This window comes from Silene latifolia, chromosome 8 (assembly GCF_048544455.1).
Source record: "Silene latifolia isolate original U9 population chromosome 8, ASM4854445v1, whole genome shotgun sequence".
Classification (NCBI taxonomy): Eukaryota; Viridiplantae; Streptophyta; class Magnoliopsida; order Caryophyllales; family Caryophyllaceae; genus Silene; species Silene latifolia.
In genome coordinates, this window is record NC_133533.1 from 3,547,114 (window position 1) to 3,673,449 (window position 126,336).

The 126,336-nt window shown below is 35.6% G+C and overlaps 10 protein-coding genes, 1 long non-coding RNA gene and 1 other non-coding gene across 24 annotated transcripts in view; 4 read left to right on the forward strand and 8 right to left on the reverse strand.

The window, feature by feature from the left end:
- LOC141596047 (uncharacterized) overlaps positions 1-1,616 on the reverse strand; it is an 8,861-nt gene extending 7,245 nt beyond the window's left edge. Inside the window, exon 1 of one of the 6 annotated variants that reach the window (XM_074416052.1) lies at positions 1,308-1,616. The gene's annotated coding sequence lies outside the window, so the exon portion shown is untranslated. Of the gene's footprint in view, positions 1-668; positions 886-1,307 lie in introns of those variants that run through there. The other 5 variants (XM_074416055.1, XM_074416053.1, XM_074416057.1 and 2 more) reach the window with 5 other exon arrangements.
- A 17,609-nt stretch (positions 1,617-19,225) lies between these two features.
- On the reverse strand, positions 19,226-24,641 carry LOC141596049 (uncharacterized). Of its 2 annotated transcripts, none has more exons than XM_074416061.1 (6): positions 24,314-24,641; positions 23,576-23,833; positions 22,628-22,677; positions 21,707-21,784; positions 20,858-21,578; positions 19,226-20,180 (listed from the first exon to the last, which is right to left on the reverse strand). In XM_074416061.1, exons 2-6 carry the CDS (start codon positions 23,735-23,737, stop codon positions 19,620-19,622), a joined length of 1,572 nt encoding a protein of 523 aa, XP_074272162.1. In that variant the 5' UTR covers positions 23,738-23,833; positions 24,314-24,641; the 3' UTR covers positions 19,226-19,619. The 2 variants fall into 2 exon arrangements, with proteins under 2 accessions (XP_074272162.1, XP_074272161.1); XM_074416060.1 differs by having other exon boundaries at positions 24,428-24,639.
- Positions 24,642-25,209: 568 nt separating this feature from the next.
- LOC141596051 (katanin p80 WD40 repeat-containing subunit B1 homolog KTN80.1-like) lies at positions 25,210-35,664 on the reverse strand. Its single transcript, XM_074416062.1, has 19 exons — positions 35,303-35,664; positions 34,239-34,369; positions 33,202-33,319; positions 32,540-32,766; positions 32,336-32,438; positions 31,699-31,769; positions 31,083-31,157; positions 30,720-30,863; positions 30,429-30,630; positions 29,352-29,801; positions 29,031-29,258; positions 28,312-28,365; positions 28,093-28,223; positions 27,403-27,528; positions 27,141-27,215; positions 26,402-26,514; positions 26,055-26,171; positions 25,736-25,804; positions 25,210-25,624 (listed from the first exon to the last, which is right to left on the reverse strand). The coding sequence occupies exons 1-19, from the start codon at positions 35,325-35,327 to the stop codon at positions 25,558-25,560; spliced, it is 2,526 nt and encodes an 841-aa protein (XP_074272163.1). The 5' UTR covers positions 35,328-35,664; the 3' UTR covers positions 25,210-25,557.
- A 1,739-nt stretch (positions 35,665-37,403) lies between these two features.
- LOC141596052 (protein STRUBBELIG-RECEPTOR FAMILY 3-like) lies at positions 37,404-43,867 on the reverse strand. 5 transcript variants are annotated; one of them, XM_074416066.1, is made up of 17 exons: positions 43,795-43,867; positions 42,855-43,041; positions 41,780-41,909; positions 41,576-41,647; positions 41,432-41,497; positions 41,243-41,311; positions 41,076-41,147; positions 40,926-40,997; positions 40,669-40,734; positions 40,528-40,593; positions 39,913-40,295; positions 39,286-39,713; positions 38,843-39,108; positions 38,487-38,625; positions 38,121-38,239; positions 37,866-38,022; positions 37,404-37,773 (listed from the first exon to the last, which is right to left on the reverse strand). In XM_074416066.1, exons 2-17 carry the CDS (start codon positions 42,964-42,966, stop codon positions 37,699-37,701), a joined length of 2,292 nt encoding a protein of 763 aa, XP_074272167.1. In that variant the 5' UTR covers positions 42,967-43,041; positions 43,795-43,867; the 3' UTR covers positions 37,404-37,698. The 5 variants fall into 5 exon arrangements, with proteins under 5 accessions (XP_074272167.1, XP_074272164.1, XP_074272166.1 ...); XM_074416063.1 differs by having other exon boundaries at positions 43,658-43,857; XM_074416065.1 differs by lacking the exon at positions 43,795-43,867 and adding an exon at positions 43,543-43,638.
- Positions 43,868-60,645: 16,778 nt separating this feature from the next.
- LOC141596053 (uncharacterized) lies at positions 60,646-65,319 on the reverse strand. 2 transcript variants are annotated; one of them, XR_012522382.1, is made up of 5 exons: positions 64,767-65,319; positions 63,189-63,835; positions 62,496-62,583; positions 62,078-62,244; positions 60,646-60,969 (listed from the first exon to the last, which is right to left on the reverse strand). It is a non-coding gene; the product is annotated as an uncharacterized LOC141596053 (long non-coding RNA). The 2 variants fall into 2 exon arrangements; XR_012522381.1 differs by lacking the exon at positions 62,496-62,583 and having other exon boundaries at positions 64,767-65,297.
- Positions 65,320-72,533: 7,214 nt separating this feature from the next.
- Positions 72,534-73,748, forward strand: LOC141596054 (uncharacterized). Its single transcript, XM_074416069.1, has one exon. It carries the CDS (start codon positions 72,733-72,735, stop codon positions 73,603-73,605), a length of 873 nt encoding a protein of 290 aa, XP_074272170.1. The 5' UTR covers positions 72,534-72,732; the 3' UTR covers positions 73,606-73,748.
- Positions 73,749-80,136: 6,388 nt separating this feature from the next.
- Positions 80,137-80,223, forward strand: TRNAM-CAU (transfer RNA methionine (anticodon CAU)). Its single transcript is given in 2 exon segments — positions 80,137-80,174; positions 80,188-80,223. It is a non-coding gene; the product is annotated as a tRNA-Met (tRNA).
- A 125-nt stretch (positions 80,224-80,348) lies between these two features.
- On the reverse strand, positions 80,349-86,636 carry LOC141596055 (uncharacterized). Its single transcript, XM_074416070.1, has 2 exons — positions 85,597-86,636; positions 80,349-80,838 (listed from the first exon to the last, which is right to left on the reverse strand). The coding sequence occupies exons 1-2, from the start codon at positions 85,885-85,887 to the stop codon at positions 80,647-80,649; spliced, it is 483 nt and encodes a 160-aa protein (XP_074272171.1). The 5' UTR covers positions 85,888-86,636; the 3' UTR covers positions 80,349-80,646.
- An 8,821-nt stretch (positions 86,637-95,457) lies between these two features.
- LOC141596056 (caffeoylshikimate esterase) lies at positions 95,458-96,825 on the reverse strand. Its single transcript, XM_074416071.1, has one exon. It carries the CDS (start codon positions 96,653-96,655, stop codon positions 95,663-95,665), a length of 993 nt encoding a protein of 330 aa, XP_074272172.1. The 5' UTR covers positions 96,656-96,825; the 3' UTR covers positions 95,458-95,662.
- A 449-nt stretch (positions 96,826-97,274) lies between these two features.
- LOC141596058 (uncharacterized) lies at positions 97,275-102,551 on the reverse strand. Of its 2 annotated transcripts, none has more exons than XM_074416072.1 (2): positions 102,080-102,551; positions 97,275-99,374 (listed from the first exon to the last, which is right to left on the reverse strand). In XM_074416072.1, exons 1-2 carry the CDS (start codon positions 102,406-102,408, stop codon positions 98,846-98,848), a joined length of 858 nt encoding a protein of 285 aa, XP_074272173.1. In that variant the 5' UTR covers positions 102,409-102,551; the 3' UTR covers positions 97,275-98,845. The 2 variants fall into 2 exon arrangements, with proteins under 2 accessions (XP_074272173.1, XP_074272174.1); XM_074416073.1 differs by lacking the exon at positions 97,275-99,374 and adding an exon at positions 99,982-100,718.
- Positions 102,552-114,777: 12,226 nt separating this feature from the next.
- LOC141597552 (uncharacterized) lies at positions 114,778-115,452 on the forward strand. Its single transcript, XM_074418020.1, has one exon. The coding sequence runs from the start codon at positions 114,778-114,780 to the stop codon at positions 115,450-115,452; it is 675 nt and encodes a 224-aa protein (XP_074274121.1).
- A 4,309-nt stretch (positions 115,453-119,761) lies between these two features.
- LOC141597553 (polyphenol oxidase, chloroplastic-like) lies at positions 119,762-121,567 on the forward strand. Its single transcript, XM_074418021.1, has one exon. It carries the CDS (start codon positions 119,762-119,764, stop codon positions 121,565-121,567), a length of 1,806 nt encoding a protein of 601 aa, XP_074274122.1.
- The last annotated feature ends 4,769 nt before the right edge of the window (positions 121,568-126,336 follow it).

Below are 126,336 nucleotides of genomic sequence, written 5' to 3' on the forward strand. Positions count from 1 at the left end.
ATGAATGCAGCAGGAGAGATGAATGTTCTCTATTTGGATAGCAGGTTGGATTTGAGGGAAGTGAAAGAAAGTTTTCCCTCCAGTAACGGAAATTAAAATCCTTTCAACGTAGAGAGAAAACGCCTCCCTTCCGCCCCATTCCCTTCTCAACTTGTATCCAAACAAACGGTTAATAAACCTATCCAGCAAAAGCTTTGATAAGAACGAATCAACAAACCCTCATAATCTATAAAATCAGAAATTGAACAATTAAAAGAATCTTCCTTTTTTCTGTCACATAAACAAATCATGCCAATTAAGTGACCAAGCCCAACCATTTTCTCCAAATCAAAAATCGCCTAAAACAACAAGGCGCGGACCTCATGAGGAAAACATAGATTCTACACCAAAATTATGCCAATCCTAACATCCACTATTAGCTACACTTAACTTAAGACCTCTCACAACCTCCTTTTCATTTCCACCTCTTTTTTAATCGGTTGCGTGAGCCGTCATAAATTTAGACGGTCTTAAACAAGAATCAGTTACTCCAAATGACTCCAAAAACCCACCTCAGTAATTGATATAGCACACATGAATAGATACAGTATACAGTTCAACTACCATCAGCATAAATTACTAAAGTTTCCATCTTTAGCAAACAATTAAGGAACAAATAATCAACTTACCAAAACCCAACAAATAAAAATTGAAATCAGACAGCAAAAATCCAACTTTAAATCAAAACATCTATATTTCCTTCACTTACTAACATACAAATACAGAAAGACATCAACTTTCCAATTTTTACACCTACTACTACTATAAAATACTTCTAATTCTTACTTCTAAGTGAAATTTAACATATTTGTAGATATCGTATGACGTTTTATTAATGAAATGATCTATTCGCTTTCAGAAATGTTTTAAATATTAATCAAATGACCATTAATTTCGCCCCAACATAAAGATTACTCTCCCTTAAATTCAGAAACATGTTATTGGCAATATTCCCACTTCCCAAAGTAGGTCACCTAATTAATTAAAAAAACATTAAAATTTTCAAATTAATCAGCTGTAGCCTATACCTCAAGTAGAGTAGTAATTATTGTGTAAGAGGGTGTTTAACCAATAAAAGAACTGTCTAAGACATCTTATTCTATAATTTGTAATACGAACTAAATTATTCAAATTACATGCAAAATTACACAAACAATTAACAAATTAAATGTAAAAAAATTCCAAAACCCACATCAGATCATTAAAAATTAAACAAAACTAAAATCAAACATAAACTAAAAGCAAAAGGGTACAAAAATAAAGATTACCCAGAAACAATTAATCTGTAATTGAGTGATTATGAATTAATTTCGTCTCATGAAAACACAAGTTGTGATGACCGAGTTGAGTGTACTGAGGGAACGAGTCGACTCAGCCAAGCTAAGTGTGTTCAAGTAAATAGAGAACAATATTATTTTAATTATAATTAATAATTATAGTGATTTAAGTTTAGAAAGAGATAGAAGGGAATCTAGAGAGAGAAGTATAAAGAAGAGTTTTAATGAAGCAAGGAAGACAAAGCAAAAGTGTTGGAAAGATGGCTACTTTTAAGGGGAGATGGTGAGTGTGTAATGTAAATATGTAATGTATGTGGCTTGAGTTTGACTAATCAAAAGGTTAAATTATTGTTTTGGTGAGACGGTTTTACGATATCTTAATAAACGGATTTAAATGATGATTTGTGTTACTCAACTCTAAATTATGTTGGGATTAACTAACTGATTAAGACGTTGTTACTCCCGGATCACTATGGCCGACTTTCGTCTCTGTTCGACCAATCGGTATTTGTTTTATTATTATAGGGATATATTCTTATAAACCATTTTTCATGTTTTAACTAAATAGTTAAGTACAAGGGTTGTTATTTATCTTTGTAGGGTTAATTGGTAAAATATCAAGTGATTTTACAATAATTTATGAACGTTTCATGTGAGTTCGTATTTTGTTACTCCCGGGTCATTTATTGTTATTAATTAATTTTAACCGATACTATTTCGTAGTGATTGTTCCGGGTGTAATTTCAGAGCAGTTATAAGTTACCACCCGTGCTTGTAGAATGACGTCTTTGATTGAATCCTCCTTGCGGTCTCCTGAAACGATGAACAAACTGAGGGCTCGGCTTTGGGCCGAGCGAACTCACTCCGACGCTCAAGTCAGTAACTTAGAGAGGTAAGTTGTTGTTACTTGGTGAAGTATATATTGTAGAGAGATAAGGAAGATATTACCAGATGAATAGTGATTCTTAGGTTCAATTGTGGATCAATTGGGATCCTTTCCTCAATGAAGGTTGAGGAGTATTTATAGACTTTCACCTTTTGTCACGTAGTGGCCAAGTGGCTAGCAGATGGAAAGACTGATCTACCCTCGGCCGAGGGACCCATGGCAGACCGGCGGGCCCTATTGACTCGCCGCCGAGGGGTCCTGGATATGAGTTCGCGGATATGTGCCCCTACCGGCTAATTGTCCTAAGCCGAGGCACAAGAGACAATGCCACAGCGTCGCGTTTAAGGGTGTCCAAGTTGTTGACTTCTTTGTGGATATCTTTGACCTTGCTCAATATGTTGACTCGGTCGGCGGGTGCGAGAATATGTCCCATCAATTTGCCCCAGCGTAGTCTATGCCGTGGTATGGGCTCCGATGTGTGTTGAGCGTATATTCTGCGCAAGTAAAAATTTTCTCGCCCGCTTCTTCTACCTCGGCTTGGTTCTGCTTAGGCCGTACCCTATCCCCCCTCCACATGGATGTGTAATGGACATCCGATGTGGAAAAGAGAGAGACGTTGGCCGAGACCAGGGTTGAGAGTGGACCGTTTGGCAAGTAGATACCAAGGAGCGTGTTGAAGAAGATACGTCGATTGGCATTCTGTCAAGGAGCGTGTCCCAACCGCCGCTGTAAACATGTTAGCGTATCGGTCGTTGTGGCCCCGCTGCTTCCCGACCTTGGCCGAGGGAATCGGGGCTACGGCGCGACAGCGTTCGTATCTATAGACCATTATTGATTGCGTCCTCGTTCACGCTCGGTCTTAATTCGCCGAGGTGTCAGATTTGCGTCTCAACGGTACTTATACATTCTTAAGCTCGGTCTTAATTAGTCGAGGGCAAGTCGTGGTTCCCTCGTCACTCTCGGTCTTAGTTAGCCGAGGTGATCGAGTTTACGTTCTGACTGCCGTTGTAAATATCTAGGCATATCGGCTCGTTCCCCCGTCGCCCTCGGTTTTAATTAGCCGAGGTGATCGAGGTTTTGGCTCGATTGCATTTTTCGGCTCGTTCCCACGTCACTCCCGGCTTTGGCCGAGGTGATCGAGGTTTTGGCTCGATTGCATCTTTCGGCTCGTTCCCCCGTCACTCCCGGCTTTAGCCGAGGTGATCGAGGTTTTGGCTCGATTGCATTTACCGGCTCGTTCCCCCGTCACTCCCGGCTTTGGCCGAGGTGATCGAGGTTTTGGCTCGATTGCATCTTTCGGCTCGTTCCCCCGTCACTCCCGGCTTTAGCCGAGGTGATCGAGGTTTTGGCTCGATTGCATTTACCGGCTCGTTCCCCCGTCACTCCCGGCTTTAGCCGAGGTGATCGAGGTTTTGGCTCGATTGCATTTACCGGCTCGTTCCCCCGTCACTCCCGGCTTTGGCCGAGGTGATCGAGGTTTTGGCTCGATTGCATCTTTCGGCTCGTTCCCCCGTCACTTCCGGCTTTGGCCGAGGTGATCGAGGTTTTGGCTCGATTGCATCTTTCGGCTCGTTCCCCCGTCACTCCCGGTTTTGGCCGAGGTGATCGAGGTTTTGGCTCGATTGCATTTACCGGCTCGTTCCCCCGTCACTCCCGGCTTTGGCCGAGGTGATCGAGGTTTTGGCTCGATTGCATTTACCGGCTCGTTCCCCGTCACTCCCGGCTTTGGCCGAGGTGATCGAGGTTTTGGATCGATTGCATTCTGCACGCTCGTTCCCCGTCACTCCCGGCTTTGGCCGAGGTGATCGAGGTTTTGACTCGATTGCATCTTTCGGCTCGTTCCCCCGTCACTCCCGGGTTTGGCCGAGGTGATCGAGGTTTTGGCTCGATTGCATTTACCGGCTCGTTCCCCCGTCACTCCCGGCTTTGGCCGAGGTGATCGAGGTTTTGGCTCGATTGCATTTACCGGCTCGTTCCCCCGTCACTCCCGGCTTTGGCCGAGGTGATCGAGGTTTTGGCTCGATTGCATTTACCGGCTCGTTCCCCCGTCACTCCCGGCTTTGGCCGAGGTGATCGAGGTTTTGGCTCGATTGCATTTACCGGCTCGTTCCCCCGTCACTCCCGGCTTTGGCCGATGTGATCGAGGTTTTGGCTCGATTGCATCTTTCGGCTCGTTCCCCCGTCACTCCCGGCTTTAGCCGAGGTGATCGAGGTTTTGGCTCGATTGCATTTACTTTGTTCCTGGGCCTCAAGCTACATACTTGCTCAGGCTCCCCTTCCGGATCAGTTCTTCAATGGCATTCTTCGATGCCTAGCTATCGCGATTAAGTGACCGGTGTGGCCGTGGTACTCGCAGTACTGGCTCGTGTCACCGTCACTCCTCGGCCTGGGAGGTCTTTCCCACTTCTGACCCTCGCTCTTCCTCAGGGCGAAGACCTCGGCAGCAGAGACTCGAAGGCCTCGGCATGGTCGTTTGGCATGTGACCATACCGACATGTGAGACTCAAAGGCCTCGGCATGGTCGCTTGGGTCACCTTCTCCTTTGTATGATATGGGCGGCAACTTTAGCTTAGTCGGCACCGGGACGTCAAGGACATAGTCATTGAGGGGTTGTCCGACCACGTGTCGAACGACACGCGGCGATCGGCTCCTTGTATCCTTAATCCGGCTCCCCTCCCCGTGGCGGGTCGGGCTTCTTCTCCGACTCTGGTGAGTCGGGCTTCTTCTCCGACTCTGATGAGTCGGGCTTCTTCTCCGACTCTGGTGAGTCGGACTTCTTTCACTCCTCCGGGGCATGCCTCGTCGGTCTTTGCGGCGACGACGTCCTCCCGCGAGTGCGGGAAGGACTCGGTCTACCACTAGCATTCTGGGGCTCCTCCTCGCGTCTTGACAGGCCGGCCTCTTCCATGCTCCATTTAAGTCTCTTGGAGTCACATTCTGGGCCCTGGTCTCCTGGACGGGTTCCGCCGCTCTTGTCGGTGTGACAGTGTGAGCCGACGTACTACTAATGAGGTACAGGAGTAGCTTCAGTTTTGCTACATCAACCACATGTCCCATGATGGTGACCTGGTTGGCGGGCAACGGCGTATCTGGTATTATTGGCATCCCGTACTCCGGTTGAATTACCCGGCCGGGTGGAGGGTCGCGCAACTCCGAATGTGGACGGTATCATCTTGGCAGAACTCGGTTTCGTCAGTTACGAATACCTCTTGTTGTTTTGACATCTTCTTAGCTTTTTGGGTGGGTTTTTGTTTTGTTTTTGTTTTGTTTTGTTTGGGAATGAATGTGACTAGCTTCTAGTATCTCTTCCCACAGACGGCGCCAATTGTTCCGGGTGTAATTCCAGAGCAGTTATAAGTTACCACCCGTACTTGTAGAATGACGTCTTTGATTGAATCCTCCTTGCGGTCTCCTGAAACGATGAACAAACTGAGGGCTCGGCTTTGGGCCGAGCGAACTCACTCCGACGCTCAAGTCAGTAACTTAGAGAGGTAAGTTGTTGTTACTTGGTGAAGTATATATTGTAGAGAGATAAGGAAGATATTACCAGATGAATAGTGATTCTTAGGTTCAATTGTGGATCAATTGGGATCCTTTCCTCAATGAAGGTTGAGGAGTATTTATAGACTTTCACCTTTTGTCATGTAGTGGCCAAGTGGCTAGCAGATGGAGAGACTGATCTACCCTCGGCCGAGGGACCCATGGCAGACCGGCGGGCCCTGTTGACTCGCCGCCGAGGGGTCCTGGATATGAGTTCGCGGATATGTGCCCCGGCTGGCTAATTGTCCTAGCCGAGGCACAAGAGACAGCCGACAGTCGCGTTTTTAAGGGGCCGTCCAAGTTGTTGACTTGCTGTGGATATCTTTGACCTTGTTCAATATGTTGACTCGGTCAGCGGGTGCAGAATATGCCCCATCAGTGATAACTTTGGAGAATGATACTTTACGACTTTTTGTTCCATAAATAAAAATTTGTTTAAGTTAATGGGCCAAATAAATAGTAATGTGGTTAGTCTATGTTCTTTATTTTTGCCTTACTCTATTCATCTTAGATTCTTAGCAAACTTCAATTTAGTTCAGCCTCATTCAACTCAGTTCAGTTCATGTTAGCTCAATTCAGTTCAGTCAAACTTCAGCCTTAAAGTGAATAGTGATAGCTTATTGAAAATTAGTAAAAGATAAACATCTATTCTGTATTATTTCTTGGTCATTTATTAGATAGAAATTATAATCGTGTTGCTCACGAGCTTGCTCATCATTGTACGATGGGTACAACTGTTAGTTTTCGGCTACTATGTTACCTATTACATTGAAAACCTTGTTGACTACGATTGCTTGAATGAAAGTTAACCCAAGTTCGGGTTTTTATCAAAAAAAAAAAAACTCAACAAACCTCTCCACAACGATAGACAAAACATTACGGAGTACTATTTAAAACTTAATTACAAAGTATAATTATAGATGTACAATTAAAATGCACAAACATATATACTAATTTGTAAATTTACATTATTTATTTTTCCCAACTATAGTGAAATTTGTACATGAATGTTTGAAATAGTAAAAAAAATTATCGGCAAATTTCTATTGTTAATGCCCTTGATCTTATTGTTCATCATATAGTACCCTCTTTTTATCATAAACTCCATATATAGGGGAATGATTATGATGTTTTCCAAGTTAATGATACGTAGGTAGGAATAATATTTATAATTGGTCTCCCTTGTGACGGGTTATCATTTGTGGCGGATATTTTGTGAGATAAAATGGTAACAAAATGGGTTAGTGGAGAAAGGGGACCACATGAATAGTGTTGCAGAGAGATAAAAAGTGGATACTTTGTGAGGTAAAATGGTATCCGTCACTCAAGAGTGACGGATAGGTGCCGTCACAAACAAGAATTTGTGTAATATTTATTGTTAGTTTGTGCGCCAATTTATAAATAAGAGCTACAAACTTACAATAATGCCGAATGCATGCGTAGTGAGTAGTGACAACGTGAAGAAAGTGGCGTACGTCGACCGAGGGTGTGCTGTTTCCTAGTTTTCCTCCTACGCCAATTATTTTATTTTTTGCAAAGGATTTGTGTGACAAAAGAGTACCGTTTTTAAATCGTTTTACATAAGTATTGTTGTATAATTGATTTTTATTTTATTTAACTATCTATGTAATGATGGTTATCAATTCATTTTACGAGGTTTTTAACTATCCATGTAATGATGGTTATCAATTAATTTGACGAGATTTTTTAACTATCCATGTAACCATGGTTATCAACTGGTTATGATAGAAGTAGCCGATGATCTTGCTTAGGAAGGTTTTAAGTTATGATCGGCATATAACAACCTTTTTCATTTTAAAATTATTTGATTTGGTTGTGAGTATCGTATTAATTTAAGACTGGTAAACAAGAGTTTGTAATAGAAGTGGAGTTATAGCCATAGTAGCCAAACACGACGCAGCTAGTCTTTCATAAGACGGAGTGCACATTATAATATTAAAACGAGAATATCATCCACATGGACATATAAGCCAAATCGTTTGTTTTTACGTACCTATACATTTTACTTTTATCTTATTCAATCTACATTGATATATTTAATCTCTTTTAAGTTTAAAGCAAATATACCTAATATCACTATATTAAATGAGAATTTGCGAGCACGTAGATAGACTTGTAGCTTCATAAAAATAGATTATCACAAAAGAACCAAATTAATTAATTACATTAATTAACAACTAAAGGAGGCCACCTAGCCACCTACCTCAGTTGCCTCAATTTCAAATACAAGCAATTTAGAACGTTGTGATAGGACAAGAATGTTACAATCGAGGGTAGCCATCATCGTTAATTCTAACTTGGGATGCAGTCATGTAGATGACCTCAAAATTCAACAATTATTGTATAATAATACAGTCTTAAGTTGGTTCAACAATTTTACGTTATGAGACAGTCCTTTTATTATTTATTACAGAGTAATTAAACAAAATGAATAAAATGTTGATAAGGAAAAATTTATAAGATTATTTCATTATTCACAGTAAAAATGAAATGATTTTGTATATTAATTTTCTGTTTATAAATTATACATCATAATTAGTACAATTAATATGGCTAACTAGTTTTCAACCCGTGCAAAATTGCACGGGTATATTTTTAAAAACATTGATATAATGATTAACATTTAAAAAATGTTAACCAAAATACATGTATATTTTATACTCTATTTCTTTTAGTTTTATTTTTTTAGCGGCAGTGATGAATTCATTATTTTTCCTTCTTGCGTTTAAAGTAATTTTCTAAGATTTTTTTTTTTTTTATTTTTCATTATTCATAAAAAAAATATCACGCTATTTTTTTTTTTGGTAATAGTTATACTTCATGAGAACCAAATGGTAATTTTTTTTTAGAATTAGAAAATAAGTAAATCTGGTAATTGTATGCTTAAAAAATTATTTAAGATTTATGTAACTACTCCGTAATTTTTTATAGCTATCAATTTTTAAGCCTTATTCTATCAATTTTAATTTGTTCAATTTTTGGGAACATTGTATTGATATTTTATATTATATTATTTACTTAATGTTCTAAAATTGTAAAATTAAAGAAATAAGAATCATTATATCAGATTTTTTTTGGTGCGTATAACTTATCCGATTATAAACACGATAAATCTGTAATGAAAAAAAAAATTAATTCAACCAACTGGCAAATGGGGCCCACTATTTATTTTATGGGAAAAAAACAAAAAAGAAAAAGAAAACTGCATAAGGTGACGTGGATCAATGTGGATGCATGAAATGTTTCTGTATTTATTAAGATAAGATTTTTGAGGTTTTTATAATAAAGTTTTCGAGTTTTGTTTTAAAAATTATGGGTTTTAGTATAAAGCTTATGAGCTCGTTCATTTAAACATCAAACTAAAAAGTTACAATAAGCTCTATACATATAAATTCAGTTAATTTTGAGTTTTGATGTCACAAAACTAAAATGTACTCATTTTGTGTAATTTATATAAACTTCAAATGCTCAAAGAAAATACGTGTAAACTTAATTGCTAAAAGGTCTAATGTAATACATCAAATGCTTGTTCCTTTTTTCTATTAATTTCTTATATATGTTCTTAAGAATTTTTCTTTAGTTGGCTTAGACGATAAGCTTTCCTTTCGGTTGCTCTTTTATAAAAGTATGTTATGATGACATATTTACTCACTATTAGTAACAATAATAAATGATCTGTATGAGTGTATGACCGATAAAACTGTTGTGCATCATATAACAATCTTAGTAGAGATTTTTTTTGGTACCCTTAAATATACCAAAATATTACTCCGTATATTTTATAATAATTCATCTAAAGTAAACCATAAAATTTTTAAACAAAACATAACTCTATCAATCCTAGCTTTTTTTTCCTTGTTATATAGCGAAAAATTATATTAGATTGATGCTTCGATATAACTGGTTGAAATTATAGTTTTTAAATTACTCAAAACCAAACATTTATCAGTTTATGTCATTAATTCTCTAACACGGGATTAATTAATTTTGAATAGGTGGACCACGTACGTATAGACTACATGCACAAAATATGCATGACAAAAATGTTGTCTTGGTTAAGTGGTGTAGGCGTCTATTGCGCGCCCAATCAACATCAAAACTAGGGTACGACAAAGGGGAAAAGTCCTTGGAATTTTGAGTTGATAAATTTGAACAACTAGTTTTAAACCAGTGCAAAATTACACGGGTATGTATTTAGGCTGATATTAATGTTTTTGAATGTATATTTGTTTTTTCATTTCTATTGTACTTATCTAGTTGGTCTAAATCAATGATCTACATAATTAATGTTTAAACTTGTTACAAACACGTGTTCACATGCACTGCTTTATGAGAAAATAACGTAATCTACTCTTGTAAATAAAAATTGCATACATAAAAAACTTTACATCCGGATAAAAGAAATATAATCTAATAATCAAGTTTAACATATGCAAGTTATTCTAAAAATTGATTTCATGATACACTACATTAGTAGAAGTACGCATATCTGAGTCACTTGTAAATTAAATTAAAATTTATTTGTTTTTTAGAGTAAAAAAAAATTAAAATTTGCTTTAAATGTTAGTTGAAGACTAAATTAACTCGGTTGTCTATCATTGTCAACTACCATTTTCGGTGTGCGCGACTGATAGTTAAGTTGCCGAGTTTTATATTCCAAGTAAATACTCCGTCATGATTAATTTTTTAAACAAAATTTTTTGTACCATGTAGTTTTAAAAAATTATGTTGTTATGTTGTTGCTGCATGGTACAATAATATTAACCAAAATATATGAATATTTTATACTCCAAGTAAATACTCCGTCAAGATTTATTTTTTAAACAAAAATTATTGTACCATGTAGTTTTAAAAAATTATGTATGGAATTCATTTGCGTTTTATGTTCTATCCCGTATGTAAATGTAATTCCTTCTCGTAGTATAATTGTAATTCCTTCTCGTAATAATGTAATTTTATTATTATTTAATTTTGTTTTAAAAATTATGTAATTCAATTTCATTTACTCCCATTTGTAATTCATTCTACTTATATGTTATTAATTTTATTTACACGGAATGTATAAAATTATTTCATAATAATAATTCATAGAATTTTTTCATAATATTATTTCATACAATTTGTTTCAAGACGGAATTGATCGCATGTTTGAAAAGACGGAAATCTGAAGAAATAAATACATTGCACACTAACGGGTCCTACCATAACATGAATTTCCAAAAAAAAGGTTACATTAATGACGTGGCGCGCTGAGAATTGAGTATTGTCTTTTGTATTAATATAGATAAGATTTGTCAATCTTAATCATCATTAACCAAGAATTTACTAGTCTTTCGTATTTCGCTAATCACAGTTAGAAAAAGGAACATACATAAGATGTACTACTTTTCATTTGATTTGTTTTTGAGTATATGTGTATTTTTTTTTGAGCTTATTACCTCAATTTTTTTTGTGAGCATATGTGTTTTTTCCGAGCTTATTAAAGTTAATAAGTTAGATTTTAATTTTTCTTCCGTCAAAACTCAAATTTAACTAAGTTTATATGTAATGTCTTTAAGCTTTATTTAATTTTTTGAACTTAATGTTTAAATGAATGAACTCAAAAACTTTATAATAAAACTCATAATTTCTAAAACAAAACTCAAAATTTTTTATTATAATGATCAGAAACTATACAATTAGTATTAGTACATTGAATGTATAATCCACTTACTGTAACTTTATGTATGACACTCACTAAAATAGGTAATTAGAAGAAACTTGACCTTAGAAATGACATATACATGTACAATATTATTCCAGTGTCTTAATAACTCCCACAAATTACGGAATAAAGGGGGTCAAAATCCTCAAAATATTGTTTGAAATTTTTAATGGTATTGGAGACAATTTCAAATCACATATCTGTCACAACTAGTGAAGGATAATTTTAAGGGTTATTTAATGAAAATACTACAAACTATTAACCCCCTTCCCAAAATACTCTAACCTTCAATTTAACTCACAATAAACCATACAATTAACCCCCTCTTCTCGTATTATACTTTGGTCATTTATAACCTGTAAAATCAAGTCAAAAAGTCATGTGGGTCCCATTACCACCTCTCCATCACTCTCCCAACCACTGCCACTCCATCCTATTCCATTCACCAGCCATAAACCCACACCATAACAAACCACCATTCACCACTTGCAACTCTCGCCACCTTCTGCCATCGACCACTATTCTCAACCCCCGCCTCCTTATCTACCTTGTTTCGTCTATAAAACAGAATTCACGGCCAGTTGTGCCTCAGCTTCTTACTGCCGACCACTGTAACTCCAACTTTGACCTCATGCCTTCTGACAGGCGTGTCCTGTCTTTTCACCGCCGCCGTCGTATCCTTTTACCAATACTCGAAGTAATTTAACATAACCCTAGATCCGAAATCAATTTTGGGGTCAATATTAATTTTGGGGGTCAGGTTGTTGAAGAATTGAGAACTGTCGCGGGAGAATTTTCTAGAAAACATAATTTTATTATCACCAAAATCTGGCATGATAATAAAGCCTAATCAATTGCATCAACAATAATCATAGTCACAATACTCAAATTTCATTGTACAGTTGCCACTGAGTTCGGTACCAGAAATTTTGTTTGATGGCAATGTATTTGAGAAATTTCCTTCAGGGTTATTAAAGAGAAGATCAGTGATTGTACTACTTTTGATTTCCTATTTGACGTCTTTGGATTTTCCAGGGTGTTGGTGATGCGGGACTGTAAGGGTAAAGGTGGGTCATGGGTGGATTTGTATGGAAAATGAAAGGGGGTGACTTGCTAAACAGGTAGCCGGTAATTTGAGTGTAATACAAGAAGAGGGAGCTAATTGTATGGTTTATTCTGAGTTAAATTGAAGGTCGGAGTATTTTGAGACGGAGGCTAATAGTTTGGAGTATTTTCATTAAATAATCCTAATCTTAATTATACCGGGAGAGGGCTTGACACCAAAATTATCACCCGACTCCCTTGATTCAGTGATCGAGTCTTAAATGTTACAGTAATAATACACAAAATCAATAGTTTAAACCTCAACTATTTTTGTTTAACCTTTACTCCAAGACCAACTATCTATTGGCCACAACTACTACCGAAACGACCACCAATTTAGACAATACAAATTCTTCTTATAATGTCGCAAGTTTGTGACAACTTATCCTCGATTTAAATAAAGCTAAAAATAAAAAGGGATATTCTCTCGTGTACCCCCGAACTTTTTCGTTTTCTATGGTGTACCCCTCTTTTTTCGCAAAACAACTTTGACCGACAATAATTCTCTGTTACGAGTTCAGAAAACGGTTATTTTTTTTTTCAAACCAATTATCTCGTCAAGACCTTCAATTTGAAAAAAAATTCGCCGCTTTTTGAACTCGTAGCCGGTAGTTATGGTTGGTCAAACATTTTTTATCAAATAAACTTTGACCGACCATAATTCCCGTCTACGAGTTGAGACGTCGGTGGATTTTTTTTCAAACGTAAGACCTCTTAAAGACGGTCAATTTGGAAAAAAAGTTTATCGTATAGTGAACTTGTAACCCAGAGTTATTGACAGCTAAATTTTTATTGCATGAAAAGAGGGGCATATCATAGAAAATGAAAAAGCTGAGGGGTACATGAGAGAATATCCCAAATAAAAAAGGTTTATAATACATCACAAGCTTCTAATTATTACAACTCTGCTTATTTAGACCAATTAGATAAATTAAATATACTTTTTTTGTCTTCGTGACATGGGACTCTTCCTGTCTATACATGACAAGTGTAAGCACCATGATATAGATACATGCTTAAATTCTCAATAATAGTGTTAAAAAAAGGGTGAGATATGCATGGATATATGATAGCTGGAGCATCTAGAGTTCTAGACACAAGTCACACAACATACAGGATACATCAGTTGCAGTTGCACCTACAATTACTGACTACATTGTGTTAGATCGTTGAAAAATATGTATGCTTTCATCAACCATATCGTTAATTCGATACCAAATACCAACTCTTGATTTTTTCATATTTGTGTAGCCAAATAAACAAAAAGTAAGAATAATCCGGTTTTAAAAGCTAAAACATCTATTAAGGCCTTTTTTTTTTTAAGCTTTTTAGAAATTTGAATCAATCGAATGGAGCCGAATCGAATCAATCAATCAATCGAATCAATGGAGTGAAATAAATCGAATCAATGGAGTTGAGTTGAATCAACTAACTAAAGCTTGATTAGAAATTGAAATAATATTAATATTAATATTAATACTAAATATAATAATAATAATAATTATAATTATTATAATTATTACTATTATTATTATTAGAAGAAGAAGAAGAAGAACATTAATAATAATAATAATAATAATAATAATAATAATAATAATAATAATAATAATAATAAAACTAATTTGAGTGATTAACTAGGTAGCCACCATGAACCACGATTCGCCATCAATCTAATTAGGTGAAATAATGGAGCACCAATTTGCTAGATTGATGTTCAAAGTCTAGCCGTTTATCATCCTAATTTGACAGATTAGGTAACCACCACAAAGCACCAACAATCCTAATTTAATTAATTAGATAAATAAAAATCGACAGACCCTAATTTCATCTTTAACAAATAAATAAAATTTGGTTGATTAATTAAATCTCAACAAATAATATTAATAATTGATAACAAGTAAATTAATTAACTATTTTAAAAATTAGAATTCATCTTGTAAGTTTTAAGTCATTTGAGCAATTAAATTAAGTTTTAGGGAAAAATATTGATTTAAGAGTTCACTTGGTTCAGTTTAAGGTGAAAAGGGTACATAATAGAACGTTATGAAAAAGTGTGTGTGAAAGAGTAAAGTTCGTATATGAAAAAATAATTAGGTATTAATAATAGTAATATTAAAATTAACAATGTTATTAATATTATTATTATTATTAATTAATATTCATATTCATATTATTAATAATAATAATAGTAATAGTATTAATTATATTAATATGAATATTATTGATTTTAATAACCATAATATTCATAATAATAACACTAATGAGGATGATTAATTAATAATAAATTAATGATGATGATGATAATAATAATAATAATAACAACAAATAAATAAATAATAAATAATAAATAATAATAAAATAATAATAATAATAATATTAATATTAATATTAATATTAATATAATATCAATAAAAACTATTAAGTTTAAGATTCGCAAAATTGAAATTGGCTGAATTTAGTGGAGCTAGATCAAGTGAGTCAAAATGAGTTAATCGAATGGAGCTGAAATGAAATTGAATCAATCAATAGAGTTGAATCAATCAATCGAATGAATCGAATCGAAGAGTAATTGAAATTGAAATTAACTAAAGTGAAATTTGAAAATAAAGCGAAAAAAATGCCCTAAGTTATAACAATACAAACTAATTTGCATTAATTAATATGACAGTCATAATTTACGTGCTTGACACATACTTATATCTACTTTAGGTCGGTATTATGATTTTCGGTCTGTATAACAGTTTTTCGAGTGCAAAGTCTTGACTAGTTTCAAATTCAATCATAGTATACTAAAATTTGGAAGAGACGGTATTTTAATCAGTTATTAAGAGATCAGTTTTTTTTTTGTGCAATGAGAGATCAGTCTTTCATACCCTTTTATTTGTATTTCATGATCTTTTTGTTATTGATCGTGACATAGTAGCTTCGTACCTATTTACATAATAAATGTACCTATCTGATCTTTAATTATGATTTGTACTTATTTTATTACATTTAATATCGCTTTTTCTTAAGCGAGTTATAAAATAGCCTCTCAATAAGCATATTGAGAAATCGTCTTTCAGAAGACCTACTCTTAAACGCATAGTTACTTTTAATCTACCAGAAATATTGCTTCTTGCCTTCTTGGTATTATACTTACGGTTTTTCTAACACGTTAATATAAGCTAATTAATTAAGAATATATTTCATTAATTATGGTAATTATAAGTGTGTACATCTATTTTTTATTATTATTATTATACATTCTTAACAATCTTTCTTTAACTATCTTAATAACTTGTGCGGTCTCATTGTGATGTTCGTATATTTTTATTTTTACTAAATTGTTTCTCTCATTCCCACTCTTTTCCATTCTATATTCCACCATAACATAGGAATTAGGACGTATTTAAATATCGACATTAGATATTTTAAAATAACATAAAACCTAACAACTTTTTTTCATACTACATAATTAATTAATTAATTCCCACTTGAATTATTATTCCTCAAAAGTAATTAAGACGAAAGTGAAAGAGTTCTATACTTCCATGATATAGAAGGGCCACCAATAGACTACTGAAAGACGTCCTATGTTATGGTGGCTTTATACTTTCACGTGGTATTTCTTCGCTTGGATTTCTATTTTTACGGGCCGACATCTTGATGTTGATTGTTCTTCAATATCATTTCAAGTTACTAAATCAGTATTCAATTTTTGGAAATGTTTCGGGTGATATATTTTTTACTCAATTCAGTACGTTTTATCTTGATATTTACATTTGTATATTCATACGTGAAAGAAATAATAAACCTAATTCATTTCAAATCATAACCAAAATTCATCTTCAATACACCATTTTTCATCCATTACTAGTTTTCAACCCGTGCAAAATTGCACGAGTATATTTTTAAAAACATTGATATTATGATTAACATTTAAAAAATGTTAACCAAAATACACGAATATTTTATACTTTATTTCTTTTAGTTTTATTTTGTTAGCGGCAGTGATGAATTCATTATTTTTCCTTCTTGCGTTTAAAGTAATTTTTTAAGATTTTTTTTTATTATTTTTCATTATTCATAAAAAAATATCACGTTATTTTTTTTTTTTTTTTGGTAATAGTTATACTTAGGAATTAAATGGTAATTTTTTTTTTTAGAATTAAAAAATAAGTAAATCTGGTAATTGTATGCTTAAAAAATTATTTAAGATTTATGTAACTACTCCGTAATTTTTTATAGCTATCAATTTTTAAGCCTTATTATATAAATTTTAATTTGTTCAATTTTTGGGAACATTGTATTGATATTTTATACTCCCTCATATTCACTATTTTCTTCCCTATTTCCTTAAACGGATTATTCAGGTTTTCTTCCACTTTCATTTTTTGGAAAACTTGTACTCTTATTTTATTCATTCCTCTCTCCTATCACCAAACCCACTCAACTCACAATTCCTTATTTAATTCTTATTTATTCTTCTCTCATATCACCAAACCCCACCCAACTCACAATTCCTTATTTAATTCCTATTTATTCATTCATCTTTCCTATCACTAAACCCCACCCAACAACTCACACAATTAATACTTTATTCTCCTCCTAAAATCTTGTGCCCACAACAAAGGGGAACAAAATAGAGAATGTGAGGGAGTATTATATTATTTACTTAATGTTCTAAAACTGTAAAATTAAAGAAATAAGAATCATTATATCAGATTTTTTTTTGGTGCGTATAACTTATCCGATTATAAACACGATAAATCTGTAATGAAAAAGAAATTAATTCAACCAACTGTCAAATGGGGCCCACTATTTATTTTATGGGAAAAAAACAAAAAAGAAAAAGAAAACTGCATAAGGTGACGTGGATCAATGTGGATGCATGAAATGTTTCTGTATATATTAAGATAAGATGAGTGAAAATCGAGTAAAGAAAACTGTTTTCTACTCACCAATTTTTAGTCAAACGTGGAAAAGAGATTACCTTGGCTTTTGTATTATGTTTTACTCTCATTTTGTTTTTCACTTTTCTTTTTTCTATATTTTCGCATTTTGAGGTGTGCGATCACCCATTGACGATTCTAAATAATGATTCATATCAGCCGGCACCAAACCATTTTGGGATTAAGGTTCTTCTTGTTGTTGTTGTATGCATATTCAAACATTTCATTGATCAACAATGCGCCATAACTAGTGTTAAAGAATAACTTACACTCCGTACTATCTAAATTATTATTAACCGTCTACTAACCTTGAATTTATATATATATCACTAGTACTTGTAAAATTGTTTACAACTACTCCCTACTTCTTGTAAAATTTCGTTATTAACCGAATAAAATGATCTCTAACTTGTAAAATAGGTTTACACAATCAACATAATTACATAACTCCAGTTCTCCACAGACGATCTTCTACAAAACGGTTACACATATAAATATAATATACGGATCTCATTAAATAGAACTTAATATATGAATTATTATACACAATCTTATTTGAAACTTTACGAGTAACATAAAAACAAATAACGTGAATAGTTCATAACTCCAAAGGCCATAAACGTGAAATAAAAGTGTCCTTCATGGTTCTTTGTGAATAGTCCAAACTCCGAAGGCCATAAACGATAAATTAATGGAACAGTTGGAACTTGGAACCAAGATGAATATCAAAAGTTGACAGAATAAAAGTGGCCCAAGTTTTTTGGCCGCCAACATTTTTGTCCACGTTCACAAGGACGACTTTGTTCTTTGAAACCGTTTGAACTGAATTGAATTAAATTTAATGGGGCTGAACTGAACTAAATGGATTTGAACTGAACTGAAATAAATAGCTAATTTGTGAAGAGAAAAGTTGAACTGAATTGAATAAAACTGAACTAAACTGAACTGAATAGAGCTGAATTGAAATTAGCTGAAATTAAGTCTAAAATAATAGGGCCTAAACATGAAATTGTTTAGTAATCATGCACATTTCTATTGATCTCAGTAATTTGTTTATCTTTAATTAAAATAACTTTACAAAACATAAAAAAGTAAATAAATAATTAGAACGAAAAGAATATAAAATACAATAATCCGTATTATTTTTATTAATTAATTAATACTAATTTATTACTCCGTTTTATCTACTATAACTCTATAAGCTATAGCTGATCAGTCTGAGTTAGTTTATTAGACTGGAAAATTGTATTAGACGGTAAGATAAGAGCATTCACAATGGTAAGCTAGTTGGTACTAGCTTACCTTTGCCACATCATTTTTTTGAGCAACAACAATTTCAAGCTACAAGTTACTCCAATGGTGAAACTAATTTAGTATTAGCTTGATGAGACCTAACTAACACACTTTTTTATTAATTTATTTAATTTTTAATTTCTAAATAAAAAATAAAAACTTTATAAATGAGACAACTTTTTTTCTATTGGGTATATTTTTCTTGTGGGTCCATTTAAGCAAGTAGCTTCATGGAGCTACTAGCTTGAAATTATTTAAGCAAAGCTAATCAATGTGGACAACTCCAATGGTTGAGCTACTAGCTTACAATTTCTAAAAATTGCAAGCACGTCCTTTTTCCCAACCATTGGAGATGCTCTAATCTTACACAATAAATATTGTCTCACTTTAGTACTTATGTTATATATTTCCGTTACTAAAACTGATCTACAAGTAAAAGCAAACAAACTGAATCTGTTGAGTCGGAGGAAGTAACAAGTTACAAATTACAAAGTACTAAACTTTTGCACAGATCGACCTCAACTCTTACAAGAACAGCCATTTCGGGCTGTTCACTGTTCAGTCTACTACACACATGAATACATGATAGTCTCAGTTTTTCGGCCTACAAAAGAACTTCCTAATTCCTATACACAGAAGAGGCCTAGTTACATACTTTCGAACTTGCTGGCCTAAGAGTACAGTATGGCTTAGTACAATTTACAATCACAACATAGAGAAACACGGCGAGCTAGAAACAACAGCCGAACTGAATTCTTACGACTTTTCAAAACCCCTCGCAAAATTTGAAAAGAGGTAAGAATTCTCGCCTTCTCAGAGAATTAGACCGGTACACTGTACTTTTTGATAGTTAACTGTTTTTCTAACTTGTCTTTAGACTTCTTTCTCACCTTCATGGGGGTCTCGGCTTGAATACCGGTGTTACCACGTTTAACCCGCCCGGTTTTTCCTCGGCGTCCAGGGTTCTTTTGGGTCAGAGCTGATGACTCAGCTGAGGAGGGTGAACCAACATAACCAGAAACATGTTTACCTTCTTTAGGAACAATAATGACATTATTGTCTGGCTTACGGTTAAAGGGCCGAGCACTTCTCGGTTTAGCAGGTGGTTTGTGGACCGGAGATTTCGGGGGTGGTGTAGAAATTACCTTACTGCCAACTTCTTTGTAGTATTGGTGTAATCTTTTAGTAACAAGGTCTCTTAGTACCAAGGCACATCTATATTCTCGGGTAATCCTCGAGTAGAACACCAGTGCATTGTTGGCAATGAGCAGCAGGTCTCTCAAGAGTTCTACCACTGACTTGATGGATTTGTTTGCAATTCTTGATCTTATCGTGTCGAGGTCTATATGTCGCCGAACTATACTTCTGTACCGAGCTCTCTTCTGCAACCATGAATAATAAGATTTTCGTAACAATGACAAGTCTTGTATGAACTAGTCTTACATGCAAAACCAACTCAAATCTTATGTATTCCACATCAAGAATATTAACGAGTTAATACAATAAGACCGTCTCACACAAGTTTTACAAGTTTTTAGGTCACATGACTAACACCAAGTATGATCTCTTTCTCAAGTGGCATATATGCAAAGCTATGTTACTTTGACTTGGCTATGAGTGTTAGGACGCAAAGGACACGGTAACACATCCTAGACATCAGGGTTACCGGATTCGCTTGGGTACCCTACGAATCGCGAATCGTTAAGAGCGAATTCTATCACGTCGCTTAACAAAAATACACATAGCACACATTCTGTAAGAGCGAATTGCGAATTACGAATCGGCATGGGCGTATTCATAGCGAATCTGGTAACCATGAATTCCTAGTAGGCTTAGGTAAGATATAAGATTGGTATTTTATTTTGGGTAAAGGTGGAAATCCGCAGCCATCACCTCAAGCGCGTACTGGGTAAACCCTAAGCATAAGATTGAACAACATTTCTTTATAGTACTAGGTGGCTATAAAGTCTAACAAGCTTCTAACAGAATGAAAGCACCAAAGCAAAAAGCGAAACCTGACGCTTTCAACACGACTGATGACTCAGCAAAAGATTCACACCTGGCTATCTAGTCGACGACGGAACACCGAGGCATGTTCGTTTTCCATTATAGATTGTAAGATCATGGTGAAATCATCAACCTCATTCTTACTGGTGCATGAATAGAAATGGGTTGCATCAGTCATTTGTGAAGGGAGTCCAGAGCTGCCATTGGAAACCTTTTTCTTACTCGGTGACACTGCCATAATACCAGCTGACGAAACTAAATTCTTCTCATCAATCCGTCCTTCCTTCGCATCCTTCCTTAGTTCCTTTCTCCTCTTTTTGAAACCAGTAGTTCCCTCAATTGCCTGCTGGCTAGAGTTACTGGTCACTTTTTCCTTCGCCTGTGAAATTGTCATGACATCAGTTGAGCAGAGAAAGTTACTCTCTCCGACGCTTCCTTCCCTCGGATCCTTTCTCCTCCTCTTTCCCCTTCTACCCTTAATGCTTACTCCATGCTCAGACCGCATGGTCTCAGCTAACTCGTCTATACTTGGAAACCTCTCTAGCCTAGTAGGCTCCGAAACTACACCAGCTTGACATTGGTGTGACCAAGTTGTTTCAGTTTCATGAGTGAAGCTACCAGCAGATGATCCATCTTTGGATGCTTCTTTACCGGAAGATTCGTTACATCCTGTCCTGAAAAACAATACAGGAGACGCTACGCTAGAGCTGTAACTAGCATTATTGAAGCCTCCTTTCTCGGCTTTTAGCGATACTAGTTTTGATTCTAAAGACCTGCATTAATGAACAGCCCTTGCAAACTTATTGTATCGTGCAAATGCACAAAAACTCATATGGGACTGTCTTATGAGTGAACGCAGCAATTAAGAGCAACACTTGGTTATCTCATATCAAAAACTTACCCGATTGAATCATGTGACATATCCAATGCTCTGCGTAACTCCTCGACACGTCTTTTTCGCAACTCTTCAAACCAAGCACTAAGGTAAAAGGAAAAACAACCCAGTCAATACTAAGTACTCCACAGCTGTAGCGGGGTCAAAACATTGTAGTTGCTGCAGCAGGGTTGAATACTTGAGAACACAATCATGCAACACACTCGACATCACAACTAAAACGATGGGTGACTGTTGCGAGTAGATGGAAGGACACGGCTTATTCCAGCTAATAAGGTCAGAAAACAATCATTCAAAACAGCACTCTATGGCACTACCTATAAGGCTAGAAGTCTGTAACTCTGTACTACATGCGACTTAGAAAAAAAAAAAAAAAAACTCTCGGTGCCATGACTCTACCAGCAATGTAAAAATATAAATTTAGACCTACCAATCTGAAATGATCCAGACCGGAATTGACTTCATTCGAAAGGACTGATTTAAGAATACCCTACTAATCACACTCCGATATAATCTAAATGACCTGACTAGCAAACACCCGACCCGAAATGACCCATATTCAAAATGTTGCAACCCGAAACTGACCCAAGCGGCCAAATTGCCAGGTCTAAATATAATCAACATTTTGATATATTCACTCATTCAAATACAAGTTGTGAATGCAGATCATATACAGTCAAATCTTCAGACAAACACTGGATAGCATTAAAGGCTACCAAGGATGTACATGTATAGAATTATACATATATATACTCAACAGGAGCCACGGGAACAAGTTTGGGCGTTCGGAGATGTTAGGGCCGACACAGGGGGTAGTGAGCGGGCTATACAGGCTACTGTATCACATAATATGTTAAACAAGCACAATTATAGTTAACTAGTCCAACTTAAACCGAACAAATGCAGGATAGCAAGCAGTATACTTACGAGCTGCCAGAATACTGCTCTTGCAATTCTTCATACTTGGCTTTACAAACCTGAAGTTGTTTCAGCATTGTATTAGGTATATTGTATATAGACAATAAACTTATTAAGCAAGAATCAGATGCGCTATAAAGCCGCCAAACAAATATAAACCCGATTCATGATTCTTTATTCCTTTGTCCTGCCAAATGCATAAATGTCACTGAATCAAGGTGTCAATGTTAGTGTTGTATCGAATTTAGCCTGTCCGACAGGTTTCCCGTGTTTAACACAAATCATGACTCTGACTTGCATCCGTATTGACTCCATCTATATTAGACCCGGCTCGTATTGACGCATAATGACCTGAATCGAACTTGACCTGCCCGACAAGTCTAACAAGAGGTCACTGAATATACTCGAGTCATTATGAGTCGGTTCTCAATTACTAGATTCTAAATTTCTGAATATCAAATGCAGATTTTCTAGCTCCTATATTTTAGGACTTTATGATCATTAAAGAAAAACGTCCGAATTCTGCATTTATGTCACAATCCACATAAATTAGAACATAATCCACCAAGGAAAATAATCTTCCTATCTTTCTCAAACATAAATGAATTGTAGACTATGCAAAATTACATCGGTCCTAATTGAGATCGCCCATACCTTGAACACGACTCAAACCTAAATTGTCCCCAACTTAAATCCCTAAATGATTGATTAAAACACACCAAAACATACCTAAATTCAAAATGAACCGACCTAACCCAAATACAAACATCATGAAATGCCTCAAATCCGAAATGCCCAACAATAAACCAAAATGAAACATTAGTCTTACGTGTCAGATTGTCTCATATTAAACGGGAGACCAATCAAATTAACTAAACTAAAAATAAACAACTATCCTATAATAAACGCCAATTCACGATAGTCTTATCATAAAACCGTCTCATACAAGAATTATACCTGAGCCGAAAACCGATTAGGAAAAAGGGTACGGCTTTGAACCTCCTTAGCAATAACATCCCAATCATAAGACCCATACCTTAAAACAGCCCCACCTAAGATCAATTCTTCCCATGTACCCCACCGTACCCTATCATCTCCTCCTTCCTCAACCATCATCATCTCCACCCTCCACGTGTACGCCCCTGATTGCTTCCTTTTTTCTCTCTCCTACCCTGCTTTTTTCCTACGCACCCTTGGCGCACGTTAGCACACACCCTGTAAAATTTCAAATATTCCCAATAAAAAAACTCAAATTTTATGCTAAAAAATGCTAATTGAAGATACCCAGATGAAAAAAAATGTAAATTGAAGGTACTCAAATGAAAAAGATTGAAACTTGATATCAAAAAGTGCAAATTTAAGGAAAATTGGCGGTGCCCAAATGAAAAAGATTGAAACTTTGAATATAAAATGCAAATTTAATACATTTTTAATGAAAATTGAAGATACCCAGATGAAAAAATTGAAACTTTGTGCTGCATAATGCAAATTTAAGGGAAGTTGAAGATACCCAGATGAAAAAGATTGAAACTTTGTAGTAAGATATGTAAATTTAAGGAAAATTGAAGGTACCCAAATAAAATGATTGAAATTTTATATTACAAAATGTAAATTTAAGGAAAATTGAAGAAACCCAGATAAAAAGATTGAAACTTTTATACTAAAAATTGAAAATTTAAGGATAATTGAAGATACCCAGATGAAAAAGATGGTTTATTTGGGGTTAATTTTTGCAGGGTTCAGAAACAATGGTGGTTTTGGTGGGTAATTATGGGTAAAAGCAGTTTTCAGGTAATGAAAGCTGTTTACCGGTTCGAGGTGGTTAAATTCCGGTTTTTTCTTCAGCAGAAAATAAAAAATTTACATGTTTTTTTTTGGTGGGTAATTAAAATTGAGAAAAGAGACAGCCAGACAAGGTGTTTGACAACGAAATGTAGGTTTTCTGAGCAAAGATAGAGAAAACTTGGATTGGAATTTTGGGAAGAAAAGGGTATGAAACGTGGGGGTATAGTTGTCTTTTTGTACATTCCGGCTTTTTTCCTTTTTTGAAATGAAAAGAGGTTTTGTTGGTCGGAAATTTAGGGGTATAGTCGTCATTTTCTTGATACGCGGTTTTTCTTTTCCTAAATTTCCATTTTTAAGTAAAATCATGGTTTCACGTTTTTGGATAAAAAAGACGAGAGTGCTAAGAAAATGACGAGGGTTTTTTTTATCAAATTTTATCCACCCATTTCATGTGAAAAAGTTTTGATTGAAGGTTGTGGAATTGTAATTTGCACGGCCTAAATAAAGAAGTAGTCGTAAATTCCGAAAATTTCATCTGTCAGGGCTCGAGGGTGGAGCGACCGCCCGCTAGCCCCCCCCCCCCAGCTCCACCACTGCTCTCAAGTCTCAACAATTACCATCAATTTCACACATATTACTTCCTCTATTCCTTTTGATTATACAAGTTTCTAAAATATGTGGATGGGATTTTGAAAACGTATACAATCAAATGAAACCGAGGAAGCTTAACGGGATTGTGCATAAAGTACTTGCACAAAATGTAAATTCTTGTGAATCTTGTCTATTATGTACTTGCACAATTCTGATCTGAAACACTTGCAAACTTTGATTAAGAATATGATAATCAACTCAGCTACCCTTAAAAATGGGCCAAATGTTGGATCAATGAATGGCATAAAATACATTTACAATTTACACAGCATAAACACTAGAATTACAAGACATTAGTGTCTGCCTAAAATCATTTACAGGTATTTTAATACACGAAAATGCATCAACTCGAAACTTGAAGCTGTGGTTACATGGTGTTAGTTCTTTTACACAAATTCACAGGGCGCAGGCGCAGTGACAACTGAACGCGCGACGCAGCAAGCCAGCACGCGAAAGTTAGAAATTTCCGCTCGGTCTTTCAGAAAAGGAAAAACGGCTCAAAGTCACAGGTTATGGTCTTGTAGAACAAGACTTAATTCTAGAGCAGATTTAGCAAGTGATCCACTCCTCCTGCATTGCAGTATACAGTCGAATGAGCATCCCGACACAAACTCGAGTTTTTTTAATATCTTTTTACGAAATGATCCTTTCAAAATTATAGTTATGCTCAACTTCAATTACCTTGCAACTGTCGGAAATAATCCCTGGATCTGATGCAACTGGGTAGCGCATTTCTTACAGCACTCAATCCTGTTAAATTAACATAAAAACTGTTGTTTTGACAAATTGAAACGTGACGACATTGTATCCCTACTTATATTTAGTAAACAAAATTGTCAAAATTGACATCTCAAGGCCAACAATGTTCTAGGGAAAATAAATTTGACGGTCATGGGGGTAGCATAATATTTGAAAAGTCCAGCATCCCTGAAAATCGGAAAATGAGGATAAATTCTCAACGATAAGAAAAACACAGCCTAGCGAGAGATAGAGCAAATACCGTTCATCTTTATGAAGGTCCATGCCCACGGAAGGAGGTGCAGAGATGGTTGACTGGATTATCGGCCCAAATAGCGCAACAAGTTTGAGTAACATCTCCAACGACATTTTAGCATGCCTGACAATATTAAGATATTGACAAAGTCATCACTTTATAATAACTGATAGTATGTATTAAGCACAAAGATAATGACACCATGAGATGTCACCGAAGGTAGCTGGTAAAGTCACGAGACGTGGTACTCATAACCTGGGTTTGAATCCCGTTAGTAGGAAAATTGTCATTGTGGTTCTCGTTGCACCGAAAAAAATGAGGAGATTTTGACACCCGTGAGATGAGATAATTACCGTTCTATCTTGCTATCCAGGAGACTGACCAGTACAGGTATCATACAGGAAAACAAATCCATCGTAACAATTTCCATCTTTTCCATGAGCACGCCTATAACATCTGCCTGGACCTGAACCCAAAAGAAAGGAAGCTTGTTGGAAGTTTAGATTTTGGAATAACACGATTTGTTACTTCTCTTAGTCAAAGCCATGCAAGAAACGACAAAACCTTTGTCTCCATATGATTTGGGGTCGATTAACATTCATCATATGACGTCATTGTGAAGTGAGAAAAGAATGAAAATAGGAGAAAAGCAAACATAAAAGTAAAACAAAGCAAGACAGCGGAAAAATACGCATGGAGAGAAGAAAAGGAAATGGCAATATAAATGAGGAGACTTTTTGGTGGGGAGTCAAGAAGAGATTTGAACTCGGAAATTAAGTGTTGAGAAAAATCAAGAGGAAAAAGCAATACAAAACATTGACAAAAATGACAAAGACGATAATTTAAGTGAATCTGTAAATCATGACTATTGGGCCTACGCATTTTATGGCTCTGCGTGCTGGGTCATGGACTCACGGAGCAGTGTCATGCCTAATAAGATTAATGCGGCAAAGAAGAAAGGATAGGTTGAAGAAGAATGAATTAATTCGGAGAAAGTACAAATTCATATACATTGCAAAAAAGTTCAGGGAGAAAACATATATAAATTCCAAAGAGAAAGCAGGGAAATAAAACCAATACTCAGCCACTTACGGAATGATCAGATAACTTCATCAGTGCATTAATGGCACCTTTGATGTCATTCCGTTCCCACAAGTGTCGTACCATCTGAAAGTATATACGAATAGATCAGGTAACAATGATGCAGAGTGGTTTTAAACACAAGAGCTTAGCGGCGACAGTCCACACTCAGGTGAGACAAATTGATCATTTAACCATAAATTAAATGAAGATTATACAAGTATTTGGGTTGATCTCATTAATATGTACAAAAATTGCTCCAAAGGAAGATTACCTGCAAATCTGTAAGGCGAGACCGAAGGCTACTAAGCAGAACATCATGGTTTTGCATCAAACCTTCAATGACACTGGTCTCGTTCACACATGTTAACTCTCTTCCGGAAACTTGAGGTTCTTCCTTCTGTTAGTACAAGAATCCAATAAATACAAAATTTCGATTTAAGTTTTACAGAAGGCCAACACATGCAAAATAAAAAGATCTTTAAAATCTTAACCAAATTTCTAGCATATATTCTACTGGTTATGCTCCTATTTCCACAAAATCGCTCCCGCAAAATTTCTAGTGTAATTTCTAATGATGCAACCTCCAGTTCTCAGATAGATAACTTGCCGGAGACTGGACAGAATGACAATGGTAAAGCAAAGGGGGATTTTGCCACAAGAGATGAAAGCAATATATCCACAATGTAACTTAGGTTTGATATCGTGTGAACTGTTTACGACCCAAGAAATAAATTGTCCAAGTAACCGGTTACCAAGAGACAAGTGAAATGAAATCAACTGATCGCTTATCCATCTAGCCGCCTGCATTTTCAAGCACTTTATTACCCCATTCCATCATCCTTTAGCTATTGAACTCATTCCATACTTTGATATGACAAGGTGTCTCCCTATAAGCTCTCGAAATTATCCGGAATACTAGAAAAGATACTCATTTGCAATATCTAAAGGTAAAAAGCTTTACCGTGGTAGATCTCTTAATCCTATCAACCATCACTTCAGGGGCGGCACTGATTATCGAATCTTCACTGCTATCAAATTGTTTGCTCCTTTCAAATTTCTGAACTAGAGATTGAATCCTCCCATGAGCACCAGCTACCGCAAATAAAAGCAACTTTTAAGTTCAGCCCCACATTATTAAAAAAAATGTTCACAACCAAACTTCCCGAATGAGAGTGTTCACCTCGTTTTACCACATTGACTGTGTGTACTTCGTCACAATCGAGAGGGGAGATTCCTACAAAGATAAGAACAAGATAGACGGTAACTAAGGGCTACAGACAAGAATGTAACATGCAAGCAAAGTAAAGAACCAAGAAGGAGCACCTTGTTAAACTTTATTCTTCTTATCCAACGTGTGTATGAGAACATGCAGGTACTAAAGCTACACTATTTTGACTCTTCTGCTATGAGGCCTTACTCATGTCTGACACGACTCCAATGCATATGTGTATAACCTATACCTCACATACAACCCCAAAACTTATTCTAACCCGAAAATGACAATTGTCAATTTTCCTACCTCCATCCATCTCTTTCCCCTTCCCTCTTATCTAAACAAAGGGTTAGGGATGGTAAGCTTCATTTCTCAAAAATCTCCCTTTCACTTTCATAAAAACTCGTAAATATTCTATTTGAAATCAAAATACTTCCTTTTTAACACAGTTTCCCTGCACCCGCACCCTCACTTTGGTAGGAGTCCCCCGGTCAAAAAAATAGTCACGGTGAGTCCTACTCCGACCCTTAAATATGTAACTCTATTTGACGCCCACTGCCGAGTCCAAGTAATATAGACTCAAAACCTAATAATTTCGTAAAAAATCAAACTAGCGGAATGAGAATCGATTTTCATATGCATGCTATATGCACAGTATGTTATAATCATACAAAGCAAGATCTTACCACTTTGCAACTTAGAGGGCAGTACAGGAGGAACCATCACTTGAGGCTTATCTTCAACTTTCTCCACAGTACGATATTTGTCTTCAACCAATTCTTTGGCTTCGTCTTTTACGACAAGCATATCTTTTCCATCTACATTGAATCTGCCGTTTGGTTTACTAATCATGTCAGCAGCTTTGATTGACCCCTTACCTCCATCACCGAGTCCAAGTAACATAGGCTCAAAACCTAATTGTAAAATCAAACTAGTGGAATGAGAATCAATTTCCAAATGCATGCTACATACACTGTGTGGTATAATCATATGGGGCAAGATCTTACCACTTTGCAACTTAGAGGGCAGTACAGGAAGAACCATCCATTGAGGCCTATCTTCAACTTTCTCCACAGTACGATTTTTGTCTTCAACCAATTCTTTGACTTCGTTTTTTACGACAAGCATATCTTGTCCATCAACATCGAATCTGCCGTTTGGTTTACTAATCATGTCAGCAGCCTTGATGGTCCCCTTACTTCCAGGCCTAGTGGGAACGAGTGACTCTCTTCTTGCATTGGTGGAACTTCTGCCGCTAACGCTTTCTCTAGGAATTAAGTTTGTAACATAGAAGGATCTACCACCAGCTGAATCATTAGATTTTCCACGGGTTGTACTGGGAGTACTTTGTTTGCTAGAGGACAATTTACTGGGTTCCTTAGTGTCAGATGATGATGGTGTCAATGACTTTGACCTATTCAATAAACCTGTTCTCCGTGTACTGATGGGTTTTTCATCTGCAGATTAAAAAAATCAAAACAATTATATGGGGCCAGCAAAGTATTTTTTTTCTTTAACCTATCATCAAAGACGGACATACTCTGGTATATTTTGAAAATCATGCATGATTTAACCAAAATGGTTAAGTATCCAGTGTCCGGAATTATGTCTAAGAGTCGAAAATCCGATACAAATAGAAAATTTAAGTGTCTTTGGAGACCTCAATAAGGAAAATTATTTGTATCAGAATTGTTAGTATCAGTCAGCAGATAAGTGAAAAAGTAATCAAACTACAAGGTTCATTTTGAGAAACAGGCAGGCTGACTCAGCACACTTCAATAACTACAAAATCTAGATGAGCAGCGCCAGCGGGGCTGTAATTAGATGCAGTAAAGACAAACTTGAAACTTTCACAAATTTAGGAAAGTAAGCATGTACATGGATAATTGGATATTCTTTATATATTTATCATCAATATCTGATACTCGACGTTTAGACATAACTACGGACATTTGATACGCAAACAATTTACTAATTTAGGCATTACTTCCACATATACAGAATGTAGATCAGTTAAAGGGGCTGTAATTGGAAGCACCAAAGACGAACTTGCAACTTCATAAATTTAGAAAAGTATGACTTACAATCCACATAGATATTCTTTATATCTTTATCGTCAACATCTGAAGAAGAATGCAAGCCAGAAGAGGGCATGGAAGGTGTGGCAGGCGTGGCAGGCAGGATTACTTCAACAGCAGATTGTTTTCCTTCTATGTCAAGCTTCAATTCTGGAATGCTACAATCTTGAGGTGGGCCAGAATTGCTGGTCCCATACGGCGCAACACGCTACAAACAATATATAATTAAAAGTTATTTATTTGCATACACGCATGTTTTTGTGTGAGGTAGCAAAAGCAGCAAAAGTAAATTCATACCGAGACATCAGCAACCCAAACTCCTATCGAATTACGGTAGTAAGAGCAACCAATCAGTTTGCCATCATTAATGCATAGATCACCCAGTGTTGACCATCCCATATTGATTGCATCATGGCATATGACAGGCTCCCATGAATAAACCTGAAGAACGATATAAGGGTGTAAGTGAGGAATCTATGGCGAGTCTTGTATGAGACGATTTCACATGTGAGACCAACGAAACCAATTCTTTTGTATGTCTCGCTTAATTATACGGTTAATGGGTTGGTCTCACATGTAAGACCATCTGATATAAGTTTTTGTGAGCAATCCTTTACTTAGAAAGTTCTTTATAAAACTTTCTTCGTGCAATATTGAGACCTTCAGGTTATTGTCATATCCAGAGAAGAGGGTTCTCCCGTCAGGATGAAAGGTCACTGCCCGCACTCCTATAGCCTGCGAAACAGATATTGCCATTGCAGCAATGAGAAATCATCAAAGCAATATAAGCATGAATCATAGAGAATAAATCTAGGAAAACTGCAAAAAGAGAATACTACTTCCTTCATTGTCACAGATCCTCCTTTTCTTTTCATAACCCGCGGCATAGAAAGTTGCCAAGGAAGTGTTGTGTGAGGTCATGGTAGTAAATCTCAGTTTGAGACTTTATCAAATAGTTAATTGACGCGGCCTAATCTCTGTCGTTGCAAGAATAATTACGGTTGATAATGACTCAAAAAGCGGCCTCAATAACCTTCAAACCTTTATAACTCGGTTGTGAACTTGTGATGCAGTATCGAGGCCAATATCTTGAACCATGTATGGGATCACTCAAATTAAGAAAGTGGGACATTGCAAATAGCGCCTCTGCCTCCACAGGAATCATTCTAGCACTCGGCTTTCTGCAGGCTGCAGGATTACAGCCTGAACCCACACATGCTCAGAAAAAAATGCTACTGTATTAAAGAAGATGTGGGACAACTAAAAGCAGTAGTACCTCAGGTTTAGTAGACCCAGTCATCTCAAAAGTTTCCAAATCCCAGAATTTAACAGTTTTATCCGCCGAACCTGGAAAGAGATACATATAATCAGGATACAGATGGCTGAAAGTCATCAAAATATAAGAAACAATGCAAAATCACTGCATCTTAAATCATACAGAGTAGATAAAGAATACTGATCGAGGATAATATTTGTACTACTAATAATATTTACGAAAGAAACTTCTAAGAACTTGCCAAGTATTAAAGAGTAAAGACTATGGAGTATGGACTATGGACTCAAACTTAACGTAAGTTTCCACCTATCCATCCGTTAGGGTATTATACATATTAATATATTACAATATTTTCTCTTCACTGATACTTGAGAGTTGCACAAATTTTAAACAGACTGTTTCCGAACATGAATGTATGTTCAAAACACCGAGTAAAAAAGAATGACTTTGTCTTTCAGGTAGTGTATAGTATAATTTTTAACTTGTACGAAGTAACATTTACTATGTCCTCGCGCTACCTAGAGTCCAAGACTATAACACACAAAAATTATGTAGGACACCTATTTCCGGTGAAGGTTCTTATGAATACTTGATAGCACTCAATAAGTTAATTGAATTTACTATATAAGCAGACTACCTGTGGCCATAAGAAACTCAACAGGGTGAAAGTCGATGGATCTGATATGACCGTTGTGCAACTTGAGATCATGCAACAACTTTCCAGCTGTCAAATCCCATATCTACGCAAGAAAGATAAGCAAGTTTAGTTATCAAGGCCTAAGACTCTCCAAGCCACCTCAGCTAACTGAGAATAAAGAGTACAACGTGGCAGCTATCTTACCTTTACAACATTATCAAATCCACCAGAAACAACCCATCGGCCATCGGGTGAGAACTTGATAGTATTTATCCCGAGATTGTGGCCCTTATATGTGAAAATGCACCCTCTTTTTCTTATATCCCATATCTTTAGGTTAGTATCCGCTGAACCAGAAGCAAAAAATTCTCCAAACGGGTGGAATTCGACAGATGTGCAGTTTGACCTGTGACCAGTAAGAGTCCGCACCACTACACTTCAAAAAAACAGCAGCGTCATATCAGGAAACGCAATGTCTCATTAATCAATTAGTCTCCTCAGAGATGGTCTCATATAATTATTATATTGCGAGACCAACTCAAGCCCAGTCGTGCCGTGCCCGTGCTTCCTCGATTTTCTCGTCGGGCCGTGCCGTGGGTCGTGCCTGGCCGTGCCGCCCACCGGCCCGCGGCCCTTTATGCCAACTCTAAACAAAACACTACTATACCAATTAATGGAGTCGCCCACTAAAAGCTGAAGATTAAGCAATGATTACACCCATTATACGAGTCAGTCTCATTATAAGTTATAACTTATCATGACTATCTCATAGGAGAATTTGTGCACATTTTTATCCGTTATTTGTGAGCTACCAAGAAGTAAACCGTCAATGAAGCATGTAGGAGGAGAGACATAAACAAACTGACCTTTTGCCTCTTCGAGATCCCACAACTTAACAGTACCAGAAGCTGCTCCACCAAGAACCAACGTCTCTGCTGAATCAAAGGCCAAACTCTCGACTGGAGTGTTGTGACCACATAAGCTCTGGAAATCATCAGAAATGAGAAAAGAGAAATGCCATATAACAAAACAAAATTTACAAGTTGAAACAATTAGCAAATACTCCCTCTCTCCCGGTCATTTGTTGTCCTTTTCCATATTGGGTGTCTCAATGAATTGTTGTCCTTTCTATTTTAAGAATGAACTTGATGAAAAATTTGATCATTCACACTCAATTTGTTCCACTTGTCATTTAGTAATTGGCCAATTCCTCTTTCCTTGGTCTTTGTGCCAAAACCAAAGGACAACAATTGACCTGGACGGAGGGAGTATCCATTACAAGGAGTGTTTCCTAGTTCCTATGGAGACAATGATTCAATATTGAATTCACTTTATTTTATTGTGAAGTAGCAGTCATTTGTTGTAGGTCTCGTCACAATTTTTTGTCAAAGATCATTTATAAACAACCTCGCTATGTTCACCCATGGGAACGGTCTAACAGAAGAAAGTAACTACAGCAAGCAGTTAAGCACTTCCTCCCCCGCCTAAAATAACTAATTGCGCATTCTTTCCATGCAGCTGAAAGTAATAAATGTACAACATTCCAAAAATGCGCAAAGTGAAATGTATAATCACATAAACCAGAAATTTATCTCAACAGGTTCCCTCCAAACAAGGCTAACAGATTGCACACCAACCTCCCCATCTAACAGCAACCCAACGGTCCCAACCAACTGAATACCATTCAATGTAAAATTAGGTGTAGAATGTAACTTCAGAGGGACGAATTAAAGCGCAGTAGAGCAACATAGAAAAAGATCGAAATTTTCATAATTTTCATTGTTTAAGGAGTCAACAACCCCTACTAGCTCCTTAATTCCGCCACTGGTATAAAGGCGAGTTCTCAATACAACCAAAAACTCAACAAAATTCTTCAATCAACAAAATGAAAAGATGAACTGACCATCAAAGAAGTGGGTTTGCCAATAGACCACAAATTAACTTTATGATCATCTCCACCGGTCAAAAGAAGGCGACACGCTTTCTTTCCGATCCTTAGACAGTTCACATTTCCTGAATGTGCTAGGAATTCCTCTATACATTCAAGTTTCAGTCAAGAAAAACACCCATTTACATAAACACAAATACAAAATTACTTCCTCCGTCCCAATTATTTGTTTACCTTTGACTAAAATACTCCTCACAAAGAATATAAAACGTAAACAAATGATTGAGACAAAGGGAGTAATTAACAATCATCCACATATTAATCCACTTCCATGAGTTCCATCAATAGTACAACACATTAAAGAACAATCATAATTTAGCAAAACACCATTTTAAGTACCCATTTAGTAACTATGATGATTAGTGGAAGTAATTCAACAAAGTTTGAATCTTTAACCAAGAATTCATCCCTCCCTCTCAATCATTTGTTTAGCTTTTATTAAAATACCGCTCACAGATAATAAAGAAGTTAAACAAATTAATGTTTAATCAAGAATTTACCCTCTCAATCTCAATCATTTGTTTACCTTTTATTAAAATACCGTTCACAAAGAATAAAAACTTAAACAAATGAACGAGATGGACGGAGTAAACGTTTAACACAATCAAGTATTATTCAACACAAAAGTTCTAAACAACAAAGTCAATACAATAATGAAGTAATTAACTACCAATTAATTCGCAATCATCATTAACACAACAGCTAAAGATACATTAAAGAATCATCATAATTTATCAAGACAACATTTTTAAACTACCCATTTAATGATCATGATGATTAGTGAAAGTAATTCACTAAATTTTGAATCTTTAAGCAAGAATTCATAATTCACCAAAATAAATTTAAACAAAAAAGTCAATATAATTGTTTAATTATCAACTACATTTACCTCAATCTTGATAATTTTAACAAATTCAAAATAATTCACCAAAACAAACTATATGAAAAGTTAGGAAAACCAACAAAGCACACATTAGAAAAACTGTTAATATACTAATTGCATTAAAAGTAAAGGATACGGAGTTTATATCCACGTTTTGCCATTCAAAAAACCCAGAACGAATTTCAGAGAATTAGCCCAAAAGATTGAAACTTGAGATTTTGTGGGAATTTAGGAGAAAAGGGTTTTTGTGGGATTTATTTGTTTTAATTTGATTTTTAATTTGGAGGGGAAAAAGTGAGGATTTGATTAATTTGTGTGTGTTTAATTGAAAGAAGAAATTGAGGGAATTGGGAATTTTGGGGTGGAATTAATTTTGAAAGATTCAGGTGAAAGTTGAAACATCAAAACTGAGAAAAGTTCAGTCTGTGGGGAAAAAGAGAGGAATGTAGACTATTCAAAAATGTGTCCCATATATATATACATTGTCGGTGTTGTATAAGACCGTTGTATGATATATACTAATTTAATCGGTTGTAAGTGGAGAAAGGGAGGTTTATAATAAGAATTTGTGATTTTTGTTAGTGTAAAATGTATCAAGGTTGTATTTTAATCCATAAGTACATAGATCAGTTGAAAAGAGTTTGTTTTAGCTTAGCAAGAATTATCGGGTTTGAGTCATGTGAATGAAGTGATGTTAAAACTCATTGAGAGTTTTACCATCTCGTGGTCATAATCAGCTCGAATCTGCATTATACAAAATAATAATAATATTTTATTTAAGTTTTTGTTATATACGAGTATATGGCTAATGTACAGCTCTGAACCTACTTTGTACAATAGTCGTTTTATTGTTTTCACAAAGTATTTCTTAAAATTTAAAATCAAAGGTTTATGAAAATGAAAAATTATTCTAATTGAAAGTGTGTTGAGTGAATTAATTAGTGGTGGAGTATGATTTAAATGATAAATGGATGGAAGAGTTTAGTTGTGAAAGGAAATAGAAAATCGTTCAAGGCAAAAATCTAGAGTTTGCTTCCATTTTGCTTGAATTCTTTCTATTTCCATCTAGTTTCTTAACATTTGGTACTCAATTTAGTTGTGACTTAAAAGGGACATGATAAGGTATATGTATTGTCAAAATCTAGAATTTGGTAAAGAAAAAGGTATACTAGCATCTAAAATACTCCAATGAGAAAAATATAAAAGGGTGTACACTATTATATATAATATTTCTTTCGTCTCAGTCAATAATTTACATTTGTTTTATTTCCACTCATTAATAACACTAAAACTTAAGAGAGACGGTCTTTCAATAAGTTATTGAGAGACCAGTCTTTCATACCCTTTTATTTGTATTTCGTGACCCTTTTGTTGTTAATCGTGACATAGTAATTTCGTACCTATTTACATAATAGATGTACCTAATTTATCTTTAATTTGTACCTATTTTATTATCTTTAATACCACTTTTTCGTAAAATTGTAAAATAGTCTCTCAATAAACTTTATTTTTATTGAGAGACCGTCTCTCAGGAGACCTATTCAATAAATAAAGTAAATGTAAATATTAATCGGACAAAGAGAATAATCATTTAATTTGGATTCTCTTATATGGAGTCTAATGAATTGGTGGTAAAGCAACATCATTGAGTGCACTCCCTTACAACCTTCTTTTATTTTCACTACTATTTTAATCAGAATATAAGAGTGGTTTTAAGTTAAGACGGTTCTAAATAAAACGGTTTTAAATATCGGATGTGAACTGAAAGTGAAAGAAGTTGGAATAGTGATGCTTGGCCCATAACAGTTGAACCTACTACTTCTCATGTGTGTTAATGGTACTGGTACACTCTTGTAGGTCCTTCTGAATCTTAAGTGTCTTACGTATGTTTATATATGTCAATTAATATGTGGGTTGCATTTCTTTAATAGTTTAGTTTATGTGGTTTAATGGTTTGCACTCACTTAATCATGTCCCTACCCTACACTTTTTGGCATAAAAATCCCATTTTTTTTGGTTGTTTTGTTGATTATTGAGAGGTATGTTAGGGGTAGGGAACCATTTCACAATAACTTAGTGTAATCCTTATACAACAAATATCCGAGTCGGATCGATGAGGTCGGGTAAATTTGGATTACGCGTCATTTTGAGTTGTAGGTCAAATCAAGTCATATGCTCAAGTGCATATCGGGTGCAAGTCAGGTCATTCTGGTTGGGTCATTTCGGTCCAGTCCGTGTGTTCAAATACTAAAATTTACTCTTCTATATCAGCGGAAAAAATCATACAAGATCGCACACCTCTAAGCATTACAAGATAATAACACCCTAGGATGCCCATCGGTTTGATGAGCAAGTGACGCTAAATTAAGCTAGCTAACGTCTGTATGAGCAAGACGACTAAAACTTAAGAGACGTCTTTCGGGATTTGTAAATGAACCTGGGGTATTTGATATACTAGTAATACAATCGAGTTAAAATAATCTGTTAGATTATTCGTCAAACCATCAAATCTTCCACAAACGCGACTGTAGATCAGGGTTCTCTTTGGATCATGTTTAAGAGGTCCTGGACGATTTCCGACATTGGTGGCCTGAATTCCGGCTCACCCTGAAACAAAACAGTGGGTCAGAGAGTGTCGCATAGACAATTTTGATGCTAACGGGTTTTAAATGTTTGAACCCATTTCATGAGTAGATCACCTGAACACAAAGGGAAATAATATCTGCAAATCGAGACAGTGATTTGGAGGGGTAAGATCCTTGTAATGAAGGGTCTACCATCTTCGACAATGCATCAATGTCATGCAATTGAGGAATTGCCCACCGAACTAGAAACTGTTCTCCTCGAGGTCGTGCACTGCAATATTCAAAATGGTTTGTTTGTATCAATAAAATGAGTATATCATAAAAGTCGCTCAGAATGAAACTGGAACGGAAACTGCATTTAAAATTAACCTGTCATAGGATTTCCTGCCAGTAAGAAGTTCTAGCATGACAACCCCGAAACTAAAAACATCACTCTGAAGAGTATAAGTTCCTAGCTCAAGCTCTGGCGCACCATAACCGCTCAATGACTGCAAGACAATAACATAAACGAAATAAAGGCATTGATATGTATTATCTATTCAGCATAATATACAGATCAAATAGCATTGACTTCCTTTTGCAATCGAGATCAATCTCTTTTTTTCATCTAAGCTCTTTTTGTCAAGTATTACGGAACAATGTAATCTTTTCCCTAAGGTTCTAATATTCAACGCAGATAATCCATTTTCGCAAGAAGGTTACGCCTGAACTGAAGATTCTTGGAGGAAGAACTACCTGAGCTGTATAAGAAGAATCGAGGAGAGGGGCCAATCCACAATCTGATATTAGAGGCTTGAATTTATCATCAAGAAGGATGTTGACGGATTTGAAGTTCATATGTACAATCACGGGTTGGCAAGTCTCATGCAAATACCTTCGAGATGAGAGAACAAAGTCAATTTCTTTGAATAAACAAGCAATAGATGGTTAAGCGATTTCTCGAATTGCCTACATAGATTTTAGCTTCTTTTTTTTTTTTTTTTTCTTCTGGTTGTATGCCCCAAAGATAGTAAAAAAGTTTTGGCCATAGTAAAAGATTTTATCTCCTAGAAAAACAATGAGACAGTCTTATACAGTTATACGAGACTTACTGTAGGGCTCTAGCGGCTCCAAGGGCAATTTTAACACGTGCACTCCATGATAGTTTACTATGGATCTCATCAACATGCAGTTGATCATATAGAGTCGCATTGTTGCAGTATTCATATACAAGTATCCTCTGTCCATAGTCAGAACAGTATCCTATCAGCTCGACAACATTTTCATGTTGTATTTGAGAGATGAGAGATACCAGCTGCACAAATTCATGTTCGCTTTGTCTAGAAGTTGTGTTGTTGAGCTTCTTGACAGCCAAAACCTGCGCAGATAGACCGGGGCCAGATTAGTTAGGTTCACTCTACGAGGCAAGTACACACATACAACAAAAATAGCAGTATTACTTTCAAAGCAGTTTGGGGTCAGTTAACACGAATCATCATTTGAAACTGTCAAACCTTGAGAAAAGTGTCAAAATCAGTAGCTCGAGAATTTTTACCTTTCCATCAGGCAGTTGACCCCGATAAACACTGCCTAGCATGCCTTCCCCTAGAAGATTATCTTGAGAAAAGCTATTAGTATACTGTTGAAGTTCAGCAACGGTGAAAGACTTCGCAGAGCTCAGAGAGGAAGACGATTGTGTTGTAGTTGTTGGCGTCAATGGTTTCAGAGTAATGTTCTCATTGGAAAAGTGACGAGGAGGTGGTACAGGCTTGGTTGTAGTCGTAATTGTTGGTGTCAACGGTTTCAGAGTAATATTTTCATTGGAAAAGTGACGAGGAGGTGGTACAGGCTTGGTTGACATAGAACTGACATCAATTTTTGCCATGTCTATAGAATGAGCATCCTTACTCCCGGCAACTCGAGTAACTTGGTTATGATCCGCATTGCTTACGTTCGGGATTTTTACAAATGTCTCTTGTGAAGCTGGTAAACAGAAGACATGACTGTAATGTCTAAAAATCGGTAACAAATGGAAAACAAGTAACAAAACATTACTTGTTCCTCCATCCCATTTTTTTGCCTTCATTTAACTTTGGCAGTCAAATGATGTTAACTTTGATCGATATGAGGACAATAAAAATGGGATGGAAAGAATACAATATCGTCTACATGTAAGTCTCACCTTTACTGACTCGAATTTGTGTCAGTGGTAAGGATTCACCGCCTTTTGGTTTCTTTACATCTCCTTTGTATGAATCTCTTACATGCTCTGGGGGAAATTTCTCACCTGCTTGTCTTCTTTTGCACCATCTTGCAATACCGAACCACAATCCAAACACGACAACAAGAAGTATAACGACTACAAGAGCAGCAGCCAATATTGTCTTTCTGGTAATTACGTTATTTGCGGACTTTGCAGGGCTTGATATTTCTGGAACATTGATAGGCTGCTTATGTGTATGTTCAGATGGAACATCTCCTGGCACAGGAGAGTCTGGTTCAACTGTTGGAGATGCAGCTGGTGGCGATAGAAGAACAGTGGTGTTGAAGGGGTTTCCGGTGCCTCTACAATATCAACAAACAAAACTATTACACATTTACTGAACAAATTAATGCTTGAGCTTCGCATTAAGTTTCTTTTTTCTTTTTGTTGTCGTAAAGAGAGCCACATGGGAAATTTTCATGCCAAGGTCATGACTGTCATGAGTTCCACGAAAAAACATGAGTGCATATAGAAACAAGAAATCATATTCAATACTAGGGTTAATTAGATTATTTATCGGTTATGAGGCTGCACCTGAAATTTGGCATAGTGAGCAGCTTAGGAGGTACAGGGCCGGAGAATTGGTTGTTCGCAACATTTCTGCACATCAAGCATTAATTAGAAATTGATCATCAAGCGTTTCATTTATTTTCGGGAAAATTCGTAGGATCTTACAAGTCTCTCAAGGACAGGTCCTGTAAGACATCAAGGACTCCTGTGAATTCATTATCCTGCAATAGCCTGCCATGGAAGAACTAGATAAGCGCTAAAGGACCGCAGTAATATGCAATATGCAAAAGTTTTAGTTGTCACTTGTCAAGACGTAAAAATAACTCGGTTTGTAACCATTGACCAAACAACCTTAACTGACCCGTATTTGAAATAGATCAATGAAATGATCAGTAACAGGTTTGTTAGCTAAGTGTACTCACAATGTTTTAAGAGAAGACAGATTCCCCATTGAAGGTGGCAAAGAACCACTTAAGTTGTTTCCAGAGAGATCCCTACAACATTAGATTGACACGATCAGAAATTACACAACAACAAAAAAACAAGCTTCCACGTATGGCGCGAGTCATTACAAGTTTATCAGTCCATTGAGTTGTTGAAAGCTATCGGGTATCTGTCCTATCAAATTGTTCTTCTTTAGTGACCTAAGGGTGGCGGCAGCCATGCATGTTAAGGAGAAGAAACAGCGGTATTACGTTTCCATCATATTATGAGAAAAAAAAAACTCAGTAAAGCTTACAGGTCTGTCAGCTGGCTTAAAGCAGATATATCAGGAATGCTTCCAGTAAACTGATTATCAGAAAGATTGCTGAAACAAACAATAATATCGTCAAAACTCAAAAGACAATCCGTATAAACAAAAAACTCAATAGTATTATACTTCACAAAAAGTTTAAATCATTAATGCCCAAAACGAAGTTGCACATACAAGGTCTTCATGGTAAGAGGAAGGTTTGCTGGGATGGTACCTCCGATATGATTGCCACTTAGATCTCTGATCCATACAATTTATAACTTAGCATTAGTAAACGTAATCAATCAAACATCATGTGTAATTGTCTATTATACTCACATTGATATCATTGACGTGAAAGAATCCAAAGTAGTGCCCAATTGTCCTTCCAAACTAGCATTTGGTAGCGATCTGTGTCATCGTTAATAAGTAGAGCTCGGATTAGTCGGTAATTTCTCCTACTAGGACTGAAGAGAAGAGTTCCTTGTAACACGTGCAAGTATCGGCGATGTCGCTTAGAAGCGGATACATGACAGGACTTACATTTCAGTAATGTTTGTGATTACGCACGATACACCTTGCCAAGCCTCCATACATGGGTCTCCTCCAAGTTGAACCCACCCGGTGAGTGGAGGACTTCCAAGAGCAGCATATAAATTATTTATTGCTGAAACTGAAGCATAAAAAATCCCAAAATTAAACGACAACAGCATAATGTAAGTAAGCCAAATGTGACAGACTGATTGAATGAAATACATAGAAAAGTAGAAGATAGCAGTAAATAGATGGAGAACACGAAAAGAGGGTAATCCATTAACCGTAAGGATGGGACTAGAAATAGTTCCCCAACCATCCTATTGTCGTCCCGTCATCTTACCTTTATGACTCATTAGTTTTGACCATCATTACCTCACAATAACTACACTCAACTCAGGGCAGCAAGCTTTAACAAATAAAAACCAATGACCATCCATTAACCGATCCAAGTTTTTGCACTAAGGGTCTCGAGACACTTGAAAAATGACTAAATTTTCCGCAAGACACCATAAACAAACTTTTTGAGGGTTCGCATCTAACAAAACAACAACCCTTCAGTAAAAATCACGGCAATGCAGCCACCCCGGTCTTGTCTGGACATATTCAGCCTTACTCTTTTACCCCTATACAGTAAGAAAAGTAGTCTTACACTAAACCAAACTGAAAAAGCCAACAACCTCGTAAGAAACCCGCTAGTTGGGGATCTCAAAGGTTCAGATGTGCGTTGCCTTACCTCTAGTCCTCTATTTGATAGATGAACCATCTCAACCAAAACCTTAAGGTGATGGTTGAGGCTCAACTATTATATTTATAATCTATTACGCTCCTCACTCGAGTGCCCCATTGGGCTCGAAGAGTGGTTAGTGCACAGGCTCCCTCATACCATGTGCTGAATTTCCACTTCGTGAGTTATTGGAGGCTGCCAGGATTTGAACCCGTGGCCTCTTGGTCACTGGCTCTGATACCATCATAGATTGACTCTAACTATTAAGAATGATGAATTTTGAAGATGCAAAACAACAACAACATTGTATGTATAAACCTAGGGAGTAATTCAAAAGATTAAGTGAAGAGTTTTTACCATCACCGGGGTTTGTATCGCCACAGCAAAACGACACCGTTACAATCAACACCAACCAATACATCCATTTTCTATAAACCTTCAAATTCAAATTCAAATTCAAAAATCCCATCTTTGTAACCCCACTGTAAAAAAATCAAAGTTTGTTTCTTTCCTTCTGTATTCAACTTAACTTCTGCACATAACACTGCAAAACAATCAACCAAAACAATAAATAAAAACAATCAATCAACAGTCCAAATACACCTTTGATCAAAATACGCCTCACAAATAAAAAAGTAAACAATTAACTGAGACGAAGAGAGTAATAAACTTGCATGATTATATAATTGACATAGAATATTCAAAAAAAGCTGAAAATTAAAGCAAAAAGTAAGCAGAACCCATAAACATATGACATATCCATATTAAATTAAATTAAATTAACATAAAGTTAAATAAAAAAGGTGAACATGACAATACAAATTCTTAGCATACAAGAATCCTACAAAATAAAGTTTCAATCACTTGTCTACCAATCAATACTTTTCAATTCTACTCCACTGTAACTCTGTAAGCCAGTTACTAAACAATGAAAAATTAAAAACTTTTTATTACAAGTTTCAATTTTTTTTTTGCTGTCGCTCCCTAAACAATGAAAAAGTTCGATACTTTTTTGTAAAAAGATTCGATTTTTTTCCTTATTTACCTTATTGGGTAATTAGTTCTCGCCCTCAACAACAAATCCTGGTTCCGACACTATCAATGCATCATACGAAGTATATTTTTAATCAAAAACAAAGTTTTAAACTTGGGAAACTTACCAATTATGCACAGTACTATGTAAGTGAGCACAATTTTATAAAAATCTTACTGAATTTATAAAATTCAGGAAATTTTAGTGACAGAGTACAAATCAAAAAGTGGGAAAAAAAAGCTGGTTTTTTATAAGATCTCTTACTTTATTTTTGTTGCACTTTTGTAGTTTTGTTTGTCTCTCTGTCTATAAACGGCTAGATTGATTTTTGTATTGGTAATAAGCTTACTTAAGTTATGGGTCTTAATTATACTCGCTCTGTTCCGGTCATTTATTTACTTATTCCACGTCTCCCAATCAATTTGATTCTCCCTATCCACTTTCGTTGGTCTTTGTGTAATAACTACTGATTATCATATATTAGGAATATTATTAGAGAATACTACGGATAAGTATAATATATTATCGTTAAGAAATATTCGCTCCGTCCCGATCAATAGTTATCTATTACTTATGGTATAAAGATTAAGGAATCATGTGAGAATGCCTTTACCACACAAATCACTCATCTCCCACTTGTATATGTAAAAACCCATAAAAATATGCTAAAAATGAGATAGATAACTATTGAACAATACACCAAAAAAGAAAATAAATAACTATTGACAGAAACGATATAAGGAGTAGTATTCTTAGGAAAATCTTTGGATTGTTCTCCAAGATATCGCTATTTTAAATTGTAATCTATCAATATTAATCGGGTCATTATATCGTATTACATGATATTAGTGTGGAATTGGAGTATTTAAGTGTCATTATATGGGAGTTTGGTTTACATTTATGTATTTGTGTTTAGTGGGTTTTGAGATTAACATGCATAGAAACAATAAATGCTAGTTGCCGTTGTAGCTTATTTAGACCGATTTTAAAAGTCATTTCAAATTCTTATACTTCACGAGTTCATGGTACCTTGGTTAAAAGTTTCTAATGCAACACGCTCCTTTGTTATTGATTGGACGAGAAATTATGGTTATAATTGATTTATGATGGATAATGAAGAGTTATAGTATAAGAATAGTAGTGTTTTGACTTTGAGCAATTGAGCCTAGTGAATTTGGGTTATCGACTCATTGTCATTTTTAGGGGTTGAATTAATGAATTGTAGGTGTTGGGACTCTGCCTTGAATCTGTAGTCGTCGTTTCAAATGACTATGACAAGGATTAATTTGGTAATCGCTGCTTCGAACGACTATGACGATGACGGAGGGCTCGCTATCTGTTATCGGTATTGGGTTAGGGTTCTGTCTTGGGCCTTATTAGGTCATTTTGTATTGAGTCTAAGAGAATACTGTATAAACTCTCTACGCTTCATCCTAACAATTATGCATATCATAACGGTCTGAATCTGAATCTCAAATCTGTAAACTCCTCAATATCGATAAAAACTCTCATCCATTGTGCATGTAGACGTAGCTAACCCACCCTTAGTATACCACGTAAATCTGTGTGTTGTCTTGTTTATCGTTATTTATTTGTCTTTATCGCTTTTGCTATAAACATTATGCACAGGGGGCGATTCTAGGATTAGATATATGGGGGTGCGTAAGAAATATTCAAAAAAATCGAGTTATACATTAAAAAATCTTATTTAATTGGACAAATTGTATGATGAAAAAACATTAAAATATTTGCTCAATTAAAGGATTGAACTCATGATCTTTTAAGGCAAGAAAAAGTATCACCAACCACTAGATCAACATAATTACTATGCTCTTTTACTAATCAAATTTATATTTATTTTTTGATAAAGGGGCTGCAGATGAATCTCCTACGCCTTTATCAAAACCGGCCCTCATTATGTGCGATCTTGCTTGGATGGGTTGACGATTAAGTTGGAATTTAGGTTCATCTTGAGGTGACTGGATTGTTTGCCTAGGAACGTGGTTTAAGATTGTGGTTGGTTGAATTGACCGGAAGATTTATATCTATAGAACCCGAAATTATCCTTGTAATGTTCTCTTAACAAAATGATAATCAAAATGAACAAAAAATTCATATAAAAAGGTTAATAATTTTCCAAACAATTTATAAATTATTCAGTGACTATTCAGACTAAACTTGTAAAATTCCCCTACTTATGGCTCAAATATATTGCCCCTTCTAAATCAAGCTACAAAACTAGTGGATTTATATCAATAGAAAGACAGAGTTTTAAGTATTAATTCAATTTTCGCAAACTTTTGTTTCAGGCGGCTACTTTTCATCATAAGCTTTAGACGGGTATATGTGATCATTTTATGATTGAATAAAATTACATTGGTATAGCAAGACCGGCAGTGTTAGCGCTTATGATAACTTGGTTTTCAATAGTAGTCACTTTTAACCCACAAATAGGATTATACATCCAATTGTATATAGAGCATTGTACAACCAAGGTATAAGAATTCGAGCTTATATGTATTTTTTTCTGAGCTACTTCAAAGTTCATATTTTTAATGTGTAAATGGATGAGTTCAGATACTTTCTAATAAAACTCATATTCTTTAACATAAAGCTCAGATAATTTATTACAAAGCTCGGATTCTACACCGTACAACTGGTACATCTGGTTGTATAATCCATGAATTGCTTTTAACCATAAAAACCATAATTCTGTTTTATTGCTTTAGACCAATTATTTTTTTTTAGTTTACTTATCAATGCAGTATAATCCTATGAGAAAAAAGCTGTCAAAAAAAATCCTATTGGAAAAAGCTTCAAGTAGTGCGTCAAAAAAAAGTCCAAGTGTATAACAAATCACCATCCACTGCCAACTTGTTTTTTCGTAAGAAATTTAAAAGAAAATGGAAGATGAGTTAATACATAAGTCGCGAATAAATTATACAAGCAATGTTTATGAGTTGTAAATAACATGAAGAAAAATGATTTTATAGTAGAGTTTTTTGTCAAAAACTACCTTATATTTAGGGGTATTTGTAAAAAAACTACCTTATATTATTTTTCTTGTTTTAGACTACCTTTGTTTTCTCATTTTTTGGTCAAAAACTACCTACGCTGAAAATATGGCGAGATTTGGTCGATTTAGTGACATTAACCTATCTCACATGACTTTCTTAACATCAAACAACAATGATCAATCAATCGTCCAAACCAAAATTTAACTTCGGATAAAAAATTAATAAATTTCACATTTCAATAATAACTACAAACATCTACTAAAGTTTAGCGTAAGTACTTTAGGACTTCCCAAAATCGGGCCTTAGTAAGATTAAAACATAAAAGAGTCATGTGAGATATGTTAAAGTTCTTAAAAAAGACCAAATATGTCTAGATTCTTAGCGTATGTAGTTATTGACCAAAAATAAAGAAAACAAAGGTAGTTGAAAACAAAAAAAATAGTATAAGGTAGTATTTTTACAAATACACCTAAATATAAGGTAGTTTTTGACAAAAAACCCTTTATAGTATAAAGTTTAATGTTGAATAATTTAAAAAGGAGATGATAAAGGTTAATAAACTTATTGAGAGACAGTATTTTATAGGCCAGAGTACCTACTTTTTTTAGAAATCAAAAATAAAAAGTTTAATAACGGAGGACTTATATAACATTCTAATTTCTAACATGAGATTAAATAGTATGAGTAAAGTTTCTTTTCGTCGGTTCCAAATTCCAATACTAAACCATGTTGATACACGTTCGAACGGACCCAGTCGGTTAAGTAGTAGATTACCATGTAAATTCACAATAATTTTATAAAACGGACCGGTGTTACGACGAGCCCAAAAGCAAAATATGTTCAAATAAACATTAATTTACCTTTTAGTTTTTATTTTAGTAACCTAAAAATAATAATAATAATAATAATAATAATAATAATAATAATAATAATAATGAAAGCTTTTATTTTTATTTTAATGAAAGCTGCGCGCATCCTTTTATAATAATAATAATTATAACAATGACAATGATAATGACAATAACAATAATAATAATAATAATAATAATAGAATATTTAAAAGGACGATTATAATTACAAAATAGTCCGTTTCAACCCAACATGATAAATGGATCCAATCCAATAAATGAACGACTCATTAACAGATCCAGTCTCCTTCACACCACCAAACCAAACCAAATCATCTCTATCCCTAATGACGAATAATACACTATTACTATTAAGTGTCAGAATTCGGGCTAGTGTGAATCTCATGGTGAGATTGGTTCCGCAACTGCTATGATTATGAATTATGATCCCTTTGTAGGTATATATGACTTTTATAATGACCCTGTTTGGTAAACAGCGGATTAATTTAAGCATAAGGAGATAGCAAAAGCAGATTATAAATGGCAGATTTTATCAGAAGGTTTGGCTAGCATATTATAATTAGTTTGAGTGTTTGGTAATTGGCATATTACGATTAGTAGATTGTTAGTTTTCTTTGTAAAATGGAGAAAAATTTCCTATTTTACAATATGCTAACCAATATGATGGGGTAAGCAGTATATTGTAAAACAGCATATTGACCCCAAATATGCTGTTTCAATATGATGTTTACCAAACACTAAAATTAGCATATTGATTGGTCAAACATGCTAAAAGCCTTAAATATGCTAAAATTTGGCCAATATGCTGTTTACCAAACAGCGCCAATAGCTTATTCACCTCATTTCCTGATATGAGTATATTTTCGACGATCTTATGAAAATTTGTATCGCCTGTACTTGCGGTCGTAGGTATATAATAATTATATATTGATTTTACAATAAATTTATCTCATTGATTGATATTATTACGGTCTCATGGAATGTCAACTATCAAGGGGTTCTTTTGTGTTTCTTATTTGACTATAACCATTTTGTAAGAATAAAAGTTAGTTCAAATGTTAAAAACTCTTGAGGGTTCGTTTTTTATTTGCAATATAGTGCGCTTATTTGGGAAAAAAACATAAAAGAAAAAACCATTTAATAAGTTAAATAAAGTTCTTGTAGTAGCCTAGACACGTCATTTATTGATATCATTACGATATATGAAATATCAAGGGTAATGTAATACTCGCATTTGTTCATAAATTTCATCTCATTTACCATTTTATCTATATTGCGGTTTTTATCCTAGTGTAGGGGAATGATAACTTCGAAGGTTGAGTTTTTTGTGCAATCATTTAGTTAGACTATCTATTAATCAATTGACAAAATTGAGCATAAAAACGAGTGACATAGTTTATTTCTAAGTGTCATTATGGTCATTGGCCACCCTAAGTTTGGGGACTTAATATTTCCTACGTCAATTTTATTAACGCCACGACAATAAGGCGGCAAATAGGAGAATCTATAACTATTCGTTACTAATAAAATTCGTGGCATTATGATCACATTCGTTCGTGGTATTATGGTTCCCTTAAGTTTATGTACCTTGTTTTGTATGATATTGTTTTATAGAATGTCAACCAGTTGTTTTATACTCGCATATAATTCTTTGATTACTTTTTATTTGAATATAAGCATTTTTTGCATTTTTGTATTATTGTATTCATGAGAGTGAAATTTCGTAAAATACATTTTGATAACAAATGTAAATACACTTTGATGGCATATCATGTTTCTAAGATAGGTTTTATTTTCTTACTTTGGTGGATGTTTGAAACTAATTCATTAGAATGAAACAGTACTTTTATGAGAAAAACTACTCTGTATGTCTTAACTCTTAAGTATGCTAAAAATAGAAACACTTAGAAAATTCAAATTGAATGTTAACAAGATAAGTGACACTATATCAAAACTTCTCATACTTAAGCGGCCACTATCTTTTTCTTCTTCAACCATCTCTTTTTGGCTGCCTTTGAGGTGTCATTTGGCTGCCTTTGAGGTGTCATTAACAAGATAAGTGACACTAAATCAAAACTCCTCATACTGAAGCGGCGACTATCTTTTTCTTCATCAACCATCTTTTTTCGGCTGCCTTTAAGGTGTCATTTCGCATCTAAGCAAGCTCCTTTAACCAATGTTCATAGCGAGACGATTTCAGCAAACTCTATCTTTAACTCAATGTCAATTTTCCGGTCTTCCTCAATTAAGCCTAGTGAGGATGAGCTACTTACCAAGATCATGTACCAGAGGTCCCGCAATGCTCGAGTGAACCTAAGTCTTCAAAATATTTCAGTTACCTCAGTCAACGAGAAGCATCCATCGAAACTCCCAACGCGACACGAAAATTTGTACTCTTTATATCGAAGTAGAGTTCTGTAGTGTCAATCTGATATTTGCTGACATTTGAGACTTTGGAATTTCCATCATTGCAATAATCAACACTTTGTTGATCATGTGGATTAGAAGTTACTTCGTACATGGGATAATTTCTTAGCTGAACACCTGTCTCCATTTTTTGGGCAATGATTTAGGGATTTTGACACGAAAACAAGCAACATTATGTTGAGATCCCATGGAGAAACCATTGAACCTTTTTTGTTATCGAGCATAGAATAATGAATCGAAGAAGTGTTGTTATTGGGTATAATTTGATGTATAAAATAGTCAATAAAATCAGTTATAAAAGCCACATCATGATCACCTAATTCTAGCTGCGCTCAACAATTTTAGTTGTAACTGCTAGTACCATGTTTGAGTCTACAAGAAACCAAAATGTATATTCTTTGCATGCCAAAAAAAAAGGCAGTAGGAAAATTAGTTTGCTTCTACCCAACAATACTGGACTCAGTGCAACTACGCACAAATATAATATTAAACTATTATAATTTGTATGACTGGTGAAACTGAAATTTTGCACCGTCCTAAGACGACATATCAATGAAGAATAGTGAACTCTCACTTGAGGGATAAGCTATCTTTCTTGAAAGATGTTAAGTTGTCGTATTCTTTTTTCGCTCTAACTTAACTTATTGTTCTTGAGCGTCTTTGTAAATTACTAAACTCGATCAGTTTGGCACATGCAGCTACTATCAATCGAGCTTTTCCCACAAAACAGCTCAGGATCAAGGTCCATATCCATAGAAAGTACTAAAATTGTTCAAAACCTAGACACCATTACACGCGTAAATTGAAAAACATGTAAGCGATGAGTCTTTTTAAACAGCATAAAAAAATACTACTTCTCGATCTTAATATTCTTGATTAGAATATTTGCTTTATTCGATGACCTCTGACTGATCTGCTGTGCTTTGTCGTACTTAAGTGATTTAACATCCATCATACTCCAAGGACGCTCGATTTTGGCAACTTGCTAATAGGTGTGTTATCTTGTTTTTCCTCGCTATATGCTTTCATATTCTCCTAATTGTACAATTATATGCACATTGTTAACTCCTTAAATACTATTTCGTAGTCAATTTTTCAGAAGCAGTAACCGAACATTTCTTGATAAACTCCTTAACTTAAGGAATTTTTCACTTTGCAAAGGAAACAGATTTATCCCTACGTAAACATTATGTGCAAAAAGATAGGACAATTCAAAAGGAAAAAAATGCAATCTCCGAAGACCAAGGGGGAGTTCCTCAGAAATTTAGTGTTAAAAGGTTAAACGTCGAAAAACATATAAAACTAGCCTTCATGTAAATTTGGCAGGATTTTTATACTCCCGTAAGGATACTCAAAAGTTACCATCTTCCACATACACTCTCCAGAAGAATAAATGTCGACAAGTTACCATCTTTACCCATTATCTTGTAATGTTCTTCCATTCTTTCCTTCATCTTTTTATTTTCCTCAAGAAATTCCTTCCACTTCCTTTCAAGTTGTTCAGCTGCTTTCTTTGATTCTTTAACTGCTTTCTCAAATGTAAATTTTGCCAAATCTTCTTTAAATTTCTCCAATTCCTCTTTAATTACAAGTTTATTGTATTCCTCTTTGTATAGCTCTGGAGCCATGAATTCAGGTGTCCCTATCAAATCAACATGAAACAAGTCAGCCATTTGAGTTTGAATTTTATTAATATAGGTGACAAATTCAATACTAATAAAACAAAATGACGCTTGCGCCACGAATTAAGCCACGAGAATTTATAATTCGTGGCGTAATTTTACCTGGCCACCGCAAATATTTCATCCATTGTCTTACCAAAAATTTTGTGTCACGGGATCACTTTTCTCATGGCTAATTCTTCGCCGCGGCCACTTGCCCCACGAAAGAACTTTCCGTAGCGAAGCACTTTAACCAAAAATTTTAGCACTCCACGAATATAGACATGACACAAATGCTCATTTATAGTGATGTATTCTTCAAAATCTGTCTCACCAATGACACTTCTTGTAGTAGGCTCCGACATCAAGGTGGTTGATCCCGAATCTCATATCTTTAACCTCTCCATGATTCCCATTTACAAAAATTTTATCACATTTTAAATCACGGTGAATTTAGACGTGACACATGTGCTTATTTGTAGTAGTGTACTCTTCAAACTCTGTCTCACTAATGACACTTCTTGTAATAGGATGCGGCATCACGGTGGCTAATCCCAAATCTCATATCTTAACCTCTCCATAATTCTCATTTATGAAAATATTATCACATTTCAAATCACCTGAATAATAGGTGGTTGTCCAACCCTCGAAGTATATGTCTTGCCTAATTTTCCAGTGCCTTCATGCCCATGTTTTTGTGCTTCTTTCGATATCTATAACATAGCCAATTTTTCAGCGCCTTCATGTCCATATTTTTGTGCTTCTTTGGATATCTATAACATAGCCACAAGCAAATACGACAAACCCTAACATAGTAAAGGAAATGAACCTATGGATAATTTAGTTTATAAACTTATTGCCTCAAGTTGCCATATATAAATAGCTCTGTTATCATGTTCATCGTTTTCTTCTTGTTTTCCACACCCATGAATCATATAGCTTAATGACATACTTTAACAGCTTAAGAAGGTGAACTTCACAATAGATCTTCTCAATACCTTCTAGAGTGAAGAGTGACTGCAAAACATCATCGATTTTCACTCGATTCCAAACAACCTCTATTCCATCTACTTCATCAAATGCTTTATAACTACACATCGACATGATTGTCAAGCCAGCATAAGAAGTTTCATTTACCAAAAAAAACGATATGACCACAATGACGTCTTCTTCCAATTTGACACGCCTTTTGTCAGATCTTGTACAACCTCTGAGCACATGCAACAAATGCCTTTTGCTCAACCTTCCCTTTTAGGGGGAGAGAAGGTACATTTATCAAGTAAAATTTAAGTTAAAGATAGGAACTCAAAGTAAGAAACCATACATTATCTTGAATGCTCCTCTTCTTAAGACTTCGTCAAACTGAGACGCGCGAAGAAGAAAACTAAATTAAATTAATAATTGAAAAAGTTGACGGACTCTAACTGGATATAAACACGTACACACAAAAAAAGACGCACTTAGATGTTATCCAAGATTTAGAGTTTTTACTCGATATACTAAAGGAGTCAGTTGATGAACTAAGACTGACGATTTTTGAGGGTCCAAGTAGTAGTAATTAGTCGATCGACTAAAATTTGATGCCAAGTAGTGATTAGTCGATTCCTACTTTCCGCAACTTTGAAATCTTGACTATTATTATTCTAATATTTCTTAAACCCTAAACATCAGATTTTAAAACCTTTTGATTATTTTTACGAGTTTCCACACAAACCGGGCAAAAAAGATGATTATACATCAGATGTACTATCTCACATTTAACGAGTTCCTGGGTTTCAGTGTATTTTTTTTTTAGTTTTATAAAGTTTATAAATTACATTTTTGTTTTCTAAAGTCAAAACTCATTTTTTTTGAGCTTATATGTAATTTTTTTGAGTAATAATGTAATTTTTTTAGTCAGATGCATAGTCTACTTACTGACACAAACGTCATAATTAGCAAGAAGATAGAAAGAGGGTTGATCTAGAGCAATTGAAATAGAAATAGGGTTGATCTAGAGCAATTGAATTAGAGTTTAGATCTAACAAGCAAAATCAAACATTTCTCAACGTAAGTTCTCTTAACCGTTTTTCTAATCATTAATTTACTTATTATTAGGATATTAGGCCCATTAAGGCCGACTATCATTAGGGTTAGGTTACAAGTTACGACGGCTATCGTCTAGAGGTTAGAGTATCGTCACCTATTATATATATCGTCCATGTATTCTCATGAGATCACACTATCAATACTTCAATTGTCTTATGAAATATTCCTCACTCTATAATCTTAACATGGTATCATATTTTCTTTCTTGAGGACTCTAAAAACCGCTTCCGCATTCTTACCGATGGGTGGCCGAAAATTTACACCCACCGGTAGGGGATTTTCAATAAAAATCGTAGAATGATTTTGTCAATCAATTTTTTTTATCCTCCCTCATAAATTCAGTTCGTTGATAGTTTTTAGCATGATCCACTTGAATTGTTTCCAAAAGTCATTGGTGTTCGGCTAGAGTACGATCCACTTGAATGGTTTCTAGGAGCAACATCCAATCACCCATCACATAATCATATGGCAAAATAAGAAAACCGTACCCAAACAAGTCAAAATAATCTACCAAATAACTCTTCTCCTTTGAAATTTAATTCAAATTCTTCAATTTTGATAGAGGTGGTAAAAAAAAAAAAAAAAAAAAAAAAAAAAAAAAAAAAAAAAAACTGGCGAGTTACACACTCAGGAAAACTAGCGAGTTACTCAACTGAAAAAAACTGGCGAGTTACGCACTGAAAATTGTCTGGCGAGTCCTATACACAATGAAAGTTGTCTGGCGAGTCCTTTACGCACTCCTTACCACCTTTTGAAGATGAGAAGCTTTATGAAAAAAGATCGAGATGAAGGCATTTTTTTTATTGATTATGATTTTATTGTAATCCTCCCATCGTAAAGTTCGTACTATATACTGCCTTTACGATTGCGGGAGGGTATTAGGATATTAGGCCCATTAGGGCCAACTATCATTAGCGTTAGGTTATAAGTTACGACGGCTACCGTCTATGGTTTAGACTATCGTCGTCTATTATATATATCGTCCATGTATTCTTATGAGATCACAACTATCAATAATACAATTGTCTTATGAAATATTCTCCCCTCTATAATCTTAACATTTAGTAATTCCCATAATTACCATTTTAAATTGATTATAAACTAAGGCTATGTTTGGCACGACATTTTAGGTAGCTTATTTGACCAAAGTAGCTTATTTGACCAAAATTTCAACTACCTAAATTTTTTGCAAGTAGCTTATTTAGTTAAATAAGGTACCTGAAATGAAATGCTACCTCAGGTAGCATTTGAGAAATCAGGTACCTGAAATGACTTATTTTCCATTTTATACCCTTTTATTTTATAATATTAAATAATTTTCATATTCTTTTACGTCATTTTACCAAAATCAGCTACCTTTTCAGCTAGTTTGCCAAACACATTTTTATATAATCAGTTACATTATCAGCTCCTAATTTTCAGCTACCTTTTCAGGTTTTAGTTAGCTTTTCAGGTTTCAGCTATCTTTTCAGATTTCAGCTACCTTTTCAGGTAAGTTTGCCAAACAGAGTCTAACCCTACACTTGCGAATTTGGGGGAATTAGATAATACTGATTGTTTATATGAATTGGATGATGAATGTATGTTATTATGTGGGCAGCGAAGCGAAGGCTGTTTAAGCAACTCCAATGGTTCCATATAAGGACCTGATTGCAATTATCGTAAATTATCATGCACGTTGCTCACCATTGCAGTATAAAAATATGTTATCGCTTGTAAGCCGGTTTAGTTTTGTCAAGCTACGTAGCTTGAAATAAAATAAGTAATTACAAAACAATAAAATAATTTGATTACAATATTTATATGTTATGTGTGGCCTTGTAAGCTAAATCTATTGTAGTGTGCATTGAAAGGTGTTATAGCTTGAAAGCATTACTGCTTAGAAAAATGATGGGGTAAGGCAAAGTATAAGGTTTTATAGTTTGCTATTGGAATTTCTCTAAATCCAAAGCGCAACAATCTTCTACGCCACGTGGGAAATTGTGATTGGAATACGAGTACTTAAAGAGGGTAGTAAACGTAATGTTAGGGTACCGCTATCAACGGTTGGTAGTGAAACTCAACGATGTCAAAAAAATAATAGTCACAATATCATAGTTCTTTCTAGATAGTCTGGACCTATTTTTTCGAGTTGGCAATACCAAAACTTACAAAAATTCGTACTAGGGATTGGACAATATATTTCTGTTACAACTGTTCGATCTACGAGATTGGTAGGTCGTAAATACTAGAAGTCGTGGTGGATTGGGATTGAGAAACCACTTGATTCTAGCTATAAAACAAACTAGTTTTAAACCCGTGCAAAAAATGCACGGGTTGTAACTGTATACGGTATTATTGGATACGGGAGCATATAAATGAACGTGATTGGAGGTATGTGACGTAGTAGGATCAATATAAACATTGGCGGGAGATGACACTCGGGTTGCTCATCGTCCTGTTCTACCTAATATAAAATAAGATGTGAATATTAGATAATATATATCCACAATTAATTTAAATTATCTTGAAATTAAATGTATTATGATTATGATAAGAACTATTATTAAAAAAGCTATTATATTATGAATTTGGAGTTTCCAAAAAAGAATAAAATATACTCTCTCTCATCTACTCTAAAGGTAACATAGACCCACTTTTCCTTCACAAAAAATGGGTTCATGTTACCTTTAGAGTGGATGAGAAGAAGTATTTATTTTTATTAAGACTATATTGGGCCAATCCATCTAGTTTTTGCGGATTGTATAATACTCCATATATATGGGTCAATCTTAACACTATTGTATTTGTAGTAATACTAATATGGGCCGTGTCAAATTATCCATATATATTTCTAACCCGCAAAAGTGGTAATTGAGCTCAATTACTTTGCCTATTTGTGAAATTAAACCTCATGAGTTTCAAATGTAGTGATTAGACCCCATAAGTTATATAAAAGGTGAAATTAAACCCGTTATCCAAAATCTCATTAGAAATTCAATGTATCATATATAAAAAGTGAAATTGATTATACTTGTTACAAAATATACAAAAAAAAAAAAAAAAAAAAAAAAAAAATTAACAAAAAAAATCACAATTTAAAATAAATTTACATCAATTAGAGAAGATTTTAAATTATTTTATAAAAAAATATTTAAATTTATAAAAGAAATTTTTTCTAAAATTGTTAACAATTATTTAAAAAATATACAGTATATAATTTATTTATTTATTTGAAAAATAGATGAATAATCTAAACATATATGTGCCTTATTTTAATCGTCTAAGTTTTCTTAGGTAACAAAGAAATGTTTTAATAAAAAAAATGTTTCCTCAAAAAATATAAAATAATTTTTTTTTTAATTTTTTTAGAGTTTTAAAACATAATTTTATTTATATTTAAAAATTCGATTTTTTTATATAAAACATACAACTAATTTCGGTGTTCACAAAATCACAGTATGAGAAAATGAATTTCTCATGAGATTTTGATATGGGGCTTAAATTCACATTTTGCAAAAGTTAATCACTCCAATTTAAACTTAAGGGTTAAATTTCACTATTAAACTAAGGTGCTGTTTGGCCAAGCTTAAAAAGTGCTTTTGTAATTGAAAAAGTAATAGCTTGGCCAAACATGGTAAATTAGAGAGTTTTAAAAGTGTTTTTGAGAAGTCAAAAACTGATTATTCACCCCCAAAAGGAGAAGTAGATATTTACTACTTCTACTTCTACTTTTTACATAAAAAACCAAATAAGCAAACAAAAGTTGTATCAAAGTAGTTAGGCCAAACATATAAATTTTGTGAGAAACCGCTTTTAGAAAAGTATGGCCAAACAACTAAAACTTTTCCGAAAAGTAACTTGTGAATAAACTCCTTTTAAAAAGGAAAAGTCATTTTCTGAAAAGTAACTTGTGAATAAACTCCTTTTCCGAAAAGTCATTTTCCTTGTGAATAAACTCCTTTTAAATTTACTACTTTTGCCAATTATAACCTTATACTCCCCCTATTCACTATTTTCTTCCCTATTTCCTTATTCGGATTATTCAGGTTTTTTTTCCCTATTTCCTTTTTTGGGTTGATTTGTGTGGTCCAAATTAAATTACATGTGGGGTAGTGTGTTTTGTGTGGTCCAAAATCACTTTCTTATTTCTTATGCAAAAAGGAAAGGGGAAAAACATAGTGAATAGGAGGGAGTATGATCCAAAGAAAGGGAGATATATATGCCCTTCACATATTATTACGAAAACCCTATTTTTATTCTACCATCACTCTATTTATTGGGTATGTAATTTTTTGTACTGTAATTTATATTTTTTGGTTATGTAATTTTGGACTGTAATTTATATTTTTTTTAATTACTTTTAATTTGGTTATTCCAGAAGCTAATTTTTTTTTTCATTTAATAATTTAAGTAGTCATCATCATGAAATACGGAAATTATAACATTTGCATCATATAATATAATCATATAGGCATATAATATATAAATGAGGAGAGAGGATAATTAAATGCAATTCTGAGGAGAGAGGGTAATGAAAACAATTTAGTAGAACGTGGGTCTCTTCCCTCCCTGAATTCCAGGGGCCAATGAGGAGCTTTTAAATGCTCCAGCTTTTATAGATAGGGGATTAGAAAAAGTTTACACTAATGATTTTTTTGGATCCTTGCATCATAATAGAGGACATTTTTTGCTTATATAGGAAATGAAGAAGAAATACAATAATTAGAAAAAGTTGCTAAATACTCCTCACATAATTTTGGTGTGTATCTATCTCGGACCGAATTCACTTCATCAGACAGAATAACGGCCGGATCCGATTCATTTTCTCGGTTCAGGCAAATTATTGTCATCTGTATACAATATTGTATGCAAGTGAAATAAAACAACAACATTGGAAGGTTGTTTCGAGAGGGCACATAATGAAAATTGGATCGAAAATTGCATTGTTTCAAAATGCAAGGAGTGCACAGTACCGCACACTGTCCACAATGTAGTAAATCATTTCACAATGCAACAAGTGCAATTTTCAATCCAATTTTCATTATGTGTATTAGAGGTGATCAAATGGCCCAAGCTCATTGGGCCGACCCGACCTAACCCGTTTATTTTGGTCCAAAAAAGCCCATGGACCGGCCCAAAAAAGCCCAATGTACTTTTGGGCCGGGTATGGGCCAAGCGTTTGGCCCGGTCCGTATTTATTAATTAAGGAATATTTTTCTTATAAAATTTGTTTAAGTAGCGTAAATTTTATATATAATTCCTTATAAACTTGTGTATATATTTATTGAGATTTAAAAGCGATGTTCACAATATCTACTAGATATGATTAAACATTATAATGTGTCGATGATTGTCTTTTATTCTATTTTTGGAGATTAATTCATATGTATTTCATCATACTTTGTACGATTTTTTATACTAAGTGCGCTTTTAAAGTACAAGTTGAAGGTATTATACTACTTATCTCGTTCGGTAAGTCGTAAATTTTAGGGCCCGAAAAGCCCATTTAGGCCCAGATGCCCGATTTAGCCCATAAGGGCCGGACTTGAGCTCGCTAAATAGGCCCTCTCACTTGGCCAGGTCCGGCCCAACCCGCACATGTGAGCCATTTTTATCATCCCGGCCCGGCCCAAGCCCGCATAAGCCCGGCCCATAATCAGCTCTAAATTGTGTATGCAACAACTGCACACTGCGCACAATTTTTCATGATACTTCATGTGTTTATTCCGTTTTTTGTATGTTGTACCCTTTTTACTTCAACAAAAGAAAATTTGACCGCTCATAACTCTGAGCTACACGTTTTCAAACCAAATATTTCGAAAAAATGATTAACTAGCTAGTAATTGAGGAGGGATTACCATAAAGTGGGAGAATAGGAACAATTGTCATAAGTTAAGGTTCTGTTTGGCAAAATAAATGTGATCACTACTCGCATGTAACTCCAGACGCGTTTGAAAAATATCGACTGATTGGGATTGAGTTGGTACGCGACTATGTTAAAGTATACTTGATGCTATTAGAATTTGCAGCGAAAGATGTAAAAATGAAACTCGTCCCAGGTTTCAATTACTCGACTCCTTGCAGCTTGTATACTATACAGTATACTCTGATTTAATTTCAATCTAATTAAAAACATTGATTTTTCTTGTAAATTATATCTCAAAAGACCATACATGGAATATATATTAATTATTACAGATTTGCTTTCCGTATTTTGTTTTCCTCTATCTACTCTCGAATGTGTATTATTTTGGATATTCTGTTGTACATATTCGATTTATTTGGATTGTAAGAAAAAATCCGATTCCAACCCTCGACCATCCCGTCTAGGATGTCTCAATTCATGTTCCTATAACAAAGACTACAATTGCATTATTGAGTCCATCACATGGCATATCATTGTGAGTTTTAATCTATTGCTATATTGAAAAGGATCACGAAAAATAGGCCCCCCTATTTTCCTTCAGTTGATCATCGCTTAAAAGAATACTAGTTTTGGTGGACGGTTTTCTTTTACACTACAAAAACCCGTGTCAGCATTACAATATGACCGTGGATTGCAGATATCAACTTAGCTTTGTTAATAAAGTCATGAGATGTGCTGCTCATGACCTTAGTTCAAACAATATGGCCGTGGATTTAGGTTCACTCGATAAATAAGACCGTGAGTAATGTGTTACCGAAACAAAAGGGACAAAGACATACGATAGACGATAGTTGATAAGGCGATAGACAGGCTGGTAGAAGAGGATGTCTTCCTTCCCATGATGTGGTATAATACTTTGACTGGTCTTCAGAGGTATAAATGTTCTGTCAATGGCCCTATGTGACGATTGTGATTCCTCTTCCCTTTTTTTTCCACACTAGTTGTTTCTCCGCGCGCGTTGCGCGCGGAGACCCAATGACTGTCTGCGTTGTCATTGAAGATATTAGGATTGCGTATAACGGATTATTGTGTTTTTCTAGTGACTTAATTACTGTGAACAATGTTCTTGGTTAATAAATCGATCTAGGAAACTGAAGAGAACCCTCTTCACTCCTCTTACAAAGAATCATAATGACGAATCAGTCTCAAGGTGTGAACTACATCCAACAATTATCATAACCACAAAACAATTAAGTTTTTTTTTACACCAATTCTTATCCCCAGTCATGTTTTACTTGTTAATATTGCTAAAACCTTGAAACAAAAATGTCACTAACTTCTCCATCCCAAAATTGTCCCAAGTCATTAGGTTGGCATTGTCCTTCAGTGGGGTGATTTTGCATCCGAAAGGGTGAGGTTTTGTTTGCGTCCAACCCCATACACTTTACGATCATTTTGTAGTCATCTGAGGAATCCTTCAGTGGGGTCATTTTGCATCCGAGCTTGTTATATCAGTTTGATATAACATTCTGTATATAGTCAACAGTAGCAGTTCAATCAATATACTGATACGCAAGAACAACTTAAATTCTGAACAAATTTCTGAATTTTCTACCATGAGTGACTGAAACACCATATAGCCGTGAATGTTTCATGTTTCGCATTTAAAGATTTTTAGTTAGGCAATTGACTGAGCAGATACGAAACAAGCGATATAGGACATCATTCATCATTCATCCAGATTAAGCAAATGCAAGAGTAATAACAGGCAATGTTAATGTTAATGTGATCAAGCTGACACATACCCAAGTTCCAACCCCTGTAACTCCCTAATCCGCCAAGAATCTGATGGTACTAATAGCGTCTCTTGAGCCACACTTTAATTTAATTATAGTTAAATTAGAAAGAAACTGATTTTTAAATTGGTGTCAGAATTCAAAAAAATATATGGCAACCGTTTTAAAGTAATTGTAGCAGCTCTAATCCTTAACCATGAGGTTCCAATAAGTTTGTCGTCATTTGTTCTTAGTGGGTTTGTTAGTAGTCTATCTTCAATTCTTTATCCCTCTTTAATTACCTTAAAACTCAAAAAAGTGAATTCTATTTAATTCACTAATTCCTGGTAATATGGTTTTTTGTCCATAAACAAGGAATTTTGGCCCATATCACTATATCAGTACCATTCTGAAAACTGGTCAAGTTAAGTTCTAATAATAGAGAGTATAATTGACAGTAGATACACCCAATAGCCACAGAGGTAGCACTGTGATATTATCGGCTTTCTCAGCTTTAATGCAACCACTTTTCTCTGAAAAAATTGTGGAGTTAGTTTCGTCTTGGGTTTTCTATACCATAAGATATAAACCCATGTTACTCAGATTCAGTTACAACTTCCAAGTGTCAGATACAACATGGTGTCACAGTGTCATCATAACTATTTTGTGAAAACGTTTCATGTTATGGCCCATAATGAGCGTAACTAAGAACTTATTTCTTAAAAGAGAACACTCTAGCCCGATACACAAAAACACATCAGCAGAGAGATAGATAATACACAAAGTAAGCCAATAAATACAGTCTGATCACCAACGAATCCTTAAAACAAGTTAAAAGCTCAAGAAAATCATGTATATTTACCTTCTTCATAATGTCAAGCACTTCGAAACCATGGATCACCTTCCCAAAGACAGTGTATAATCCATTAAGATGGGGCTGTTTAGCATATGTTCTGTAGAATTAGCTCCCATTGGTATTTGCACCACTATTTGCCTATTTGGCATCGCTAAGATCCCCTTAGCATTGTGCTGCGAGAACAGAAGGAGAAAATGCAATTTATCATAATAGTATACAGCCAAGGGTATTAAAGCACGAAAAGAAAGCAAGACGTTAATGGAAACTGACAAACCCATTCAAAACTCGCCAATGAAATCAATAGTAAAAGCACAATAGTGATAATCAAGGTAAAGCAAAACGAAATAATACACTTTGATGAATATTTCGATTACAAATATAGAATCAACAATGGCCCATTTCCCCCTCGTCAAAGATAACTGACCTTTATGCCATCACTCAGCAACACAAACTCCATCACAAATTGAAATAACGATCAAAGACAACATCAAAATTGATCAAACTGGATGAACCTGATCAGTTTGCAGGGAATAATTCAATCAATAAGCAATGGTATACTTCTATTCACTCACACGAAGAGATGAGAGGAGGTTGTTGTAGGGTTAGAAACAAAATCACAGACAAAACGGCAAATATCAGATTCTAAAAACTAAACAAAGTGATTAATCACCAACATCAACATTATAGTTGTAATCAACTGCTCCAAGAATACCAGATCTACAACCTCTGTTAAATTCATATGCAAATAAAATGAATAATTGTAGAAAGGAGGAAAACTGTTATTGTTTGGTAAATTTAATGGGCAGAGACTGAAGCAAAGGAGAGCAGGAAAAGAGGAGAATCATCCTGAAAATCGCCAGAGCTCACTTCGAGAGGGCATCATATACAACACAAAAAACTCATATCAAAATAAAGTAATAAATAAATTTGACTTTCAAAATGAAAATCAAATGGGTAAGGACCGAAATCAAGAAAAACAAATAAATAGGTCAAGTAATTACTACTAAGACATGAATGATGTACATACATGAACACCATGGCGCATACCCCAACAAATTATCACAGTAATTCAAAAGAAAGACTAATTCTGATCCTATCACAATTAATTAGAACTTACAGACAAAAGTAGTCGAATAGGATATCACAAACTTCCATCATCATCATAATAGATAACTTAAAGCGCTCCCATCGTCATCATCAAGGGTTGCGCTCCCATCGTCATCAGCAGCAGCAGCATCGTCATGGCCATCGCGTTAATTCATCATCGTCTTCGTCAATCGTCATTGTGGTGGGATATTGAAGGGGGGAGGCGAAACAAGGCAAACAAGCTGCTATGTGACTATGTGAGGGATGTCGTCAAAACAAATGGAAATTAAAATTAAAATCAAATGAGAAAGATGAATGAATTAGTAAAGTTAACTGGAATTGAAAGGGGAAATAGGTATTAGGAAATGGAATTTGGTAAAGGTGAATTCTGAAATGAGTGGCGGAGACTGAAAAATGGTAAACTAAGGAGCTATTCAAGGAAGAAATGTGAGAGCAGAGTGAAAGTATAAAGGGTATACCAAAAAAAAAAAAAAAAAAAACTTTGCATGACCATATAAAGGGTAAATAAGCTAAAATCAACGATAGGATCGAAAATCCACCATGCCAGAATGTCAATGCCGATTTGAACTACACAATACCATCTTCGACTGAATCACCCTCTCCCCATCCTATCTCATCAAATCGAAGAAGCAAGACATCACAAAAAACCAGCAAAACCTGAAAAAATAAAATCAAAGTCAGAAAAAGAGAGATTAAAATCAAACCTCACTATTAGATGTCGCTAGAACGACGCCATTGTTGTACAATCAGTCATGCCGCAGTGATGGACATAAGATAACAATAGTGAAAACCCAAAGATAGTGAATGTAAATATGTAATAGCAAGTTGTGTAGACCGTCTCAATGAGTCTAGTGTCTCGAAAGTCCTTCTTCATATAATAGAGGATGGGATGATTAAAAATAGCTTGTGAATATCCTCTAAATAATTAACTCTGAATTATTGAGATTAGATGAATGTCGAAGCATTTGATGAAAATGAATATACTACTCCGCATTTGATGAAAATGAATATCATGTTAGAAACAGTTGTAGATCAAAATATAGAAAACTTAAAAGGTATATATTCAGGATAGATTTGCTTTATAAAATATTCAGGGGGTAGATATTGCAAGGTAGATATTATTAGTATCTAATTAACATGAAGGCTACAGCTATTATAGTTGAATCAAGCTCAATGCAAAACGAACAGAAGTTTATCAACTGGTATTTCTAATTCATTCTCAACAAAATCAAAATAAGCCATGATAATAATCAAACAAACCCCAAAAACCACACATAAACCCAGATCAATTAAGCAGTAGTAGAAAATCAAAATCCAGGTGAAAAAATTGCAAAATGAACAGAAATCGGGGAAAAGAATCAACACAACCAATAACCAGGAAATCGAAATTACTTCAGCAAATGAGAAACGCCACACTCTAACATTTCACTATAAATTACAATAGAAAAAAAGTAGCAACTGAAAGGAACCAGATCTGGAAAACGAAACACATAAACCTTCTATTTAGATGCAAAAGTATTGCAATTTTTAGCAACTGAAAGGAATCAGGTGATTGATTGATGATATGATGCAAAACCAAAGAACTTACCGATGAGGAGGGAATGAAGAAGCCTCAAAAGAGACAATAAGTCTTGCTTGCGACGGGTCGGATCTTGCGACGGGTATTATGTGAGTGGAAATGGGTAGAGGGGACAAGGTGGACACCCACCCCATGTGCTTTGTCTCTCACCCTTATGGGTTTTGTGTGAGAGAATATGGTACCCGTCTCTTGTTTGTGACGGATACCTCCGTCACAAATAAGAATTTGTGCAAAAGAGAAGGAGATAGGCAAGCAAGAAAGGAGAGAAGGAGAATAAAGAGGAAAAGCACAAGAGTGAAGAGCTAACAAAGAAAATACGTAATACTGTAAAGAATTGTCAAGAAAAGGGGAGAGAAGGAAAAACTGTGCATCACGAGCTAGGCACGAAATACACTGCTCTACTATTCATAAGAGCAAATTTCCAAACTTCTCACATTTAGAAGGGTTTTAGATAATAATGTTTGTGGGTCTCTGAATTGAGGTTTGGTATATGCTTAGTTTTACCATTTTGGTTGACTTCATTATTCTTCTGCCATTGTGATTTTGTGTCTGGTGGTTTTCGCTGGTCGAGAGTAGAGGTGGACAACGGGCCGGGCGGGGATGTAGGCGAGCCAGGTTGGTGAGGACGGAGCCTGATCCCACATCACGGGCTGGGAGGTGATAGCCCTGAACCAGCCCGATTGGTCAAAATGGGCAAAAAAGGGGGCGGGCTGGGCGGGTTTGGGCAGTGTGGGCTGGGGTAGGGGGAGCCCGGGACCGGCCTGGGTATAGGAGCGGGAGGGGCGGGACGGTCCAACCCGCACTATTGTCCACCTCTAGTCGGGAGGCACATTTATAATAGCGGATAACGTTAGCAAATCCCAACTATCTCGACTAGTCTAGTTAATATATACTGTAGCAAGGACTTTCTCAGAACGTATGGTAATGGTTATTAGTGTAACGGGGAGGAAGGGAGGAAGCCGTGGAAGAGAAGCGTGAAGATAACCCGCCTTTCACTTGCCCTTAGTTGTCGTTCCAAATACCACACCATCATCGATTTTGGTCTCTATTATGTAGCAGCAAGTTTTGCTTGTGACGTCTTGCTTGTGAGTTCAGTCATATAACTTATGACCAACTAACCCTGTCACAAGTAAGAAATTGTGATTATGTAGGTGACGATCCTTCTAGCTTAAGTAAACCCGAAAAAAGGGATACTTTTATATTCCTTTGCCTAAAGGGTTGATATCACCATGTAACAAATAACAATAGCTCAAGTCCCTCCAAAATGTATATGACACTAGTAGATCACAGAATCATTGTGCCATGTTTTGTCTCCTTACGGAAGTATAATTGGCTAGATTCGGAAGAACATGGCCCCTTGCATTGGTGAACATTAGTTTATACAACATGATGATAATAGATCACTCTATTGATAGGCTAGAACTCAAGATATATTTCCTACAGTCCGTTCAGGCCGCAAGATCCGTCTGAAACAATAAGACCTCTCACAAGTGGAAATCACATGGGTGGTGGGACATCCCCATGTGCTTTCCCACTCACTCTCTAAATGGATATTTTGTGAGAGAAAATGGTATCCGTCTTATTATTTTAGACGGATCTTGCGGTCTGAAATAAGAATTTGTGTATTTCCTATGTTCGGTTCAATTCACTATATTTTTCAAACTCTCTAGTAATAAAATCGATTACTATGAAAGAATGAGAGGATGAGCGAAAGTAGCCTTTGATATGCGAGAGCGAGGCTCAGTATTTATATTAAGTGGTAATATTACATCAATATTCTTATAAGTAGACCTGTCAAACAAGTCGGTCGGGTTATTAGTTCAGTCATTTCAAGTTCGGATTAAATACGAGTGTGTCTATTTCGAGTATGTAACAGGTTTCTCTGGGCCGGGTTTATACAAGTGTCGGGTTTAAATCAATTTTTTTTTTTTTTTTGAGAAAAGATCATTATCATTAATAAAAAGTCATACGACATCTACAACATATGCCAAGCTCAATCGGATACAAATCGATTACAACCATAGAAAATAAATTCTTGTTCAAAGAATGAAACACTGCAACAGAGTCTCTATCATCGATTCGCCGCAAAAGGCTTTCATCTATAAGAGGGTCTCCGAATCTTCCTTGACGAGTATCCATTTCTTCTGACGTGATTGATTGTAGCCATGAATCGGACAAAATATGTAAAACCATATAACGATCTATAACAACGCTGATCTTCTGCTGACTTATTAGAAAACTGCAAACGAACCAGAAAACGAAAGCTCTTAAACTGAGAGAAGGACACCATGTAATACTCCGTATTTATAAGTTTTGGGGTACTCTATCGAGTAGCCCTTACTCTGTCGAGTAAGGGCAAGTTGCGAAATAAAATAGTTTCTGACCTGTTGGGTACTCGATCGAGTAGCTGGGGTACTCGATCGAGTAAGTGGGTACTCGATCGAGTACCTTGGGTACTCGATCGAGTGTCCGGTTTTACGGGGGATTTTCTCGGGTTTTGTTAATTATGCGATTTAGGTATTTAAGTATCGTCGTCATTGTTTTAAATCACTTTTACAAAACCTAAAACCTTGTTTAAGAAAGAAAGCAACAAGTTCATCTTCCTAATCGCATTCTTAGCAATTCCCGGAGTTCAGACGGTCAGTTCTTGTCGTTATTCGTATCGTTGAGTTCCTTGCGTCGAGGGTAAGATCTACGTACCCTTTTTATTGTATTTCCCTTGTTTTGGTTAAACCCTAATTTAGAGATTGGGGGTTTTTATGTGTAGTATGTGATGTGTAGCCTTTATGTGTTATATGATAGGAGGAGGGTTCGTAGAAGAGGCTTTTTGATACAGCTGTTGATACCGTCTGACTGTTGTGCTTTCCAGGTAGGATTTCCTACTCGGTATTAGTCCCATAATGGGATATTGGTGTTGTGCTGTAGTTAGTTGTTTGATATGATGATTGTGATTGTGGTTGTGATTGTGATTGGTTGTCTATGGTTCTCGAGATGCGTTCTCGGCTGAGTGGGGTCACTTGCGGGAGTGACTTCACGCCCTAGTTCCGCCCTCCGTGGAACCCGCCACGGGAGGGGATGTGCACATTAATGGACAGGGTTATCGCTCGGTATGATGAGCGGGGCTTAGGTGGGAACAGGCTGCGATCCCCCATCAAGGGTCGGTCCAAAGTGGACGATCGGTGATTAAGATTGTTGGGATTGGTGTGGTTGTGTGTGTGTGTGTGTGATGGTTAAGTCATGTCATTTTATTGGATTGTTGATATATATGTAAATTGTGTGATTAGTCTTGACCCGTTTAAATGTTTTAAAACTCGTGGTGATCCATTCGGGGTGGTGAGCGGTGCTTTGCGGTATATCTTGGATACGCGTGGGATCTAGTCAGGGGATGGAGTCATCACATATCGTAGTCTTTAGTCTTCCGCTGTGTTTATTAGAACAGTTCCTTTCAGTTGGTTTATAGTTTGAGAACAGTTGTATTTTGCTTACAGTTGGTTTTGTAATGTAATCACTTAAACTTATTTAATAAAGTATGTTTCTTCATTGTCTTATGATTATCATGCCTCGGGTAACCGAGATGGTGGCGTCCTTATACCTGAGTGGTCCTGGTAAGGCACTTGGAGTATGGGGGTGTTACACACCACCGATAGACGGGGACGGAGCCCTCAGAAAGAGAGACGAAACAAAAACGAAAGCGGAAATTAAACAAAAACATAAAGGAAAATAGATTGCAAACTATTGATTGAAAAATAAAGCAATTTTGGGGCTTACCATCGATTGATGATCGATGGGAGCCTCGTATAATTGATGGAGGCTAGGGTTTTTAGAAGGAGTTTTTTTTTAGAGAGAAGTAGAAAATAGTAGAATACCCCCTACTACTAAGAGATTAAAAATTCTCTTAGTTTTCCCTCCAAAAAGCATCTAGCTAAATAAGGTAACAATTAAATTTTGTTTTTATTACATTATTATAATTCAACTCTAATCTTTGAATTAAAATTCATATTTATGACTTTTTCATTAAAATCCATAATTTATTATGCAATCATTTCCATTTTCATAAATATTATTCTTTATCAGTTACCCTCTAAAATTACGCAAACCTACTTCTTATGCAGTCTTTAACATAATTATTGTCATCACTTACACCTTAAAATTACGTAAATCTGTTTCTTATATTATCCTTCATCAGTTAGACTCGAAATATGGTGTATATTTTAAAGGACGTAACAATTCTAATGTATTTTTTTAATTAAAATAAATATATTAGTCTACTTATTCGTAAATCGTCTTTTTAAGTGCGTGGTATACTGTTTTTACCTGTTTTTTATAAGATTTATATGCGTTTTAATTAGATTACATTTTTACATCACTTAATTGTAATTTAATGTCATAAATTAGTTTCATGCAATGATATAGCATTATAGAGTTAATTTTTATAGTAAAGTAATATAAAAATGGTTTAAGACAAAAATAAATAAATTTTCATTTTCTACCTCTTACTAAGATTATATTAGGAAAAATTACAAATAACCACTATGTATTTACGTGTTTTTACAAATAACCACCGCGTATTTGTTTTTTTACAAATAACCACCAAACTTTTACGTATACTCCCCAATCACCACCGTATATCTGTCCCAAGACACATTTTTCTTATTTTCCGACTCGTTAATTAGCGATTTTTGGCTAATACCCAAATTACCCTTTCCATTTACTCCCAAAATCATTCATCATTTGTAAAAATCATCAAATTACTCCCAAATCACATGAATCCCTAAATCCCCCAAATCCCTATCTAAATCCCTAAATCTGTCGATCAATTGATCAGCATATTCATAGTTCACACAATTAAATTATCTATAGCCAAGCTCCTAAATTAATCTCCTTCTTTATCACCAATCCATCATAATACTCTATAATTAAATCGACGCCCACCATCAAAGCTACCCTAATTTCACAAATCTGTACAACCATCAATGGCTTCCATTACTTTTTCGATTCGATTCTAAGATACCATCACCATGGCAAAGAATCGAAACGATGGTCAGCACCACTATCCATCGAGCTCCTCACCTCCGCCGCAACCCCGATACCAATTGACCACCGCTACTCCTTGTTCACGCCGCCATGGTCTCCCCTGCATCACACGCATACTCGGTACCGAACCCAGAATTGAATCGTGTATTGTCTCAGTGTTAAATCGATTTTCGACCGAGATGTTCTCGTCCCACATTTTTTGCACCCAATAACCTTCAACTTCTTCCCCTTCTACAGATCGAGGTTGAAAGATTGTGAGCATTTAGCAATGGTTTTGGGTTTCAATTGATTGTGAACAATTGATTGATATATTTGGGGATTTAGGGATTCAAGTGATTTGGGAGTAATTTGACGATTTTTACATATGATGATTGAATGATTTGGAAAGTAAGGGGGTAATTTAGGGAAAGGGTAATTTGGGTATTAGACAAAAATCGCTAATTAACGAGTCGGAAAATAAGAAAAATGTGTCTTGGGACAGATATACGGTGGTGATTGGGGAGTATACGTAAAAGTTTGGTGGTTATTTGTAAAAAAACAAATACGCGGTGGTTATTTGTAAAAACACGTAAATACATGGTGGTTATTTGTAATTTTTCCATTATATTAGTACATTATAACATTAAAGGTACAGTTAATTTATGCAATTAATTTAATTTAATGAAAATGTGTCTTTATAAAACAAAACTAAAAAAATACTGTGCTGTAGCACGGGGATCTACACTAGTTTACAATAAGTACTAGAACCAAGATAGACTATAGGGTAGTTGTTAGTCTTTGTCATTCTTTATCAATTAAGTAAAATGGAATCCATGACCAAATTTTGATATACTAGAACTTATAGTAAGATATTAATCCGTAGTTCATTGTTTTTGTTTTTATATTTGGATTTAAGTGTTAACATGTGAAATCAATTTAGAATCTTTAGCCATGTTCATGACGTACGTCATTTTTGTCTTATACAAGAGATTAAATATTCTTCTCTATAAGGGGTGAGGTTTTTGTGGATAGCGAAGGTGAGAAATGATCAAGGCCATCACTTATGATGGTTTGTATGAGAGTGTATAAATGGGTTCAAAATAATTAAAATGGAAATAAGAGTAAAAATGGATCGTAATTTAGTTTGCGTGAGTGATTAGGGTTGTAAGTGAACTGAGCATGCTCGACAAGCCCTCGGAATCGGCTCGGTCAAAGCTCTGCTCGAAATCGATCAAACTGAGCTCGAGCTCGGGCTCGAAGTAAATTGGGCCAAAACCGAGCCAAGCTCGAGCATATTAAGGCCCGTTTGTGCTCGTTATTTTTAAAATTACTTATTGTTTTTCAATATATTTACTTACATTGTATCAATTTTAAATAAATAAATAAAAATATTGGTTTATAAGATTAAAAAAAAATCATAATAATGGTTATTATAAGCTAACAAAAAGATAACATTCTCGTTTGAATTTGAATTTTTAAATCAAAAATTACGTTATAAATAAAATAATGCTCAAAAAAAGCTCGGTTTCAGGCTCGTAAAATATTATATGAGCCAATCCCGAGTCTTGATTTCAAGAGCTTGGGTTCAGGTTCGAACTCGATTTTTACAATATAAGCCGAGGTCAATCATAGATAAACCCGAAATCGACTCGGCTCGGTTACACCCCTAGGCCCTAAGGGTGACCCTTACTTAGAGATGGTCTAAAGAAGTTGATACTTGGTCGCGCTAATTAGGTCGCGACCCGATTTTACTCTTAATCTCACCTTATTAACCTTGACCCATTTTCACCTCCCAAGCAGAAGGTCGCGACCTAGGTCATCAACCCAATCATTTTTCACCTTCCAACCCTTTTTGTTTTGCTTACGACCATTGATAATTTGACACCTATTGGGTCACCAATTGACCTAATAAGGTCAAGAGCAACCAAAGAGGTCACAAATTGACATTATAAGGTCAAGAGCAACCAAAAGGTCACGCTAATCTCATGCTTAATTGTTGGTTAAGGCGACCCAACAAGGTAGTGACCTCCCTCGTGACCTTGCTTGGGGATGGTCTAAAATCAATCAATTGATAAGATCATTTTAAGTTTTAATCCTGATTGTTTTTAGTTTTTGATATCACGATGACTATAAGTAAAACGGTAATTATCGTGTAACACGGTAATCCTTTTATATAAAAAAACACTCATTATTAATAGCTTACTAGAACTTGTGCAAGTAAAAATATTCAATTCATTTCTCCGGAGTTCCTTCGCATTCTACAACTTTTCATACCTCCCGTATATCAAATTATCTATTATATGAGTCGTTCCAATAATCTTTTCAATAGACAATTTCACAATAAATTTATGTTACTATTTCACTTTTTACCGTCTTTCTAACATGATTACGAAATTCATTCGAAATAAAGCCGGATCCTAAAAAATTCTAACTAAAATATTTTCAAGATTTTAAAAGAAAAGAAAATGTTCAACTAATAAATATCTCAAATTACACAAATTATACTACGCAACTATTGTATGGTGCGACACTCATAAAATGATTAAAAAAAGTGATCATTTTATGGTGAGAAAATGACCATTTTTTTCTAATTATAAAGTGACAATTGACATGTCGCTCCGTCACAAGCAAAATTTGTATTACTGGCCACTTTTTATCTAGTGTATCATACAACAGTCGTACACAATAACGAATAATCAAATTCACATTTCAAAGTCTCCAATGGTTTACCCATCACATTTGGCCCAATAACTCTGAAAATACACAAAATTAATTGGGCATGCTTACATTGGGGAGTAAAAATTGTCTTTCTTCATTCTTCACACTTCACTCTTCCTCTCCTCAAAAGTCTAAAACACACACTTTGCTTTCACATTCTTCCCAATAAATACAAACTTTCCTTTGCATTTCTCTCCTTTAACCCTTCTCACTTCCTTCCTTCACTCTTTTTTCCACTCAAAAAATGGGTTGTTGTCTTAGCACCCTTGAAAACAAACCAAAACCGAACCCAAACCCAAACCCAAACTCGAACTCGAACCCACTTGAAAAAAATCACCAATTTTCTTGTGTTTCTAAATCACCTCCTAGACCCGAGGAAGAAACCGTCAAAGAAGTCCTCTCCGAAACACCAAAACCAAAACCAAAACAAAAACCCGAGTTTGTTCCTGAGTCTGAGCCTAAACCGGAATTAGAAATAAAAAAAACCGAGGATGAGCCGATAATTCCGAAACTTGTTGTAAGTCCAAAAAAGCCGATTTCGGACCAAAAATTAAACAAAAACGATCCAACAACACCGGAAGAGATTTCAGAAGTGTCTGAAATGCAAAGTGTAAGTGAAACAATTTCCACAACTACCCTTGAAGATCAACAACAATGGGCTATTAAAGATAGTGCAAATAGTGGTGAGCTACACCAAAGAAGGTACAGCAGATCTCAGGGGCAAAATCGTAATCTTCACAATAATAAACCTAATTTTAATACTAATGGTAATGTTAATCATAGAAGATCACCTGTGAGAAAACGGGTTGACCCGTCTCCGCCAAGAAGGAAGTATCCGGGTCCGGGTCAAGGTCCGGGTTTGGTATCGGGTCCGGGTCGGGAGAATTCAACCCGGAGGTCAAGGTCACCGGCGACCCGGAACAATGTGGGTCGGAGCCCATCGGGTAGACGGGTCGGGTCGTCTCCGGGTCGGGTTAGGATGGTAGGCGGGCCCGAGAATGGAAGGAAGGTGGATGAGGAGAAAGGGAAAGGGAATGGAAACGAGAGCGAGATGGATGGGCCAAAGGAATCACTTGAGAATCCGCTTGTATCTTTGGAATGTTTTATCTTTCTTTAGTTGAGTAATTTGACGGATTTTGATTTATGAAGATTAGTGATACTAATGAGTAATTAGTGACTAATTTACTACTAATGTTTTTAGTTGTAGTTTAGGTTAATTAATTATGATGATCATGGTATATTTTGAGCTCTTGTATTTAACTTCATGAAAATCTTGTTTTGTTTTTGTTGGTATCTTTTCCATAACAATTTTACTTGTCATAACATATTTGGCGCAGTGGCGGAGTCAGGATTTGAACTTAGGGGGCGAACGACTAATTTCATAAGGTATACTCGAAAATTTTTCGAAAAATTTAACTAAAAACTTCGAAAATTTCATCCGCCAGGGGGCGACCGCCTCTGCTAGCCCCCCCCCCCCCCCCCCCCCCCCCCCCCAGCTCCACCACTGTTCTGGCGTATATCATCCGATTTAGTTTGGATTCGAGTTTGATGGGTTTTAAGTTTTAACGCAGTTGCATTCGTAGAATTTGAACTCGAGACTTAGGGAATGGTAGCCATAAATTGAAGTTAATTAATGTTCATTGTTTTTTAGAGCAAGTCTCACTGTAGTATAGAGGGATAGGTTAAGACATTTTAAGCTACACAACGGTTAGAAATAGGAAAATGACTTTTTTTTTGTGTGTTAAGGCTCACAATTTTTGTGCTTCAACTTTTGTATTGGAAGAACAGTCATTGGCATGGGGTGTTTAACCCAAAAGAGTCCTGAGTATGAGGTGCTTCAACTTTTTCTTTTATTTATTTTGTTTGGTTATTTCGTTTGTTCTTTAATCTGTACAAGAGTACATCTCGCAATGTTTAAGGTTAATTATAAGGTTAGTTTATCGATTTTGTAGGTTAAATTATTTCATTTATGTTTTTGGGAACTACGGAGTAGTAAACACATTAAAGGATGAAACTTCAAAAGACATAACATAATTCATTATGATTATGAGTATTTTGGATCTAGAACCGACCTCAAATCACCTTGACGAAGCAAACCAAGGTCATTCCCAGTAATTATCATTTATCTATCCTAAATTGTCTGATATCAGAGTAATTATCATTGATTAGTAATATTAGTCAACAATAGTGTTTAATCCTCTTATCACATATACTTTCACAGTGACTTAAACGATTGGTCAAAGAGTTTGCTGCATTCTGATCTCGTGAGTGGTGACTCTATGAGCAAGGATCTTTACCCTTGAGTCTTGACTTCATTGTAAAGGATGCATGAGAATGAGATGACCAATGTGATTAGTAATATTAAACTCTTAGTCAATGGTGAAGAACAATTAACAATGAATCAATGATTAAGCACTAATACAAGTATACAAATACTAAATTGATTTTAGATCCTTGTATTTGTCATGACATGCATTAAGAACTCAATCCTGTTACTATGGGCCTTCTGCAAAAGTTGTCAGATTATTTTGGTTACAAGAGAACGCAATCTAACCTGAAGTGAACAAGTGACCCGTATTATCGTACTACTAGACTATTTATGCTTTTGTATTCTTGCATTTAATAACATATGATCATTTAATTTTAAATGCTGTACAAGATTTCAAGAGATTTTGTAAGTCTTGTGATGTCATATTGAATGATTCACTAAGCAAGCATCTTTCTGGTGGAGTTGGGGTGGTTAAGATTTACACTTTTCATGAGTTAGAATATAATAGAATCACAATTTGTTGTATGAGGCGGTCTTATATGATAAGACCTCTCTATTTGAAGCCCAACCCATTTCTTTAATTGTATATTTGTATTTTATTTTTGAGAGGAAAAAAAAAATATAAACTACCCATCACTTTCAGTCTTTCACTGTTGGTTTTTTCGTTCTCTCTCATCTTGCTTATTTTTCTCTCCTCTCAAGTCATTTGACAATTTATTATTAATTTTTGTGTTTATGTTACCTCACACAACTTCTCATAAAATTCTTTTTACCTATTGAGGCTATTGTCGTGTTACATAATATGGAATTTGTATGGATTGATAGAATCAAGTAAGTAATTTTTTGCTTTTCTTAATTGTATTTTAGTTTTTGTTAAATTTATAGTCTAATTTATGTCATTGCATTTTTTGGTGTGAAATGTTATTTTTAAAATTTCGAATGATTTTGTGCAGTTAGCTAAACTTCGGATGAGATATTAGGGTTTATGTAATTGCGTGTCTTCATGTACTATTTCTTTTCATTTTTAATGTTTTTCAACATTTTGTGTATACATACATTGGTTATTTGGTTGTCAATTGTCATTCAATTTTCTTAACTTTTAAGTGTTTTAAATTTGTGTATTTTAGTTGATCTTCGTTTGAGATCTTAACTTATAAAGCTCGGTTATTTAAATTTCTTTTTTTTTAGTATGGGTTTAAATTAAAAACTGTGAAGTATATGTGGACAATTTGAGATTTTAACTTAAAAACTTAGGTTTTAAGTTGCGCTTTTGACAAAAGCTAACTAGCTCAAGCGGAAGAGCATGTGCAATGGCACAAGGTGTGGGTTCGAATCCCACGTTGGCTGCGTGATATTTGTTGTTTGGCAACAACAATGAATGTGTATATTATTGTTCTCTTTTTAGAAATATTGGTTTTTAACTAAATTGTTATACTTTTAGCGGAAAAATCAGTTTTAAGCATGAACAAAGTTTATGTTAAAAATCCTTAATTTTAGTTTGAAAACTTTAAGTATTTTGGAGATCCAATTTTAAAAGATGAGTTTAAACTTAACCATTTTGGGTTTTAGCTAAGAATTATGGATTTTAATTTGAGAACTTGAGTTTTAAGTTTAAAAAGTCGAAATTATAGTATGAGTTTTTTTTATGTTTTAATTTGAAAACACAAAGTTTTAAAAATTCAACTCATAGTTGATTAGTTTTAAATTTCAATGTTAAAACAGAAAATATAATGAAGAGTTGAAAACCTGGTATTTTGTAATTGAAAAACCGCATATTAAGTTACATAACCTAACATTAAAAATTAGGTACTCTTGTGTTCATAATAATAAACAAATAATAAAAATCCAAAATTTCAAACATATAATCTTATAATTTTCGGTAACTCACCTTTTAATTTGTAAATCGTATACTTTTAATTTCAAAACTAGACATTTTAATCTAATACCTAAAATATTTATACCTAAAATTATGGAGATGGACGTACAATAAACAATAACTACTTGTGTAATGCTAAAGAAAGGTGGGGCTCACTTGAGGAAAAAACTTCCAGCACTCTTCTCGTGTACAACACCACGTTCCTTTTCTAACTGCAAACTACAGTATTTGTTCATTTTTTGTTTTTATTTTCTTTTTACCAAAACTCTCTTGTTGGACTGATATCTTCTATTGGGCCCGTCCTATGCTATAGGACGGTCCTATAGGAGAGTAGCTGTAATAGAATTCATGCCAATCCGATTAATTGGGTTGGGTTTGAGTCGGGTTAGTTTGTGTAAGGTTATTTCGGATTTGCAACAATTCATATTAGGTCGGGTTCAAAAAGTTTCGCTTGTGACCTCTTACAAGTCACAACCCTCTTCCAGTTACTCTCTCACTTGTGACGAAAAGTGTCGGTCACAAATGAGAATTTGTCGGTCGGGTTGGACTATTTTGGATTCGAGTCATCTTTAGGCATAAGGATGCTTACTAACTGACTAAATCCGGTTTGAGTCGGGTTAGTTTATGTAAGGTTATAACATACTTATCAAATATAATCTAGGCATAAAGATAAGTGTACAATAATAAACATTTGAGTCGAGTTATATTGAGTTAAGTCGATTTGGATTACTTGTCAAATTTGTGTCCACGATTCATGTGTTGGTTAAGAGTCAGGTTATTCGGGTCTGTAGATTAGTTTTGTCAGCTCTAGGTAAAGATGTCATATATCACAATATGAGCCAAACTCTATCTAAAGGTGGTGAAGTTTTGGATGTGTCAATTATTTCCTTACGTTTCCGTTTTAAGTACGGAGAATTTTTTTTTTCATGTCCATATTGTTCTATTGTTTTTCACTTTTTTCTTGAGCATACATTACTTCTTTCCCTAGTCTTTAGGTCAAAAACAAACATAAAGAAAAGACTAAAATTTAAGGAGTAGAAAATTAGTTTTGGTATACTAAAAAAAATATAAAATTTTAGTTAAAAATCGAAAATTTTGCATTGGTCAATAGGCCAAGCATTCTAGTGAAGCCCCCAAGATCCACCAAAACGTCCACCAGAAAATGTTCATCCACATATTCACAACATGCTCCATGTTAAAACATCATCTGTATTTCGAGTTGAGATCCTTTTTTATTTCCTAAAAGAAATAGAGGGTCCATTAATCTCTTACAGGACAATTTATACTATTTTACTCGTTCCATTTTCTTTTCTCGTTATTTTTTTTGACGAAACCTGAACCGTTAAATCGCTGCAAAATGAAATCCAAACCGTTTAGAAGAAATTGACCCTTCATTTCATAAGGTCCATCAACCATCACATTTTGACTTTACTTGAAAATGGTCCAAAGAGTACACATATTACCATTTAGCACATGATTACATAAAAACCATTTTGTTCCTGCAAATAGAATGTGGACCTAAAAAATATGAACTTTGTAGTAAAGTGGAGGGAAATGACATTTTAATTCAATTTATACAAATTAAAGAGCCGTTAATTTTTAAAATAGTGACAAGTGTAAGTGGTGTTTGTTTGGTTTGATGATGGCTAAATAGTGGTCCTTTTTGCATCCAACACTAAAACCAAATGTCGATGAACCGACTGTAAGACCATCCCCAAGGAAAGGTCGCGCTAATTCTGTCACGACCCTGTTTTACTCTTAATCCTACTTTATTTATCTTGACCTACTTTCACCCTCCCAAGCAGAAGGTCACGGCCTAGGTCATCAATTCAATCATTTTTCACTTTCCAACCAATTATATCTCTCCACATTATATCACTTTTTCATATATATAATTTTTTATTAATTATTAATATTGTCAACCAATCACATATCGCCACATATAGGTCATGAGTTGGGTCAATTTGCTCCACCAAAGGTCACAAATTGACCACCAAAGGTCACAAATTGACCTCTTCTCTCCAAAGGTCACCATAATTTTTTTGTTAATTGATGATTAGTGTGACCAAGCAAGGTCATGACCTAGCAATTGACCTTGCTTGGGGATGGTCTAAAAGGGTTCATACAGACCCGTCTTTGAGGGTGTGCGGCCCGAGCGGTCGCACAGGGCCCCAAAATTTTTGGCCCAAAACTGGTCTTAGAAGCCTGAGAAAAAGCGGATATTTGATAAGAATGTTTTGACAATGAGTATTAACATACAATGTAATGCAGTCTGGTGGTTCTAATTGTGCTGTTTAGTGTTTGGTGTAGTATGGCATCCCAGGTTCGACTACCGTTGCTGTAATTTTTTTTTTTTTTGACAAACTAACATTTCGAACCTAAATATTTGAGCTAAGTTAAATATAGTTTAATCCGGACGTCTTTCTACTTTAATATAATTTTATGCCACCTTAATTTTATATAAATTTAATATAAAACTTATAACGATTGTCCCATCTTTATGCCATCTTAATTTAATAGGGCTCAAATACCTTAGTAGTCGGGATTAAACTTATATTTTAAGTTGAAAAATACAATATGGGGCATTAGGGCCCCAATTTAAGATTTCGCACAAGGGCCCTGAAATCTCAGAGACGGCCCTGGGTTCATACTTCATACTGCTTGCCTGCTACAAGCCTATTTGTGATATGAGACAACACAAAGCCCCATTACAAAATCAAACAAATACGGAGTACTATTTTAGAAACTCCCGTCAACTAGTTCAGTCGTTAATATGAATAATGATAGTCGTGATCTGAGTTCAAATCCCGTCAGCATCAAAATCGCTCTTGTGTCTTCCTTTGACACCAATTTAAAAAAAATAAAACAAAGCTATTTGATCCCAGTACTTTAATTAAATAATGTGTTATTCTAATTTTTTTTTTTTGAAATGCAAAATCTTGTTTGAGATTTGGTGAGTTGTTGTAGCCTTAAAACAGTTTTTTATCCCAACGATATTTATTTAAATGATAATTATAACACGGAGTAATAATTACGTATGTAATATAAGAAGCTTAAAACGGTCTTAGGCCTGTTCTTTCCGGCTTAATTTTAGTTCATTTCGGTTTATTTCAGCTCTATTTAGTTCAGTTTCAATCAGGTATGTCCAGTTCATTTCTTCACAAAATTAACTCTTACTTCAATTCCATTCACTTCATCTCAGTTCCATTCAGTTTATTTCAATTTAGCACATCTCCATTCAATTCTATTCAGCTCGTTTTAGCAGAAAAAAAAAAAAAGGAACTAGACTAATCATTTTTAAGCATTACGACTAGCAAAAATCGTGACAGAGCCTAGGTTCGAGATATGAGGAAAAAGGGTTTCAGGTCATTTAGGCTCAATGAGGGTTAGCCCATTAACTACATAACTTGGGCCCAAAATTTTGACCCAAGCTCAAATATAACTTAAAATTGTATACACGAATGACGTTTTATGTACTTATCTTCCATAATCTGTACAACAACGGGGTGGTGGCGCAGTTGGCTAGCGCGTAGGTCTCATAGCTTTGTTGAGTGATCCTGAGGTCGAGAGTTCGAGCCTCTCTCACCCCACATTTTTTTCTTTATTTTTTTTTTACTCCAACGAAGTATCAAGTATGTAAAATAATTATCCTATCTAGCCTTGTACTTAGTAGTGAATAACAGAGATATTTCAATCTCAAACCATTCCGATTTCCGAACATACCAGGCATGCATAAGTCGGAGGAAAACTTCACCGACTGCCAACTTCAAAAGCGTACTAAGTAGACGCCTTGTTAATATGTCGCCATTTTGTCCTCTATTTACAAATATGACCAGTTACAAAAGAGAATTCACGAGCAAAATGCACGTAGATAATCGATTTTACTAGAATCGGGTACAAATTACTTGTTTGAAGTTTGACAGGTTTCGAACCCATGGCTTACTAATCTTGTTGGCATTTACCTACACAACGCCTTTTGAAGAAGTGATAGGCACAAGTTCTCGAATAGCATGTTAACGATTCCTGGAGATGGAGAGAATACTTGTGTTGGCATTTTGAGGCGGAGAATTTGAGAGTAACTTAGTCTTTGGGGGAGGCCATTGGATGCGATCAGGAGGACATGGTAAAGGAACTGGCTGAGCAATGAAGGTTGGCGTCTCTTCTCCGGGCATTAGCACTGAGAGTCCTTGAGAGTAGACCGTCATCTGACAAAAACATGCCACAATTAGACTGATTTCAAACCATGGAACAATCCCATCATAGTCGAGTACGTTCAAGTAAGGTCAGTTCAGTATATTCTTCAGACTCCGACTCAAATACCCTAGAGGCTCACTTTGGTATATCTTCGGCCTCATTTCAAACTCGTAAAATACATTCAGTAACTAAAAGAAAGCAACTAAACTTGCTTTATAAGACTAAGATTACGAGATCATATAAAATCGACCGCAAAAATGTATTGGACAGACAAAGGGGAGGGACAGGGTAGACAATATATGAAGTCAATGATTACTAAAATCAAAAGGATTAGATTAGCAATAATTAAAAAGCTTGAAATAAAGACACTAAGAATTGCTCTTTAAGTAAAGAATTAGCAATTGTTGAGATTAATGAAGACAAAGGCCATGTAGGACATAATATGTAGATTTACCAAGGTAACCATTGATTGCCCTAGAGTTAAGATTAAGGTGATTAATTGTGAGTTTGGGTCGGATAGGCTCCACATCGACTTTGTGGTCCATGGACAAGAGGCTTAACGGGTTTAGATCGATCCTAAATTTAAGAAAATGCATTGTTCATACCCGCTTCATTTGTCGGTTGGACTAGACGACACATGCACAACACTAAGTTAGAGATAATTTGACATACGGGATTTGGTTTCATGACTAGACCTGACAAACGAGGCAATAGGGCCATGTGTTGGTTAGATCATTCAGGCTTGCAAGCACCTGGATGAATCAGGTCGGGTCATTTCGGGTACAATTCGGTGTGTTGTTATTAAGTTATTTAGCGATAAACACTTGAGTCTGGTCGGGTCGGATGAGGTCTTGTCAAATCGGGTGAGGTCAAATTCAGGTATGGGTTTCGGTCGGGTTACTTTTACAAGGTCTATTCATGACCATACATAAACTATGCCATGATGGTAGTTTTTACTCTAATTAGCAAAATAGTACTACAACTAATAAGCTACTAAAATACTCATGTGTCATGGCCCTTAGGTTGCTTGGAAGCAGAACATTCAGCAGACAATAGGATGGTTGAGCCATTTATATCAATTTAGGAACTTCAGAAAATCCAAGAGACAATTAATTTCCCACATGTGCGGATTTTGACAAATACTCAAAGTTTAGTGAATGTTTATCTTGTACAACCATTAATGCATATACTATTCAATCTTCATGCATCATAATAACAACTATTTGGCCAAATGATTACTGTTGACGCTCTCGTCTCTCGTACAAGACCGTCTCACCGTGAGACCAACCTAAATACTTGTCAATTTGCTACCTTTTTTTGGGTGGGCGATTTTATGTTAACGTGGTTTGAACCAGGCGATGAGTACCACTGCTCATGACTTTACCAACTAAGCTAGTTAACATATGCATCAATTTGCGATCCTAGTTAGTAAATAGGACCAACATTCCTTTTATAAACTTGCGCTAGCCAATTAGGTATGAATGTCTTAAACTCGACTTTGCTCCTCAATTTCATTGTATCGGCCTTTTGAGCATTGAAATAGACACAAATGATTGAAATAGTAGCAGAACTAGGATGTGAAGTTAGGGAAGGCGAAAAATTGATTGAAATTATAACGGAAGGCAATGAAGTAATCTAGGGAAAAATCGAAAAAATCGAAGTAAAGTTCTTAGACTTTTTATTGGTTTGAGGGCGACGGCCACTACTAATTCCCGTCAATCCACCGCAGAACACAAAATATCAAGTTTGTGTTACAATAATTATAGAGATATGCTATATCACGCCCCCTGTTTTACTTGTTACGCCCCCTATTTTTTCATTTATTCCTTTTATGCCCTTGGACTTTAAAAACAATTTAATGTGAAAATATAATTCTCGCTTTTTAGTTTATGAATTTCGGAAACGACTTTTAACAAAATTAAAAGCGGGGACGGTTTTGTTAAAGTATTGTTTTATAGTTATTGGATTTTGGTGATGTTATTTACACTTACTAATTATTGTATTATCGTAAATGATTTTCGTTTACGATTTCTATTATATCCAATAACCGCTTTGTCGTAAATGAGTTTTGAGACGGTTTTAAAAAAAAAAGTAATTTAATATGTACACGTTCCTAAAAAACGTATTTTCACCCACCATCACATTTACTCAAAAAATCATTTATGTTGTAATTTTGCTGCGTTTTTGTCAAGTAATCGAAAAAAAAATTGAAAAAATGGCCTTGTCGTGTGAAATAGACGACGCAGCCATGGAAGTGTCATGTGAAATAGACGACGCAGCCATGGCCTTGTCGTCTCATTTACACGACAGTACGAAGGATGTGTCGTGTGGTTTACACGACGGGTCCTTGGCGTTGTCTTGTGGTTTACACGACGGCTCCTTGGCCATGTCTTGTAACCCACATGACGACTCCTAGGCCGTGTCTTGTAACCTACACGACATGTCCAAATTTCCTTTTTTTTTTTTTTTTTTTTTTTCAAATCTTGTTTTTATCAACCCTTTTTATTATTTAAAGATATTAAAATGTCTTGAAACGATATTATTAAATAATATTGAATTGCGGTCCATTAGCGTAATAATAATCATTGTTAAACTGCTAACCATCACCATTATCGGGAGTAAATAAATAATTAAAAAATACATTCTCGGGATCGTCGCTAGAATCCATTATTAGTAATGAGGTAATAATATAATAGTTATTTTTTTAAAGAGAGATAGGATAGTAGGAGTAAATGAAGATGTTAGTAGAAAGTAAGAAAAAGTTAGGGTAAAGTACATTATTAAATTAATTATTATAAAAACCGTCTTCAAAATTCATTTGCGTTAAAACGATATTTAATTTTTAGTAAAATTAATTTGAAAGTCTAAGGGCAAAATAGGAATAAATGAAAAAATAGGGGGCGTAACAAGTAAAACAGGGGGCGTGATATAGTAATTTTGTAATATCATGCATAATTGCATTTAAAGGTTCATCAAAAAGTAAAAATAATTAACTTTATAATGAGTAACATAATTACTCTAGAAATTTCAATTTTCCTTTTCCACTTTTTCTTCTTTTGAGATTGCCATGAATATCTGGAATTTAACAAAGTACTTTTGCTGAGACAATTTTGTGACGTTTCTTACAAATGTCCCCAACAACTTTACTGAGTGTGACCAATCAATATAGTGCATGAACACCTCATTTTGTGTTATTACCTAAATTACTCTACTTTTTTTCACTTACGGAGTATTATTTATTCAGTTGGTCTGGTCTGTCATAAGACGGTAATGTCCGTCTTAAATTTAAATCGAGTCAAATATATTGTTAAGTGGAACAAGCTATTTGTCGTTCCGAGGGTTTACGGAGTAATGTTTTGACGCGTTTCATGTTTAACACGAAATGCAGTCTTAAACAAGAATTTGTATTATTTCGTATAGTGACAACTGAATGACTGATATATTCACATGACTTCTGGTAAATTTAACTGAAAATAATTGCTCAAAATAATTGAGACAATTTTCTAGAAGTAAAATTCTACAAATGCTATAATTAACATTATTTCCAATTTTAAGTGAGACAAAGACTTGGTACTTCTTATTCTAGATTTTGATGAATTGATAAAAATGGCTTGCTAATTGAGTAATTGACTGACTTCTATCAGTCATTTAATGTAATTGTTCTGCCAATTTTTATTTCAAGACTATCTATCAGTCAATCCAAAGTTTACGCGAAGAGCTAGAATTGTTCATGGACGGGAAGACTCATTAGACACGACCACACCCCATAAACCACTAAAATAGCGAGATAGGGTAGGATAATGTATTTTCCAAAATTAACTTAGTCTCCATACACCAAACCCGCTAATCCTCATGTCCGTCACCCCAAAAATCCAAATACTAAGTCTCACTATTGTCCGGTCCAACTCCGCATTTGCTAACCTTTAAATTGCAAACCTTTAATTACAACTAAAAAATTTCATCCAAAAATACAAAAATAAAAACAAAAGAAGTCATAAGCTAATTAATAAGGGGAAAATCTACCTAGTACCCATGTGTTTTTCGTTTTTATAATTACACCCTCAGTTTATTTTCTGAGTTTTATTTTAAAGTTTTTGAGTTTTGTTTTAGTATAAAGTTTTTGAGCACATTTTCTAAAACATTACACTAAAAAAATATAATATTGTTCAAAAACTATATTTATAAATGGTAATATGTTTAGAGAAAATGTGAATATGCTCAAAAACTATAAGGTTTGAGGTACTACCTCAGATGTATAATCCTTTTTCTCTCACACCCTCCGTTCCAAAACTCAATCCGTCTTATTCTAGACGGACGCTATCCGTATAAAGTTGTAGATGGATAGTGGCCCTCTCACAAAATGCAAGTGGGAGTATCCATTTCCCACCCACTTGCACTATCCATTGTGAGAGGGACACTATCCATCTACAGCTTTAGACGGATAGTGTCCGTCTAAAGTGAAAATTTGTGTCCAAAACAGTAGAAAACTTTCACAAATTCTAAAATAAGAGGGTGTTACAAAATGAGATGACCTTTTCTAGTAAAAATCATTCATTTATTGCTATCAATAAAAGACCGGGTTTTATACAAATGGACCGACTTATATTGTGAAACCGTCTTACGCAATAATTACGGAAAAACTTTAACTAGCTCCATGATCACGAGTTGAAAGCGACAAATGCAGGAACTCCATTAACAACCAAATCAAAACAGTTAAAAATTCCACTAAAACATCAGAAAAAAAAAAAAAAAAAAAAAAAAAAACTAACCTTGGGAGAAGGATAACCAAGCTTAGGATAAAAACCCAATTGAGATTCAACATCACGGTTTCCAAAAAATGGATTATCCGGCAAATTTGGTCGAAGAAATCTCTCAAAAATAGCCATAACTAAAAACATTGAAATTAAAACAGCAGTTGCAACAAATCCAAATGAAACTGCATTTACTGAACTATCAAATTGACTCCAATGAACTTCTGATCTTTCCATATTCATTGTTGTTGTTGGTGTTGTTGGTGGTGACCCACTTGGTTGCCATGCCCAATTTTCCTCAATCCCCATTTAATAAAAACTAATTTGTTTCGGGATGTCCACAGTCGATAACAGTGAGTAAACCGTGAGGTAAATTGTTTTATAAAACTTTGATTGTAAGATGCTCAATTGTTTAAATGAAGTTTTTTAGTATAAAGTTTGGACCTTTATAAATGTTATTATTGCATAAAAATATTGGTTTTTTTGGGGTGATTTAAGGGGAAAATGGCTTAATTGTAAGATACCCAAATGTTTTTAAGGAGTTTTTTTAGCATAAAGTTTGGAACTTTAATAATTTTAATATTAATAAAAATATTGGGTTTTTTAATTAGGTTGAAAATGATGATGTATTGTGTAAGATACCCAAGTGATTTTATGAAGTTTTTAGCATAAAGTTTGCAACTTTAATAATTTTAATATTAATAAAAATATTGGGTTTTTTTATTAGGTTGAAAATGATGATGTATTGTGTAAGATATCCCAAGTGATTTTATGAAGTTTTTTAGCAAAAAGTTTGGAACTTTAATAATGTTGTTATTAAATAAATAATGGGTTTTTGTTGAGGAAGAATAATGGAGGTAAATTAGGTTGAAAATGGAGGTGAATTGGGTAAGTAAGTTGTGATTAGTTTAAGGTAGAAATTAAAGCTTTGGGATTTGGATAAAATGGAAGTCAAGAGTTTGCAGTTTTCAGATGTTCTTGTAATGTTTTTATAATGTGAGGAGTGTAGTGTAGCTTTTAGAAAGAAGTGCTTGTTGCTTAAAGTTGGGTGCATGAGGGTTAGATGAGTATAGGGATGTGGACCTTCATATATAGCCTATTGACCATAAACTAGAGGGGAACATCCGGATGGGTCCGGCACTCCGGCCAGACTTAGACATGTACTCGGGTCGGGCTAGGGCCGGGTCAGGCTCTCCTGGTCTGGGGTCAAGCCAGGGGGAAGGGCGGGCTTGGCCGGGTCGGGCCGGGTTGGGATATGCTTGACCCGGGTCAGGACCCGAGGCGGGTCAAGGGCGGGCCGGGCTGACGGGCCTTACTAATTTATTTTTATTATTTTTGCTAAAATGGCGGGCCGAGCCGGATCAGGCCATGTTGCATAAAATGGCGGGCCAAGGTGGGCCGGGTCCGGAGCCGGGCCGGACCAGCCCGTGTTGATGGCCAGCTCTACGGCCAGTTAAGCAACCCCTATCTCGGGACGGTTTCGGATCCAAGAAATAAAAACCGACCCGTCCTCAGCTCGGACTACCCTAGGCTCGCCCGAAAACCGCCCCTTGACCTTACTTAGCCCGGTTCCAAGTCTACCTCCACCTTGCCTGCTCTCTATCCCCGTCCGGTTCTGGGTTCGCTAACCAAGCCCGTCCCACCCCAAGGTCAGCCCGAATGTTTGACAAGCCCTAGCTTAAACCAACTAATAACCATATGTGTCGTCTTACCCTCTTCATAAACTGGTTTGCGTCATTCTCCTCTTGCTAAGCCAGCTCGCCCAAAATCCTACTAGAAATGTGAACAATTGAACATTAATAAGGCCATGATTTTTGGACTTAGTTTTTCTAAAAAAAAATTAAACTGAACTTATAGGATTGTAATTTTTCTTAACTGAGCTTATAGAATTCGAATCTAATTTACAAAACCTTGATTTTTCTACAATAAGCTTATATGAAAATGAGTATGAATAGAGCTGAACTTTTTTGTAGTAAAATTTATGGGATCTAAGTTGAACTTTTCTAAACTAAATTTATAGGATCTAAACTGGTTAAATGAACTTACAAAATTTAAACATATTAAATTTGAAATGAACTTAAACGATGTGAGTTTAAATATCCATAAAAATGAGGCATAAGCCCTTCATGGCTTCACTTATGGTCCTCTCTATCAGGGCGTTTTTGTGGGGGTTCGAACCCCAATGTCATCACTTTTTCAACACATTTTTCTTTTTTGCTTGTGTTCTCTGAATTTTCGTCTCGATTTTTCTATTTGTATATGTATTTTTTTTGGTCGAACCCCATACCGAAGGTCCTAAAAACGCCACTGCTCTCTATTCTTTTAACAAGGAGACATGGCAATGTATAATAAGAGGGTCAACAATATGTGTCTGTAAAGTTCATGCATTTGGGTTGTAAATCTTGTAATATCTCCTTTTGTCGATAAAGAGTAGATTATAAAGTACAATCCATAAGCTCTAATCTCAATATGGAGTGGGTTAATTAGTAAAATTTTGTTGTCCTTGGCATAAGCTGACAAAAGGGTTGCAATTTTTTATTTTTTTTTATAAAGCAAAAGATTAGACTCGTGCATTGTACGATTAACAATAATTTAATTTTTTACTCATCGCTTAATATATGATGAATGTTGATGTTTAAACTTAATTAGATCTATAAAAAGTCAAATGAAATGATTTGTTTGTGAAAAACATATTCAATTTAGTTCAATTCAATTTTCTTAGCTTTGTTTATATTGAATTTTACCCCCTTTTTTTACTTGATCTAAAAATATACTCTCTAATTTTCATTGAAAAGCATACGTATACCAATACCATTAATAAGTGAAGAACAATATATATTATAACATTTTAGTTAAAAAACAATTAATTTAGTTATAAATAAAACTAAAAAAAGGATAGAGTTAGTGTTCATGCAACATCTTGGAACTTTTTTTTTCTTAATACTCTGTATATGTTTTTAATATATGTCAAAATGGGATTAAACTGAAACTAATTATCAAGAATGAGTAAAATACATACTCTCATTCTTTCTTCTATGTTATTTTTCATCGAGTAAAGTCGGTGAGCTATTCGACGATTAAAGTTGTAAACTGGTAATGATATTAAGCGATGATGTCGTTTTCTCCAAACTTTTTCTTATCACTTCTGTATATACAAAATCAACGATTTTAATTCAGCAAGATCATTGATTGACTTAACGACACGTATACTCACAACAAAAAATGGAAAGTATTACTCCTAATACTAAAAAACGAAATTTTAAAAAATTGTATGGAAAACATAATCCGGTTAGTGTCCCCTCTCTTAATTAAGAGCAAGTATTTTGGCAAGAGACAAAGACAATGCAAGAGTGTAGTAATTAAGGACAATATAGTACTTGAGACCATAGGTCAACCATTGAATCCATCAACGTTGTTGGCTCATAAATTAACCAGAACTTCAAATCCACATGTATATCCAGAGCTGGCAAACAATGACATAATACGAAAATACGACACGAATCCGACACAAAAGTAACGGGTTTGGGTTGAGATTTAATGACTTATTTATGTAAGTGGGTCGATACGAACACAGCACGAGATTTAATTGGATCGAATTTGGGTTGAAGGGTTTGTGACCCGTGTATATGTGACACGAACACGAATTCGACACGACTCGATCTATTTGCCAGGTCTAGGTATATCCACGTTACGTTAAAAACGGATTAGATAGTATGAATAAAACAAAAGTAGAATGTATATAAAAAAAGTAAAAGAAAAACTGTCTTAAATAAGGTGATTATATTTAACTTGTTTTAATGTTAAAATGGATATATCCGTTTTAAAAGAGACTAACTAACGAGATAATAGTCAGCCATGGAATCCATCAACATTGTTGGCTTATAAATTAACCAGAGGTTCAAATCTTGCCTTCTAAATCATCCAACTCACGTGTATGGCCTTATTTTCTACACATGATTCTTCCTCTTCCTTTCAAATTCAACTACAAATTTGGTAATTTTGTCCTTTATGTTTTGGGTTGAGATGTCACATAGAGCCACGATTTAACTATGATTGTGTTGTTTTTGGAACAATTAACCGATATGATGATAAATTGACAACACTAAATTGAATATTGTGAACAAAGTTGATAGTATGGGGTCGGTTTAATGTAATTGTCGTTTATTTTCTTTTATATATGAACATAATAAAAGAGTGAAAGTTTTTAATCAATTTTATTTTACATTGTAAAATGTTAATTATTAAAATATACTGTGGAATTTCAAGACCTCACTACCCAGCAGTCCAGCACCCACTATATAACCACGCCACTGTGTAACCACGCCACTTTGTAACGGAGTATAATATTATTTTTAGGAGATCGGAAACTGTTCTTATGAAGTACGAGTATATTGATTAGGTTTCAATCATACCCATGACTCATATTGACTCATACTCGAACAATGAAATACATATTGAGTACCCGACCTAACCTAACTTATTAAAATTTAATTGACACCAAACTAACAGCTATCCCTAATAAATCAAATCTCACATAACCCATATACTTGATCATTTACAATCCCGATAATTTGTTTATCTTGACTAATCAAACTCGACCTGAATCCAAACTCACACCAAGCCAGATCTACAATTCTACATAGAAATGAAGTATAGGTTTATAATATCCATCACTAAAAACATACACGGTCGACGAACATATCTATCTTAAACTTAAAACGATTACGAAAGATGAATAAAGGGGACCACAGGTCCACAAGACGACAATGAAAGAGTGTAAGAGGGTAGGGTCCACAGATGAGTCTGCTGGTAGTCTTGAGAACAGAGAAATAGCAATGTGACCACCTAGTGGGCCCCAACTAAAGGTTGTGGTCCGTGTACTAAACCCCGTCTCAGGGTTATCATGGCTTGTCTCTTCTCCACTCGTGCTTTTTTTTTTTTTTTTTTTTGACGAGGGGTTGAATCCCCCCGGGCACATGCAATACCCTGCGAACCACGTGTGCCATGTAAGACATCCTTTAGGATGGCGAATCGCAAAGACTCCAGTGTAGGAAATCGAACTCGGACCTTCTTAATTCGCCGCTATTCGTAACGCTTTTGAAACTTCTCGCACTCCACTACACTCAAGCCACTTTCGTTCATCTTTCTTTCTTTCTTTCTTTCATACGAGTAATTCATTCATTCATGTGCTAGTGTGGTACCAACCATTCTACATTTTCAGGCTTTCGATGATCAATGTAGGGAGTTTGGTGATTACTAAATTAATATTTTTCTCATTTAAAATCGTTTAATTTAGGTAGGATTCGAGTTGGATAAAATTTGTAAGAGGTGTTAAATTATATTGTAAAAGTAATAGTTTAAAATGTTGCAGAACTCCATTAAAATATAGTCGTGACTCGTGTGACATTAGTCTTCCTCTAAAGTATGAAGGTAAGACCAGAGGTGGACAGTGGACCGAGTCAGGACTGATCAGCCCTAGCTCGGGACCGGCCCACATAGGGGGAGAGGAAAAGGGAAAGTGGAGCGCTACCTCATGTTTGGCCCAGCCCGCTATGATGGAGCAGGCCAAGCAAGCCGAGTAATTTCTTTTCAGGCGGGCCAGGTCTTCAAAATTGAAGATCAGGCCCAACTCTAATGGTGAGGCGGGCCGGCCGGAATAGCCCGCACTTATTTCCAGCTCTAAGTAAGGGCGGCCAAGAGGCCGGGTTCCTCGGTATAATATGTCCAATTTGTGTGATTAGAGGAAGTAGAGGACTTAACATGCATGAGAAAATGGACCTTATGCGTGAGGAGAAGTATGTACTAAGGCCTTGTTTTTTTTAACTTAGTTTCAACTTATTTCAGTTAAGTTCAACCTTATTCAGTTCAGTTTCATTAAGTTTAGTTGAGTTCATTTTAGCTCTTTTCAGCCGAGAAAAATAGGATCCAAATGTTAAATTAAAATAGATGTATCACATGAAATTGTGCCACATCAAGCAATTAATTAAGTGAAGGTCGATCACTTTATAAACCAATGAATTACTCGAAAATTGTCAATTAAACACTCGGATTTAATTAGGACTTCTACAATTCTACCTCAAACCATAGAATCCTAGTAAAATGTTGCCTTGAACACACTTATACCACCAAACTCAGCCAAATCAAGAAAATGTTATTTGATGGTTTAAATTACTTGAAATTAGTTGACATGTCACATACACGAAGAGGAAATATACGACGTGCAAATGTCGACACATGTTGCAAAACTTGCATTAACAATCACGTGCTTTATGTCTTTCTATAAACCCTAACCAACCCCTTACTAATAATGGCAATAGATCTTCCTTGAGACGGATATATCGGTCTTAATAATAAAACGGGTTAAATACTACTCCATTTGCATATATGAGACAAATCTTTTACTAATCTCAATGCATTATATTTATGTCTTGTGTGTAATATTTGATCCATCTTATAGCAGTTTTAAATGAGAATTTGTGTTAATAATGACGCTTCTAAGTTCTACTTCCCTTTTTCTTTTTCTTTTTTGCAATTGGATGTTTCTGAATATCATTATCTCGGTTAAGATGATCTTCCTTAGTATACTAACAATAATAGTAATACGGAGTAGGTTTTAACCTAATGATTAAGACTGAGATATTGTGTTAATAGATCCATCTGTGTTTGAATCCTTCTCCCTCTTTATATTGTTATGGTATTGAACCTCATTTGGCACAAAAAAAAAAAATACACTGTGAAAGCCCTTTGTTGGTATCAGTGGTGGAGGGGCGCTCGCCTCCACTAGCGGATGAAAAATTCGAAATTTTTAGTTAAAATGCATTACTTGTTCGTCCCCGCTGAGTTCAATTCCTGGCTCTGCCACTGGTTGGTATGATGTTTTACTGGTTTTATAAAATGAGAATTTAAAACGTTTAACGGATAAATTTTACCATAATTAATCCGTTTTAAGTTTAACCGTTCTAATCAAATTTATATATCAACCCATCCAATTTGAACAATGCCCTAGTCTAGTAAATAAGATTCTTTCACCGTAGTAGATTCTAGCCATCTATACTTCTACCATATTCTTTGATTTCCGTAGGTTGTTAAAGACTTGAGAATTCGAGGTAATTAAAAGAAGTTACTCCGTATGAGAAAGAGCATTGAGCATTGGCATATTTGGTAGCGACAATATGCAGGCCATATAGGCTCACGTGATTGCTGGCCTAATGTTTCTTCTTTTTTTTTTTAAAAAAAAAAAAAAAATAGAAAATTGTTTTATTGATGAACGCTATTGAGTACTCACCTACTTTGTCGCGGTTCTTTTCGGCAACAAAGAGTGGAATTGTACTGAATTTAAAGGAATTGAACTAAAGTGAAATAAAGAGTTAATTTTAGTTAAACTGAACTGAACTAAGTAGAATTAAACTGAATACATCCAAACTAAACTTAAATGAGATGAAATTAAGTACAAATAATATGGCCTTAGTTCAATTCACTATATTTAATTAGACATGTGAAAGAAAACTTGGTCAAAACTTAAATGTAATGAATTAGAGTGAGCGGATAGAGTAGTATTTTAGGGAAGATCGAGTACCACTCGAAGGGTGAGTGGTTGCTCGATTCTACGAGGTGTTCAGTAGAGAGACAGGTGCGTGTTTGGTTTGAGAACCATTTATTGGCCGTGGATTGTGCGAAAAAGGTGGTGAAACTGGTGACGGTAAAATTGTGAGTTGGTCAGGTGGCAAAATAAGTTTAAGATGGGTATATACGTAGAAGATATTTTTAGATATTTTTTTGTTACGGTAAAAGATTTTGGAGACCATATTAATATTAAATAAAGAGTTAGTCTTGTGTAAGACGGTTTTATAGTAATATAGCTGTAAAACGGATTCAAATACAACCCTATTAGTGGATTAAAGTGATCACTTAAGGGTTCCGTTTTAAGATAAACTTGTATAAAATCGTCTTACTAGTAAATACTCCGTAGGTCTTGCCTTAAAAGCATTCAATTCAATGTTATTTCATCCTTTCTTTACCTTTGGAATATGAAAAGCCATAACTTTCTCTTCTTTTCAAAAAGTATTAAGGACATTTTTTGAGTAGGACTACAGAAACTAAAAATGTGTTTTTTGGGCTATTAGTCCACTCTTTTTAAGCCCAATATTATGGATACTTGAGTTACTACTTATTTATTTGGGATAGTTCCCTACAAGAATCTTTGAGGGGCCCTTCTACATCATCCGAGTATCCAAACTCATTTTTAACTTTGACCCACATTGATTTGGGATTTCTTATTTTGAAATTGTTGCATTTTGCATGATGATATAATCTAATAATAATAAACACAATGAAAGAAGATAACGATAGAGCGTTATCGAGTAATATTGAATTTCAGTATCATGCTTTCATATATACAATGTAGATCCTTTATAATTGAGATAGAAATGAGTAGATTTACCTTTTACTTGCGAGAAAGTAAACTGAATGTCACAACCGTCGAATAATAGCCCTATCTCATTTTCTATAAAAATATTGGGTACATTCATACAAAGTATATATAATCATTTATGATTGTATGATGGACATAATTAAGTCACACACTTTTTCTCATAGTAAATGTTCTGTATAAAATATCAAGTTGACAAAACAAACTAATTTTTGGAAGGCATAACGCCGCTACTAAATTACTAATACCACTCAAATTTTTCAGAGGATGAATATTAACATACCCTTAAATTCAGCTTGTATTTTCGTAACATTAAACAAAAGTGTAGTGACCTTATCATCTCCACAATTTATTTAGTGATTTACTTTTATATTTGGAGTATGTTATATTACTATGACTCTATGAGATCGTCTCATTATCAAATTATCAAATTAATTAAAATGTTATTAGCAATATGAATTGAGCAAATTCAAGTTCATGACTTGGAGAGTCGGGTAGGTACTGCGTAAGGAAACTTTTTTTCTAATCGCCGAAAAAAAAATGTTCATGACAAAGTTTAACCCCATCATTATCCTTTTGCTTAAGATTCCATGTATATTATTACATATTTAATCTCCATTTTATTGTGATTATTAAGATTCAAACAATCATTTCATCAACTAAAGTACTCTTAGACAAACATCATTTAGGATGTTTCACAAAGTACATGTTTTATGCCAACATGGAAACATTTTTATGATAAAAAGCAACATTTTTCAATTGCCAAAAGCTTAAAACATAATGGACCATTGATTTAATTACTCTATAGATCAAACTTATACTAAACTCCACAAGAGTAGGTACATTATTAGTTTATCCAAAACCCTACTAGACCTTGTGTTCTAAGAAACATGTTTGTTTCGATTTGATTACGGGATATGTATGCTCGTATTGGAAGGGTAAATCGCGTATATATGATAGCTTGTGAGTCAAGTTACTCGCGTATACTAGGCCATCACTTTTTTTTTTACTAGAGTAACATATTGTGGCTCAGCCGCTCAGGTCAAATTACTTCATCAGGTAAATCACGTATATATGATAGCCTGTAAATACATCATGAGATAACAAATGAGTCGACCCATCTTCGGACAGTTGGCCAGTCGAAAATAGAATAGACAGATCAGATGATTTTTAATCTATGTTGAATGTTGCAGCATTTTTCCTGAAACATTGAAAGTAGCTAAGGAAGACCGAACAAACTCGCTTCTGCTTAACTGCAGTTTGCACAATACCCGGAAATCCTATGTTTTCGACAATGCTTATAAGCCGTAGACAATTCAACCAGTCTAAACAGTCTTACATAGATATCGGTCTCATATAAAAAAACTGTCTGATATACCAATCTCACCAGTCTAAAACAAGTCTGATGTTTTCGACAATGCTTATAAGTTATAAGCCGTAGTACAGCATAAATCAAACTAGACAATTTCACGAGTCTTATACAGATGTCAGTCTCATCGTCTCACATAAAAAACCGTCTGATATACCAATCTCAGTACTTCAAAACAATCGAGAACATAAAATCGCTTCTTATTACTTACAAATCAATGAAAAATACTTAAATCAACAAAACTAGATCGATCATAAGAATTCAGAACTACGATTTGGTCGATTTCCTTAACTACATCTTTCAGTCAACCAACCCAAAATATCATTCCTAACCAATGCAACATTTTCATCAGTCTCACCAAACAGCAAAGAATGCAGCATTCCTTCATAAATTTTAATCGTCTTATCCTCGCTTCTCGCCTCTTCATACAATTCTCGACTCACATTAGGATCAGTCACCCCATCCGCGCTCCCATGTAACACAACAAAAGGAATACTCACATCCTTCAATTTCGCGGTTAAATAATCTGTAACCCTTAGTAACTCAATAACAGTCCCTAATCTCGGCTTTCCATTATACCTTAACGGGTTCAAAACCGCTATAGCTTTCTTTTCAGGCACTTTAACGGATTTATCGAGTAAATCAGGAGTTGGGACAATAGCTAATTTAGGCATAATTTTACCAACCATAGTAAGAATCTCAGGAATTGGCCATTTGGGTCTAACATTATCAGAAATACGACACATGGGCGCGATCAAAATCGCGCCTTTATATCGATTTCCAAGACATTCAGTAACTTTCAAGCTAATCAACAAACATATTGCTCCACCCATTGATTCACCAAATAAGAAACAAGGTAAATTGACATAATTATGATCATCCATTATTGAATTAAAATACGAAATACAATCAGAAACGACATGATCAACATTCGGAACAAATGCTTTAAGCCCATCAGATTTACCATGACCAGGTAAATCAAGGGCAAAACAGGCAAAACCATTTTGAGCAAGGTAAATTGGGGTGCCTTGAAAAGTCCAACTAATGTCATTACCATAACCATGAACCATACAAATGATGCCACGTGGAGGGTTGTTGTTGTTGTTGGAAAGTGGGACCCATGATCTAGTGAAAAGTGTTTGGTTTGTTGTTGGTGTTGTGTAGAATGATTTTGTGCATTTGATTCCTTGTTGGGTGTAGTATTCTTCTTCTGGGGTTGTTCCCCAGTAATTTGGGTACGAGTTCGGGTTCGAGTTCGGGTTTGGGGGATTTTGGTTCATGATTTTAGGGTTCTTGAGGTGGGAAAAGATTGGGGATTTTTTTGAAGAGGGAATTGAATTAAGTTGTGATTGGTTGATGGTTCAATTGAAGATTAGATGCAAAGGGATGAATGATTGGTTGGTGTGGCATTTAAATGGACCTTTATAAATTGCTCAATAACCCTAATTATTATTTTTGGCATAAATTGGAACGTTTATTTTTCGTGAGAGTGACTCATGAGAAAAAAGATTGTACATCAGATGTACTACATCATATTTATTTAATGACTTTTTGAGTTTTTGTGTATTTTTTCCGAGTACTGTAAGGTTTATAAATTACATCTTAGTTTTATGATGTCAAAAATCAAATTTTTTTGAGTTTATATGTAATTTTTTTGAGTTATAATGTAACTTTTTGAGATTAAAGTTTAAGTAATAAACTCAAAAACTTTATAATAAAACTCAAAAAATTTATCTTAATGCTCAAAAATTATACAATCTGATGTACTACATTAGATGTATAATCCACTTACTGGTGACTCATTCTGATACCGTGGTTAAGAGAAGAGGTGATCAACTATCATACCAAATTCAATTTTTTTCGATTAGTCAATTTTAAGCTGATTTACGGTCTAAAAAGTAAAATCTATAATAACTCGATTTCGAGATCATTTCAAAAAAAAAAAGAGCATGAAGTTGAAATTCTAGTATGCCATTAAATTTTATGATTCACCAATGTCATTGTCATCATCCTCACTTTTACTCTGGTCTCGGCTCGACCATGGTCGCAAAATAAGGCCCAAGATAAGTGCAGCAACACCGGCTAATGAAATTCCGGTAAACACCATAGCCAATCCAGCAAACAACTGTAGAAATGAGATCACAAATGCTCCAAAAACCAGTAACAGTAGGAAACCTTGTATAGTTATTTGTTGCCTTAATGGTCCAAGTACTATAGCGCGAACTGCTGGTTTTATAGTTTCTTTTACTCCACTTGTCACCACTTTTACTGCTGTATCTACTGGCCATAAGTCGAAAATGTTGTCGTAGTTTTGATGGCTGTGTCGGACTTGTTGCCATTTCCACCACCACCACCACTCGACTGCATTGAACTTTTCACTGTCCCAGTCTGAACCTTCATCATCTCCGCTGTTTCCTTTGCCATTTCCGTTGTCATTAATGTTTCCGTTTCCTGATCCATCTGTTATGTTCTCGTGGCTGGTATCTTCGTCATTTCTGTGAGTTGAAACGGTTATTTTTCATTACAGGAATATAAATGTAAAGATATGCATGCCCTGGTTCGAGTTATTACCCTGAGTTTCCTGATCCATCTGTTATATTCTCGGTTTGATCCTTCGCATGGCTTTCAGGCAGTTCTAGCTTGAAGTGATGTTCAGAAAATGAAGAGAAGTGACTTCTAATCACAACTGTAAGCAAATTTCGTCGACTTCTTTTTCTACTTTGCAGCTCGAGTTGTGTTATTGTGGAGATCTTCATTGTGGCTCTTGATTTGTGGTTAGAATAACGATTTGAATGAGTGAAATAATGATTTAAATGATGTGAAGACAGCATTACATTGGATTTTAAGGTTGTTACATGAACTCAAAAGTCGAAACACAGTCTTATGGAGCATGAACTGAAATTCCTTGAGTGAAGTTTAAGCTTTCATATGATCCACTTTTGCAGTGGTCCTTGAGGTTTGAATCTGTCTTTTGTATCAGCAAATGAAAGATGGAATGTGTCTCTTACCTTTCTGAATTTTTTAGTGTCGATTAATGAGTATCGTTCTACGTGGAGATTAGCTAGCTCAGTTGATAAAGCCAGGTGATTAAAAAGTCGGTTCTTAATACCTATGTACTTTGCTGGACAAGATATTGACAAAATCCAAAACCACCCAACCGGAAAAAGCCAACGCGTCAAGGGCGTCTAATAACCCGGGCGACCACGGGCCTCTAGTTTTGGCCACTAAGTTTATAAGCTTTACCGATAAAATTTAATACAAACCTAGACGTGTAGTACACTTATACATTCATATTTAGGGCCTCATTTTTTAATGGTGCACCGGGCCTCCATTTACTTTAAGACGCCCCTACAAAGCGTTTCGACTCAAATTGACCAATTTGAAAGTACAGTTGTGTATATTTAAAATGTAAAAAACTTGAGAATCATGACTTGAATAACTGACATTGGCATAGCAGGACTGCAGGAGTTCTAATGTACTTGGGGATCACTGTACTGAGGATCAGAGTCGTCGTCATCACTGTCATGATTCTGTAAGCTGTTACGCCAGTGCCATAACCCGTAAATGACTCCACCAGAAACTACTGCAGCAAGTGTTACTGTTGCTCCAAGAATCATGAACAAGGTTCCTGCTATGACAACCTCGTATTCATGAGATTGAACCAGGGGTATCATCAATGGCAAGAACATGACTTCACACAGCAATGAAAATATATCTTCAATAGCATGTTTTGTCACAAGTCTGGCTTTTGTCATGTCGCTTGGCGACAGTACCTGTACCAGCATTTCAGCTGCCGAGCCTATGACCTGATGGCGGTCATTGCAGCTGAAATGTGCACTGGTTGGACGTCTTTTTAGGGTGCGGATAGCGTGGTTCTGCTGCCAGAACCACCACAATTCTAATCCTGTTAGTCCATCATTGGCTTCCGACCCTCCATGTCCTTGGCCATCATTTCCGCCTTTTCCATATCCGCCTACTCCTTTGCCACCATGACCATCCCTGCACATTATATTTCAGGTTTATAATGGAAATATATCCTCAATAGTATATCCTCAATAGTATGTTCTGTCACAAGTGTGGCTTCTGTAAATGTTGCAATAGTGCAAGATTGACAATCATAATTTGGTTGTAGGAGTTCAGAAAATGTAATGCATAATTTTATATTATAATATAAGCTCATTGACTAGCATTTTTTTAGGAAATCGGATCGGTCAACAGGCAAATTTGGAGAAGTTCAGATTTCAGACAATGCTGAGACTGATCAGAAATCATTCATAGGAATTCAGATTGAATAGGCAAATTTTCAGTGGTTTGATCTCGGTTCTTGGATCCAACAATTGCTAGCACAGATTTGATTTGAATCTGAGAATTTTGTATCCTACAGGTTAACTGAATCTAGATTGGATGAATATATTTGCCTGTTTTGGATTTTCGGGTAGGGTTGCGGCTTGAACGACCCCCCCTGCCTAATGAGCTTTTGGTACGCCAAAATATTCTCTCTTCGTGTCGAACGTCTCACTACTCAGACTCAGTGGTCGGCGTGTGGTAAGATTTATCATTTTATCGCCCTCTTCTCTCTTGAGGCGTGTTTTTAAGCTTTGACGGGTTTATGATAATGCTGATAATTTAGAATCATCCAAATTCTGCATAAGGATCTTTTGAACAGCTAAACACATGGACAGAAAATTAGATTCTACATTCTACACTCAAAATCAGATCACTTAGACTGTCAGACAGATACTGTAACGGAATTTTCCAGCTCAGCGACTAACTACGACTACATTCAGTTCGAAACAAATCATCCTGAATGCTAAAAAATTGGCCTAGACTACAGGATCAGTATCATCCTCGCCGCTGTCATTATTATGTAAGCTGCCATGCCAACGCCACAACCCGTAAACAACTGCACCCGAAAATACTACTGCAACTGCAACAGCTGCTCCAAATATTCCATACACTGTGGCAGCAAAGATCGCCTCGCTCACTTGAAATTCTGAAAGGACAAGGGGGAATACAATTGGGAAGTACAGGATTTGTAGCAGCAAAGGGAATAAATCTTCAATGGCTTGCATTGTTGCGAGTGTGGCTTTGGTCATGTCTCTTGGTGGCAGTATTTCTGATGCTAGCATTAGAACTGCCAAGTCTACGAGCTGGTGGCGGTTCGTGTAGGTGAAATGAAGGGTGGTTCGGCCTCTTTTTTGGGCTCGGATTGCCCTGTTCCACTGCCAATACCACCAACACGCTACACCGGTTAGTCCATCACTGCTCTCTGAACCACCGTGTCCTTGATCGTCATTTCCACCACTTCCGTGGCCTCCGTTTCCTTTGCCACCATCACCATCCCTACATGTTAGATTAGGTTCAATAAAGGTGGTTACAACTTACACTAAACAGCCCGCAAGGCAAGGGTGGAGTCTAGTGGTTAAAACTTTGGTGAAATTCCCAGTAGATTCAGGTTCAAGTCTCACCAAGAGCAAAATCTTGTGGAGCATTCTTGGCCTGAGTCCATGTCTAATAGATTTCGAGTCTATCACCCTCGGGTGGCTTACCTCTGGTATACGTGGTTTGCAAGCTATCACGTACACCCGAAGGTTTACCCAGTGCGCACCGAAAGTAGCGGCTGCGGGTTCCTTTCAGGTCTCAAGTTTTATTTCCATTATACATGCTTCAAGTTCAAAGGACATTCCCTTGAATGAGTATAGTATAACATTACAAACCAAAACCATTACCATTGAAATCAAGTTATTTTAAGACACGTCGCCAATTTCCAATGCAAAAACAAAACGATCACAAATTTTAACAAAACGATTCAAACCTAAGACCTATTGTTCGAGAACAAAATCATTACCAAAGTCCTTAACAATTACTCATAGTTTCACTTTCATTAGTAGTACTTCTTTCTACTATTGTATAACTACTAAATAACATTATTATTAACCCAGTAACTTAATAGGTCCCGCAAATTGCGAGGTAACTATACTTTCCTTAGCATAAGTTGAGTACTCACGCTAACTAGGTCACGAACCGATTTTACTCTTAATTCCACCTTATTAACCTTGACCCATTTTCACCCTCCCAAGCAGAAGGTCGCGACCTAGGTCATCAACCCAATCATTATCCACTTTACAACATTCCAACTACTCCCTCCGATCCAGACCAAAGGTAACATTGACTTTTTGACACTATTTATAGTCGTAGGGAATCTTCGATATTATTCTTAATCTATAAGACAAAATATATTCATGTGAGATCTTGTTTGATTCATCGTCATGAATGCTATAAGAATATCAAATTTATAATTTTTAATAATGTGTAACTAAAGATATTTACGTTGCAAAACGTGCCTCGACAAGTGTGAAAAAGTCAATATTACCTTTGGTCTGGATCGGAGGGAGTATCATATTATATTCTTCTCTCTTACTTTTTCTAATTTTATAAATATATTCATTGTCCTTTTTTTGTGTCTAACAAACCAAAAAATGACACTTATTGGGTCATGGAAGAGGTCACCAAATGAAGCAAAGGTCACAAATTGACCTCCAAAGGTCACAAATTGACCTTTGGTCACAAATTAACAACTTTAGTCACCAACTCACCAATTAAGTAGCTTAATTAAGTTACTAACCATGACCAAGCAATTGACCTTGCTTGGGGATGGTCTTACAGTATTGTGTAAGACCGTTGTACAGTATAACAAATCTTACCCGAAGTCAAATTCAGTACCCGGAGCTCCAAGCCCAACACCATCAACTCCATATCCAATCTGAAGCGGGTCGATACCCGAATCCAACAACTCATTCTTCTCTAGTTTACCCACTTCAGAAAACCCATCATTAGAATCCGGGTAGGATCTTGAACCCATCAACAAACCCCGACCCGGTTCCGTGACCCGCATTTTGAGCTCTTGTTTGGTCCTCCATAATTTTATGCAATCTTTGTATTTTAAATAATAAGAATATTTAAGATTGTTTTGGTTGTGAGTAAGAGGGAGTTTAAGTAATATGGTTTGGATTAATGAAAGATCAATAATCATAATTTTTTTTTTCAAGTATTGTGAAAGATTGTTAGTCTGAAAGTGTACGTACAATTTGTAGATTTTAATGTGTTCTTATTTTTGTATGATTATTAATTTATTATTATGATTAATGATTCTTGTTTATTTGTTTGACCATGTGAAGTGTGAACTCATTATAGTGGGTGTGCTTTATTAGTGCACTAAGCATAATATTCCAAGGATTAGTTGTGGGAGGGCATAATGCCACGAACTCATTTGTTAATGCCACGAGATCTATTTCAGCATGAACAGTGCAGTTTCTTACATTTGGTAAAGTAATTGTCGTGGCATTAAAGGTAAACCCCGTGGAAATATCAATCCCCGTTGTTTATGGTGTTGTTTTGGCACGCTTCTTTTAACGCCCATACTATTCACGTCTAATAGGAATAATTATAATAGTTGGGCCTCAACCATCACCTTAAGGTTTTGGTTGAGATGGTTCATCTATCTTGGTATCGGGAGCCAGGTGTGGCCGGTCACGGGTTCAAATCCCGCAACCTCAAAACTCCTCAAAAACTCGGTTTTAAACCCAAAGACACGGTGATGAGGGAGCCGGGTGCTGACAACTAACCACTCTCACCAATCTCTAAAAGAAATAGATAGTCCATTTCTTTTTAACGGCTCAAAATGTATTCTAGCGACTAGCGTCATTCAACGACTCTAATTGAAATAGATAGTCCATTTCTTTTTAACGGCTCAAAATGTATTCTAGCGACTAGCGTCATTCAACGACTCTAATTTTATGCTTGAAAATAAAGAAATAATAGGTATACAGTAGAAACTATAATTGTATGATTTTTACGGAGAAAATGAAAAAAGAAAGAAATGAAAAGCATCCTTATGCTGTGAAATGACCCTGGACACAAACTGATACTACTTGTGAATGGACTATATTATGAGTTTATGACTCATTTATAAGGTCAACTTACAGGCTTACAGCCTATTTGACTCCACAAGTCATCACTTTTTAAGGAACATCCTAAATCCATACAGGATCACCTTCCCACATTTGGACTTGTCCAAATCCACATAGAGATGGAAGTGGGTATGCGGGTCGTTGGACCGACACGCCTAGCACGGCCCATGGTCTTATTTAGCACGACATAAGATTGATATGGCCCAACACACCATGAGCTGTGGGCTGTGCCTGAGCCGAAGTTTGAGAAAAAAGATTGTCCCTATCTCAGACATGGCACGTAGACCTGTCATACGACTCGGGTCATACGGGTCGGGTCAAATACGGGTCGGGTCAGATACGGGTCGGGTCATACGGGTCACGGGTCGGGTTAGGGTCAGAATACGGGTCAAGAAATAATTTTTAACGCCTTTTTTAAACGATTTTTTTTATTTAGAAAATATTTTTTTAAAAAATTAAATATATTTTAAATTATTATTTTAGTCATATTCATCATATACAATAACTATATTGATATAATTATTAAAATAAAGTTTTTTTAATAATTATTTTTGTTCCGGGTGTAATTCCAGAGCAGATATTTGATACCACTCGTCGCTAGTGGAATGATGTCCTTACTTGAATCCTCCTCGCGGTCTCCTGAAACGATGAACAAACTGAGGGCTCGGCTTTGGCCGAGCGTACTCACTCCGACGCTCAAGTCAGTAAACTTAGAGAGAAGTTGTTGTAACTTGGCTAAGAGTGTATTGTAGATAGATAAGGAAGATATTACCAGATGAATAGTGGTTATTAGGTTAATTTCTGGATCCTCTCCTCAATGAAGGTTGAGGAGTATTTATAGGCATTCACCTTTTGTCACGTAGTGGCCAAGTGGCCATGTGGCTATCAGGTGGAAAGACCGTTGTACCCTCGGCCGATGGACCTGTGGCAGGCTCGCCGAGGGTCTTGGATATGAGTACGCGGATATGTGCCCCTACCGGCTAGTTGTCGCCGAGACCCAAGTGACAGATAGATGGGCTCAATCGGCTAGACTGTCTGAGTTGTTGACTTTGCTGTGGATACCCTTGACCTTGCTCAATATGTTGACTGGGTCAGCGGTGCAGAATATGCCCCATCAATTTTATTATTAAATATTATAAAAGTTATATAAAATTGACTTTTTAGTTGAATTTTTAATTTTAAGTAATAAAAAAATAATTTTTTAACTATATTTTCAAATATAATACTCCCTCCAATTCGTTATATTGTTCCCATTTGCTTTTGGCACGATACTTAAGAAATACTATTAAAAATGAATAAAGGACATTGGTGGGGTTGATGTTAGGAGAGAGAGATGAATTAATAGGAGTTAAATAATGAGTTGTGGGGCCAAAATAGTAAGAAAAGTAATAAAATAGGAGTAAAAAAGTTATGTGGGGTTTGATTATAGGAGAGAGAAATGAATAAAATAAGAGAAAAAAGTTACTAAAAAAGGAAAGGGGAACATTACCTGAATAATCCGTTTTGGGAAACAGGGAACATTATAGCGAATTGGAGGGAGTATATAAATAATAATATTTTTAGTAAAATTCATGATTTTCTCTTGACCCAACGGGTCGACCCGTTCGGGTCGGGTCTCGACCCTAAAATAACGGGTCATTTCGGGTTCGGGTCAAACGGGTCGCGGGTCGAGAAAACCGGGTTTGTAACCCTAAGAAAACGGGTCGGGTCGGGTTTACGGGTCGGGTCGAGTTTTGACAGGTCTATTGGCACGCTTAGACACACCCAAAATATAAAGAAACAAGACTTGAGTGCAGTAAAAGCTTGGCACACTCAAGCACGACACCACACGCTATGAGTTGTGCCTGAGCCACATTTCATTAATTTCACCGGCACGAAGCCCACATCCGTGGGCCTGGGCCGTGCCCTTTTCGCCTACAGACACGATAGGCCAACATGAGGTACGACCTAACACAACCCACTTCCATCTTTAACTCCATATCAATAGAATAAAGTGGTAGAGTTAGGAGGCTAACATGGACGCACGCTTTCATGAAAAATAAAAATTTCAACGCTTTTAGTTTTCAAATAATTTTCGACTTTCCTTTATATTATTACCAATTCGCCCCCACTAAGTTAAAATCTTTGCTCCATCAGTGATTGAACTTTCGACAACTACACCATTCGTCGCTCTTTCAAACTCCTCCGAAGTCCGAACCCAACATCACTAGTTCACTACCATTAAGCTCGCTGAAAGCTCGAATCCACCCCACCTCATCTCTTCATACCGCAAGTCGATACTCCTTTTTATTTTGTAAAAAAACATATACATAAGAGATACAACCATATTTTGTAAAAACATATCAAATAATTTATATAATTATTTTTCATCCCTATCATACACTCTTACGTCTTATCAACAATGTGTAATATATTTCAAATAATCTGACCGCGTAAGTTCGATTAATTTCCTCGTCACTCGTTTCATCAACACTAATCATCAAATTCCTTAATAGACAAGGCATAATAACCTATTTTTTTAATAGCTAGTCCCATGCTACCATGACCATGTCGCACTTTCCTATTAATTTCGTACAAAAACATTCAAATTGGTAGCATTTATTTTTCTTGTAGCATTTTTCTTCCTTTATTTTCTACATTTTTTTTTCCCTTATCCCATTTTTTTTGTCTTCTACAATCTTTTTGTGAAAACAAGTGATCATCTTGCAAACAAACAACAAACTAACAAAATCCAAAAAGTTTTGAGATAGTTTTGTCAATTTTTATCAAATTACTCACTTTTTCGTCGAATTATACATGATGGTAAGGTCTCTAAACCTACTATGTTACGCCCTTCTATTCTACGACTTGTATTTATCAAACGTAAAGAATCAAATAAATCTTTAGAAGTATGTTTTAGAAAAAATCCGACTTTTATATTTCTCTGTTTTTATTTAGTTATTACTAGTGTTACTTGACCATGTCTTAAGAACGAGCTTTTGAACTACTGGGATAATTAATGTTGTTAATAAAAGTCTGGTCGTAAATAATGAACTTGTGTTCTTGTAGGTTGCGAATTTATCAGAGGTACCTTTGGAACAAGAATGGAAGGAAATGAGAAGCTTAACGAACAAGTCGAATGGAGGAATTCACGACGACAACTCCGTCGTGTTCATGGAGCTCAAAAAGAAAATCACGGCATTTAGAGATATCTTTGACTTTCCTCCTCTTAATGCCGCGGTTCCAATACATGAGGTACCATAGTTTTTTTAACGGGTTTTGACTCGGGTCATGAGTACTTTTATTATTAACGTCGTTGCTAATTAAATTAGTCCACATTTGTAGGTTTGTAAGTTTTTAACGTCGTTGCTAATTAAATTAGTACTCTTGTTATTAACGTCGTTGCTAACTAAAGTCACGACTTAAGAGGGATCGATAAACCCTAGCTCTGCTACTCGACGTAACTTTTGTAACATGGATTTTCGACTTTTTATTCATGCAGCCGGAATTTGTACCGTGTCTACCAACCGAAAAACTGAAAGAAAGGAGCACACATCAGGTTCGGAAACTCTGCCTATGATAATAACTCTGTTATGATGATATAATATGAACTTATTCTACTAATAACAGGAATTTCATGGTAAATCAGGCATTGATTTGCTTCTATGAAATCCTGAAATGCATAGGAGACCCGTCGTCGATAGAGGATGCCAATGTCAGGGATAAATTCAAGTATGGAGATGTTGAAAAAGTCCCATTGGATGAACTTGGTAAGAAAGCTAAGACTCTTTCAAAGATGCATATGTGTGATTCAAGATTTCACTATTGTTCTTTGTCATTGAAAAAGACGTGATAAAGCAGGCTCGCTTAGTTGGTAAAGTCACGAGGCGTGATATTCATGACCTGGGTTCAAATTCCGTCAGCAACATAATTCGCCCTGGCTTTGTTTTGCTCCCTTTACACCCCTACAAAAAAAAAAAAGATATTCTCTCGCGTACCCCTCAATTCTTGCAAAAAAAGATTTTGACCGTCAATAACTCTTGGCTACAAGTTTAGAATACGATAAAACTTTTTTTTTTCAAATTGAACGTCTTTAAAAGGTCTTCAGTTTGAAAAAAAATTCAGCGATGTCTCAACTCGTAGTCGGGAATTATGGTCGGTTAAAATTTATTCGTTAAAAAAGGTTTGACCAACCATAACTATCTGCTACGAGTTCAAAAAGCGGTGAATTTTTTTTTCAAATTCAAGACCTCGACGAGATAATTGGTTTGGAAAAAAAATTACGGTTTTCTGAACTCGTAACAGAGAACTATTGTTGATCAAAGTTTTTTAGTGAAAAACGAGGGGTACACCTTAGAAAACGAAAAAGTTCGAGAGAATATCCCAGGTCGATTGTAAACTGTATGCAGTTCTTAATTATTCTGTCGGTCGATGCAATTTTCAACGCAGTTTTCATTATGAATCGTCTAAATGTAGTCTGATGATAATTTGATTACTGTCATGAATATGTTGCAGCTAAGATAATGGTAACATTATTGGACGGAATCAATAGGGAAGGGAAAGAAAGCTTTGTCGCAATAAACGAGGATGAACAGCCAAAGACGGATTATGGGTTAAGGCGCGTTTCTTTTGGCAGGTTACCAATGGATCAACGTCGAAAATCTGAAGAGTATGATAGCCAAACAGTTCGTCATTCACCTCGAAAACCAACATCAGTACTACCAAGGTCACCAACATTGAAGCATGGTGGCTATAGTGCTCCGCGTCTTGGAAGCCTAAGGGTTCAGGCTATCCAAAAACTGAGTCCTAAGGGCTCAAACAGGCTTTCATTCAGTAAGGTTATGAAGAACAGAATGCAAAATCAGAGGAAACTCGAAAAAATGGGATCGGGTGTGAGCCTTGAAAGTCGTGTACAAGAATCGTGTGCAATGCTCATTGAGGCGGAAAGTGTGGACTCTAATGACGCAACATTAGTACAACAAATGCCTCAAGTAGGCGAAGTAGCTCAAGTTCAATTGCAAGCGACTCTTGTACCGCCACCTTCATCACTGCTACCATCTCCTCATCCGTCATCAAATATTGAATCATCGGTATCTACATTCCAACCTATCAAAGTAATTCACCCAGAACCGCCACCATCACCTTCATCAGCTGTTGACTTATCAGTACCGGCATTTCTTGCACCACCTTCATCAGCTGTTGACTTATCAGTACCGGCATTTCTTGCACCACCTTCATCAGCTGTTGACTTATCAGTACCGACATTTCTTGCACCACCTTCATCAGCTGTTGAGTTATCGATCTGCATTTCTTGCACCACCTTCATCAGCTGTTGACTTATCAGTACCGGCATTTCTTGCACCACCTTCATCAGCTGTTGACTTATCAGTACCGGCATTTCTTGCACCACCTTCATCAGCTGTTGAGTTATCAGTACCGGCATTTCTTGCACCACCTTCATCAGCTGTTGACTTATCAGTACCGGCATTTCTTGCACCACCTTCATCAGCTGTTGACTTATCAGTACCCAGTGGCCCAAAAGGTGGGAATGCTACACCGCCTCCACCTCCACCACCTATTGGCTTAAAAGGAGGGACTCCTGCACCACCTCCACCCATGCCAATGGGAAACAAAGGTGGAGTTCCGCCACCGCCTCCTGGTGGCCTAAGATCTCTACCTACAAAGAAGACCACAACTTTGAAAAGATCACCTAACATGGGAAAGTTGTTTAGGACTCTTAAGCAAAAGATGGAAGGATCGTTGTTAACCGGGAAAACATCTCAAGCAAAGAAGATCGGTGGTGGAGGTGCTAGTGACGGTAAAGGAAAAAGTATGGCTGACGCGTTAGCAGAGATGACTAAAAAGTAAGATTGCGTACATCTAACCCCCTTAATTTACAGTAAGTGAAACCATTAAGACGCTAACCTGTTAAAGTTGTGTTTCAGTTCACCCTTCTTCAAGCAAATTGAAGAAGATGTAGAAAAACACGGGAAATCGTTCAAGGAGATGCAAGCGGCGCTAACCACATTTACGACCAAGGACATGGATGAACTCTTTAACTTCCACAAACAAGTTGAATCCAAGCTTGGAATTCTCACAGACGAAAACCAAGTACGAATCTGAATTTCCTTCTTCTCAACCTCGTACTTTATTAATTTTAACGTACTGGGATAACAGTTAATGTATTATACAACTGGTTGTATATACAACTTATTCAATGTAGTGGAGCTTTGTTACAAAGTTGTCGAGCTTTATTAACAAAATTATCGAGCTATGTTATAAAGTTATTGAGCTTAACAGAATAATTATTAAACTCAATAACTTCATAAAAAAGCTCAATAACTTGTAAAATAGCTCAACAGCTTTCTGTAAGAGCTCAACAACTTTGAAGCGGTTGTACAATGCTATTATACAACTGGTTATAGGATAGTATTTGTGCTGGGATAATGTTGTTATTATGTCAAACGTGTTAAATGATGTCGAGTTTACATTGTTTTGTTTTAGATGATCGCGAGATTTGAAGGTTTTCCATTAAAGAAACTAGAAGCCTTAAGGATGGCAGGATCAATGTACAGCAAGCTCAATGGAATACTAACTGATCTACAAAACTGGAAATTTGATTCTCCTTTACCACAGCTTCTCGACACATTTGAACGATACATCACTAAGGTAAGTTAACTAAATAAATACATATCGTGATTAAAATGGTCGCAAATCGCAATAACACGAATATTTACTACACTTCCTCCGAAAAACTTCCTAATATTACATTTGCTTTAGAATTAAGAACTCGGGTTTTCTAATGTGTGACCTCTGGACAAACGCTAATGATATAAAATCGACATACTAAGAAACATTCACTCACGAGTCACGAGTAGGAGTGGGCATAAGGTCCGGATTGGAAAAATGGACCGGACCGGACCGGAACCGAAACCGGAATTAAAAATTCCGGTCTGGTCTCCGGTCCACCCTTTTCTAAGATTTCGGTTTCCGGTATGGTCCGGTCCGATACCGTTTTATTCCGGTCCGGACCGGTTTGGAACAGAATAATTTTTTTTTATTTTTTTTCTTAAAAATATATTATAATCCGGTCCAACCATTCCGATCCGGTCCAATGGACCGGAATTTGAAAAGGTGGGCATATTATGGCAAATTCCGGTCCAACCGGTCTGGTCCGGTCTTGAACCTGAATTTTTACGGTCCGGTTCCGATCCGGAATTTTTGTAGTCCGGTCCCGTTCATATTTTTTGCCGATTCCGGTTTTGGACCGGTGTCCATCCCTAGCTCACGAGAGTACCATGATATAAAATCGGCATACTAAGAAACATTCAACCCGAAATCAAGGAACTAATTAAAATGTATTTATGAAACAACCAAATAGTTAAAAATCGAAAGTATATTTTCAGATTAAAAAACAATTGGAGGACATGGAACGGACTAAAAAGGAAGATACAGATATGCTACAGAGCCATAATATTCATTTTGACTTCCATATCCTTGTTAAGATAAAGGAAGCAGCAATTAATGTTTCGTCAAGGTGCATGGAGTTGGCCATCAAGGTAACTTTCAACCGAATTTCTGTACGTTTAATTAAAATATTCTTTACATAGGCTCAACAAACGTATCAAAATAAAATGAATAGATGGATAAGTAGTAATTCTTTTAACATTATCGGTAAAACTTGGCAAAATTTATCTGAGCGACCTAGTCAAATTGACCGGACTTAATACATAGAACATGTTACATACCCAAATGGCCGATTTGCTAGTTGATCTGTTTGCCATGTCTAATTATTATCACGATTGTAGGAGAGAAAAGCGACAAAGACGCCATCAAACGACGACGAAATGGCAAAAATAGAAAGGCAAACCAAAATGTTATGGAGGGTTTTCCAATTGGCCTACAAAGTGTACATGTTCGCAGGAGGGCAAGACGAGAGGGCTGAAAACTTGACTAAAGAATTAGCCCTCGAAATCGAATCGGTCCCGGGTACTACAAACAAATGAGTAACCCCCTATTTTTTTTTTTTTTTTTGGGCGCGCCTAAATCCACGGGAATAATGTATACAGCCACGGATTTTTGTATAGTATAAAAGACACGTGTCCACTAAAATATTAAACTGTCATCCCGTGGATAGTGAATTGGACCGTGGAAATATCAAGCACTTTGTACAAAAGATTTGGTATACTCGTAAATTGTAAGTTTTGTTTGTACAAAATTAGATTGATATTGTGAAAGAATTTGACAATGACTACACTCTTTTTCTCTTTCATTGTTTAAAATTAACAATTTGATGTTTGGTTTGATTTCAAACTAATTATCGTAAATGAGTTCACATGAAATCCAGTTTTTTCTGGACCAAAGCAAAGTGTTATATTGCATGGTGTTACGATTGTAGGAAAAGTTTTTTGATGAAAATATACAATTTCTTAATTTTTAGTTAATATATTATTGTCGGGATATTTGTACGCGCCCTTCTTGTCATTCATATCGTAAAGGTATTTCAAATTCGATTCTTCCCCTAAAAGTCCAAAATTATCATTCATATCGTAAAGGTATTTCAAATCCGATTCTTCCCCTCAAAAGTCCAAAATTAACAACGTATAGACAGAATCAAAGGCCTCAAGAAAAAAAGTACTCCACCACGACAACACGTATGATCAACTCTAATTTTAATCGATATATGTGAATATCTAAATATTTTGCAAGTCTTGTATAATTTCGATGTTAAATAGTATTTAAAAAATCATTGTTAATTGAATAATTTTGTCCCTATTACTCCTTCCAATTCGCTATAATGTTACCTCTTTCCCGAAACGGATTATTCAAGTAATGTTCTCCTTTCCTTTTTTGGTAACATTTACTCTTATTTTATTCATCTCTCTCCTATTTCCAAACCCCACACAACTCTTTTACTCTTATTTTATTACTTTTCTTAATGTTTTGGCCTCACAACTCCTTATTTAACTTCTAATAATTCATCTCTCTCCTATCAACAAACCCCACATTTGTCCTTTATTCATTTTTATTCATTTTTCTTAAGTATTGTGCTCATGTCAAAGGGGATCATTATGATGAATTGGAGGGAGTATTATCATGTGCTAATATTTAATCCGTTTTATAGATAAAACGGATATTCCGTCTTGAGCAAGAACTATTGTTTATCCCAAATTGGTACTCTTGGATTGGTTAACGTGCGAATTAAGAGCCTGCATTGGAATTGAGATCAAGGCTCACCCCCATGTTCATGTAGCTACACGAGATTGCAAGCAACCACATACTTCCAAAATTCTAATTTGATTTAATTAATAAATTAAGTTAAACTATTTTAATGCTACTAGTGGTCTAGTGCAGAGAATAATGGATTATATTCAACCATAGATGACCTTACATAGGTATATGGCATGTACTAATAGACTACTAAATTAACATTAATCAGAAGAATATTATTATTGGTCGAGCGAGAATTCAAATTTTTAAATAATTATAAAAGGTGAGATAGTGTTATTGGGTGATACTTACTAAGTATCGATACTAACTTTCACAACCAGAATACTCCGTGTAAAGGATATTAAAATGAAGAACTATACATAAAACATGTGAGAGGCTCGGTATCATCCGATAATGCCCTATCATTATCCAGATATATATTTACCATATTAACACCTCCATTTGTACAAGCCCCATTTGTACACGTCATTTTCAGTATATTAGACCTTAGCTTATTGCTTCAGACCACTGCTTTTGGTCTGAAATAAGACGGACAACATGTTGTCATTTGACAATAAAATGTTTGTATTTTCTGATAACATGTTACCATTATTTTTCCCATTATTTTCAGGGTAAAAAGTGACACATCTAGTAATAACATTTTATAGATTAAATGGTTACATTCTCTTAAAAAATGGCAACATTTTGTCGGTCTTATTTCAGACGGGAAAACTGCCCGTCTGAAATAAGATTTTGCGTAGCTTATATATTTTGAACTCTTTGTACAAAAGATTTGGTATACTTGTAAATTGTAAGTTTTGTCTGTACAAAATTAGATTGATCAATAGTGAGATGATATTGTACAAGATTTTGACAATGACTACACTCTTTTTTTCTTTCAAAAATTAAAATTAACGATTTGATGTTTGGTTTGATTTCAAACTAATTATCGTAAATGAGTTCACATGAAATCCATTTTTTTCTAGACCAAAGCAAAGTGTTTTATTGCATGGTGTTACGATGGTAGGAAAAGTTTTCTGATGAAAATATACAATTTATTAATTTTTAGTTAATATATTATTGTCGGGATATTTGCACGCGCCCTTCTTGTCATTCATATCGTAGAGGTATTTCAAATCCGATTCTTCCCCCCAAAAGTCCAAAACTAACAAGGTATAGACAGAATCAAAGACCTCAAGGAAAAATTACTCCACCACCTATGTGATGAGTGTGTTTCAAATTCCGGCTAATTTTTGTGATGAACTTAGAAAGATTGTGTCTCGTTTTTGGTGGGGACATGAGGAAGGGAGAAAGGGTTTGTCGTGGGTTTCGTGGAGGAAATTAACACGGCCAAAGTGTGTTGGAGGAATGGGTTTTCGAGATTTCTGCTTCTTTAATCTCGCGTTACTGGGAAAGCAAGCGTGGCGTCTTGTGGTAAACCCGACTTCGTTATGGTCTCGACTAATGAAAGCTAAATATTATCCCATGGGGATTTCATGAGTGCTATGGTTGGAAACAATCCTAGCTATACTTGGCGAGGTATTGTGGGTGCGCGGTCGGTTCTCGAGCAAGGGATGAGACGGCGAATTGGCAATGGCCGAGGCACGTTGATTTGGGGGAATGCGTGGATCCCAAGTACGCAATCAGGCCGTGTTATCTCGCCATGCCCAGCTGGTTGTGAGACGATGGAGGTCGCTGAACTGCTAAAACCGGATGGTGGGGGTGGTGGACCGAGAAGATTAACCAGTTCTTTTTGCCTTTCGAGATAGAACGAATTACTAATATTCGGCTTAGCCCAAATGAATGAAGCTGGTGATCTGTGGTATTGGGTGCACGAAAAGGATGGCTTCTATTCGGTTCGTACTACATATAAAATGTTGGCTGGGGACACGGTGGATATGGCTGATATGTCGAATTGGGAAAGAGAGAAGTGGTTATGGAATAAGCTCTGGAAGGTCTCGGTTTGGCCCCGTGTGAAGCTCTTCTTCTGGCAGTTGTGTAATGAAGCACTAGCAACAAGGGCAAACATCGCGTCTCGAGTGGGAGGTGAGTCTTCTTTCTGTTCTTTTTGTCATTCCCATAATGAGTCGAGTCTTCATTTGTTTTGTAATTGTTGGGTGGCTAATTGGGTATGGGATGGGATTGGGCTGCCATGTGAGGAAGAGGAAGTCAGGGGAAGCGGTGTGAGGGAGTGGGTGGAGTATCGGTAGAGGGAAATTGGTGAGGCGGATTATGGGAAGTTTATGGTAGGATGTTGGGCTTTATGGGAACATAGTAATAGGGTGGTCTTTGATGGGGTGGAGATTGGCCCGACTAAGGTGGTACGTAGGGTGTATGATGTTCTTGCTGAGGAGAGTGGCTGGATGGACTTGGGTGGTAAAAAAAACAGGAGCGGAGGACGTAGGAGAGTTGATGATCGGGCTGAAGGATGGATGGCTCCATCGAGGGGAGTGGTGAAGGTTAATGAGGATGCGGGAGTGCAGGACGGGCTTGGTGTGGGTACGGGAGCAATCTGCAGAGATGAATATGGGGCGGCCTTGTGGGGGATGGCTATCAATCGTGCACACACTTGGGAACCAGCCATTGCCGAAGCTGTTGCAATCCTTGACGGAGTTCAAGAAGGTGCACGGAGAGGACATCGAGATGTGGTCGTGGAGAGCGATTGCTTGCAGGTCATCGAAGATCTACAAAGCATGCGACATGGGCGGAGTATTCTTTCGGCTATATTAGATGATATTCTAGCTCTTAGTATTTTGTTTAGTTCGTTGCGATGGTCACATACTAGTCGAACCAATAATTGTGTGGCTCATGCGCTTGCTCATTTTAATTCTAGTTTTGTAGGTAAAACGGTATGGGATGGTGACTTGCCGCCGATCGTTAACAATGTTGTTCTCTTTAATATTTCGTTATTGAATTAAGCCCTTTTGGGTGTTTACCTCAAAAAAATAATAATGCTAATTTAATCAACTTATGTGAATATCCAAATATTCTACAAGTCTTGTATAATTTCAATGTTAATAGTCTCTAAAAAAATCATCGTTAATTGAATAATTTTGTCCCTATTATCATCATGTGCTAATATTTAGTCCGTTTAATCGTTGTATAGATAAAACGGATATTCCGTCTTAAACAAGAACTATTGTTTATCCCAAATTGGTACTCTTGGATTGGTTAACGTGCGAATTAAGAGCATGCATTGGAATTGAGATCAAGGCTCACCCCATGTTCATGTAGCTACACGAGATTGCAAGCAACCACATACGGAGTACTTCCAAAATTCTAATTTGATTTAATTAATAAATTTAAACTATTTTAATGCTACTAGTAGTCTAGTGCAGAGAATAATGGATTATATTCAACCATAGATGACCTTATATAGTTTGTTGTGCGGAAGCGTGAATATCCCGTGTTGGGCCTCTGCTACATCTGTGTCCACAACCAATAATAGTACAATATTGTTCGCTTTGGGCCAAGCCCTCACGGATTTACTCTTGAGTTCCTTCCCAAAAGGTCTCATACTATTATATTTTGTAGACACTTATAAAGATGAGCTTTCATCTTTATTCTACCGATGTGGGACATGGGTTTGCACCCTAACAATCCTCCCCTCAAACCAAGGACCATCATCTTGACTCGGACCTTGACCTCCACGGAGAATTCCCCACACCATGCAACCCCATCACCTAGACACCCGCATCACCAAGTCTTGATAGCCTCCCCTTAAACGACACACCATGTGTCTCACGGGGCTTGTGCTACACTTGCGTACCAAACTCCTCTGCATCCAATATACCCTGGACTGGGTCCGAATCCACCGCCTCAGCACATCACACCAGACCGCCTTTTTTGGACTTACCATGGACCGCTTTTGTTGCCTCCATTAAGCCTCAACCCACCTCGCGCGGGTCGCTGACGATCTTCTCTTGGACGGCCACCATGTCGCTTCTCGCGAACATATTAGCTCTCCCTCGAGCTATAGGAGTTCCACGTCTTATTGTGTACGTCCACCTTCAAGTCTTGGCCTGATGAATCTCTGTGTCTAGCCCAAGTTCAACCTTGGGCTCTGATACCACTTGTTGTGCGGAAGCGTGAATATCACGTGTTGGGCCTCTGCTACATCTGTGTTCACAACCAATAATATTACAATATTGTCCGCTTTGGGCCAAGCCCTCACGGATTTACTCTTGGGCTCCTTCCCAAAAGGCCTCATACTCTGATACCAATTGTTGTGCGGAAGCGTGAATATCACGTGTTGGGCCTCTGCTACATCTGTGTTCACAACCAATAATAGTACAATATTGTCCGCTTTGGGCCAAGCCCTCACGGATTTACTCTTGGGCTCCTTCCCAAAAGGCCTCATACTATTATATTTTGTAGACACTTATAAAGATGAACTTCCATCTTTATTCTACCGATGTGGGACATGGGTTTGCACCCTAACATAGTTATATGACATGTACTAGACTACTAAATAACATTAATCAGAAGAATATTATTATTGGTCGAGCGTGAATTCAAATTTTTAAATAATTATTGTTCCGGGTGTAATTCCAGAGCAGGTTTTGTGACCACGTGAGCTAGTTGAATGATGTCGTTGCTCGTCTCTTACTTGTATTCTCTCCTGTAAAAGATTAACAAACTGAGGGCTCGGCTTGGGGCCGAACGTACTCACTCCAACGCTCAAGTCAGTAAACTTAAAGAGATAAGTTGTATGTTACTTGGCCAAGTATATTGTAGGGAGATAAGGGAGTTTATACCAGATTATTGGATTGTGAGATTATTAGATGATTTTCGGATAGTTTTTGGGATCCTTTTCTCAATGAGAGAAGTGGAGTATTTATAGACTTTCACCTTTTGTCACATAGTGGCCAAGTGGCAGAGCAGGTGGAAAGACTATCTTACCCTCGGCCGAGGGACCCATGGCAGGCCGGCAGGCCTGGTTGACTCCATGCCGAGGGGACTGGATGTGAGTACGCGGATATGCCTCTCGGCCGGCTAGTAACAGTACCGAGACCCAAGTGACAGGCCGACAGGATGCGTCGGTTAGGCTGTTGATATGTTGACTTGCTGTCTTTTAGCTTTGACCTTGCTCAATATGTTGACTCGGTCAGCGGGTGCAGAATATGCCCCATCAATTATAAAAAGTGAGATAGTGGTATTGGGTAAAAGTGTAATACTTACTGAGTATCGATACCAACTCTCACAACAAGAATACTTCGTGTAAAGGATATTAAAATGAAGAACTATACATAAAACACGTGAGAGACTCGTTACCATCTGATAACGCCCTGTCATTATCCAGATACATATTTACCATATTAACACCTCCATTTGTACAAGCCCCATTTGTACAAGTCATTTTCAGTATATATATTAGACATTTAGACCTTAGCTTATACTCCGTATATTTTGATATAAATGTAGTAATATTCATTTTTTTTTCTTTGGAAAAACAAACATGTAAATCCATGCAATTACACATAAGAGAGACAAAGACAAATTAATTGTACCAAATCAATATATTAAATAATTATTGACAAGCAGATTATATATAAAGCATGCACCTTTATGCAATTAAATTAATTTTAAACAATGTCTTATGTAAGAGAACAATGGAGTAAACTTTAATGACAATCACTAACAATTCAAATTCTCATACGAATATATCAAGGATGACCTATAAAAAGAGATATTCCGTCAGTGTAGATAACATATTAAATTTTTGTGAAAATCGACAGCAATTTAGTCAGTTTATAGACTATACAACTGGATGTACAATAGCATTATACATCCAAGGTTATTTTAGTCTTCCTCAACTACTTTTATATGTTAAACCCTAAAACCAAGACTACGTAATTCAATTCAACTCCTCTTCTCTCTCTAACTGCTTCTATATTTTGATCTCCATCTTCCTCCATTATGTAGTTAACTAATCTTCTCCTTTTAAATTATTTTAACAACTATTATATCTCCCATTCTTCAATCAGAATCAATATGAATTTAATTGATTTTTACCATCACGGTGAGAGAAGCTTCAACGGCAGATGAAACATCAAAAGGTATCATCATCAATGGGAAAAAAACGAGTTTTGATCGGGATTTAGATTATATAAATAATGGAATCTCATCTTACAAATCTGTTTGAATTAGGTCGTGTTTTTTTTAAACTATATTTCCTATAAATTTAAGCTCGAATTCTTTTCATAATAACTCATATTCTTTTCTTAATAACTCGTATTCTTTTCATACATTACAATTTAGTTCAAGCTCGTGTTCTTTTTATAATAGCTCACATTCTTCTCATAATAGCTCGTATTCTTATTAGCTCTTTTTTTTTAAAAAAATAGCTCGTATTCTTCATGTGCGTACAATTTATGAGTTCATAGACATTTAGTTATGAAATACGATAACATCTGAAACATTATTTGGTCATGTTTTTTTGAAAGCACATTACATAAAATTTAACTCGAATTCTTTTTATAATAACTCATACTCTTTTCTTAATAACTCGTATCTTTTCCATACATTACAATTTAGTTCAAGCTCGTGTTCTTTTCAAAGTAGCTCGTATTCTTCTCATAATAGCTCGTATTCTTTTTAACTTGAATTTTTTAAGCTCATGTTTTTTTTGTATATAATAATAACTCGTATTATTCATGTGCGTACTATTTACGAGTTTATAGACATTGAAATATTATATAAGATCAAATTTGGGGGAAAGGGGAACTTTTGGTAAAGAGAGAACTACAATACCTTAAGTTTTACGTTGTTGAAGTAAAAATTTTAATTTTTTTTAATGGGCTATAGATTGTTAATCATATATTATATGGGCCTGATGTACAATGCTTTTGTACAACAGGATGTATAATCCTATTTGTGCAATTTAGTATGAGGCGGTCGTATGGTACTCTGATGCGATCATATAAAAGTAATCATTTTATGTTAAAAAGTGTCCATCTTTTTATCATAAAATAGTCATTGTTTGTCATAAAGTGACTACTTTTTATCTGTCGCACCATACAACAATCTTACACAATAATTATTGAAAAAATTAAAAAATTAGACATTTTTCCTGAAATCAAGCCGGCATATCCATGGTGTTATTGCATAGAATTCAACAATAAAAATAATTAATGAAGTTTTATATAGTTATATCTTTCCACTCTTGTGCATATATAGCTTATTAAACGACCCATTTTATTACTACTAAAAATCAAAGTAGTTGCAATGGCCTCTCACCCTTGTTGTCCTCCTAACAATATCACCACAATCTCATCAACCAAGCACATTTCTTCTACCCTTCTCTTCCATAAATCTCGATTTTTCACGACTCGAAGCCATGGCTCGATACCAAAAATATCGTGTAAATCGACCAAAGACGATGCCCAAAACCCTAAAACAACGTCCAATAGTAATGAAAACAATAGTAATATTACTAATACTAAGTTTGATAGAAGAAATATGCTTATTGGGCTAGGGGGTCTATATGGTGCGGCTGGGACTCTCACAGCCGCACCAGAAACCCTAGCCTCCCCTCTCACAACAGACCTAGCCAGGTGCGGTCCAGCTTTCAATGGTTTAAACTGTTGTCCGCCAAAGGCTACAAATGTTATCGATTTTAAGGTCCCACCTGTTCCTAATATTTTACGAGTACGCCTTGCGGCTCATCTAGTTGATGAACAATATAAACAAAAGTTTTTCAAGGCTATAACCCTAATGAAGGCCTTACCTTCTAGTGATCCACGTAATTTTTTACAACAAGCTAATGTTCATTGTGCTTATTGTAATGGAGGTTACACTCAATTAGGGTTTACAAATCTAGACATTCAAGTCCATGATTCTTGGATTTTTTTACCTTTTCATAGGTTATATCTTTACTTTTTTGAAAGAATATTAGGTAAGTTAATTGATGACCCGACTTTTGCCCTTCCTTTTTGGAATTGGGATACACCGGCAGGCATGCAGATGCCTGCCATGTATACTGATACAGGCTCACCTTTATATGATCGTCTTCGTAATGGAGACCATCAACCCCCTAGGGTTGTAGATCTGAATTACGATGGACGGGATGATAGTGATGAGACTGATGATGATATAATCGCGGGTAACCTTAGTGTTATGTACCGACAAATGGTGTCTAACTCGAGAACCAATAGGTTGTTCATGGGACAACCTTTTCGTGCTGGGGATGACCCTAACCCTGGATCTGGCTCCCTAGAAAATGTCCCTCATGGTCCAGTTCACGTTTGGGCTGGTGACCCGAACCAGCCCAATGGTGAGGACATGGGGACATTTTACGCGGCAGCGCGAGATCCAATATTTTATGCCCACCATTGTAATATCGACCGTATGTGGTTTTTATGGAAAACCTTAGGTGGTAATAGAAAAGACTTTACCGATCCTGATTGGTTAAATGCGTCATTTATTTTCTATGATGAAAATGCACAAGCCGTACGTGTAAGAGTCAAAGATTGCTTAGACCCCAAAAAGTTAGGGTACACTTACCAAAACGTTGACTTACCTTGGGTCAACGCTCGACCAACTCCAAGACCGTCTAAACTTAAGACCTTATTCTCAACACCCAAACCCGCAAATGCCATGAACTCAAACTCCACAAAAGTCAAATTTCCTAGGCCTCTAAACACTGTGCTACGCACAGACGTCCAGAGGCCTAAGAAATCGAGGAGCAAGAAGGAGAAAGAACACGAAGAAGAGGTTCTCGAGATCCATATCGAAGTCGACAAACATGTATATGTCAAATTCGACGTGTATATCAACGATGAAGACGATATTCCTTCAAAAAAGACGAAAATTAGGACCGAGTATGCAGGGAGTTTTGTTAATGTACCTCATAAACACAAGCGTGGCGACGATCATAGTAAAAAGGTTAAGACTACATTAAGGCTTGGATTAACGGAGATTATTGAAGATTTAGGAGCTGATGATGATGAAGGTGTAACGGTAACTTTGATTCCTCGATCAGGCAAAGATGGGATTGTTATTAAGAGTATGAAGATTGAGTTTTCTTCTTGATTTTGATTATTGTACGTACGTTTGCATGGTTATGGTCATGAGGTGGTAATTTTTTTTTTTGCTTGGTGCAATTTTTACCCTTTTTATTTATGGAGTATGAATGTATGATTGTATGAATGTAATCACCTTGATTTTCTGTAGGTTGAAATAAAAATGTTTTTTTCCCTTCCTTAAATTATTGTATGATGTTTTATCCCTGCTTTTGAAACTGTAAACCAAATATGAACAACACAAATTCTGATTTGTGAGGTGTAACGACACTATTCCGTTATAAATTTGTAAGTTGTGATAAGTGGAAGGGCAAGTGAAAGGGAGTCTCTGAGAGGTCACAACTCACAAGTATAACATTCTGTATAAACAAATGGACCTCGTATAGTGAGTTGCCTTGGTGTCAAATTACACTCCAGTCACTAACGAGGCTAAAGTAAATTTAGTGCGAGGTAGTCTCGTGTAAGGTGGTTTTACGCTTTTATATTAATTATATGAGTTAACTCAAAGATAAGGACCCGAACTATCGAATTTTTTTCTGTTAAGGAACTAAACTATATAACTAGTTTTAAACCCGTGCAAAATTGCACGGGTATGTATTTGGGCCGGTATTAATATTTTTTTATGCAATTTTTCTTTTTTTTTGCATTTTTATTGTAATTATCTAGTTGGTCTAAATCAGCGATCTACATAATTAATGTTTACACTTGTTTCAAATACGTGTTCACATGCAATGGTTTAAGACGAAATAACGTAATATACTATTGTAAATAAAATTTGCATACATAAAAAACTTTACATCCCGAAAAAAAAAATATAATTTAATAATCAACTTTAACATAGGCAAATTATTCTAAAAATTGAAAATTTTCATGATAGTGATTCTTGGGGATTTGACATTGATTGTTACGTATTTTCCGTAATCACCAAGTTTCTTGGAGGTATGAACACCTATATTCGTCAAGCATAAAGGCAAAGACGAATTATTATTTCATTAATTTCTATAAAATATTCACATTATTTGTTATTCAATCCCGTAAGTAAATGTAATTTATTCACGTAATTATGTAATTTTATTAGTAACTATGTAATTCAATCCGATTATATGTAATTACTTTCATTTATTCTGATTTGTAATTCATTCCGTTTATATGCAATTTCTTTTATTCATTAGGTTATCTATTTATTTCATTAACTATGTAATTCAGTCCGATTATATGTAATTACTTTCATTTATTCCGATTTGTAATTCATTCCGTTTATATGCAATTACTTTTACTTCTGCTGATTATCTATTTATTTCATTAACTATGTAATTCAGTCCGATTATATGTAATTATTTTCATTTATTTCGATTTTTAATTCATTTCTTTTACTTTTGCCGATTATCTATTTACTTGTATTTCATAAAATATTTTCTATGACATAATTTGTCGCATGTTTGTCAGAGACGATTTAAAGAAATAAACTATTTCCACGTAAACGAGACCTACCATTACCTGAATTTCCCAAAAAAAAAAAAAAAAATTTGGGTGAATGATGTGGCGCATCCTGTGTTGAGCATTGTCTTTTGCATTAATATAGATAAGATTTTACAGTTAAGGAACTATTGCTAACTGCCGTTAATCAATGCATGCCTAATTGCCTACTGCAGCACTGCCTGGGATTTGGCTATCCACTTTCATTGGTTATTATTTTTTTAATATGATTTTCTCACCCCCATAGTAATTAACAGATTTCTCATAATTTTATTTTGGAAAATTGATCAAATTTGTACCCATTTCATTATGGGATGTCAGTTGTCTGACTGTCTCAATCAATATGTTGCATAGGTAGTTTTCTCTTCTTTCTTTTTTTACACATTTTACTTTGTAATTTCACCTGAAACGAACGGCGGCAATCGGATTGGGTTTAGGTCAGGTCAAGTGAGGTCTGGTTATATCGGGTTTGGTGATATCCACTCAGCCTACCGCTTTCGGATTGAGTTAAGTTTGGGTCAGTTCATTATAAGGTCGGGACATTTCGGGTCAATTGATTTATCAGCTCCGGGTGGTGTTTGGGTTGGGTCATTATCTTGTTAGTTACGTTAGCGCATTACCTGAATCTTTAACCATTAACATTAATTTTCGATCATTATTTGGTTTAGTTACCTTATTATTAAGTCAGATTTATCATTCTAAACACTAAATCACGTTCATGTTGATCAATAATAGGCTTAATAATTGTCCGGTCATCAATCAAAGCGGATCAATCTAAGCGGGTATATATCGGGTCGGGCTAATTTCGAGTGCGGGTCACGATTATCGGTCAGACGGTGTCGTGTCAAAAACGGTTTTAATCGGGTTGGTTTTGGGTGGTTAATTTTTCGGATAGTAAATTTCACTTATCAAGTATCACTAATCATCTAAAATATCAAAACTTACAGGAGGAAATGATAACATTTGACAAATGTGTAATTAAACCAATCCATATTTGCATTTAACAAGCCAAATGAAGTTGATAGCCAAGCTCCTCAAACTAACGGCCGAATGCACAAGTTAACGGCAGTAAACAATGAGGTCCTTACCTGTAAAGTTATATACTTTGGATCCTTAACTGGAAAAATTTTGATAGTTTGGGTCCTTAACTTGGGGTTAACTCCTAATTATATACTTCCTCCATTCAACTCCATTCTACCACATTCCATTTTCTACACTATTCACAACTTAACAATCAATTTCAATTTTCTCTCAAAATATAAGTGAAAATATATTCATGTGAGATCTTGTTTGATTCGTCTTTACGAGTACATTAAAAATATCCAACTTTTATAATTTTTGTAAATACGTAACTAACGATATTTACTGCGTAAAACACGCGTTGACAAACGTGAAAAAGTAAAGTGGTAGAGTGGAGTTGAATGGAGGAAGTAGAAGTTAAACAGATTTAAATACAACCTTATTAATAATAGGTAAAAGTAGTGATTACTAAACGATCCAGTTTTACGACAAATTTGTAGTAGAAAACGGTCTTACACAAATATATTTTTTTTATTTAGTATATACTCTCCGTACGTTTATAAATTTTCGTAAGTTTAGTATATACTCCGTACATTTCACAATATTTTGTGTAAGTGTAAGGCTGCATTATATATTTATACGTTTGTGCAAATTGAATATTTGGTAATCTCATTTCTTCAATGTTGTTTATTTTATTCATTCATACTAAAATGACCGAGTCTTTGATTTATAGGATTTCGGGGTTCAAGGGGGACAACGCGGGGAGGAGAGACATAGGCAGCGATTCGGGGCCGGGGGGGAGGACTTGTGGTGGTAGTACCAGACTGTACTGGCAAGGGGGAAGGTGAGCTATGGCGATGGTGATGAGGGGTGTGTGGAGAATTACGGGAAAATATGAAGGGTAAAATGGTAATATTGATGGCATGATGGGTAATATTAAGGGCAAATGGTCAATTTATGAGATTTGACAATTTTTTTAGGATAAAAGTGTGTTATTTATTGAACGAACTCCGATACAAAGTTGGGAAGCAATTACAATAGTTATCGCATATGAGCATGTCTCCCTAAACCCGAGTCGATAAATCAATTGACAACTAGTCGTAATGAGCCATTCTGTGGGCCACCCCGTTACCTCCCCTCCTAACAAAGGAACATAATGAAACAACCTACTAATTTCTAAAATTTTACATGACAACATTTGCTAGCTAGGTAATTTGTTGGACGCCACGTAGCCTTTAGAGTATTGTAAAGATTTAGGCAATCACTTTCAAACATAACATTCCGTCCTACCAAACAACCTACTCATTTGACGAGCCATGAGTTCATAACTAGCCCCAACACATCCGCCTTAGCTTCTAAAGTTTCAATACTCCGTTGTGGCCCTTACTAGCTTAACCAACCCCCGTCCTACAATCTTTTCATGATCCCATATCAATAGATCGCCACCTCGACTTTGCTCCCAATCCACTCAATCTCTCATCCCATTAACTATTTGGAAAATTCTCTTAGTTTTCTCTCTAAAAAGCATCTTTTCAATGAACATATCTTTATTAAATTATTATCTTTTCAATCAATATATCCTTATAATTAAACTCTTATCTTCTAATTAAATTCACACTTATGATTTTTTCATTAAAATAAAATAAAATTGGTATTAAACTATAAACTATAAGTTGCGAAATGTATAATAATGCACTAATTATTACAGTAGGGAATAACTTGACACATACTTACTATTTAGCTTCGTGACAAAAAAAAAATCATTAAAAAAAATCACAATTTAACTTAATTCTCTATGATTAGTTTTCCATTTTAATTTTTTTTTGTTTCATATCAAATTAAAATGGAGTTAAATGTTAAATATTATTGAGCTGCAAATTTAAAAACTATAAACAATACACTAAAATAGTAAAAATTCTATATACCGCGCATGCATTGCGCGAGATCTATATTCTATACTAGATTTTGCTATTAAGTATGAAAGAATATGTATACATTTTGAAAGAAATTCATTTGAATTACAAAATTTGAAAAGTATGTACTCGATATACAGCGTATAATTGTCAATTTACCTTGATATTATTGAACAAATTATGTGTAACTAAAAAAAAGTGTTGCTTTTTCACATACAGACTTTAATTTATTCTTTCACATACATTTTTTCATAAAATTTCCGTACTATACCCTTTTCCTAAATCTAAACAAGTTAGGTTTTATACATACTTTTTCCTAAAACTAAATCTAATTGTTCCAAGGAATAATGAATTATAATTCTTTAAGTAG

Coding starts and splice junctions, on each gene's coding strand:
- LOC141597553 (XM_074418021.1), top strand. CDS start 119,762: ATGGCCTCTCACCCTTGTTGTCCTCCTAACAATATCACCACAATCTCA.
- LOC141596052 (XM_074416066.1), bottom strand. CDS start 42,966: ATGGGATTTTTGAATTTGAATTTGAATTTGAAGGTTTATAGAAAATGG. Junction 41,312..41,431: donor CCTCTTACCATGAAGACCTT/GTATGTGCAACT, acceptor TGTTTGTTTCAG/CAATCTTTCTGATAATCAGT. Junction 40,735..40,925: donor CTGTCTTCTCTTAAAACATT/GTGAGTACACTT, acceptor CTTCCATGGCAG/GCTATTGCAGGATAATGAAT.
- LOC141596055 (XM_074416070.1), bottom strand. CDS start 85,887: ATGGGGATTGAGGAAAATTGGGCATGGCAACCAAGTGGGTCACCACCA. Junction 80,839..85,596: donor TTGGTTATCCTTCTCCCAAG/GTTAGTTTTTTT, acceptor TGTTTTTGTCAG/ATGACGGTCTACTCTCAAGG.
- LOC141596058 (XM_074416072.1), bottom strand. CDS start 102,408: ATGATTATTGATCTTTCATTAATCCAAACCATATTACTTAAACTCCCT. Junction 99,375..102,079: donor GGTACTGAATTTGACTTCGG/GTAAGATTTGTT, acceptor TATAATGTGCAG/GGATGGTCATGGTGGCAAAG.
- LOC141596049 (XM_074416061.1), bottom strand. CDS start 23,737: ATGATGATGGTTGAGGAAGGAGGAGATGATAGGGTACGGTGGGGTACA. Junction 22,678..23,575: donor CTAATCGGTTTTCGGCTCAG/GTATAATTCTTG, acceptor AAACAACTTCAG/GTTTGTAAAGCCAAGTATGA. Junction 21,785..22,627: donor GAGCAGTATTCTGGCAGCTC/GTAAGTATACTG, acceptor CTTTTACCTTAG/TGCTTGGTTTGAAGAGTTGC.
- LOC141596056 (XM_074416071.1), bottom strand. CDS start 96,655: ATGAACCAAAATCCCCCAAACCCGAACTCGAACCCGAACTCGTACCCA.
- LOC141596054 (XM_074416069.1), top strand. CDS start 72,733: ATGGGTTGTTGTCTTAGCACCCTTGAAAACAAACCAAAACCGAACCCA.
- LOC141597552 (XM_074418020.1), top strand. CDS start 114,778: ATGGTAGGATGTTGGGCTTTATGGGAACATAGTAATAGGGTGGTCTTT.
- LOC141596051 (XM_074416062.1), bottom strand. CDS start 35,327: ATGGCAAAACGTGGATATAAACTCC. Junction 28,366..29,030: donor GCCCTCTAAGTTGCAAAGTG/GTAAGATCTTGC, acceptor TTATCTTTGTAG/GAATCTCCCCTCTCGATTGT. Junction 27,529..28,092: donor GGATTAAGAGATCTACCACG/GTAAAGCTTTTT, acceptor TTGTACTAACAG/AAGGAAGAACCTCAAGTTTC.